Below are 144,179 nucleotides of genomic sequence, written 5' to 3'. Positions count from 1 at the left end.
TCAGTGGGGCGTGAACACATTGCTTGTCACTTTACACATCACCTGGAAGGCCATGAAAAAGGTCGGTTGTCTATGAACTCAGACAGGTTATGATGCTTATATTCACAACTCGATTTTTTCCGCAGTGTGATGTATAAACACGCAAATGCTATATAGTGTCTTGTATGAAGTTTGTGCTTATGTCACACAAACGCACGCGCGTGCACACACATAATAATAATAATAATAATAATAATAATAATAATAATAATAATAAATGACTGCAGGGGGCGTTAATCCTCTGATTCATAAGTGGTTGCATTTATGTATTTGGGATGAGGTTGATGGCCTCTTGTCCTTTGCCCCTGGATATTCAAAAAACTTGTGTGCCGACGGATTTCATGGCGGTCACCGGTCTAATTGCTGACCAGACCCAACGTCATCTAACTTTGCTGATTAGACGACCAGCGGTACAACAAATGGGACGAGTTTTGAGTTATATGTGTGTGTGTTTATGTATGTGTAGGATTTTGTGTAGCCCGATGACACAGACATTGGCGACAAAAAAAACAAAGACTCGAAACAAAAGGATACATGAAATGGAGCAGAAATTGTCCTTGTGGATTATTACATCCTTTGTGACACATCGGAAACAGGCGATATCCTAGCGCCTTCCTACTATCTGCCTCCCTTCCGTTCTCTGCCTCGCTTTCTTTGTCAAGGTCAGGAGAGGATACAGGAAATAACTAAATGCTGTCGAGGAGGAGACAACGACCTACGCATCTCGTCGACTGGCGTCCCCGAGTCGCTCTGGTGGCATTTGAGTTTTCTTTCGGCGATGGATCACCCTCACCAGGACCTGACCCTCACCAAGGTCACATTTTGCGATGACGCGAGTGAAAGCCACGGGGGGAAAGAGAAAGAGAAAAAGTAGTTTATCCTCAGGTCCTTTAGATGTGTGCATTAGAGAGAGAAAGAGAGAGAGAGAGAAAGTTCATCGTTACTTGGTTGAACCCTTTCTTCCACAGCACTCTCATGGCTTGATATTATTATCATTAAATGATTCGTCGTGACTGACTGCATTGAGCATTGCGCTCATTATTTTTGTAGTACATTATAGCCGCACACGTGAAGTGATTTAATCATTAAGGTTTCACAGAAAAGTAACGTTCAACATCATTGCTAACTAGAGAAAAAACTTACAAAAGGAGAAACTTTGATCGAAAACACTGGCAAGCTTTTCTTGGTTATACCGGTGACTTGCCATTGAGAGACACCTATCTTACTGCATTTTTAGAAGACATACCCCAGTGAGTTGATAAAATGTCTTGAAATGAGAGAAAAATATTCCATTCTGTTCAGACATTCTACAGAAGAAAACAACAGACATAGAAATAGATCACGGAAGAATGTAACTGTGCGATGGTCACCTTTAGGATAACAACAGATGTTAACCGAATAAAATAATTATGCAATAAATGAATATGATTTTCTACTATACTATTTGCCTTTGTCTTATACGAACTGTCTTCAGTTGAAGAATCTTTTTGTTTAGCTAATGAACACTGTTTCACGATCAAATTTTGACATTTTCATAAGCCTAGCATAGTCTTGTCATACAATTACTTTTGCCGTTAAGTAACAGAATGTCTGAAGCAAGAGAAAAAAAGCACCATTGTAAAATTCATTGTTGTCCTGGACAAATGGGTCAGAATATATGCATAATCAAAACGACATGATTGTTTTATATGAAGAATGTCTGAACAGAATGGAATATTTTTCTCTCATTTTATTCATATCTCACATATTCCCTATTTGTACATCACTTCTGTAACACCTTTTTGCCTGTCTGTCAATTTTAAAAGATGGACAAATGTGTTCACAAGGCGCCCTACATTCCCTGGGATGTCAATTCCGTCAACTCCTTTGACTAGCTCCCAAATTTCATTCAGTATGCCGACTTCTTCGCACCTCTGAATCTTAGTTCAGTTTCCGCTTCGATGGATGCAAAAGAGGCCTAGCTCATTATCTCAAAGCATCTTGCTCTCGTGGAGGTGACGGACATCCTAAGACTGTTATTCATCTTTGAGGGGACGCCATCACCTCCCATGCTCTGTCCAGTGAGTGTGGAAGCAATTGCTGGAAGTGTGAGCTGCGTCAGAGGAACCATAAAAATTCAGCGTTGTCATCCAGATTTGGAGCCCACTGTTGTCCAGCCTTAACCCACGGACCACCCTAGTACCCCCTTCCTCCTCCCCAGGTGAGATGAGTCAGAAATATGACCAGCAAGTATTATTTAAGCGATTATTAAATTTCGTTATGCCCGTTGTGGAGCTGCAGCATCAGCAATAGTAACACCTTCATCTGCAGCAGTCATAAACCTGCTGAATCTCTCACTGAGGTGAATAAGGAAAAATTTCATCTCTGGTAACAGAAGCCACATCCCCTAGAATTCTCCCAGTGTCTTAAATATTCATGCTGAAGTACCTGAAGTTGTCTGTCCCCACATTGTCTCCCTTTTGGTTTTTTCACACACACACACACACACACACACACATATATATATATATATATATATATATATATATATATATATATATATATATATATATATATATATATATATATATTTTTGTCTTTAACAAATTATTCATCTTTTTTATTTCCGTAACAACTTAGACATTTTTAAATTCGGGATTCATTGAGAAGTGCATTTCGTCACCGTGATCATACAAGAGCAAAAACTTACTGAAAGAAAGATGAAAAATTCATAATCAAAAAAATATTTTAAAACTACAAGACTTTACAGATAAGAATTTGATGAAGGAAAATCCAGAGGCTGTTTCACATTTGTTCGTTCTTTAGGTACTTTTAAATCTGTCTGTTTGATGAATACAGCATCTTGGCTTAATTTTTTTTAAGGGGAGAGGACGAAGAAACTTTCAGTAAATCCCTATTTATTGGTTTGAATCGGAATTTCTCTGGGTACATTATCCCCGACTGTGTGGCGGTGGTATTTCCACCTCACTGGTAACTTATTCGAGACTGAGTACCTTTGTCCATAAGAATTTCAAGAATTTTCCTAAAGTAAAAAAGATTTTGTCGTCAAATGTTTAATCAAAGGGTGCGCGAAAGTTTAATATTTCAGATTTTATTGTTGAATAATGCATACATCCATACACACACACACACGTATATGTACACATGTATGTCTATGTGTTCATATAGTATATATGTTACTATCTATAAATATAGAATAAGATAACGTATGAATCTCCGTAATCTGGCAGATGTGTTAGATTGGTTTACGCTATAGTAAACAGTCGCCTTTTAGCCTGTCTGTCCGTGTCAAATGGAACATCATACGTGAGACATCGTCAGTGAATGAAATTAGTCATTCATTGTTGAAAATTGATGGTGTCGTGAGGCAGGTATGAACATCTCCATACTTTTAAAATAGCTGGTAAAGTTGAGAGTGTCTTTCGTCTTGCCTCTTTTAAAACCATAGTATGCTGCTATTTTTCTCTCTGATATATTTCTTACTGGTCGTGTTGGACGTGCAAATGCCATTTCCATCTTATAGGTTAAAAGCCTGTTATTAAGCCAAAAGTAAAGTCTGCTATTTTAATCTAACGGCGTTTAGATGAGTACATAGTTTATGAGCATATGCCAAAGTCTCCCCCTGACGGTTTGATAAATATTAAATTTATTCGTTTAAGATAAGTTTCATTAGCAAGTGACAAATTGCCACAGCTGAAAATGCAATGTAATTGTTAAAGATGAAGTTTACAAATTAAAGTAACAGTTTATTACTGATAAAAATCATGCACTTAACGACAGCAAATGGTCGACGCACAGAACATATCCGTTTATCATGAAATCACGACCGGTCTTACCCGCTGTGAGATGTGTCATTGCAGATGACTCGCGTCCGCCCATTTCAAGGTCAGGGTCATCATCGAGGTCAAGCAAGTTAGCTTTCATTGAGGGCAATCGTTGACGTAATTGGGGTGTTGTAGATAATACTCTGGGTTTCATCACGCGCTCCATATCACATCTTCCATTGAGAAGCCGTTTCTTTAGAGGAAATCCTACTTCCGGTCCACATTTGGGCAAAATAGGGCACCGAATGAAGTCCTGTGCGACTCTGACTTTGTGACAGACAACCTTTAAAAATTAGATGAAGCTGCTTTTGTGCGAGAAGTACTAAGACTTGCATGATTTTATAGGTGAGGCGAATATATTATATTGAAAGGAAAGCATGTCAGGAATGGTTTATTTAATCTGATTCCAGTAATATTCTCCTGAATTCAAGGCAAGATTTACTGATTATAATGGAGAAGGGATTCTCATTTTCCATACCATTTTTTTGCCACGCTTCCGTCAGACTTGAGTTACATAACAGTATTAGGTTGCTCGTTCCGTCGGCCATGACCGAAAAGGGCAATAGAATTATTAGGGTTTAATCTACATTGGATGATTGAGTAACTGATTTATTCTCAAAGAAAGGGTGTAAAAAATAACGGCTACCCACGGCAGAAATATATTCGAGTTACGTAAATTAATAAAATCACCAGAATAAAAAAAGATAAATCAAGTTATAAATTCAAGGTAATTCATGACGCAAGTCGGTGGAATTTATATTATGTAGATTGGAATTTCATTAAATAGAAAATGATGAGATAAATATTAGACAAATCACGTGAACCTCGTCAATCACATTTTATTGCCGCATATTAACCCTTGAAAATTTAATAAGTTAGACAACTCTGCTGTGACTCATTTTTATGCATCGCTGTGATTTGGAATGTTAGAATATCCATGTAAAAAATATGTAGAATAACTATTCAGACACGGGGAAACAATTAGAAAATATTAAGGATCTTTGATGCACTAAAAATCGTTGTTTGCAAAACAGCGAGTTGATAAACTTTGCTATGTGGCCCCTTCGTGCTCCAGCTCAGAATATTTGTGTCCTGGCCAGAATTCTTTTGACTGAATTTCAACTGAAACATTCCTTGGAATTTTCGGACCTATAACAGATTTCTTTAACTGAATTAGATTTTTTCAAAAGAATGTCTTTGACTTCATTACTTGGTAAGTTATTAACGACGGAAAGGGAATTCGATATTTCTGGGTTACTTGTGACTTAATACTGAATATATATATATATATATATATATATATATATATATATATATATATATATATATATATATATATATATATATATATATATATATATATATATATATATAGTATTTTGAAGCTCAGTGTTTTTTCTCCCTCTCTTCTTAGACAAGACTTCCTTATGAACATGAAGTAGGAGTTTGGTGTAACAATTTATTCAGGTATTAAATATACGCACACCGTTACATTATGTATGTTGAGTTAAGTATACCTTAGTTTTCCCAGACCACTGAGCTGATTAACAGCTCTCCTAGGGCTGGCCCGAAGGATTAGACTTATTTAACGTGGCTAAGAACCAATTGGTTACTTAGCAACGGGACCTACAGCTTACTGTGGAATCCGAACCACATTATAGCGAGAAATGAATTTCTATCACCAGAAATAAATTCCTCTAACTCTTCATTAGCTGGGCGGAGAGGCGAACTCGGGCTCCAGGCCACAACTCTACCGACTCGCCCAACGAAGAGCTACATTATGTATGTATATTTATATACACACACACACACATATATATGTGTGTGTGTGTAATCTAAATACATATTTACATTACTGTACATTAGTGTGTATTGAATGCATTTGTTAGCATTTACGATATCTTATTGTTATATATTATATGATTACATGCAATAACAAATATTCAACACGGTACTCTTATTTTGTTTGTAGCCTACAATTACTAGCATTGGCTGTATCCTGTTGTTACAGCGATCTTGATATTCCTGTGGAGAACCGGGAAAATTCTGGAATGTAGCAATCAGGAAGAACTTCGAATAAAAACCTCACGACTACGAAGGGCCTTGACAAGGGTGACAGGCGCGTGGGTGACGGGCTTGACGTCGGAGAATTTGAGGCTTGGAAAAGAAATGATAATTGTTTGCTAGTGAATCCTCCAGTTGGAAAAATAAAAGAAAGACGAAATATAATGGTCTGCATACTAAAATGAATAAAAATGGGAAGGGATAACGGTTCTGGTCATCTGAAGAATAAGAATATAAAAAAAGAGTGGTTCTCTCTCTGACGAGATAACGTAAATCAGAAAAGGCAGTGGCTTCACTCTCTTGGTTCAAAGGATTTGACAAGGAGATATACGAAGAATGACATAAATAAGATGAATAATGGTGGTGAATGGGTGGAAACGGGATTTATGGAAACATAAATCATGTTTCTTCTGGGCGTTTCGACAAATGAAGGTCAAATCCAAAAGGAATAAAGGATAAAAAGGTAAAGGAGAAGACCCCCGATGCCCCTGTCAAAGATGTTTGCTAAAGAACCGTGTCCTCCAGCAAAGTACGTGATGATAAAAAAAAAAAAAAAAAAAGGAAAGGCGTGGCAGGAGGAGGGTGGTTCCCCGGTCTGAGAGCTTTAGACACTTTTTGCGCATTAGAAGAACAAAAAAACTAAGTAGGATCTTACGTCTCTTGTGAAATGTTAAATGTTATCCCCAGGAGAGGGACGAAATCCTTGTCTTTTAAATGACGGTAAATCGTATTATCATTGGAGTTCCATCCATCTTTTAAGAATGAAATGAACATTCTTTGTCATCTCTGCCGAATTTCAGGAGTAAAAGTAAAATTGACTATGCGCCTTTTAGCATTTCTTCAGAAATGGAACTGTTGTCCAAAATGCTTAGAGGCAGACTTTCCTTCTCAAAGCAATTTAAAAAAAAAAAAAAAGGCATCTGAGATGATTTTCGATCTCCCTTCTTCTGTATTGGATTCTGTATTGGATATTGTACTGCCCTGATTGAGTCTTCTAATGCTTTGATCGTGGGTTAATTGATACATTTCACTTCAAACGGACAATCTTAAACCTTCATAAGGCGCTGAGCTTTTTTAAATATTAGGTTATGTATGTCTGTTTGTCTGTTTGTTAACGGGCTGCTACTAAAGTCAGAGACAGATTTGACTGAAGTTTGGTGGAATTATCGCTCATAGACAGATGGCCGATCCGAGAAGGTTTCCAGCCCGTGGAAGTATACGCTACCGGTGAAAAGTCCTCTGGCCTGCCATAATAACCTTTCATTTTCAATCGACATTGTCATGTCTTGTAACTACAGTAATTTTAGGGCTCTGTCTTTTTCAGACTGTTACATTTACCATGATAGTATAATCTAGCGCTTTTTATTTTTGGATAACGGTGGCCATTTGGCAACACGGGCCGTTGCCCAGAAATGTCCTGAGCGTTGCAATTTTCATTATGCTGAAATTTTGGATTCCTCATTTCAAATGTTATTTCTACCGAGCCAAAGGAAATGCGCTTCTTTCGTCTTTGACGGACATTGCAAGTTCTCTTCCCGTTTTTCTCGATACTTTCATCCTCCATTTTTGAAGAGGCGAGTCCATGATTTTTTCGGGATCGAGCTGAGCGGCTTACTCTTAACATAAACACGTCACCCCTAAGCTCAGTGAGGTAAGTATTTATCTTTCTTGTCTCCATGACTCCTCGAAAATTGGGGTGTCCGTCTCAACGGCCCTGACGTACCCATGCTCAAATCCCATCATCGTCTGTCGGTGATTTGAAACCTAAATTATAATCACTTCACCCAGATCTGGTTTCATGCTGTGGATCATACTTCGTAATCATATATCTTTTTTTAATACAGAGGCTTAAAAATAGTGGGGTATTGCCCTTAGGGAAGTGCTAAAATCGTCTTATGAAGGATACAAGATTGTAAGTCATAGAGTACGGATGCAGGGAGACAGGTCTAAATCTTGGTCATTGAAGAAAAGCTACAATAACTGAATTATTCGGTTCAGTTTAAGGTACAGCAGGGAAAAGACCCTGGGACAGGGGTATTGGTCGAGGCTTGACATCTGTCACTTTAATGCCGACTCAAGGTTTTTCCTTTAGCTTTTTCGTATTGACTCTATGAACCATGTTCTCCTTGAGGTGTCATTGAGTACACTCAAAATGAATTTAGTCCTTACTTTAGGTACAAGAATTTTTTACCCTTCGTAAAAAAATGAAAATAAAAAAACAGTAGAGCTGTCCTTTATATTTGCATTCCTTTGCTCTCTCTCTCTCTCTCTCTCTCTCTCTCTCTCTCTCTCTCTCTCTCTCTCTCTCTGAACTACTGCCTTATAAACTTCAAGTAATTTATACATGTATAGCTTTTGGTTTAGATACGCAAGGACCTAGTTATATACGAGCGTGAACGCATCTTTTTCATTAAGCCAAGTAACATCTGCTTCAATGTAAATGAGCAAATTCATGAATAAATAGATAGAGGGTATAAGGTAGCCTTGAATAACTGTAAAGTCTGAATATTCCCGCTCCTTTTTTTTCTGTCTGAACTTCGCCAAAGGAATTAGACAGACACGTGTCCTGCCAGCCTTGCATCAAGGTCTTCGAACTAGAACCACAGCTAAGGAGATGATTACGAAGGAAAATGATTTCAGTCATACCTCTTATTACGTCCGCCTCAAAGGCTGTAGGTAACCGAAATGATAGACGTACCTTTTATTTTTCTGTGGGATGACGAGCTCTTTGACTTGGATGCATTTTTCCGTTCACGAGATAATCTCAGTGCTTCGGAACGTGGTGTGCGAAGACTTCATTTATTATTGACTACTTCTGGCACGTGACTGATGTTTTTGCTTGACAGTTGATGTCCGTGTCAGCTGGGGTGACTGGGAGCAAGAGCGAAAGGCCCAAAACTAACCAGAGAGCGGCCTTTCTGAAATTGATAATGAGGAGATTTTGGTGATTTTTGCTACGCTGCTCATCTGTAACCACTGCGATGCTGTCGGCTCCTGCTGGCCGAGCCGAGAAAGTGCTTAATCATGATGCTTTCGGCAAGGTGTTGGGTCCTATTAGAGATGTTTGGCCAGTCTGAGATACTGTATTGGCCTTTAAGGCCAATTCGACCAAATTATTTACTCAGAGTGTTACTTCTAATCTTGCTTTTTGTTAATAACACTCATCTAAAAACATACGGGCCGGCAACGTTTAAACTATTTTCAAACCAGAAGGTAAATATGTGAGTAATTCGTTATCATTCGAGAAAATTATGGTTCTTGAATTAAATAGATGATTGCTTAATAAGCTTCGGGGTATTTGTATCTGAAAGAAAAATATATACTAACCGCTTGTCATCTGGCGAAAGAATAACTTCATCAGATTACTGAGCCTGTTGTCTCGATCAAATTATCAAAGTACTTTGATTTATATTAACGTAGATTTTAGCGGAAGTTTGGAATCACTACTATTGAAAAAACGAAATGAGGAAGTACTTGGAACAAATTAGGTAAATAAGATATGAGTAGAATTAAAGATAACTATTTAAAAGCATTTTGGATTGGTGAATTACGAAATTATTTTAGAATAATAGTACAGACTTTAATATTCTCCAGGTCATATCAAAATTAAACTGTCAAGTCTGAGTTAAATGATGCAACTTTCAATTAAAGGTGACCTCTCCAAATAAGGTTTTCCTGTCCAGCAAGGCCGCATACTTGGCCTCTAATTTCAGAAGCACGGGAGGATTTAGAAGATATATCTGCTGTGCATGCAAATCGTGGTATCATGTACGGAATTATTCTGACCTCCGCTTAGGAAAGGCAGGTACAGTCTGGTACAAAAATAGTTATCTTACATGCAGTTTAGTTAATCAAATGCTTATATGCATCTATAAACTGATCGATCAGCAGATAAATATATACTGTGGATAAACACGTAATGTAAAGTTAATCCTTATCTGTATTCAGTGTCCCAGAGGGTTAAAACTGGATTTTTTTTTTTTTTTTTTGCTTTAGTTTTTAAAGATGCTCGTCCCTTACGTCCATTTCGAGAGCTCCGGACGCTAGTCGAAAATTCGACTAGGTAATTCTTCAAGGGTGAATTTGATTTGCTTGGACGTGGATTATCTTTTAGCATTTAGTCTTGTATTCCTTTAAAAATCGGCGATCTAAATTACTTGTAGTCATTGTTAGGCAGTTGAAGTGAGGTCAGCTGAGTAGGAACTGGCTCGGAGTAAAATAGACTTATCCCACAAATGAGGGCAGCTGCTTTGTTAGCGTAGACTTCTGGTTTTCAGCTTCCAAACTATCCAAGACCTTCTTATGGGACATAACTGACTGACGACTGGTGAGATGGAATGGTGACTTCATCTCGTCAGTTTCCCTGACACTTTACAATATAAGATAATCCTAGTATGCCATTACTAAAACCTCCCTCCTACTTATATATTTTACCTTTAGACTTTGATTGTCACTTGAAAGGCAGACTTGATTTATAATCATCTGAAGAAGTCCCTTCATTACAGGTCTCATGTCAAGCAGCTATTTTTCTTTTAAAAGTCCTCGTCTCAGGTATGTATATATATATGTATGTATATATATATATATATATATATATATATATATATATATATATATATATATATATATATATATCGCTTAAATTTCTTTTGTTTGGTACAATAATCTCTTACTGTGATCTCTTTCGTAGATTTTTCTTCTCGCAGCTTGAAACACTGTAATCTCTTGCTTAGAATTCTTCTCACCCAGTTCAGTAATCTTTTTGTAATATTCTTTACTTCTCACCCAGTAATATCTCTCTTCGATCTCTTCTTTAACATCATAATAATTTCTGCCTTAGAATTCTCATCTCATGAAGTGACTTTTTTTTGAATGACTTGCATTTCAGAACTGGCTTTTCGGTTTGCTTTCGTGATTAAGATCTGCTGGAAGATGATGATGAGTCTTGAAGTCTGATACGTTCACAGCTCTAGGATATTTCTCTTATTTCTGGTGTTCTACTTCAAGCGAAGACGATAGCAGCACGATCCACTTGAATATTAAAGGAATTAGTTTTTCCTGAGGAGACAATTCGTTTTTTGATCCATAATACCTGAGAAGACATTGTCTGTCTTCTAACTTTTAGTTAGGGAAAGAATTTGGAGGTATTTTCCTTCCTTCCTGGAAGAGTTCATGGTTGAATAAGTACTTTTTCGACCGTGAAAAGTCAGTGTTTTTATATTCATTCCAGGCTCGTTGCGAAGTCGTGGGTATGATCAGGAAACTCCTGAGCTTCCGATGAGATTTCTGGCGTTACTTCCAGGACATAAATAAATAAAACGAAATGCATGAAATTAACTTCCTTGAAATGTCTGCTTAGGAAATGCATATGAAATTTAGTTCCTCCTTCTTAATGAAAATAATGCATTTCTGAAGGCGAAACAAAGTGACCCAAAATGCCTAAAATATGAAGTTTTAATATCTCATTTGCTGAAGAATGTTTGCTTTTTGTAGAGTTAATCAAACTGTCTCATTTGAATTTGTATTTGAACTTACCTTTCTGTTGTATTGATTCAAATGAATTCAAGCTGTAGTTGTTACTTTAATCAACATTTTCTTTAAATTTACCGATTTTGTGACCTTTGATTTTTTATAGAAGAAAATAAACGAAAATTGAGTCTATTTTATGTAGGTTTTAATAAGCAAAGGTGTGTACCGAGACAGCTAAAGCCTGAGGTACTCATAGGTGCGAGTAACTTAGAGGAAAAAGAAAAACTTGAATGAAAGAATAACGTCGCAGAGTGATGTAAATGATTAAAAAAAAAAAAAAAAAACTCTTCACCGAAGAGCGTAAAGATTCAGGCAAAGAAGCGATGATTGATCAGCATCTACAGTTAAACCATTTTCATGCAATGCGTGATCATTCTCAACGATGTCTTACTTAATGCGAAGGGCACAAGTAGGTTGAATATCACTGCGATAGGTTTTTATAATCACTTTCAGAGCCTCGCAAGATAATACGAATTGCCAGTTTACAATTTCCGCAGTTATTCTGTCCAAATATATTCACGAAGTTCTGTCACTTACACATGCGTACGGCTTTTGTACTCACAAATATTAATCCACATAGGTCACGTAATATCGAAGTGACTAAACCTTGGGAATACTTTACAACTAAATGGAATTATAATTGATAAGTGCTTCTGCTCCGGTCAGGATTCGAAACTGGGCCTTTGGCTTAGAAACTGATAAACGGTCGACTAGACCAGTGGTTCCCAACCTATGGTCCGCGGACCGGTGCTGGTCTATGATGCATGATTTGCTGGTCCGCCAAATTGCTTTACTTGTTACTTATCATTTTATTCATAATCTAAGAAAAATAATAATCTGTCAAACTAACTTTATATATTTTTATTTCAAGTAGCTATTATAAAAAAAATGAAATGTACTGGGCCAGGCTAACGCGCGGCTATGGACAGACATACGTTATAGAGTTGTGCAATCAACGCCCGTTAATAGTGGCGCCACGACCACTCCCCCTCCCCCTCCTCCCCACCCGACTGGTGAGCAGTTTTCCGCCTCAATACGTCTGATCTTGAGGTATCGGGAAGCAAGACTTGTCGCAGCGTTTGTTTTGGCGCAGTCTTGTCTAAACAAACTTCCTTAATTAGTTATTTCAAAAACCAAAGGCAATTCCAGCAATTGATAATGGCCACAGGATTAATAGTATTAGTGATGATGAAGACAGCGCAACGGAATGTAACGCAACTGCTAACATTACAGGTCACTCCGCCAGTGATGAGATGCTCACGTGAACAACCGCGCGTGATGAAGGAACAAGTGAGCCTCCAACTAAAAGAGTAAAAAAACGAGCTAACTGTAGTTTTGTTCGGAAATATGATTCTTCATATATAAAATCTGGGTTTACTAAAATAAATGAAGGTGAATGTGACAAACCCAAGTGCATAGTATGTGGCATTATTCTCTCTAATGATGCAATGAAACCGTCCAAGCTAAAAAGACATTTAAATACAAACCACAGTGAACTAGCAGTGAAACCTCAGGAATATTTTGAAAGAAAGCTTAAGGAACTTAAGTGTGAAAGAAAAAGCCTCCAGAAATTTGTCTCTACAAATCAGGCTGCATTGGGAGCTTCTTACAAAGTGTCACTTCGCACTGCAAAAGCTAAAAAGCCTTACTGTATTGGAGAAGACTTAATAAGGCCATGTGTGAAAGATATATGTGCTGAAATGTTTGGTGAGTCACCTCTCACTAAGATTTGTAACATATCCCTATGAAATAATACGGTAACGAGGAGGATTGGTGAATTAGCAGAAGATGTGGAGGATCAGCTGTTGCAGCAACTACAGGCATCACAATACTTCGCTCTACAAATTGACGAATCTACTGATTTTGCAAATAACGCAATTTTAATTGTTTATGTAAGATATGAATACAGTGATGACTTTAAGGAAGAATTGCTATTCACTCATGAACTGTCATCACATACTACAGGTGCTGCAATTTTTGAAGCTTTGAATAACTATGTAGTAAAAAATGGGTTAAAATGGGAGTGTTGTGTTGGTGTCTGCACTGACGGAGGAGTGGCAGCGATAACAGGACGTTTCTCAGGTGTCACAGCAAATGTTAAGGAGGTTGCCCCCAACTGTAAAGCTACACGCTGTATGATTCATTGAGAAATGCTAGCAAATAAAAAAATGGATGTGGAACTCAATAATGTTTTATCGGAAACTGTTAAAGCTCTGAATTTTGTAAAGGCTAATGCACTCAATTTACGTTTGTTCACACTACTATGTGAAGATATGGAGTGTGAACACCAGCGGTTGCTATTCCATACAGAAGTGCTATGGCTGTCGCGAGGTAAGGTTTTAACACTTGTCTTTGAACTACGCAATGAGTTAGTGAGGTTTTTGAAAGACAGAAACCCTGATTAGGCAAATATGTTTCAAGATACTAACTGGGTTGCTAAGTTAGCCTATTTGAGTGACATATTTTTGCTTATGAATCAGCTTAATTTGTCCCTACAAGCAGGAATTCTTCAACTTTTCGAATGGCAGATAAGATTGACGGGTTCAAAAAGAAATTGCTGGTCTGGCATAATAGGATCGAAAGAGAGTGTTTTGATATGTTTCCCAGTGTTGCCTCAGTTGTTGATGATCAGAGAGAGGAGTTAAACATTGACAGTTTGAAATGTATCATTGCAAAACATTTAAATTCTCTTTCTGAGCATTTTTCTTCTTACTTTCCTGAAGAAGAGGATCCATGAACAGGAAATGAATGGGTTCGTAGTCCTTTCTCAGACTCAAATGAGAAAAATTTGAATTCACTGCAAGAGGATCAGCTAATTGAGTTGTCAAATGATAAGGGATTAGAATCTCTGTATAAAATTAGTATAACATTACCTGCATTTTGGATTCATGCCCGTGGAGAATTTCCTGAACTAAGTGCCATTGCCCTGAAACTGTTAATGTCATTCTCTTCAGCTTACCTGTGTGAAGCAGGGTTCTCGGCACTGGTTTCAATAAAGACTAAATACAGAAACAGACTGAATATAAAATCGCCACTTCGTCTTGCACTTAGTGACATTGAGAAACTTGTTTCAGCAAAGCAAGCACAGAAATCTCACTCATTTAGCTGCCCTGGTTAAGCTAACAAATAAGTGTTTTTGATTGCCTTTATATTTAGACCCTCTTGGATTTCTGAGTCTTAAATACGCTCAAGAATCGGTTAAATTATGAATTATAATAGTTTGCACAAACAAGAAATTATATAAAAGTTGAATGGTAAAATATGAAGCATGATTTGGATAAGTGTATTTTTTATTGCTTATATATGTAGGCCTATTTCTCATTTCATTTGTTAAATATGAAATATTACATTTTGGTGTATTGATAGTTCCTTGCAATACAACTGAATACATGAATCTGCCACCATGACTGCCATTTCTACTGTAGTATTTTTTTTTTACCACCATGGCATGCATTTGATTTGGAATTTTTTTTAATCAATTTACTTTTTATATTGTGAAACATATAATATACATTATGATTACATGGTGTTCTCGCATAGAAATTTGAATTGCTAAAAAAATAAATAAAATATATTGAGGGTATGTGCATTTGTTATGCCTTTGGTTGTTTTTGATGATTATTTGGACTAATTAAATGCCAGTGTATGCCTGGATGTATGTACTGGTCGGCAGAAGTTTTTATACTCTCTTGACTGGTCCGTGAAATTGAAAAGGTTGGGAACCACTGGACTAGACCATTCAGCTGTCAAGAGAGGCTTAATCTAATATCTACTTTGCTCTACATGCAGTAATGAGGGGAGTTAGGTAAAAAACAAAATTCAGACGCGCAAAGTTGTAGGATAAAAGGTGAGCGCGGAGAGTCTGATGTTTGTCAATGATACAATGTTAATTGGTGGTAGTGAAGGGAAGTTACAAAGTCTGGTGAGAGTAGGTGAAAGTGTTTGTAAGAAGAAACAAGTGAAAGTGAATTAGGTTTAAAATGACGTTATTTATCGGCCAGGAACATGTGAAAAAAAATGTTAGTACTGTTAGTTTGCATTTTCTTGAACTTATTATTTCCAATTTTTAAAAGGATTTCCTTGCTCACTGGGTAATGTAGATGAGAAATCGTTTATTGTAGGTTTCTAAAAAGAATCAACGATCGCTGGATAACCTAACCTTCATCCTCAGCTGCGTTTTGTAAAGCACTAAACTAAACAAGGAACATTAATTGTCTTTGAGGCTGCTTCTCGCGTCAACTTAATTTGACATTTCCATTTCATAGTTTGATCTTCGATGAAGCGGCAAGGACATCGAATCAATGGAGGGTGATCCTTTTTCTTGATCCGGGTAGATTATCAAACGGCCGCCGGATATTCTGTGATGGATTCCAGAGCAAGGCCCCTGCTGCTATGTGCAGCTTTTTGTAGGGGTGTTCTTTTTCCATTATTAATTCTTGGAGTGACGGTCACACGTGAAATAATTAGATATTGCACTCTGTTAAATGACGGTTTCGCGTTCTTTTCGTGGATGTCCTTGTTAGCCCGACGCAGTTATATAGCACTCATCTGTCTTTTTCGACTTGGTTAATAGACTGCGCCGCTGCCGTCTTTGGTTGCCAGTCGGCATATTTTACTGTTTTTCATTATGAGAGACGCAGCGTTAAAAGTAGTCGATAGCCAGTTATAGAAGATGGTAAAGCAGCAATGAGAAGTAACCCTGACACGTTGTTCTAGCCATAGTACTTATGGACCGCTAAAGAAAAAAAAAATGAACCAGGAAGGAAAAAACGCCAGTCATTAGAAATATTGCAAGTGTGAGCAACATCCAAAGTCGAAACTCACTTACACTCTTGGATTTCATTTGTCGTCATCGGCAGAATTGGAAACAAGTCGATGGCCACTTTTAGAGCTGCTGCTTCTCTCATGTGGCATTATATTGCCAGGCAGGCATACCACATCTCACATTTACTCTGTGCAGTCTTTGATACTCGGCTTTTTCTTGACGTCTGCTTACCTACTTTGGAAAACTCTATTGATTCAAAGTTTTAGTCCTCCATATTTTAAAGCGTCGGTGTGAGTGTATTTGTATGGGTGTGTTTGATTCTTTTCTTTTTTTTTTTACTTATTCCAGCAAAGCCGAGCTAGGTACGGAGACCAGGATGCCTACCTTATCAGTCTCTGCTATAAAAAGCAAGTGAAGTTAGCCGAGCCAGACATCAAGAAAACCTGACGAAATTAACCAGTAACTATATCACATTCTTCCTGCTATGCAGGTAAGGTAACAATAGATCTACTTTTTCTTATATTTTATCTGGGCCTGCATGTTTTCTTTTTATTTTGCTTTTTTTATGAAAGGATCTGAGGCACCTACAGACTACAGCATGACAAGTAAAAAAAGTATACAAGAAACAAGAGGTTTGGTGAAGGATTAAACGGGACATTTAAAAAATGCCGAAAGGAAGGGAAACCGGATTTCTTTATTAACCCAAAGTCCAAAAAATAAAATAGGAGAAACAGGAGTCACAAAGGAATGGGGTATCATTTGTTGTTCTGTTATTTTCCCTCTTAACTGTCTCATGTCTTGAATTTAACCTCATTTTATTATGTTAATATTATTCTCAATCAAAATTTCATTAAAACAGTCGGTAAACAACAATTTCAATATTGCATGGTAAATCAATTCTCATATCATTTTCATCACTCCACTGACAACCAGTTCTCACTGAAGCATTGTACAGGCAGTGAATTTCTAAAGTGATCTATTAATTTTTTTTTTATTTGTTAGGGCTTGTCTCGTATTACGTTGAATATAGTGCTGCTGTATTTTGAAAAATTTATTGAAAAGATTCTCTGAATTTCTTTCAATCAAATATTTGAGACTTTCTCCATATATCAGAAAACTCAAGGTGAGCACATTTGAATCTGTTTACCATACATCAAGTAAAAATAAATGATTATCCCAGTGTATAAGCAACAGTTTAGTTTTAAAGAAATCTTCTTTCTTATAACAACATACATCTGACTTCTGGTTTTATATCCGTTAGTCAGTCAACGAAGCTTTGCGTCACCCTAAAAAAATCTGTGAATAAATTAGACGTGTCCTATTTCCTCCTTTACAAGTTTTATATCTTAGGCAGATTCTAGTTAGGCAATGACCTTGCTAACAAGCCCCATATCTTCCGCGTCCGTTTAACCCTAAAGGACGGTAGTTCTATGGTCTTGTAGAATGTCGCAAGAAAGCATCGTCTCTTTAAGTGTTGCATTACATCATTTTCGTTTTGTCTCGCTTCCTGACCATTAGACCCTCTTTATCACTCATCCTGCTCCTGTTGTCCTGTACTCGAACGTTAAGGCCGATGGCTTTTGGTCAATAGACCTATATTATCCTACAACATGTGCTTGTCAATCAAAGTCAGCGATATTATGGCCTGTTTATAAACAACGTATTGGCCTTTTAAAAGACAGCGGTTGGTTTAATTGGTTACCTTTTGGCTGCCCCCATAAGGTAAGGCTTTTTCGCAGATACAGAAAGCATAAATGAAGATCACTTCATTCTTCATAGATTCATAGATTCAGTAGACTACCGCACTATATAATGTTTCGAGTTACAATAGGCTAACTTGCTTTTTTTATTCGCTAAATTTTGCATAATCATATTGGCTATCAGTTAACGGTAAATATTCTGTCACAACACTGAAAGAAAGCTTGATGTAAAGGTCTTCGTATTTTTGAAGAAATTGATGATTCTGTCGCAACAGAAATACCCAAATGACAAGGAACTGAAGAGAGCGCGACGTTCCGTGTTTATGAGAGAGAGAGAAAGAGAGAGAGTGATAACAGGTCTGGGCTCTGATTGCTGGCTGTCCGAGAGACGAAGAGGTGGATGAGTTCAGGTGTGACGCATTGAAAGCAAATGGTGCTGGCCAGGCGCCATAACTTAGCAGAAGCCAGCCTGGGTGAAGTGATGCTGCGGTGGATGTAGCGGGTGCTGGCCTTCTGAAATTCTTTCCTGTCACTAAGTGTATCTATTAATTATGTGTTCTCGAAACCCTAAATGCTTCATCGATAAGAATCCCAAATCCGCAGTGTCATTCACTCTTGAAGATATTCACGGGTGAATAGTCTCTGATCCGTGCAATGATCAAGATATGGAGAATGACATTATACATTATAACGAAACGGAATCATAACAAAGGGGTAATGAAATGCCATATATATATATATATATATATATATATATATATATATATATATATATATATATATATATATATATATATATATATATATATATATATATATATATATATATATATATATATATAGCAACTGCGTATGCGTATTTTCTATATCGTAAGCCTGCATGTTTCAAAAGACATTTTATTACCCCTTTGTTATGATACCGTTTTCGTTATGTATAATGTCATTCTCCATATCTTGATCATTGCATAGATCGGAGACTATTCACCGGTGAACATCCTCACGGGTGAACGACACTGCGGATCTGGGATTTTCCATCGATGAAGCATTTAGGTTTTGGAGAACACATATAAGCAATCGATATACTTAGTGATAGGAAAGAATTTCAGAAGGCCAGCACCCGCTACATCCACACATACATACACAAACACATATACATATCTACATATATATATAAATATATTATATACATATGATATGTATATTTGTGTTTATAGTGTGTAAGATGCATAGTTCTACGTTTGCCCTAGATGCCTGTTCAACGTCTGTAATGTTTTGTACGTCTTACGCTATGTGAGCAGGTTGCAAAATATATCATTTATCTTCGTAGACATCGTGCTGTAGTAATTACCCTATCTGTCCACCAAGCTCTGAGTAAGCAAGGATACAGACCACCTTCGTCTTTCCTAATCAGTCACGCAAAGGGCAAAGGTTACTCCCACCCCGCACCCTTCCCAGGGTTAGCCAGACTTATAGGAGCAAATGTATATACTACCCGGAAGATATACCTAGATAAGGTTTTGGTCGCTCTGGTTTCAGGGGATCGACAAAAAAATATATATATATATATAATATATATAAAACGTATAGGTTTTTTCGGTTTCTTTGAGGAATTGGCTAACTATTACTGCAACAGTTACTAAAAGCAATAGTCATCAAGTTATTGGCTGCTAGAATTGACATCCAGTTTCAGTTTTTATTTTATTTATATTTAAGGTGTTCTGGATGAACGGAGTGTTGATGGCTGTTTTATTCCTTTAAAAACTTTCTGTTAAGAGAAATTTCTTATTGGTGATTATGAACACATATATATACTGTATATATATATATATATATATATATATATATATATATATATATATATATATATATATATATATATATGTACATGTATATATATATACATATATATATATACATGTTATATATAGTATATATGTTTTCGTGTGTAAGAGTATGAATGTATATGTATATATATTGTATATATATATATGTTCAGATATATATATGTAAGTGTGTATACATACATACATACATATATATAGTGGGTGTGTGCGCACTTGAGCAAATATGTTTGTAATGACCAATCAACAAGTTTGTGTAAGAAAGGACGACAAAGGAATATAGCAGCAGTCACTACCAATTTCATCCTGTAAGTGATAATTGGGAGATGAATATCTCACACTACAAAATTCCATTTCATCAGCCTTTCCAACTAATTGTAGCTTATATTACTCATGATTTACATTACGTTTGAAAAACAAACGCGCTCTAATTTTACAGTTTAATTAATTGGCATATACCAAATAATTTTTTTCTGAAACCTTACTGAGTGTTGAGAGAGAGAGAGAGAGAGAGAGAGAGAGAGAGAGAGAGAGAGAGAGAGATCCTATTACCAAGAAGACTAAATACGTGAGAGGCTAACAGGAATTGATTTAAATCATTTATACAATATTTTTGAAAGTTCAGTTGTCTTCTGTTGATTCTTGTCTTTATACGAGATGTCTTCCGGCTTTAATTTATAATTTTGCCTGAAAGACTTCTGAAACTAGACATTCAGCTTTTGAATCTATTTAATCTCTTCCTTTGGTCAGTTTTTACGGGCTACTCCAGGAGTGAGAGCGCATGTTGGCATGAAGACAGCCAGTTATCAACAATATCTTCCAGTTTAAAAGATTACGAGTGAGCTAAAGAAAGCGTTTGTTTTATATAAACCAGCTCGTTTTATGACTTTCTTGGTATGCCACTTAGATTTGATATTAAGTCCTTACGCCGGCAAATAATCTTTTATCCATCTCATTAAGTCATTAACGTAACTTCCCCCGTCCCCCCCCAACCCACCCCCGCACACACACAATCAGCGTTTCACCGCTCGAAGAGCAGATGATTCCTTACCTTCGTTGATGGTGCGAGAGAGAGAGAGAGAGAGAGAGAGAGAGAGAGAGGACCTTCCTCTTCACTGCTTGCATAACTGTACGTCCAGATTACCGCCAAGATGTTACAAGCCTGCCGTGAGAAGCCTTCCAGGAGGGGCGCTGCCAACGTCTGTCCCGATCCTTGGCAAGTTCACGCCGCTGGCATAAGTAACCCGTAGGTGGATTTCCTTCAGGGGATTCCCTGATCGGCTGCTTGGCTTCGTGTCCCTTGAACCTTGAGCTCGTGCTTCTGCAAGGCACGGCGACGCCTTTGTCTGTTATGCCCAGGGACGGAGGAAGGGTGGAGGCTGTTATTGTTTTTATTGCGTTGTTGAATTTTGTCTTTGCTTTTGTTTTCGTTTGAAATGAAGAGGTGCTTTGGAACTGCAATCTTTTTCTCTCTCCCTATCCAGTGCTCAGTTCCTTTTAGTTGTCAGTGTACTTCTATTTTATTTATTTTTCTATTTCTCCATTACTTTTATATGTATTTTCGAGCAAACTTATCGTAAAAACGTAAAAAATCATCTTTAACTAAATGGAAATGAACTTGAGCTGAGACTTACATTCTTTTCCTTATGAAGTAATATAAGAATAATGGAAATGGTAATTTTTAGACGCAAAATCTTATACTTAAAAGTGCTGATAAAGTATTGCAAAATGATGTGTTGCCTGAATGCGGAAGTGAAATGAGCATCTGACTGCCCCCAAACCAGACACACCCTCAAGTTGTTAACTCAGCTGCCCAAGAGGTTTTGAGAAGCTATGACCATCGTACAGTAAAACCTTGTAAGGAAGGTTGCCTTGTTGTAAAGGTCATTGAAACTGTAGCACACTTAGACCCCTAGGCTATTATATAGGACCTTAGGACTTGAAACCAAAAGAAAATCATCTGGTGCAGCTTAGAACTGGACCACTTGCTCGGCTGACCAAGGCGAAAAGGAAAAAATCGTTCCAAGAAGGAAAGAGCAGCTCAGGTATTTTGCTATTTCCTATGACTCTCTCTCTCTCTCTCTCTCTCTCTCTCTCTCTCTCTCTCTCTCTCTCTCTCTCTCTCTCTCGTGAGTAGTTGGTCTTTGCTCTCGGTTTGATTTTAAATGAATAAGACAGAATTACTAATTGTTAATGTTAATGACGTTATTGTTGTTCCTTTTGAAGTTTTACTGAATAACTGGGGAAAGGGTAATCCTTGGACATATTCATTTGCTATCGTCTTCAAAATCATTGCCTTATTGTTGTTCATGTTATAATTTCCGTGTGTGTGTGTGTGTGTGTGTGTGTGTGTGTGTGTAAGCAGAACTTCTCAAAAAAGGTGAACAGACCTTGATCATACCTGGCAGAAATATTTATTAATATTCATTAGATATTCTTGTCAAGACGATTAACTTGCAGAGTGAATGCTTTGTTGCCATGGGCATCCTCTCACCCAACAGAAATGACAAGGAATACTTGGCAGTTTAAATGCTTCATGGAAGGCTACATATTTCAAAATATATTCGTAATGATGCGTTATATCGGTAAATCCCTGATGATTAAACTGACCAAGTTTGATCATTGAACATCCAAGGTCAAGGTCTCAAGGTTTAAATCGGTTGCCCATAGATAACTGGCACCTAAGTGGCGCTGCGTGGCTTGGCGGAGGTATGCTCTATTTTTCTGCTGCTTAGGGCGCTTGATATTCTTACTTTCACAGAAGAAAAGAATGCTGTCAGGGAGAAAGGTCATAGGAGGAAGGATCATGTGCGGAAGAGAGAGAGAGAAATATAATCTGGTATTTCGTTACTAACCGACGAATTCCTTAATTTATTAAGGGAAACACCAAATACAAAAGATAAGGAAGACGCCTAGACTACAGGTAAAAGAGCAAATATCATTTCATAAAATAATTTAAGAGAATGCTATTAGAATTACAATCACGATGTACTCGGAACAGGAAACAACCCTCAAACGTCGTCGGTGCGACAATTAATGTTGATGGGAATGTCAGTTAACAAGTGGGAGGTCTGCTCGCTCATGCGTCATGCTCGTTGAATGCATCCAGGCCCTAATGGAGGCCTTTCTCTATAGCAGGTTAATAATAGTTATTATAATAACAACAGTGATAATGGAAATACGCTAATAATCATAATTCAGTGACAGGTTTTCTATGACACCGACGAGATACTAGGTATTTATTATTATTATTATTATTATTATTATTATTATTATTACAGTCTGTCTGTTATATATGTTAATATATTACATGTATACAAGTATATGGTTATATCTTGTACAGTGGTCCAACTCGACCGTTGCACGAGTAGCACACAAACTGTTTCCCTTCCTCTCTCTCCCTCTCCTCTCCTCTCTCTCTCTCGATTATATATATATATATATATATATATATATATATATATATATATATATATATATATATATATATATATATAAACAAAGAAAAATGGAGGGCTACATTTATTCCCTTTTATGTGCTCATATATATGTATATATATATATATATTATATATATATATATATATATATATATATATATATATATATATATATATATATTATATACATACATACACACATACATACATACATATAATGGCTAACCAACAAGGCTCTGCCCAGGAAAACTCTGAAGGACTCAGGAAAAATTTTCTTTCACCTCTTTGTGGTGACTCCCTTTTATCCAGGAATTACTGTACTGACCATCCCCTTTATCCAAATATTACTGTGGTGACTGTACCATTTATCCAGGTATTACTGTGGTGACTGTCCCATTTATCCAGGTATTACTGTGGTGACTGTCCCATTTATCCAGGTATTACTGTGGTGACTGTCCTTTTTATCCAGGAATTACTGTACTAACTGTCTCTTTTATCCAAATATTACTGTGCTGACTGTTCCATCCATCCAGATATTACTGTCCCCTTTATCCAAATATTACTGTGGTGACTGTCCCATTTATCCAGGTATTACTGTGGTGACTGTCCTTTTTATCCAGGAATTACTGTACTAACTGTCTCTTTTATCCAAATATTACTGTGCTGACTGTTCCATCCATCCAGATATTACTGTCCCCTTTATCCAAATATTACTGTGGTGACTGTCCCATTTATCCAGGTATTACTGTGGTGACTGTCCTTTTATCCAGGAATTACTTACTAACTGTCTCTTTTATCCAAATATTATGCTGACTGTTCCATCCATCCAGATATTACTGTTCCCATTTATCCAAATATTACTGTGGTGACTGTCCCATTTATCCAGGTATTACTGTGGTGACTGTCCTTTTTATCCAGGAATTACTGTACTAACTGTCTCTTTTATCCAAATATTACTGTGCTGACTGTTCCATCCATCCAGATATTACCGTCCCCTTTATCCAAATATTACTGTGGTGACTGTCCCATTTATCCAGGTATTACTGTGGTGACTGTCCCATTTATCCAGGTATTACTGTGGTGACTGTCCCATTTATCCAGGTATTACTGTGGTGACTGTCCCATTTATCCAGATATTACTGTGGTGACTGTCCTTTTTATCCAGGAATTACTGTACTAACTGTCTCTTTTATCCAAATATTACTGTGCTGACTGTTCCATCCATCCAGATATTCTCCCCTTTATCCAAATATTACTGTGGTGACTGTCCCGTTTATCCAGGTATTACTGTGGTGACTCTCCCATTTATCCAGGTATTACTGTGGTGACTATCCCATTTATCCAGATATTACTGTGGTGACTGTCCTTTTTATCCAGGAATTACTGTACTAACCGTCTCTTTTATCCAAATATTACTGTGCTGACCGTTCCATCCATCCAGATATCACTGTGGTAACTGCTCCATTTATCCAGGTATCACTGTGGGGAATCCTAGGGATTGTCGTTTTGGAGCTTTTTCTTTGTCCTGGGATTCTGGGATAAAATTAGTCCTAATCCCGGGATCCCGGGAATTCCCAGGATTTTCAGTTGTCTAAAATTACACATTATACCTTGTTTCCCTTTCAGGTTTTTGATATGCTTAGCATTAGTAGATATGCAGAAATATTACTGCAGATTGACTGCCTTATTAATTCCACCTAATGTTTAATTACAGCATACACTTTGTTTGTCAACAAAGTGAGAGGAATAAGAACAAGAGCTAAAATATGCTTCGTTTACTGCTTTACTTTTGTTCTGCTTCCAAATCCCAGTGCGAATGAAAATGTAAATTATAGTTCATTATCACCGATAAAAAAACCATTTGTTTTCGTTTATACTCAGTGAAATGAAGAGTACTTAATGGCAGAAAATGTAGTAAAAATAAATGAAGAAAAATTAAACGTATGCATTCTTTATTCATAACATGAACTAAATGAATAAGAAGTTTTTCATAGAATAAGATCTTATACAACACGGCACACTGGACGGTACCCCACACAGGCTGCAGTCACTCATCACAAACACTTCTTGTTCAAAACCTGCTGCAAACTTGTTCAAAGCATACACTCTGTTGGGACTGCTTCGCGTAATTACCGTCCCAAATATACAGAATAAAGCATTAGGTAAACAGTAATACTACGTTTCCACATGATAAAGAAGGAATATGTTCCTCTTGAAAAATCTGCAAACTTATACATGATTATTTTGTCACGGTTTTATACTTCTATAGATTCAGTTACTGCAATAAACTGGAAACACTGAAACAGACGCTTTATCTTCCCTCCGTGGATTTATTTGACAGAAATTGTCTGTATTTACAGTGTACTGTATAAAAATATAAACAGAACAACACGTCCACAACCATCCTGCAGTCAAATTTGTCCCTATTTTTGTACTCAATTTTTATCCCGGGATTTCCCGGGATTTGCAAAAATATCCCGGGATTATTAAACCTTGAAAATTGTCCGGGATCCCAGGAAATAAACCCTAGGGGACTGTCCCTTTTAACCTGGTATTACTGTACTGACTGTCCCATTTATCCAAATATAATGTACTGACTGTCTCTTTTATCCGGGTATTACTGTAGTTACTGTCCCTTTTATCCAGGTATTACTGTGCTGACTGTCCCTTTTATCCACATATTACTGTGGTGACTATCCCTTCTATCCAGGTATTACTATGCTGTCTGTCCCTTTTATCCAGGGATTACTTATGCTGACTGTCCATTTTATCCAGGTATCACTATGGTAACTGTCCAATGTATCCAGAAATTACTGTGGTGACTGTCCCCCAGGTAACACTGTGCTGACTGTCCCTTTTATCCAAGTATTGTTGTGCTGACTGTCCCTTTTATCCAGGTATTACGGTGTTATGTCCATTTTATCCAGATATTACTGTTGTGACTGACTGTCCCCAATGTATTATTGTGGTTACTGCCCATTTTACCCAGACATCACCGTCGTGTCCCCCAGGTATTACTGTGCTGACTGTCCCTTTATCCAAGTATTACGGTGCTGACTGTCCTTTTTTATCCATTACTGTGGTGAGACCTTCCCCACACCTAACTGAAACACCACCACTAAACCTAAGCACACCCACACTAAACCTAAACGCACCCCCTACTAAACCTAAACACACCCCCTGCTAAACCTAAATACATCCCCACTAAACCTAAACACATACCTTGATACAGAATTATTAATCAGAGGAAAGAAAAGAAATGAAGTATGATAAACTCGTAGTTTATTCACCACATTAGTTACTAAGTCTACGGACAGCACCAGCCCGTTTCAGGGAAAGGGCGGGGGATGGGAAATGGGAAGGGGGTACGGGTTTGAAACCTACCCTGTTATCTAAGTTGGGTCAAATGACGGTCACGTGCCAGATTTTGTCTAGATCGGTCAGGCGGTTCGGATTTCTTTATAGCACAAAGTTACAAACATAGAAACATTCACTTTTATATATAAGATATATTAAAAAACAAAAATGTAAGGCTTCCTTTATTTCTGTTTAATACTCTCTCTCTCTCTCTCTCTCTCTCTCTCTCTCTCTCTCTCTCTCTCTCTCTCTCTCTCTCTCTTTAAAACTATGAAGCGCGTTTGTTGAAAAGTATTACATGAGTTTTTGAAGGACATAAGCATCGTGACTAAAATAAAAAAAAAAAAAAGAATAAAAAATTCTAGACTTTATGAACAGAAAATCGTGTATACGACTTATGGCCTTTGATAGGGAAACTTGTGCAAAAATACTTCAAATAATACAGGAAAAAAATTATATTGCAATGTCAGCGCCACACTTACGTGAAAGTTCCATCACGAAAACAACAAACGGGATATTCCCCTTCTCCACTCTTCTCTCTTATTTCAATGTCTCTCACTCAGCCGACAACTGTTTCTGTTCTATCCTGGTTCCGTACAAAACAATTTGCATAATTGCAGTTCATTATAAAGGTCATAGTGAATAACAGTGACTCAAGGTGAGTGACTGTACTGAAAACCTTGTAGGGCATTGAGTTCATGCTTGGTCAAAAAACTGCTTCAGTTTGGACAAAGGAACTTACGGATGGAATTGTATACTAAATTTTATGTTTTGGGCCATTATTATTTTGCTAAGAATGCTTTGTTGATTATTAGGGGAGAAATTACTAGTCTGAAAAGATGTGGGATGCTGGAAATCCCATGTTTGTATTTTTTTTATTTAAGCTGATTAAAGAATCTCCCTTGAATAACTGGTAACTTCCTTGAATGATGGGTAATGTTTTGATGAAATTGCTCAAGTCTCGTATCTTTATAAATTATATAATAACAACACTACACACACACAATCTATATATATATATATATATATATATATATATATATATATATATATATATATATATATATATATATATATATATATATATATATATAATATATATATATATATATATACTGTATATGTGTGTTTATATATATATATGTACACACACATATATATATATATATATATATATATATATATATATATATATATATATATATATATATATTATAAACTGGGTCCTTGGTTGGGGAGAGAATTGGAACAATTTATTTTATTTGACTGCCGATGGACCAAGGGGGTCCCGAGTTTATAAACAAAAAGAAAGCTACTGGAAACTCACCTTAGAATCTTCCTGGATTTACAAAAATAATTAAGGTCGCCATTTGGAATTAGAATTCTTTGACAGTTAAAAAGGGGTTTATTTACAGAGAATGGGGCAAATATGCAAGACCAAAAGAATGTAAAATGCAAACCGATTACAACCACATAAATTACATACTGTACAGCAATAATGCAGTACTTGGCAAATGAGCAATGTAAATATGAGGGGCCACAGGTACAATAATCCGCATTATAACAAATAACTTTGTTATGTTAAAATTACATCAAGTCATCACAGACAGTAGTAATACATTGGAAGGGGTGAACTCCAGGGTAATGGAAATCAGTTAAGTAAGATGACGGCTGGTTGGGCAACAGGTGCTTATGATCAGGCTGCGACCAGGAATGGTTGCGAAGTTTGAATGGCAGTCGTCACTAGTGGGACAGATTTGCGAACTGGGCAAGATATGATGACTCCTGGAAGAGACGTCCGGAGTTAGTACCACACGGAAATAATGAATCTCCCCTACTGTCCATTAAACAATAAATCTTCGCACGGGGGAGGAATCAAACACTTATATCACTTAGACTAATTTACCCTTAATTTGCACTGGGGAAGGGATATTGGAATACTTATCACTGAATCATTTTAAGTTGATTTCAAAGCAATTCATGGGTGATTTATGGGCTGCTCGAAGTAGGGTGGCTTAACCAAGGGGATGCGGTTGTGGAGGAAGAAAATGAAGTTTTGAAGGAATGGAAAATCAAGGAATTTCAGGGGGGAGGGAAAGGGCTGGCTTACTGACTACTTGTGATCAACAAACCTGATCTACAGTTGTGGGCGCCGAACACGATTGACTTGGCTGGTTATCGAAGTTAGCGTTCACCAGCGGAGAAGGAAGGAAGCATCAGACATGCGTCCGTGTCTGGAGTCTGGAGGTCTCTGCTTGCTATCAGGGAAAAGTGCTCATTTCCCGTGGTTGTTTGTGTCGAAATGTAGGCCTACCGTCGACATGCAAAAGTCATACAGCCAGCAAAGGGAGCGGAGGAAAATGGCCTTAAGATTAAGTACTTAGAGGTTAAGGTCTTAGCTATCTCCCAGCCCGAATATGTCCCCCATGCCCGCAATGCCTAGCTACTCCCACATCATGTGATGGGATTGAAAGGGGGGTCCCTATTGTTTATCTCAGGTCAGCTAAGGTGGGAACCTAGCCCTATAGGAGTGGAACACTGGCTTAACTGCTTTTCTCTGGTTCAAAAAACGTTAGTTCTATCACAACTGCCATGTTTTCTTGCCCCCATAGTCAAATGAAAGGAGAAACTGCATTACAGGAATAATGATGCACTGGTGGCTAAATGAAGGAGGGGGATAAATTCTTGAATATATATATATATATATATATATATATATATATATATATATATATATATATATACATATATATATATATATATATATATATATATATATATATATATATATATATATACAATAAAAGGCATCCAGAAGGAGACGTCTTGCAGCATTTCATCATTTATTTGATAACGTTTCAAGACCAAGCCTCATCATCAGGCTGAAACAAACATTAAATAGTATAAAATATCGACTCAACTAATTAATTATAGAAGTTAATTTATTTAAAAATAAACTAAAATATAAAGAGGGAAATGCTAAGTACCTCTCAAGGAATAGGAGGGAAGACGAGTGACAGTCACAAGCTACGTATGTTAAAAGTGAACCTACAATCGGGTCTATCTTCAAATATAAAGATAAACTTGATCCCCTGTTAGCATCAAATGCGGTCTATTGATTTACTTGTCCCCGGTGTAATCAGGGAAATATGTTGGATCCTTTTGCAGGTTCCTCAAAGTTCGCATTGATTGGCATAGGGGTGTGAGTTATCGCACCGGAGTTCGATTGGCGTCTCCAGAATACTCTAATATTTGGAACCATGCCTATAAATGTAAATCTAACATCCAATATGAGCAATTCAAAATTCTTTCTCGGGCCTCTTCTCCTTAACAACTTGCGATCTACGAATCACTTGTTATTAAACAAGAAGTTCCAGAGTTAAACAGTCAAACGACCTCCACCCCTCTCTCCTTGGCACGAGTTTACTTTTAACCTACGTAGCTTTTGACTGTCACTCGTCTTCCCTCCTATTCCTCTTTGATGGGTACTTACCACTTCCCTTTTGGTTTTTTAGTTTCTTTTTAAATGGATTAACTTTTATAATTAATTAGTCGAGTCGATCATTATATTATTTAATGTTTGTTTCAGGCTGATGATGAGGCTTGGCCTCGAAACGTTGTCAAATAAATGATGAAATGCTGCAAGACGTCTCCTTCTGGTGCCCTTTGCTATATATATATATATATATATATATATATATATATATATATATATATATATATATATATGTGTGTGTGTGTGTGTGTGTGTATGTATATATATATATATATATATATAGATATGTATATATATATATAAATTATGTGTGCGTGTACAGTGTTGTTATTATACCTTATAAAGATACGATACCTGAACTACTTCATCAAAACATTACCCATCATTGAAGAAAGTTACCAGTTATTGAAGGGAGATTCCTGGACCAACTTAAATTGAGAAAAAATACAAACATGGGATTTCCAGCATCCCACATATTCGCTGACTAGTGATTTCTTCCCTAATAACCAACAAAGCATTCTTAGCAAAATATTAATGGTCCAAAAACATAGAATTTCGTTTATAATTCCATCAGTAAGTTTCTTTGTCCAAACTGAAGCATATATATATACATATATATATATATATATATATATATATATATATATATATATATATATATGTGTGTGTGTGTGTGTTATTTATATGTATATATACATACAGTATATATATATATAATATATATATATATATACAGTAAATGTATATATATATATATATATATATATATATATATATATATATATATATATATATATATATATATAGTATATATATATATGCAGTGAAAGTGTTTTCATAAGTAAAAAAACTGGGCTTCCTTACTTACATTCATATAGGAGTTGAAGGTACATATGGAAAACAATAGCCAGTAGTTAAGCGCAGAGCTTAGGTGGTGAAACAAAGAATTTGCTGAGTAATGGTTTCTGTCCGATCGCAAATGTCTTATTTTTTTTTATTCTTTACCACGATGGCTCTGGGGTATGTGGCCTTGCTAAGTCTTTTCATTATTATATTTTTTATGCTCTTTGGTGTGTGCACGAGAGAGAGAGAGAGAGTTTCCATACGATTTTTTAATTCATACCATATACTTATTCTTACAATACGTTTCCCTCCAGGGTAAAAACATGAATGAAAATAACGCTACCAGCGAGCATACTAATCACCAGGAATACCAGCGGGAATTTGTTACTTACAATGTTCAGGATGACCAACATTAGAGCTATTAATCAGCTCAGTGGTCTGGTAAAACTAAGATATACTTAACTTCAACTCCCACGCGCAGGGCCGAAAAGAAAAAATACTCTCGCTCGCGCTTAGGAGCGAAATGATTTTTACATATTAACAATTTGCTTTGCTTGCATGAGTCAAGCAAGTCATCTGATTGCAGGTTTGAAGCAAGAGTGGTCTGAAACATCAGGCAGTTTTTTCATGCAGGCATGATGGAACTTCATGTACTGACATAACATTATCATATTTCAGTTGCTGAATAACTTTCCTCTGCTTATTTCTTATTTTATTCTCTATTCTACTTTGATGTTTCACATTATGAACCTTTTATTTTGTGGAATCTGTCTTTACAATTTAATGGTATTTTGTTTTATGTGAATATGATTAATAATAGTTATGAAATATTCATATTAGCATGAGTCTTGCAGTGAGGAGACAAATCCAGTTATATATGGGTACAAATACTTTTAAAAATAAATCTATTTAGAGAGTTCTGAGGAATCTATTCGATTCCACCTTTCAGATCTGAAAACGGGAATCGAACAGATTCCCAAAAAGCTCTCTATATAGAATTATTTTTAAATATACTGCACTCGTACCCATTCATAGTTGTGGATTTGTTTTTCTAATAATAATAGTAATAATAATAGTTGACTCAGCGTGATGATATTGTCCTAGCCATTTTCAACTTGACTGTTGTTGCGACAAAAGAAGACAAAATTACATTTTGGTTTTCTGCTGGTTTTTATTTGCATTTCTGCGGTTTTGACGAGAGTGCCTGAAATCCTAAGGCTATGGGGTTGAAAGCTACCCTTGGTCTAAACTTTGAGTTGTGGTTTCTTTTCAGGGAATCATCTCTTTCTCGCTCTCTCTCTCCCTCTCTCTCTCTCTCTCTCTCTCTCTCTCTCTCTCTCTCTCTCTCTCTCTCTCTCTCTCTCTCTCTGTACATATATATATATATATATATATATATATATATATATATATATATATATATATATATATATATATATGTCGTCTCTCTTTGAAGTTCACTGCTCTCTCTCTCTCTCTCTCTCTCTCTCTCTCATAATAACGCTGTGATGAGGAAGATGATGGAAGCTGCCAGAAGCCATGGGAAATTCCAACTGCAATTTCACTGGAGATATTTTTGCAGTTTCGCTCTCTTGGCGATGATGATCATCAATCGTTCTGCGGTTAGTATGAAATTTACGTTCTGTGATGTCTTCATTTTATCTTTTTACCATTTAAAACATCAGAGTGAATAAAGAATTCTTTTGACATTATTATTATTATTATTATTATTATTATTATTATTATTATTATTAAGGAGGAAACATGAAAATTAGATTATAAAAGTAAATATATCTCGGTTGATTAACGCAAACACATCTACAGTATATCATTATGAACGGAAATATGACTGTTTAGCAATGGTTAAACTTTTATAAACCTCTCTCTCTCTCTCTCTCTCTCTCTCTCTCTCTATCTCTATATATGTATATATATATATATATATATATATATATATATATATATATATATATATATATATATATATATATATATATGAAATTTTTATCACACTATGATTTATATACAATCTTCTTTCGACCTTTTAGTCCCACTGTGATTTATATAGGGTCTTCTTCTTTCGAGCCAACCTTCTCCATCTATTTCTATTCCTAGCATCTTCTTCCGTCCAGTCCCACCTAGCACACATATCCCTCCTCACCACATCTATCCATCTTATCCGTTGACGCCCCACACTCCTAATCCCCATCACTGGCATGTTCTTAGCTCTCTTGATTGATTCCACCTCCTCTCTTCTTATTACATGGCCATAGTATCTCAAACGAGCTTCCCTCTATAGCCTTCTCCTTTACATTACATATACCACACATTCTTCTTATGTCTTGACTCTCCCTCCTTTCCTGTAGTGATATTCCAGCAATCCAGCTCACCATCCTCATCTCGGTTCTTTCCAACAGTCCCTCCTCTTTCCTCTTAAGTGCCCAGGTTTCTGCCCCCATATAATAGTATGGGGCTGATAACTGTCTTATAAATCTTCATTTTGAACTTTAATGGCATTTTGTTGTCTAAAACAACCCCAGTTACTTCTCTCCATTTTTGCCATGCTTCTTTCACTCTCTGTCTCACTGCTTTCTCAGTACCTCCCTCTTCTGTTATTATTGATCCCAAATAGTTAAACTCATTGTTCTGCTTTAGCACTGTACCATCTTCCACTCGAATGTTTGGTTCTTCATGTCCTTCTCTACTACTAGTCATTAGCTCTGTCTTTCCAATGTTTGCTTTAAATCCTTTCCTTTCTTGCAGTTCTTCTTCTGTGTCTGCTATAATGACTAAATCGTCAGCAAACAACAGATCCCACCGTTCATCGTTGTTCCTTAATTCTGATATCAGTGTGTCTGTAACGATGAGGAACAAGAATAGACTCAGAGCTGATCCCTGATGGAGGCCCACCTCCACAGGGAATGTCTGTCTCCCCACATTTTGTCTGTACAGTAGTTCTTGCATACATCATCTTCACTAACCTTACCAACTTCTCTGGTACTCCTCTCTTTCTCAAACAGCAATAGACTACTCTTCTTGGTACTCTGTCATATGCCTTTTCAAGATCCATAAAACACAAGTAAACTTTCCTGTTTCCTTCTAGATACTTCTCTTGGACTTGTCTTACTCTAAAAACAGCATCCACTGTGCTCTTTCCTTTCATGAACCCAAACTGCTGCTCATGTATATCTATCAGCTCTCTCAACCTTCCTTCTACTGTACAGTACTTTCTAGTATCTTGAATACATGCTCCAAAAGCTTTGTTCCTCTGTAGTTCCCACAGATTAACACGTCTCCTTTTTCTTTATACATTTTAATCATCCAACTATTGCTCCAGTCCCTTGGCATTTCCTGTACATCCCAGATCTTTTCCAATAGTGTGTGCACCCACTCTTTGCCTAGATTTCCCAATGCTTTAATCATTCTATTGTTACCTCTGACTTTCCTGCAGCTTTATTTACTTTTCCTTTCCTTATAGCATTCTCGACTTCACTCACTCTGATGTTTGCTATTGGTCCTTCTACTGGAGGAACATTTTCCAGTTCTTCACACTCATTCTCATTGTTTGATAGTTGTGAAAAATAGTCTTTCCATCTTCTCCTGACATCCTCTTCCTCAATTAAGATATTTCCATTTTCATCTTTAATAATTCCTACCTCTCCTACATCTGCCTGTCTTTTCTTCTCACTTCTGCAATTCTGTAGATTATCTTTTCTCCCTCTGGTGTTCCCATCTCCTTATACCATTCTCTTGTGGCTTCTCCCTTTGCAATCATTACCACTCTCTTTGTTTCCTTCTTTGTTTGTATACTCTTCTCTTGTTTGGCAGTTGTTAACTTCGTCCCACCCACTTCTGGCTATACTCTTTTCCTTCACAGCTGTTTGAACCTCGTGATTCCACCACCATGCTTCTTTTTCCTGTTGCTGCTTACCACTTGTCCTCCCACACATCTCTACACCTCTGCTGCTGCTGGCACCACAATCTCTTTCATGCCATCTCAAACCTCCTGAGGCGATTCTGACATTCCACTCACATATCTCTCTTCTCTGGCTCTTTCCACTTTACTTCTGAATTCTCTTGCCTTCTCCCCCTTCAGCTTCCAAGTTTTAATCCTCCTATTCCTGACTGGGGCTTTTCTTTTCCTTATTGCTTTCAGCCTAAAATCTGTCACTACCAGTTTGTGCTGTGCTACAACAGATTCATTTGGAATAACCTTGCAATCTATAATGATTTTCTTGTCTTCCTTCCTAACCAAAACATAATAAATTTGTGTCTCATTTTGTCTACTTTTGTATGTTACCAGGTGACTTCTCCTTTTCTCAAACTGAGTATTCAAGACTACCAGATTCATAGTTTCTGCTAATTCTAACAATCTTTCACCTTCCTGGTTTCTTCTTCCAAAACCTCTCCTCCATGCATTCCTTCAAAGCCATCAGAACTCTCACCTACATGGGCATTAATGTCCCCAGATAACATTAATAGTTCATTTCTTGAACTCTTTCGATATATTCTAATTTTCCTCTGAATACCTCCTTCTCCTCTTCACTACACCCTTGCCGAGATGATATGCCATACTCTCTTATCTTTCACAAACTGTAAGCCCATGAGACTGTCACAGACACACTGGACCTCTGTGACATTCTCCTGCAAATCTGGATGGAGACTAATTCCTACCCCATTTCTCCTTGTATCTTCCCCCGCTTAGCAAACTTTTTATCCTTCTCCAAGCTTTCTTGCACTTTTCCCTTTCCATTTAGTCTCTTGTATACACTGAATCATAATTTTTCTTCTCTGCATGACATCCACCAACTCTCTTCCCTTCCCTGTGAGGCTACCAACATTCCAATTTCCAATTCTCAGCTTTCCTTTCTTTTTCCAATCCTTTCTCCTCACTAACTAATTTAGCTGCAGTCATGACTTCTGCATTACCCTTTGCATATTTCTCGCTGCTGTCAGGGGATACTGCAGCACGTCGCTTACGGGGTACGCCCTAGCCCTATTGCATTCCATCATCGACTCAAGATTCATTATTTAGTTTTTGCCACTGTGTTCATACTCAGTTGACTAAACCAGGCAGCAACTCTTGTTCCCCCCATGGCTGGGTTAGTGATTTATATACAATCATGAAGCTACAAATGTCGTTTAATGTTCAATTCACGCTACTTCAGAATATCCCGATAATTATCACCGGGGAGAATTTTATAAGTGATAAATGGATCGGTACTGCTGGGCCTTGATCCTCGACACAGTTGCCTTCCAACGACTCCAGTCAACGGTCAAACCACTTGAGCCAGTGACCGTCAACTGGAGTTGTTGGAAGGTAACTGTGTCGAGGGATCGAGACCCAGCAGTACCGATCCATTTATCACCTCAAATTCCTTACATTGATAATTTCACCATCGAGATATTAAGTAACATGATAGATAAACGACATTTATATGATTTGAAGAACAGACACTGGACACTTCGTCACAATATATATATATATATATATATATATATATATATATATATATATATATGTGTGTGTGTGTGTGTGTGTGTGTGTGTGTATGTATATATACAGGTGCATATATATAATGTATATATATATAGATATACAGTATATACATATGCATATATATATATATATGTATATATACACATACAAATACATATGCGTGTTTGTGTGTGGGTTTGTTACTGCGTTTGTCTGTACAAATATATGGCAAATGCTTATTTCCAATAGTATGGCACCTCAGCTATAAGAACATACTAATAACTTGTTGGATTGCTTTACAGCAAGAAGAAAAAGCTGTGACTTATCCTGAAAAAGGAAAATGCCCCGGAGACCTTGTCTTTATTTTCCTACTAGTATTTTTTATATCTCTGTGGTCATGAGAGGCGCGCCTCTCTTCAGGCAATTGGAATCTGGGTTTCTTCATCGTAAGGGCTACCACCACGGTCTCGCTGTCATTCGGACTTTTAAGGTCCGAAGTGAGTGGTCGCTGCCCTTGGCTGCAACTAGACCCAGCCAGTCAGTAGCCATCTGGTTTATCGCGTGGTCCAGATAACCGGGGCTGAGTATAAGACCTTAGTATGGACTTTGGAAGTAAAACTCCTAGCGGTGTATATTTACCATTGGAGCGCTTCTGCTATGTTGTTCATTTGCCTTTGGCTTGCAAAATGAATTAATGCAAAAAGGTGGAATATGTAATTGGAATAATGCACTGACGTGTACACGTAAGACGGTAAAGTAACGTTTTTTATGGTATGAATGTACTCAAATAGGAACATTGACTGAGCCATAATCGTCCAACAAGCTTTGATTCGTAGAATATATGATAGAAAGGGAGAAGCCCAATCAGGGTTGAATTGTCCAGCGGAGCGCCTGCGACTACATCCTTACGGCCAAAGTCTGTAAAATACCTTTGCTCTGGACCTTGCTGACCACAAAGGCTAACTTACCGTGGGAAAATTCAAGTACCTTGGATTATTCGCCGCCGATAGTTTACCCACGTTTAGGCGCTTAGCCTCGAGAAAACGTGAGACTTTAACAAGAAGATACAGAACATTATTTTCTTTCCAGGAGCACAACGTTACGAGATCAAATCAAGCAAAGATGAAAATCAAATGAATAGATAAAATCAGTACCCAGTAGCCTTCCTGATGAAGGACTAACGAAGACATGAACAACCAACCGACCGAAAAATTAATAAAAAGAAGCTCCCCCCTAACCCCCATCCACCCATTCCCCCAGCAATGTGCTTTGCTATAATTAGCAGTCTGGTTTTAATTATAGGTCTCAGAAACAGTAGCACAGCACGGGTGGCATTTGACTTCTTACGGAGAGTCACATCAGCGACTGCAGGATGATTGAATTAATTCTTAAAGTTTATTGTCTGTTCCAAGGTATGTATTAATTCTTTCAAGCGTCAAACCTGCAAAGGAAAAGAACGAATACGTACATTTCCCTCACAACGCAAATAAGGATCAGGAAAACGGGGAATACAGTAAACAGGAAATAGCAAGCGATTGTGAAAATACCTTGATTTGCATAGTGCTGTTATAAAAATTATAACTTGTTTCAATGCTTTTAATTACTAATTTCCTTTAATTACAGACAAAACTTATGATTATCAAGCCTCATACAATTCGAAGAGGAAATGTTTTCCTCGACATAAACAATGTATCTCTCACTCTCTATTACTTTTTATGTCTTTTGAAGTGCAATATTTTATGCAGTATTATATATATGTTTATTTACACTGAATTTATGAAATGTTCATATGAATATGGTTTTCTATATAATATATATATATATTTTTTTTTTTTTGGGGGAGTACTCAAAGACAGTTTATAGTCGAAAACCACAAAGTGTTGGTGATTTAAAAAATTACATCAGAGATGCATTTCAAGAAATTAATACACAAAGAGACTTGTGCAAAAATGTTTGTCGAAGCGTGAAAGGTGGACTTCAAAGGTGTGTAAATTGTGATGGACAGCACTTTGAGCAGCTGCATTAATAAGATATTCATTGCCTTTGTATTGTATTATTGTATACGATGAAATTTAATTGTACATGTAATAATTGTTCATAAAAATTCAATTGTATTAGTTAATATAACTGTATATGTAATCTCAAAATAAATATCATCTGCCCTCCACCTACATTTGTTCAATTATATATATATATATATATATATATATATATATATATATATATATATATATATATATATATATATATATATATATATATATTATATATATATATGTCCATCACAATTTACACACCTTTGAAGTCCACCTTTCACGCATCGACAAACATTTTTACACAAGTCTCTTTGTGTATTAATTTCTTGAAATGCATCTCCGATGTCATTTTTCAAATCACCAACACTTTGTGGTTTTCGACTATAAACTTTGTCTTTGAGTACTCCCCCAAAGAAAAAAATCAATCGGGGTAAAGTCAGGTGAACGTGCTGGCCAATCAACTGGTCCTCTTCAGCCAATCCATTTCTCGGGAAATGTTTCATCGAGATACTGCTCTTCAATAATGTGGAGGGGCCCATCTTGTTGGAAAAAAAGGTCGTGTGCCTTACCCTGTTGTTGTAACTGTGGAACAACTTGGTTCATTGGAACAAACCCCTGTTCCACCTCCTTTTTGTTCACTATATATATATATATATATATATATATATATATATATATATATATATATATATATATATATATATATATATATATATGTACTGTATATATCTTTTAGCCTCTTGTCTATATGCTAATTCATTGACACCTGCTCAGTCCCGCTAATTTGCGTTGCAGGTTTCATTAACGCTTGGCTGATTATCAGAGAAGGCCGTTAACCTTGCGCTATCAAACTATAATCTTGTCCATTTTTGAAAGAAAGGAAGACTGATGTAACGTCAAATTAATAATACTTGCTCAGCATTTACTTTGAGCCTCGAAGGTCAGCTGGTCAAGCGGTCTAACAAGTATAATACAGTAGTAGTCCCTGGTATGATCTACACTGCCAAGGTTCAGGAGAAAGTTTTCCAGTGTAATGTCAATGGAAGATAATTTTTCCATTGGTTTATATATTTCGAGTTATTTATTTACACACATATGAATATATATCTTATTTTTTCATTTGTTTTATCAGTTATTTAATGGGATGTAATTCAGTGCAGTATTATTATTATATAAATTATTATTATTATTATTATTATTATTATTATTATTATTATTATTTTATTATTATTATTATTATTATTATTATTATTATTATTATTATTATTATTATTATTATTATGAAAAATCCACCTTTGATAGATTCTGGTATATAAAATTCTTGCCTAAGATCTTGCAGCTCACGCCAGTATTTTAACGTGACATCTTTATCCATACGCTAATAAACAGATTTTATTTACTGTCGGTTTCACTATTAATTACTAATAAGAAAATTTTGTCTTTCTGAAATTCACTTCAGTTTCCTGAGTCTTATTTTTAATTTGATTTTTTTTATTATACACTGCCCGTCAGGTGCCTAAAATTTTCCATATAAAGAATATCCAATACTGATTGTTTCGCTCCTTTATCTTCTTTCTTTCCTGGTGGAAATAGGGAGGAAGTGTGATTATTTTTTTTTTTTCTTCTGTTAATTATTTAAATACTTTTCCTCTCGTTTTCCGTCTTTTATCTTCCAACGACCTTCATCAGTAATATGTGTCATTATAACTGCAACTGGTAATACCGGCTGTTCAAGAATCCCGTAGCCATTATTATTATTATTATTATTATTATTATTATTATTATTATTAGTAATAATAATAGTAGCGGTAGTAGAAGTGGTTAATTTTTATTATGTAGAAGTAGGGGCATTAATTATTATTATCATTATTATTATTATTATTATTATTATTATTATTATTATTATTATTATCTTGTGAGAGCATCGAATTAAAATGAAATTCAGCGGCAAAAATTAATAAAGATTATTAGGGCAAATATGTTAAACCATTTACATTACATTATATCCAGTAATCATCTTCTACGACTGCAATGTCAACAATTGCTTAGACATAAGAATGGCGTTGTAGAAAGTAATTTTTCTCTGTACCCCGATGATAGGATTCACGGTTCTAATATCGATGAAGGTACTCGAATATCCAGGTTTCCGGAAAGCCAAATTTGACAGTAAACCTGTCTAGTGTTCAAAGTTGCTTTCTTCGTTTAAGAGGCAACTGATATGTCCCTCTCTGCTTGTGTTGCAAGACGCCGTTTGATGTCAGGCTCACCTTGCATGCTACCTTCTCCCCACCTTTTGTTTCCGAAGTGTTGTCACTGCCGCAGTTTTTGTTTCTTTTTTTAATCGGCAGCATTTTCTTGATAGCCATCGTTGTCGTTATCAGACCATCATTTATATTTCCATGAGTGGGCTGTTTGCTCCTTGCTTGCTGATAGCGCTATCCTGCCATAGTTGATATCACTATCTTTGTCATTTAAATGGGGATGGTGAAATATTTTATTGTTTCTCGGTTGTTTTGATCTGCAATCTAATTTGTGAACAAAACACACCATCTCATCACACTCATGTGGATAAATAATGTTGCTGTTAACGATATACAGTGTCAATCAGTTACAGAAATGGCGTTCCAGACAGACGCGCAAGGACAGGTGACACAGTAGCAGGCTTGGGAATTCATCAGAATGGCGGCACTTTGCAACACCACTAATCCAGGTTGCGTCCTCTGCAACTTGGGGATGTGATGATATGTCGTCTTAAGGACTTCCGTGTTTTGTCCCTACAACCCTTTTATATTTTTTCCTCTGAGCACGGCACTCTTTAGGTTATCGAAGTTCGTCCGTGTCTCAGCTGTCACTTAGTAATTGCTTTCGTGTTCTCTTGTTCTTTGAATGTTATTTTGAGGAACTTTTTTTTATTATTAATTCTGCTATAGTGTTGTATATCCTTGCTTTCATTTTCATCTGTATATTTATGATTCTATTATCATGTTCTTTGAGTGTTTATGTGGCAGATTTTTTTTTTTTTTTTTTAAGTTTTGGCAGAAATACTGTCGGTTTTTATTTTCACTTTCATTCGGAATAAGTTATACTTTTGTATGTAAATGCGATGAGATTCAGGGTTAATTCTTTGTCAGTGATGTGAATTTGGATGACCGCCCTCGGTGGGTCTTGCGTAACACTTTCTCTTTGGGGCATCCAAGTACATGCTTTAATGCTCTGTTCCTCTCTTTTTGCTCATATTATCATTATTATTGTTGCCGCTGCTATTTTCTTGTTTTTTTGTGTGTGTAATGAGTATCATGGTAATATCGAATTATTATCGTATTAATTTCTACATGAACAGAGGTACCGTATTATAATAAGTTGATGATGACTGGACGATTATGATGATAATGATCAGCATTATTCATTATAAAGTGATGACAACGCCAACGAAGTTAAGATGAAGATTCAACAGGGGAAATGCCTCACTGACGTAAGGCCTTAAAGCACCTCTCTCTCTCTCTCTCTCTCTCTCTCTCTCTCTCTCTCTCTCTCTCTCTCTCTCTCTCTCTCCTCCCAGATTCGTTTCTTTGATGGCATAATAATTACGTATTCCCTGCTTTGTCATTTAGGCATCGATTCGCTTCCTATTTTATTTACGTGTTTTTTTTTCCTGTAATCACGGTTGAGTCAGTGAAGGATCTCCTTCCGTATCCTTCTTTCATTGTGATGATGCCTTCATTATTAACGGGGATTTTCCCCTTCCTGCTTCCAGTTATGAAACAGTTCAATTTTTGCTTGAACAGGAACTGTTTTTGCTGGTATTCTTATTTTTATGATTACTATTGTTTTGTTGTTGTTTTTTGTTACAACTGTCATAATAATGATATAGGTATTAATATTGATGATGGTGATGGTTCATTTTGTTTTAAAAATGCAATGGGAACTGGGTCCAAAAGCTTTCGTATGTGGTAACAAAAAGGTTTCCTTTCACGAAAGTCTACGGGAAGAGATCACTATGTTCAGATGGGAAAACTACAGGGCCAGGCGAATTCTTGAATGCATTCCAAGACTGTGGATTATATATATATATATATATATATATATATATATATATATATATATATATATATATATATATATATATATGTGTGTGTGTGTGTGTGTGTTTGTGTGTGTGTGTGTGTGTGTGTGTATACACTGCTCTTAACCAAGCGTGAGGCTTGTATATAACCCTAACTAGTCATTAATATCATTAACCCCATTAAGGAAAGTTGATATGCCATCTCTTAATGAAAACGCACACACTCACACATATATGTATATATATACATATACATATATATTATGCATGCACATATAAATTTGTATTTATATACATATATATGTATATATATACAGTATATATATATATGTGTGTGTTTGCGTTTTCATCAGGTGATAACATATCAATTTCCCTTAATTGAGTCAATGATATTAATGACTAGTCAGTGTTACATGCAAGACTCGCGCTTCGTGAAGAGCAGCTTAACTATAACCAATACTCGGAAGCCAAGACATGCAACGGATGTGACCTTTAGCGTAAATTGTGAGCAGTTCGGTAATGAGTGGATTTCTTTTTCTGATAAGCAATTAGCGATGCTATTCGCTCCGTCAATCTGTGGCTTCTTCCTCTTTCAATTATCACTGTTACTGTCATTAATTCTGAGGCAGGGAATGTGTTTTTTTTCAACCATTAAAATTAATGGAGGCTGTAAACTACAAGATTTTCAGTTCATGCTTAAGTTAGAGAAGGTTCAGAAAATTCCTTAAATAAGACGATTCTGCAGAACAATTGAAAACTTAGCTTTCAGCGAATATTACTATTAAGCGATATACTGATTACCTTGAAAACAAGGCTGTTCTTTGAGTCACATACCATTGCATTTATACATTTATACATTGCAGATGTATAAATGATTCGTATGTATTTTTTTCCCTTTAGAATTATTGGCAAAAGCAGACTACAAGATAAAGTATATTACGATTTCTAAAATTTATGGAAATTACAGTAATTTTTTTTTTTTTTTTTTTGCGATTTCTGAAACTGAGCTGAGATTCCGTATCAGATGGTAGATTAGAAATCCAAAGTTACCTGTAGGTTACTGTGAAGCATTTTGGAGCCAGACTTCTGGTATCAAACGCAACTGCCGCTGTTTTTACCCATATTTTTATTTGAGTTTTCCTGTAATTTTAAAATTGATTTAATCTTCTGCAAGAAACAACTAAGTTGTTAAGGAATAAAACAAATTCACTACTTAAGTTTTTGAAAAGGGTCAGATTGTTCTTGTGTGTGCAATGTACTCAAACGTCATTATATAATAATGATAACGTAATTTATAATTTCTCTACCCTGACATTGTTTTCAGTGTAGTCTGCAGGAAAGAATAAAACAATAGCAAAGAACTGAAAAGAGCCAAGATTTTGCAGCTTCATCATGACTGGAATGATAATAAATTTTCACTTTCAGTATCAGAAGGTCATGAGAGAGAGAGAGAGAAGGAGAGAGAGAGAGAGAGAGAGAGAAAACATATTTGAAACTGAATTTTGACAATATGTTCTCTCTATTTTTCTGTCTGTCTATCTATATTTATTTGTTTATTTACATACAGACACAGCACGCACACATATATAAATTTATTATATACATGTATATATATATATTATATATATATATATATATATATATATATATATATATATATATATATATATATATATATATATATGAGCTGAATACTAAAGATCAATAAACGGGTTCATGAAGTACATGAGGCGAAACACGACCATCTTGCGCTTTGAATTTTATCTGCCTTGTCAGCAATGCATAAGACAAGAAATATCTTCAAATTATAGATCAAATCAGCGGCCGCGTTGGTGAGACTCGATTTATCCCGGAATTGTAATTTCGTGTCATCATGGACCGTGAACATTGCATAAAAGAACGTGGCTGACTCATGATTTCTTTTCTTTTATACTCAAAACTTGCTTTGGGATATTTTTCTCTTCGTTCTGAAACTTTGTTGCATCAGCCCAAGGGTCGACTTGTCGATCTGAGAGCATAATTATCTTCACTTACGTATTACTGGGTGGCTTCCCCGTCACTGTCTCCTCTCTAGATTGCTTGACTCCATTCGGGAGGTCATGGCTAAGATTTAAAAAAGCAGGAGGGTTATAGATATCTCCTCACATATCTACCTGTTTATTGTTTTCTCGCTGATTTGTAGCTGTGATGATCTAGGCATCAAATTATCGCGAGTTTCTCCTATGAATAATCCGTCTTGATGATACTGTCAGTTTATGAAGAAATGATTATATAATGAACGAATGTACTCTACGTTTTTGATACCTACAGATATCATCTTTTAAAATAGCACTAAAAACGATAGGTTACTATAGTATTCCCATTCTTATCTGTATGACATCCATCTACTAAATTCTTAATCCTCGAGCAATTAGGTAACCTAATTTTATGTTGCAATACATTCAATCTTTTTTCCAGTTTGAGGCCATAAAATCTTCTATGACGAACGGTTCTTCCATTTAAAGGTTGGAAAATAAGATACCAATCTCTCTCTCTCTCTCTCTCTCTCTCTCTCTCTCTCTCTCTCTCTCTCTCTCTCTCTCTCTGTGATATCTTTTGCCACGTCATAATTACGTGATGTCACAAAAGTCCTCAGCCTAATGCACTAAACGAATCAAACTATTATCTTTTAATTGTGGGTTCATACAACCCTATGTAAAGTCAGTTCCCCTTAAATTTCGGAGCTATTAAACAGATTGCTTTTGACCCATTTTTCGCTGTCCTTGATCCATGTTGTGACGTCATAACCTTGAGTTTCCTATCCTGGTGCAGTACACCGAACTCGGGCTACTTTGATGTCATTAGTTGGAAATTTTCTTGAATGGTAGGGAGTGCGTGGGATGCCTTCGTCGTTCATTCGGACCTTTTGACAGCTACCAAGATTTGTTAGACATTGTTCACCGTCTCGAGTTTCTCTTTGATAGTTTATTGTTACTCGAATGAGTTTTTGAGTACTGATGTGCTACCGAACTGGATCATTGAATAAATGAATAAGCAAATGTGTATGTTTGTTGTGTGATATTGCAGGGAATGATCTAATTCTCATACGACCATGCATATTACTCCCATCTGGTGGCGGCCTGGCATTGAATGCTGGAAGAACTTTCATGGATATAAAAACCATTAGTGCTCATGATATGCAAATGAGCACGAACACTGGTGGGGTTGTATCCTTAAAATTCCCTCTAATTTCATTTTCCATGAATGTTCAGTGATTTTCGTCATTCCTGGCAAAAATCTACAGTCAAGGTTATGAATGCATATAAATATAGAAGCCTCCTGGATTTTCAGGGCCTGTTTGGTTTACAGTGGCAGTAAGGAGCATCGCAACAGAATTTCTTGTCAAAACATTTCCACACTGAAAGCAAAAATCTTTTTCCAGTCATACTTGCAAACTTCACAGTTCTCTCTCTCTCTCTCTCTCTCTCTCTCTCTCTCTCTCTCTCTCTCTCTCTCTCTCTCTGCGTGTGTGTTTGTGTGTAAAAACATACGTCTGCATAACTGCATACACTGTTTTTTTGATAATATATTTGGAAAGAATGTTTTTGCTCAGATAAAAGTTATGAACAAAAAATATTGCCTCATTATAATACTCTGAAATGCTTTTCGAGAAAAGGGGCCAATGAAATATAAAGCTTTTGTAAAATTCGTTTTATAGGGCGACAGATTGATCTCTCTTCACAGTGTTAATCGTTTTAAGTTTCATTACACCATTTTATTTGTTGTCATTTATATAGAGGTGGATTCACACCAGTGCTTAAGAAAACCATGCCTTATTAACCCTTAAATTTCTGCTTTAACTTCTGCCACGGCTCTGTTTTTACTACATATCATCTTTGATGCTTTACAGTCTACGCGATATCCACGTGTAGTAAGACTTCGAGCTACAACACAAAAGCAGGCACAGCGACCTTCCCAAAGTGTGAACACAGCCAGTCATTGTTTTTAAGTCCCTTAGCCATGTACTCTGCAATAAAGCATGTCTGGCATTTAGGATAAGTGATCTTACCAATGAAAAAAAAAAAAACCTTGAAGGCGTTACCTGTTGCTCTTCTTTCGTCTTTAACTTGTTTCTGTTAGCAGTCGACATCCAAGGATAGCGCTTGTGCCTTTTCCCTTTTGTCTCTTTTGGTTTTCTGTAAAAGAAAACTGTTGAGATGACTATTTGTCTGTCCGTCCGCACTTTTTCTGTCCGCCCTCAGATCTTAAAAACTACTGAGGCTAGAGGGCTCCAAATTGGCGTATTGATCATCAACCCTCCAGTCATCAAAGATACCAGATTGCAGCTCTCTAGCTTTAGTAGTTTTTATTTTACTTAAGATTAAAGTTAGCCATGATCTTGCGTCTGGTACCTATAAGTGCCAACAACACAGGCCACCAACAGGCCGTGGCTGAAAGATTCATGGGCCGCTGCTAAAAGCTTCACGGGCCGTGGTGGCTGAAAAGTTTCATACAGCATTATACGCTGTACAGAAAACTCGATTGCGCCGAAGAAACTTTGGCGTATTTTTTTACTTGTTCTTGTTCGTAATAGCAGTCAGCATTTTCTCTGATTTTTATGTTTCTAGTAGCTATCGAGATCTCACGATCTCGTTTCATTCTGTCGAGTTTTTTCAGAATTGTTTCTTCACAATTACCAGGGATTCCTATTTCAGGCTTAACACTAGTGGGACTCAGTGACTTAATAAGTAGAAAATCTGCTCTATTTTTTCACTTATATCTTAGCAGTATAATATGGGGCCCCTTTTAAAAAGCTCATGTTTGTCTCAAGTCCTGCTTCCTGTCACAGGTACATTCATACATATATACATACATGCATACGTGATTCTGATTTATGAGTCATACGTATTCACATGTTATACTCTCCATGTTTTCTCGGTTTACCCTCCAATAAAGTCATTTATTTGGATTCAGCTGGTCTCCCGCGAGGACTGAGGATGGAAATGTATTTGTGCATTTGGGGATTTTACCGAAGAGTTCATTACCTCCGCCAGCGAAGTTGAAAGTAGATTATCCAGTTCTCAGCCATGTGTCTGTGCGTGTGTGTGTGTGTGTGTGTATGTGTCTGAGCAGGATATCTAAAGAACAGGTGAACGGATCTTGATGTACATGGATGAAAACATTCCATTTGGTGGCCATTTCCAGATGATTGTTTGTGATATGGATGCCGACATGTTTTGTAATGTGGACGCACCCATAGAATGTGCTACGAACTGAATGTTGTCCTCCTCGAGATCAGGTCTTCAGGAAAGACTTAGAAAAGAGAGGGGAAAAAAGCAGGATCCTTAGATATATAATAAGAGAATGAAATCTCTTCTTAATTTGATGGAAAACTAGATATTATGGAGAAACGGAAGCTAATAGAGAATTCATAAGTATGACGGCAAACGCTAAAAATCGTTACATATTTCACTGACTGTTGTTCATCTGAGTTACCTAGATGTATTTGTTTATCTTCGAAAACGAATACTGTTGAGTTACCCTGGACCTCGTGCCATCACGTTCTTTGAAGTGTCCTTATGTAAAAGGCATTGGAGTTTATAAAAAAAAATCTTTTGACCAAAAACATCACAGATACGCATCTTGGGATGTATGTCGTTAAGTCATGATGTCTACTTGCACAAGAGATTTACTGTCTTCCATTCACTAATTTCTTCTTCTTCCTCATCTTTTACGATTGTCTTAGGATCGCGTATATGATAATATCCAGTTTATGTTACATTGTAACCTATTTTCTTATTGCAGAGTCTGTTTCCACATAAGTGTTTATACAGCAAGTAAGACGATTTCTTCATGAATGCAGATATGGCATAAAAGTGCCTCTTTTTATTTTAGTAATTATTTTAAGTATAGCTCCTCTTCTTGGTTTCATGAATATCAACATCTTTTGCGGCATTAGGAAATAATATGCAATTTTGTAACGAAGGTTCCAAATAGGAATCAAAAGGCTGACATACAAAGCAGCTTGGAAAATTTATGACTACTGTTAAAGCGTATCTTTTCTTCATTGGGTAAAGAGGAAAGGTTAGACTATATCCGTGTTTAGCAGAATGGGTCGTTTAGGTCAACTGTTCAAAAACTGAGAGAGAGAGAAATAACTTAATTTTAAACATTTCAAATGCCTGGAATCCAGTCCCGACCTCTCTAAAATAACTTAATTTTAAACATTTCAAATGCCTGGAATCCAGTCCCGGCCTCTCTCTCTCTCTCTCTCTCTCTCTCTCTCTCTCTCTCTCTCTCTCTCTCTCTCTCTCTTTTGATAATCTGAAACAAGATAGTGAAAAATGAAATTTATGAGTCTGATCATTCTGAATGACCATCTCGCAAATCTTTCCTTATAAGTAAGAACTTTAATCACGAACAGTGCTGTAATTCAAATCAGTCAATGAGTTTTTTATATTTTATTAAGGCTTCTGCTTCAGGATGTCTTCCTCAGTCTGTTCTTTGATTAAATGAAAATATTCAATCAGTAATTTAACTAATTTCACTCCTGCTTTTCATTTCACCTCATTCATATATCATACAATCTCACTTATTTCTCAGCTGCTCTTTAGTTTACTTTATTCTTATTTCATACAATTTCATTTATTTTTCAAGTGCTTTTTAATTTACTCCACTCATATCTCATAGTCTCACCTATTTTTCAAATACCTCTTGTGACTTCATGAATAAACAAATGACTGCATATCATTCTCATATCTTCAGTCTAGGTATCTGGATTCAGTTTCCTTCAGAGTTAAACTCAGAAATACGAGTACGTCATTATGGAACGCTAACCCGAGATGTCTCTGGACACTGCTGGGTAATTTTCAGCCATGTACATCTTGTCTCTGGCCTCCTGAATATCGGAGTTAGTGAAGGGAATAATTGAACGAAGACTGAAGTTGGGGAGACATTGTCAAAACTGACGAGGTGGGCTAGACGTTGCCTTTTCTTTCTTTTCGTTTTCTTCTCTCAGTTTTGCTCGGACTAGGTAAAATGAATTAAAAGTTGCCTACTCCGTCGGCGTTTGCATTAAAAAAATGAAACGTAGACGAACGAATTCCCTCAGTTCCTCTCGGCAGTGGCATTATTGATGAGCGACAAATATCATCTATTTCTGAGAATTATTATTATTATAATTATTATTATTATTATTAAAAGTCTAAAGGCCAATAGTTTGTTGGGCATGTTTCCACAGGATAGATACCCTTATTTAAAAAGAGAGAGAGAGAGATAATGGAATTAACTTGAAAACAACAACTATCGAAGTAAACACATATTCAGAGAAATAAAAACGCAAATAAAAAGAGGCTGAGGATTAATTCTGACAAATCAAGGACACACTACAATAACAATTTAAAATAGCATTTTATATTATCATACCAAACTGCGAGCCTTCCTGTTCATTGTGGATGACAGCGTTATAGAATATCTTGTATTATATTATTAAAATTCCTGCTTTTTTGTATAATAATGATATTGTTATAATCTCCCTGAATGACAGAACAACTGGCAGTAGCAGCAAGCAGTAATGGCAACGAAAGAATAGAAAGTGTTAATATGAATCGTTACTTTATATTATTATCAATATTATTAATGAAATTTTTCTAAAATGCCTGTCTCTTCAGCCTTTGCAAATTATCCTTGGCGTTAAGACAAAAAATAAACAAATACAAAAAACAAAGAAAATAAAAAAACCACGGAGAATCGTATTCAAACCCACCAGGTTATTACAAAGCCTTCCCAAGACAGCAACAGTAGTATGGGAGAAGAATTCTGACCTAAGTATTATCCGTGGATAAGATATCCATTCACTTACATTCAGAGATTCGCATCTCCATTCGGTGCAGAGGAGGTATCCAAACGCCTTACCGTGTTATTTTTATTAATTTTTTTTTTTTTTACTCTTTCGTGGAAGCACAGCCCACATGTAATGATACTCTCTGGCATCATCATCTCAGTCAGAATGAGTTTCGTAGTGACGTCGCAGTCTGGTCTTCTCTTCCGCAATTGTCTTTGTATTTAGCTTATATACTTACGGTATATTTGGATTGGCGCGTCGTTGCTTCATGTGATGCCTCTCGCAGGGAGTAGATCTGTGATGCTGCTGTGTTCGTTTGCTTATTTTCTGTATGTGAATGTATTTGTTGTACTTGTTATCTCGCTCGCAAGCGGCGTTTGGTGTCGTCCTGAAATCAGTAATGCAACTGAACTGAATTCACGTTACTAGGTTTGAATTCCTGAAAGTAATTTATATCATGAATCAGGAGGCACACTACCCAAGACTACTTTTTATTCATTTATTTTATTTTATTTTATTTTAACCTTCGAGGTGCTGTGTCGGGTTAGATTTAGGATCTTTGATACGGTAGTTTATTTCGGCGTCAGCTGATGAAATTTCTTTGTTTATCTTATGAGGTCGTTCATCTTTGGTTGGGCAGTTAAAGTACGAAAATGACAAAGACTACCTTCTTATTTTGCTCTCGAGTCTCTCGTTGATTATGTGAAGACGAAACTTAGAACGGTGCAACATGCAGGAATCTCTTCGGAAATAATAAAATGATAAATTTGCAACCTGCATCTCCAAGGACATGGACGAGGTATAGGTCAGAGTTACCTGCGAAGCGATTTATTTATTTTCTTGTACGAAGGACGGCAAGAGGGTCCGCTTAACTGCCATGCCCAGCGCAGGCGACGTGAAAAGGAGAAAAAGAAACGGCGAAGAAAAGGTGTAAATGAAAGCTGAAGGGAATCAAATGTTATTGGTACTAAGGAAAGAATGTCGGCGCTTATGTTAATTAAAGGGAAAGATTTGTGTGACCTGTGGCCTTGAGGGTCTCATGTGGACGGCACAGAAATGAAGGAAGTTGGATTCGGCGAACTCGAAGCGCAAGCTTAAACTGGATTTAGGAACATGGTGCTCGAAATTTCCTCTCTCTCTCTCTCTCTCTCTCAAATGATATGGCGTGATAAAATTAATTGGACTAAGTCCAATTAGTACACGTGCATAAATGCATTTCTAAGCAATCGGCCGATGCTTTTATCGATAAAAGAATATGAGTTCTGGAACGGATGGACAAATACGCAACGAAAGTCTCTTCTTTGCACTTCATTATGACCGAAAAGATCCTCAAGACAGAAAGCGGCTATCTCAGTGAGACCAAACCTATTTAAAGTTAAGACCTTCAAGACAGCTGAAGATCTACAAAATTATAATAATGCTTTTTCTTTGTCATCGCCATGGGTGACCGTAGTGAGGTATAGTTAACAGGTCGCCAAGCGCAATTCGTGGACTTCAAACCAATAGTATCTTACTGTCTTTGCAGAAAAGCCTTCTGGTAAAACAGGTGAACCCTTGCAGTCATCTCTCTCTCTCTCTCTCTCTCTCTCTCTCAACGATAACTGTGTATCCGTGGTAGATGATATGTCAAGAATTGGAAATACAGACGAATAAAACTCCATCGACATCTGCTTTGTATTCGTCTCTTTGCTCCAGTTATGTTTTGTCTATTGGATATTGACAACGGTTATTAACTCTAAATCTGCGCTGACGTTTTTTGAGAAACTTCAGTAGACTGCAAACGAATTAGCAGGGTTTGGGGATAACCCTTTATCTTTGCAGCTTACCTATTGCTGCTTTGGCGAGTAAATAATTTATGCAGTAGTTTAAGCGAGGATGAGATGTACAGTATAAAAGAATAGAAAACTTGAGCTATGAAAAACTATTATATTATATATACATGTATATATATATGTATATATATATATATATATATATATATATATATATATATATATATATATATATATATATATATTATATATATATATGTGTGTGTGTGCATTTATATAACACGAGTGTGTGTGCTTGCGTTGCCGTTATTATTAGTTTTGATGATGGTGGTGGTGACGATGGTATTTGTTTTATCTTAATACATGTTTGACTTAACTGCAGGCTGCTGAATGATAAATCAACTCCTCTTCCTTCATTAAATTAGTTGGGAGGATACATCTGCTGAATTGCTGCTTTAGTATCGACATTTGTGAACTGCCCTTTATCAGGCTTGTAATTTCAAAGGCGAGGGAGGCTGTTGTATCGAAGAAAAATTATTTCTATCGTGGTTCTTCTGTATTTTAAGGAATCTGTCCAATGTCAAAGGACCACGGGGACATTTTTTGCTGGCATCGTTACCAGATACAGTTATGTAAACGATGTGCTGAACTCATCCCACGGACAGCTGCATAGCCACGAACTGCGCTACCCACTTTAGGATGTCGGTCCCTCAAAAGGGCTGCGGAGGAACTCTGAAGGCTACGGCCTCCTAAAAGGGTGTTTGACGTAGGCTGAAGCAGCTAAAGTGAAGAGAAAAATAGAGTTCTGAAATCTTCCACAATTCCTTATTCACACACACTCTTAGGTACGATACTTTATGGACGTTCTCTATTTGAAAACCATGCCAAAAGTCAATAGGACCATTATCAAAGTGCTCAGTGGCCAGCGTAGGTCTGAAGTAAGTCTTCCAAAAATTTGCAAGTAAGAGAATAATGTAGTATTCAGATCATGAGAGCAGCTGCTTCAAATGGCATGAGGCTTTTGACTGCAGCGATTGAGTGAGGCGACTTTTGCGTGTAGAATTATAAATTTCCATTGACAGAACTCGTATGTTCCTCTTTAGCTTGATAAGTAGATATGACGTAGTCCCGTTTAATTATATCTCTTTCGAAAAGTATGAAGAAAAATGACAAACTCGGGACTTCATTTAAAGAGAGCAAATGCCATTTCTGATATGTGATTTGATGTATGTACACACTCACGTACACACACACACGCACAGTGTATATATAAATATATATATATATATATATATATATATATATATATATATGTGTGTGTGTGTGTGTGTGTGTGTGTGTGTCGCTGTGGGTATTGCAAATACATTTATATCTGATAATATTTACCAGTATTTCAGCCTAAAATATCAATCTGTAATGCGACTGATGGGTTATACAAACACACACACACACACACACACACATATATATATATATATATATATATATATATATATATATATATATATATATATATATATATATATATATATATCTATATGTATGCATATCATATGGAATTTTATCACTTATGCACGCGTGACTTTTATATTTACAAATATTAAACTGCAAATACCGTTTGATATCGAACTTTCTATACCTTGGGAATACCATACACCTGAAAGGAATTATAACTGACGATACTTCTGCACCAGTTAGGATTCCATCCGTGCCCTGATTTAAAAGTTAGAAGCTTTGTTGCATTACATCCATATTTATGTATATATATATATATATATATATATATATATATATATATATATATGTATATACACACACATACATATATATATATATATGTATATATATATATATATATATATATATATATATATATATATATATATATATATATATATAAGGATAGTTACATATATAAATATATATGCACGTGTGCGTGAAAACGTACCTGGAGAAAAGCTGCGAAGAAGAAATGAGCTTGATCAAATCCGAGGGACGCTACAAATTCGTCCAGCCAAAGAGGGAAGGTTATGAGGGGGTTGGGGCGGCCCTCTGGTAAAGCAAGAGGCGACAGTTATCCAAGCTTTACCACTACTCACCCGAGTTCTTGGATTGCGTATGAAGATTTCACAAGGCAGTCAGTCATAACATCGGGTTAAACGAATGGAAACTGCTTATTATGACAAGTAACCTTTCAACGCACACTTCAGCATGGGTGCAATGCGCTAAATTTGAGTTGATTTCCGAGCTGATAGACAGATAGAGAGGTATGTAGATAGATAGGTAGATAAAGTAAGGAGGAAAAATGTTCCTTAGATGTAGTACAACTTGCATCTGTTTATTAATGTATACCGGATTCAAATATCAGGGTTCCGGCAAGTTGGCCCGGCTAAATGATTTTGAAACCGCCTTGAATATGATTTTTGAAAGGCTAAGCTAAATTGCGAGTGCAGTACTTATTTTAGGTGCAATGAAGGCGGAGACTAATCACTGATGCTTCTCTCATGTGAGTCCTTTTTATTTCTCATTTTTTAAACGCCCGGTTCTTCTTCTTCTTCTTCTTCTTCTACTTCTTCTTCTTCTTCTTCTTCTTATTATTATTATTATTATTATTATTATTATTATTATTATTATTATTATTATTATTATTATTATCCTAATTTTGGGGGTCTTACTTGGTTTGGTAATTTTATCACATATTTGTCGTTATTGAAATGCTAATAATTCTGATATTGCAAATCTTCCCCGTATCTGTCTCATAAATCCACTAGCAGTCTCTCTCTCTCTCTCTCTCTCTCTCTCTCTCTCTCTCTCTCTCTCTCTCTCTCTCTCTCTCTCTCTCTCGCTGCATGGGTGACGGTGGACGTCTACGCTTCCCTTACAGGTATGCCCCATTTTTGCCTTTTCTTTCTATCCTTGTCCAGATATTTTATCTCTATATGCCTGAGATAGATAAGGGCATTAGTAAAGAGATTTCCTGCTGGCATTAGGATATTCCATATTGAAGACTTTAAGATCTGCACAAACTACGTTTTGGAAATGTATGTTAGGGCTGTGTAGTTCTTGGAAAGAATGTATGTGATATGATGCGCCAAACAATTTCAGATAAGTTGTTTAGATGCACAATCATACATAAATAGATAGATGCAGATTTTTTTTTTATTTCGACATTAAGCCTATCCCCAACGTTCAGATGAAACTTGGAAATATTGATATTTGAGGAGTTAGACTTTTACATGTTGCTTTGCATTTGCACAGTATTACTATAGAAGTATGTACTGTATATATATATATATATATATATATATATATATATATATATATATATATATATATATATATATATATATATATATATATATATATATATATTATATAGTACATATATTCATAGTACTATGCATATGCATATATATATATATATATATATATATATATATATATATATATATATATATATATATATTTATGCGTGTGTGTATATGAATTTACATGTATACATTATCGTTTTTGTATTCATGTTTTTACGTTTTTCGTGTCTATCTGCGATATTATTAAATTATATTAATGGCTTTTAAACTTTTCAGAACACTTGATCTCAACTACCGAGCAACGGAACCAAGCAGTGCTTACACAAAGTCTACAAAAATTTTCGTGAACAGTGATGAAGTTAAAGAACAGAAACGTTGATCAAGGTTACTGGTTGCCTACCTAACCTTCGAGCAAAAGTAAAAGAAAAAAGATTATTAATAGAAAGTGGCGGCTTCTTCCGGTGGAAAATTGAACACCATCATTGGTAGACTGAAGCGAAGGTAAGTTAAGTATGAGGTTGACTACAATCATTTCAGTGAGTGTTGATTAGTTTCAGTGGCCTTCGTTCATCTTGGTACTTCCCGACGCAGGCACCCGAAGAAACTGTGCCATTGATGGGATTTTCAGAATGCTTTCACGCATACAAACTGTCACTTAACTGAGAAACAGGACTGAAGTGGCCTTGCAAGGCGCATTTTATTCATCTGCAATCACATATTTTTTTTGCAAGAGATAAGTGTTTTAGAAAATGATGGTTTTCCAGTCAGGCTTCAAAAGTTATTTTGTTAGTCCCTGTATGAAGCCACACAAGCAAATCTATAAAATATATACAGTATATATATATATATATATATATATATATATATATATATATATATATATATATATGTGTGTGTGTGTGTGTGTGTGTGTGTGTGTGTGTGTACATATTGTCACGAAGTGATCAAGTACCTGGTTATTACACAACTATTAAATCCAAAAATTTACCTCACTTCAGCCAGATACCTGAACCTTCATAACAATAAAATTACGACTGAACACTCTAAAGGTAACAGTGATCCCTTAAAACTTGCTTATCACTTGAAAAAATCAATCTAAGTTTATCAAGTTATGAGTGAGGTAGTAACTGTTAAGCAAGAAATATACTAGAAGGAAAGGGCATCATTCCATCAGACAACTATAATTGTTTCCTTGGTCTTAATTCACTTCAAAAAAACACTGAAGGAGAACAGAACATGTTTATCTCTTACCTTGTGCATACACAAATAACCTTATTCACTGGTGGTCAAAATTAAACACTGTTCTTTTACAGCTTTAAATACAAAAATTTATTTCGAACTTCAAAAGTTATAATTAGAATTCACAATCTGAAAAAATTTACGATTACTTGAAAACAACATACGATTTAATTAATTCTTAAACAAGATTAACTCACAAAACTTTAATTTATCAAGAAATTATGTTAAATAAGCAAAATTCAACTATCAAGATTTACTCCAAATTTGAAAAAGAAATCTTAACAAATGAAAATCAAAACAAGTATGCAATGTTAAAGTATCAACACATATAAAGTGCAAATTAAATAAATGTTAAATCACCAACACAAAAATTTGGGTAAAACTATGAAATTGTAAACACAAGAACACAAAAAATGTAAAAACAAGAACATACAAAAAATGCACAAGGAGTTTATCAACAGTAATTTCACTAAGGCAAAATCTGTTTAAAGATTATATCTACCTTTTTACCATGGTAAAAAATAAGTAAAAACCCACTTTACCATATACAAATTTCTGCACACTTTTACACAACTTTTTTTCTTGCTGCAGCAATATACACTTTTACCTAAGGCCTGTTACTGTTAACACTCTTTTCTTATATCAGATCTTACCAAGGGAGCATGAAATATTATTGACAGTTTCCAAAAACTTATATGTTTGGGAGAGTGACCACGAATCTTACGCTCTTCTTAATGAAGAGGGGATGAGAGAGAGAGAGAGAGAGACCAACCTATCTTTACCAGGTCTCTGTCTGAACTGACTGGTTTTCCCAAAAATCTTCTATGAGGTTAAACCTGGGTTGCCAGTTAGACATTGAAAGTAGTCACCCTGGAAGAAACAGGAATAAACAGAGTTTCTTCTTCTCCAACAGGAGTAAACAGATAATTTATTCTCTGGCTCAGAGAGCTATGATTGACAAGGGGTTTCCGGTTTGAATACTTGTACAAACACAGAGGCACACTAGCGATACCTAACCTGTCATCCCTTTCTCCCCTTGGTTATTTGATAATGTTATGGATGAAGTAGGGAGAAAAGTCAGTTTAACGTCAGATGCAGTTGAAAAATGTAGGATAATGAAAGGGAACATCAATGGAATCTGATGTAGGTTACTGCAGTTGGTACAACATGTTTGGTGATTGTGAAAAGAAGCCTCGGAGTCTGGTAAAAATGCTTTCGTAGTTTCTAAGAAATGAACCTGAGCTTGAAAGGTAAAACAAAGAGGATAAATGGAACTTAGGAAGATGTAGAAATGAATAGCATTGTGGATGGTGGTAGAATGAAAGTGGCTGCTTCCTGCAGGCATTTGGGAATTAATCTAACGGATGATAGAAGATAAGAGAAAACGTAAATCACAAGCAAAATGAAGCAACGATGTTTTCTGGGTCGCTGTAAAAGTTTTTTGAAGAGAAGATAAGTTATTATTGAAGGAAAAAGTTGGACTATACAAAACAATAGCAAAGCCAACTCTCATTTATGCAAGTGAAGCGTGGATGCTGAATATGAATGTGAGAAAAAATAGAAAGTTTTTCAGAGAAATTGTTTGTGCAATGTGTATGAAGTGAGAAAGGTTGAAAGAGTGAGAAAGTAGAGATGTGACATGATAAAAATTTTATAAATGAAGATCATGCTATTTCAAAGTTGTTTGGTCAAGTAGGAAGAATGGAGGCACTAATTGGTGAGAAGTATGAAATATTCTCAGAGGGTTTGAGGTGAATAAGATAAGGGAGAGAGAGAAAGCGGGGTCTAGATGAATAGAAGTGCTCGAAAAAAGGGGGTGGGGTTTAATACCAAGAAAGCATGAACACGTGTACAAGATGGAGGCGGGTGGTGCTGTCAGGAAGTTGGGGTGTTCCTTGTCATTCAAGGCCACAGCTGTCTGTCTAGCAAAGTAATATTCCATAAAGATTCATTTCACAATGTGAGTATTCACCATCCCTATCATAAGTGAGTTTGCATACTGAAGGCATAAGAAAGGTTACCTAACTGAAGCTGTCGATGGATGCTGACAAGCATCTGTTACAGACGAGAAGAGCGATGCTCGGATCTATCTTGTTTCAATCTGTGTTAAAATGTACAAGACACGGAGGTTGTCCGTTACCGGTTCTACAAATTGAGGCAAATAGTGAACTAGGTAAAGACCTTCCTATATGTTACCTTCAGTGATTTTACCATCTGTCCCATATTGTGGAGATGGGCTGACTTCTATAGAACCTGAAACCAAACTTGTCCCTCATGATGGCAGACTAAATAAGTCTACTGTCGTTTTGCCTTATATTATGTATACACACATATATATGTATGTATATATGTATATATATATATATATATATATATATATATATATGTGTGTGTGTGTATATATATATATATATATATATATATATATATATATATATATATATATATATATATTGTCTGAAGTGTACAAAGTACCTGGTCATTATACAACTAATCACAGATTTCGAAAATTTACCTCACTTCTGCCAGATACCTGAACTCTCATAACAAGAAGAATTACGACTGAGTACTCTAAAGGTAACAGTGATCCCTTAAAAAGCTCATTAATCACATGAAAAATCAAACTAAGTTTACCAAGACTAGTGTGAGGTATCAACAAGTAAACAAGAAATATATTAGAGTAAAAGGGCATCACTCCATCAAACAATTTTAACTGTTTCCCTGGTCTTATTCAATTCAGCAAAACTAAAGGAACAAAACATGTTTATTACTTTGCCTTATGCACACACAATTAATCCTATTCACTAGTGGTCAATAAATGAAACACTTTTTAAAAATTTTAAATACAAAAATTTATCTTTAAATTCAAAATTTATAATTAGAATTCACAATCTGAAAAGTTTACTGTTACTTGAAAACAACACAAATATTTAATTAATTCTTGGGTTAATTTATTAAACAAAACTAAATCACAAAAGCTTTAATTTACCAAGAAATTAAATTAATCAAGCAAAATTTAAACTATCAAGAATTACTCAAGATTTGAAAAGTAAATCTTAATAAATGAAAATTAAATCAAGTATGCAATGTTAAACTATCAAGAAATATTTAAAATGCTAAGTAAATAAATGTTAAATCACCAATGTACAAAATGTGAAAAAATCAAGAGATGACAAACATAAGAACACACAAAATACACAAAAGATTTATCAATAATAGTTTCATTTAGGCAAAAATTCCCTAATATACCATGTTATACCATGGTAATAATGAGTAAAATTCACTTTGCCTTACACAAACTTGTGAAAACCTTTATAAAATCACTTGCAGCTGCTTTAGATTCACAAAACACATTTTTTATTTGGGTGCTGTTACTAATAAATAATTATACTAAATTCAGATCTCAAAAGCTAATACTAATACTAGTGACCACACTAACACTTTACATTAATAATTACTCTCTTTTGAAGAAAGACAGAGAGAGAGAGGGAACCAATATGAACAGACTCTGGAATCAGAATGAATCAATCTGAAGATTCAGTATGAAATGAAACAGTCATATGACGTCATTAAGGCATTTTGGGAACGAGATACGAAAGCAGAACGTTTTGAACTCAATCAGGACAATACATGATCAGAGCAATGCAGTCTTAAACATGACGCAACTGCCATGTGCTCCAGTACAATACTTGTTCGTCTTTACAAGAAATTCGTGTGGAACACATGCAACATTACGAAATAATTTGTCTTCTTCTCGTATGGGACAAAGCTTTTACAGAAACCCTAACACGATCAAACAGATTTCAACTGGCTAATTATGATTGGCATGTTTTAAAAACAAAACGAAAAACCTGAGTTGGTTTCCAGAATGGATCAGCAATTGTTATTCCTGACCTGTCATCACTTTATCTTAACTAGTGACAGATGGCACATCTGGTCTAAACTCGAATCTCTCTCTCTCTCTCTCCCCCTACTACGCTTTTATTAAGAAAAATATTATTAATTCTAAATCACACTGTTATCTAAATCACTTACCCTTTTGAGATCTGACATTACACTGCATACAATATTTCAATAATTATTATCATTACACATAATACGTGATAAATAGATAAGTAAATATATCAAAATTATAGGAGGATATACATAATACAAGGCAACATCATGAAATTATATATATATATATATATATATATATATATATATATATATATATATATATATATATATATATATATATATATATATATATATATATATATATATATATATATATATATATATATATATATATTATTATCAAGTATCCTCTCATATGCCATCTTCCAGTCAATAAGTCAAATGAGATAAGGACTAAGCAATCAATTCATTTATTTTAGTATGATTCACCGTAGGCAAATTCACCTCTATAACCTCTCTCTCACCACTGCCTTTTGGGGGAAACCACTTTAATCTCTTTCTTGTCCAAGTGCTGCCAGAATTCCTTAAATTCCAGGCGTGGACTCAATCAGAGCTAATCGTTGCCCGAGGCAGGTCATCTGGTGGGCTGAACATGTGCATTCCGCCCTCTTGAAACTGCAGCCATGCTGCCCAGATCGCAACGCCACCTAGGAAGAGGAAAAACATAATTCCTGAAAGCTATAAAGGGTCTTGGAGAGAGATGCTCGACTTCAGAATTGCTCAAGCGCCACCATAGAACAGATGTTCTGTCCCTTGCCCCATTAAGCTGCCTATTTCTAACACATGGCTGGCAGTAACAAAATAACCTTTCATGTGGAGAACTTCAGCTCCTAAATAAGGTAAAGTACCAGGATTTAAGGGTTTTTCTTCAGTCACATTCCCTATTCGTCTTTAATTATTTTCTGTTTCTTTTCATAGTGAAATATACCTACAGTGAGACCTGTATTGCTTTCTATATTTTGTGTTGCTTAATTTGCAAGCAGTGACGAGAAGTGTAACGTAATCATATGATATACGAGTCATTGGAATTGAGTTCGGTCTAGGCATCTTCTATGCAATTCCTCGATTCCTTCATTACAGTGCAAGTTTCGGTTGAGTAACCACAAGTGTTTCGTTTGCAGATTAAAAGTTATTCAGCTGTGGATCTGCATATCATCTTGTGTGTGTAGTGATCCCCACTACCTCGTTTTCAACGCCCTTTGAAGCGGGCATCCCTTTGCATTTCCTCCAGCAAATTCCCCGTCATTTGCTCTTCATCTTATTATACCAGAATTATGCTACCATTCTCCTTATGTGTTTTCTTTTGTAAATATAATTAATTAAGTTAAACCCCAGAGTTTATCTAATCACTCCCCTCTTGAAATAGGCATTCAGCTTTATTGTGTTGAATATAATTTTAGCTGACCTCGAGGTAATTAAGGTTAGTTGAGTAACATCCTAGTATACCCCATTGATTTAGCAAGACCCCAGCTTTAAAATTATAAAATATATATATATATATATATATATATATATATATATATATATATATATATATATATATATATATATATATATATATATATATAAATATATATATACATACATAGTTGTATGTGCGTGTATGTGCATGTGCATGTGCGTGCGTGTATGCAGCCACAAGAAAATGCGAGAGCTTCCAACGCTTCCGACAAGGCAGGTCCGACGTCATCGCCGTTGTAGGAAAGTTTGTGCAGAATCGTTTCACACCAAGGTCACACACACACTGCCGGCGAGCTGATGTTGCTGTGAAACTTGTGGGTACGAAGCAACCTGGTAGTCTTAGTACTTAGTTAATTTTTTGTTACTAAACAACAATATTTTTTCTTTAGCAAAAAACTACAAGACTTTGCAAATGAATGCCATTCTTTCCTGTTGGCCTGTAGGAAGAATAAAAGCTGCGAGGAAGAAAGTGGGATGTCAATCCTGAGACAATGAAGTATCCGCATTTTTAAAAGTGACGAAATGATACATTGATTGGGTTTAAGAAATGGAAGCCGGAAGAGTGTTGTAAGCTACGCTGTAGCGGGAAAAGATATACTGTAGAATCATTTTGAGAAACAGCGAAGCGGCAAGCTTGAGCAGTTACGGTAAATGCAGGGATAGTAACTAGGGTCTTGTTGCAAGAGACTGAATGTTCTTACGTACTGTGAAATCACTGGAATCCTGATTTCCTTGCGTCGTTGCCAAGGTTAATGAATTTCGTGTCAAATGGACGTCGATGGGTTTGAAATTACTAAGAACCCTTGCCTCTAGGTTTTTTTCATATGTAAAAAATCGCACCTATTTACCATAATCTTCAGTGGACTTGCAGATTTTTATAACTTTTTGTGTTTCCGACACAAAAATGTGCTTTCCTTGGCATTTTCTTTCAAAATGGGGCAGTTCGCAAAATGAGGAATCAATGAAATGGGCTACATAAATTAATAAGACCCAGAGAGAGAGAGAGAGAGAGAAAGGATCTGTAGTTTTTTCTGATCTGTAATATTAAGAAAAAAAGATTTCCCCCTAACCAACGTTGTAAAATCGACTAAAGATATGCCTGTGTATGTTCGTTTGTGCTTTTAATGGGCATTCCTTTCGCTTTTCTGTTACGGTGGTTAACATCAGTTACTCTTCCGCCAGAATGAGCGAAGCCTCCATAAATTTTATGATTCTGGGAAAAATTAGTTATTCTTATAGCAGTCAGTTTCATTAACCAACTTGCATCTTCTTACATTTACAAATAACATGTAAACATCTCCGTCTTATATTTATTCTGACAAACACCATCTATTGTTAATGGCAGATTATAGGAATAAGCTGTGACATACTTAACCTCACGAAAGAATGCTTTAGGAAATCTTCATTTATTCCTCAACATTCAACACGACGGGTTGTTGCAGAGATGAAAGAAAAAGCAAAATGATATTTGTGCAGGCCTCATAATTTTGCTTACTAGCCCGATGTTCCCAAAGAGATCTCACTAACACCTTTACATCTCACCTCATGAAACAAGAAGGACTCCCTCTTCTTCGAGCGCACCTCAACTTCAAGGTCTCAGGCAATCAAGCACACATCCCCCTCTCATCTGATTATGAATACTTCACAGTTGAATTTATTAACATTTATTCTGAAATTCATTGCCTATTGTGAGTTCATGAGTAACCGATTTCTTAGCTGTGCTCTTAAAAATATTCTTGATACATTCTTTTCAATTGTAAATTCTTGATCTTATCCGAGTTTTGGAATTAATAAATCAACGTTACGTTAAAATGTCGCAGTTTTTCCTAATGAAATTTATTTTGGGGTTTCCTTAATTTTTTTTTTCATTTTATTGTTTATTTTCTTTAAGCTGAAACAAAAGCTGTGGTTTAAAATGAGCAGTTTATTTTTACTGAAATGTTAAATGTTATATGAAAACTGAGGAATGGAAAATAAAGATTACGATGCATACGCCTGTAAGTATGAATATCACAGAAAAGCAAGTGTTTTCTTATAGTTATGAAAACTTCAGCTACATTATATATATATATTTATATATATATATATATATTATATATATATATACAGTGCGTGAAGGGAGTTTGATGTACTGCTGATGAGCCTTGTGGGTGCATTAAGTAGTTAATGTTATTGGAGTTTTCTGATGAAGGGGTTCATTCACGGTTCATTACAGTACGGAGGTGGCTGTAACTGTTGTCTTGTTCTCTTATCTGGGAAAACAACTTAATGTTCAGTATTATACATATATAATATATATATATATATATATATATATATATATATATATATATAGTATATATGCATATATAATGGGAGTGTTTGTGTGTTAGAGATGGGGAGGGAGGGAGAGTCAGAATCTGCTTGTCTCTTTGTTTAGGTAGACTGTGTCCAGGTATGCATTCCTGTTCCATAAATCACCAGTAAGTCCCCTTTCCCACCCCCAAGTTAAAGCAGGAAGTAGATAAGCGTCATAAGGTCTAATACTCTAATGTATCTTTCCCAAGGGCTGTGATTATGTGTTAGTGTTATACGTGAATGGCGCAGCAGCCTACCCACCCGTCCTGTTTATTCCATTATTTGTAAGGGCTGAAGGATTCGAAGTTGGGGCGTCTAGTAAATTTCCTCGTCAAAAGAATTAAGTGAAATATAATTACTTATTATATAAGATGTAAGTGATGGATTATGCAATGTCTCTAATGTAACGACCGTTATATTTGACAGCCTGTCGCCCTCGTGTAGGCCAAGTCTGATGAAATAAAAAAAAAAAATGAGTAAGGCTGAATGCAATATGGTGGGGATTAAGCCCGAAAGGCTTGAACGACGGAAGTTTGTAAGAATAAGGAAAAACGGAAGTAGAAGTAGAATTCTAAAGCTTCACATATTTGACCAGAATTCGTGATGAGTCCATTGTTCAGTTTCTCCTTCTCAAGTTTTTGAAGGACTCAAAGAAAACCAACTTAATGATTTTTTTTCAAGAGTTGAGATTAATTATACGTTTTGTTTTGAAAACTGCTTCTCCCCACTTTTTATAATGCGAAAGTTGTAGATTAAATTCAAATGAGGTAATGAACGGCTGGATTTTACTCATGACTTGCAAATGGTCTTTAGAACATATCTAAAACCATCAAAATTACCGAGAAACTTGCCCCAAATCAGATACTCATACCAGAAAAAAAACCTGAGTAAAAAGTTGCTTTAAAGTTAAACGCATGAAATTAATAACAATTACTATAACTTATTAACTAGAAATAATTGCCCTCCGAAAGTGGAATAGATCATGGTATACGGACATAAAAAATGGAACAAAAACAGTGCAGTAAAGACATTGATGCTTGAAGGTTAAAAGCAGCAAATGCCTGCTAGCTCTGATTATACTCGTAGTAATGCGTTTTATTTGATAGAACAGGTTTGTCAAAAGTTACCCGTGATATTTACCGCTGCTCCTTTCAAAGAAAATGGAGATCAGCTTAGCAAGGTGGGCTTGGGGAGTAAGATTGTGGGACATTTTTCTTTCTTGGCAAATACAACTAATTAAATGCATTTTTGAATTGTTTTAGGCTAGTTTATGTGTTTTTTTTTTTTGTTGTTTGTTTGATTAACTGGAGTAAGTCCTTCGCGATAAGGATAACAATTTTACCGTATTCACCAACTTCTAAAAGTTTTGTGGTCGAGTTGTTTTTAGACTTATCACTCACTTAGAAACATTATGGCGTAATATACTTTTCTATTATATCATCAGTGCTTGTATATTTTGAACATGATTGTTATACAGTCGATGAATACTGCAAAAAAAAAAGCCAAACAGAAAGAAATCTGCGCTTTTGTTGTGAATATCGCAACAAAGAAAAAAGGAAATCTGTGATTTTGTTTCTTTAATATTTCCGCCTAAGTATCCGATGCCCTTCCTGTTTAATACCCCCCGTTTTTATTTAGTTTTTCTAGGTATCTTTGTATGTGGGCCCACTATAGCTTAATCTATCAACCGTATAATGTTTCAACAATGAGGGTGATCACGTTTTCTTGAATGTTGTCTCGGTGTTTAACTAAAAACAAAATAAAAACACGCATAGCTGGTAGCCTAAACGACGACAAAATTTTTCGCTAAAGGTTGGCTGCAGTCTAAAAAAAAATCGTTCTGTAGTTATACTATTTAAGTTAAATTTATGTGTGTATAACTAAAATCGAATTTAGTCGAAAGATTCATCATCAACAGAATTTATATTCATTTTCAAGCTCTCGTCAAGATTAAATAATTACGATATTTGTGATATAGAAATGGGTCTAGACATTATAAATTGTCAGTTATAATTAGACACGAAGGTTGTTCCCTCACACAAGGTCAATATTTATTTTGTTGCTTTACCTAAACGTGATAGCTACCAAGAATTATCAAATTTAGAGAGAAAGGGAAACAGCAAAAATATGTGTGAGAGAGAGAAAGAGAGAGAGAGAGAGAGAGTCACATCGTCCAGCGGGATTGACAGTGCCAATGATAATTCATGTCCCTCTCAAATTCACTGGGTAAAGGATCTGGACGATCTTTAACGATTCATGAGCTGTCGAGAGCTGGATGACGTCATCCACTCTCTCAGACCTTTAGATCACACTTCTATTGCTCGGCTTTCAATTTGGCTTTGATCGGGATAGAAAGAACCAGTTGCACAGCTTAGTGACGATGGTTCCCTGGGTTCAAATGAAGGGAAGAAAATTAGCGAACAGCAAGCGGGAGAGGGGAATAATATGACAACTTCATTTCAGGTGCTAATTTTATTCAGTGCTAAAGAAAAAAAAAATCGCAATTTATTTTTAATTTGTTTCTCAAGTAGTTATGTCCACGCATTTATTTTTCTTGACACATTTCAATTTTATTGTTTTGTAATAATTTTTCATTGTTGGCTTTAATCGTAGAATTTTGATTTCTGGTGAGTGATTTCGTACAATAAAAACCCTTAAGTTTTTCTTGAGTTCACTTTACTTGTGGTAAAACGAACAATAAAGTTATATTAATTCTGTCAATATGACAACGACTGGAACTTCTTGCTTATGCAATCTAATTAGCTTCTGTCTGCGTGTGACGTGTTTATTTTATTTGTTTGTTTCAAAGACAAACAAATCCGTACGGTCAGCATTTAATTGGTTGAAATATCTTCTGTTCAGTAGTTTCCTGTAAGATACTCTACAGTAATAATGTAAATGACAGTTGGGATGTCCCATATGAAATTGGCATTATGTTACAGTCATTGTTACTGGTGGCAGCTTGTATGTATAGATCAATTTGCATTGTTTGCATTCTATATGATTGACTTGAGAAACTAGATTCCACTGGTTGTGGAAATAGACTCCGCTGGTTGTGGAACACTGTTGTAACTACTCGGTCTATTTCTATATTGATTATTATCCGTATTCTTCGAATTTTGACCGTTAATCGCTTCGACAATTTCGACATTAGCTACTTGATCCTGAAGTGGACGTTCTAAAGCAGCACCTGTAACCTATAAAACTGCACATCGTATTCAACAGGAAGGAAAAAAAAGCCTCGAGGGTTTCTGTTTTCATTTTTTATATAACCCCAGTTGAGGTCTAAAGCACCTGGATCAGTTTTCCATGTCCAAGAGTTTGCTTATTAATATTTTTGAGGTGAAAATTGTCAGTGTTCTGAAAACCCTATTTACTCTTCCATTGAAAATGCCCAATATTTCCTCAAAAATGTTCTTCGCTTATCATTATTATGGTTATAACTTCGAGTCTTATAACTGTATTTGAGTTTCCAAAGATATACGATACAGTTCATTTCCTCTTCAGGATGAATGTTATTAAAAGGGCTTTTGCTGCTAATACCACTGTTTTTGCTGGCATTGTTTCCTTCCAATTGTATTGTTGTTGCTTTTCCATTGTAGCCCTTATGCATCATTCCTGCTTTTGTTGGTAGCCTGGAAATTACATATTGTTTTACCTCGATTAGGTTACATTGCATTTTTTATACCATGAAATCCTCGCAATCCTTGTTATCAAGTATCATAATAAAACAAATAAAAAGATATTTATGTAGCGAATGCATACTCCATGCCTTACCTTTAGTCATTCAGTGAAGGGGAGAGATAACAAGCCACTGTAGTCCTTGAGCAAAAATCGATTAGGCCTATGAAATCACGCCTATGAACAATGCCCTTTGTTATCGTGATGGAAACGTGATTTGAAAGGCTCTGTCTGTCTCACGGTTTTGAGAGAGGAATATTATAGGAAATGCGAATGAGAAAATAATATCGTAAGTGATACGGAAGCCGTTTCGATTTGATAGAGAATAAATTCATCGTTTCGCGGTAAACTCGGTTACCCTCACTTTCCGTATTGCTTTGTTTATATAGATTCTCTGTAAGGAAAACACTCGCGCTTTTCTGTTTGCATGTTTATCTGTTTCGTTGTCCAAAGCGACTGTTCTTTTTACGAAATAAAAAGTTCTACGCTAGAGTTAATTTTTCCTCTCTGTAAGAGAAGTTCACGCAATGCGAACTCGTATCTGTTTCTTTGTTGTACGAAGGTGAGGGAAAAATCACTCAAACAGAATTCATTTCACTTAGTATTTACTGATACCACCTTCAAAGTGACGTGGATGGGAAGTTGCGATACGTGGCTGAGATAAGCAGATGCATCACGATACGCGATCCTCATGAGTACAGTAAATCATGTGGTCCGTTAACGGTATCGGATGCAAGGACAAAATGTATAAAAAAGAGAACATACACATACGTAAAGACACACACATATGCATTATGTATATGTGTGTGTGCTAAAAATACCACAAAAGATGCATGTGATTTTGGCATATGCGAATACCACAGGGGAATATAAGCAAAAGTTCAGTACCAAAGCTTTCAGGTTTATTCGCGCATTGTTGGGTCACAAATGAGACAGTTTAGAAAAGAAATAATCAAAAGTAAAGGCAAGAAAAAGAATGCTGGGTGATCAATAATTGTCAAAGGGTAGTAATGAAAAGGATAATCCAGGATAATCCATTAATCCAGTCACAAGCTGAAACGCGGTTCTTATCGCCGACAACTATGGAACGGGTAACCCAGGACCTCATATACTCTATCCCTCCTGCCCTTTGACAATTAATCATCTGGTGGTTCTGGTCCTTTCATTTGATTTTTTATTATTCATCTAAACTTTGTTTTACCTATACCCCATCGATGCGTGAATACTCATGAAAGTACTTTGCACCGAACTTCTGCTTGATACTTTCCTGTGGTAGTGATGGTAGATGAATATCAAAATAATTAAATTTCATAATGTATTTTTAAATACTGAAATACTGATAAGCGTTTTCATTCTCTTCTGGAATAGCCCTAGGAGAGCTGTCTGGTTGAACTAAGGTATACTTAATTTTTTTTAGGAATACCCCAGGACAGAATAGTAGCCTACTGGGTACTACATTCCTCCGAATATTTGACGCGTTTAAAGCTTTTATTCATTTCTTTTCTTTTATGGGTGCATAAATTCCTCTGCTATTGAACTTGTTACGATCATTATTTAAACATGTATTTTAACATGCCAGGCAGTATAGCTCTATCTCAATGAACGTCTGCAACAACAATGGATTTAAGAAATGGCCTGGGCCATCTTTCTTAGATCCAATACTCTCCATCCCACTCTAACACAAACGTACCCACGCTACATTGTCTATGGGAGTGTGAAACCGAACGACCCGCCCTAATCTTACCAAAATATTGTCTTTCAAGATAGTGACTGGGTTCAAACCGCATTATGAATACAAATTCACTTCACAGAGTGCGCTCGGCCACTGACCCGGATTCAAGTAAAAATAGAGGAAACGTCAGTGCCCTTTTGACCATAGAATAGCATTCTGTGTTGCGCAATGGCACTAAAATGAAACCCCAGGATTAGACGAGGAAAAATATGCGTCAAACAGAGAAAGGCGAGCCCTGGAATGGCTCTTGGTATCCAGTCTCCGATATAAGTTGCCCAAAAGGTTACCCTTTTAGCCGTATATTCATGTTGCTGGGATGTTTTACGTTCATTGCAGCGGGAGATCTGGAATTCTTGACTTGTTCCTAGAGACTAATAATGAACCATAGACTGCTTTGTCGTCAAGGGAACAAACTCGTCGTCTTTTTTTTTTTTTTTTTATGGTTGGCTGGTTAACCAGCTCACCCCCCGCCCCACCCTCCTGAGTCACGTGATCTCTCCGGAGTCCTTTAGACAGGCCCCCTTGTTCAAAGGACATATTTTTTCTCTCTGGCACCGAACAAAATTAGGTATGCATTTATTGCAATCACAGATAAACTGGAGCGCCTATACGGATACTCATTAACTTTTGTGCTCTTAAGCAACCATGGGTCATCAGTTTTTCTTTACGACTCGCCTGTTTGACATTTAACTGACCGTTTTGCAATTTTTCGTTTTCTGTTTCTTCAGCCTCACGAATACAAATATCAGTTGTCATTCAACATGCAATTTTCATTATTACTCAGTAGACAAATAAATAGGAAAGCCTATGAGACCATCAGTATGCAACACAAGTTTTCACAGAATAAAATATCCATCCTTAAAGACTAAACAGGAAGGAGACACTAGGACAAACACAAATAGATGTAAGTAAATCAACAAAGGCGATAACTATATACTTCCATAAATAACAATATATGTCAGAAAATTGAAGGCAAAGATGCATAGTACTTTAAACTAGTTTTACGGCCTCTCTTATGAGTACTTTTTCCTCAATAGTTTTACAAGCACCAAAACTGATCTGTTAATCTCCTCCTCGGAATACCTGGGCGACTGGTAAAATTCTTCACAGAATGCGGAGTTCAAATTAGTTATGTTTTCATAAAACATTGGTATTGGATTTGGCATTAGCAAAACTTTTATGTTTTTTACAACATCTTTCCAGTTAGGAATAAAGGTTCCGAATAACTGAGGAGCATGTCATGCCAAGTTCCCAGTCCTTCTTTCTCTTCCTCTTTATTATTATTATTATTATTATTATTATTATTATTATTATTAAAAAGGATGGCTATATTATGCGAATTTATCTTATATAGTGTCTTTTCTATCTTCCTTATGATTCGCTTTTCGGGCTCAGCGATGTTAGTCAGCAACTGGCCGATATTCATGTAGGAAAAGGATAGTGTGCGGAATGCGGGAAGTCTTTTATTAAATATCCAATCAGAAATCCCTCGTCGTCTGGATTCAGGTTCTATTTCAGGTACCGTCGACATGTTTCCACAGGGCATTCCGCACACTATCCTTTTCCAACATGAATATCGGCCAGTTGCTGACTAACATCGCTGAGCCCGAAAAGCGAATCATAAGGAAGATAGAAAAGACACTATCTAAGATAAATTCGCATAATACAGCCATCCTTTTTGATAAGACCTGTTTAAAAGAGGGTCTACTCCCTTCTTCTTCTTCTTCTTCTTCTTCTTCTTCTTATTATTATTATTATTATTATTATTATTGTTCCGCCGTGTTTCCAATAATATTCCTGTTTGGTGTTAAGCAGCTGACTTACAACTGAAATTGTTGGACGAAAACTTGAGTTCTGTTAAATTTCGTATTCCACACCCTAGTATTAATTCAGACTGTGACACCGTTATTCAATTAGCGCATTGCGCACGCTTTATAAATCTTCATAATTCTGATCATCCTTCGCATTCACAGCTTCTCAGGCTACACCATCCACCCTCTAGCGCTAGGTATGCTGTTAATTCTAACAATCTTACCTTTTCTTTTTTTTACTAGAATTTTTTTTTTTTTTAGTCTGTAGTTGTATCGTTTAGACTTCAAAAGTTCAAATTTGGTCCAAATACTTTAGTTTTTGTCGAGCTGGCTCATAAAAGTGTCATTTCCTAGTTTGTTATACAATTTGATGTTTTCCTTTGTTATTTCTCTTGTATAGCCTTTACCTCTGATTTCTTTTTTCTTTCTTGACTGATTTCCTTACTTTGGCCTTTGGGCTTTTAAAAGCATTATGGTCTTCCAAATATGTTTGTATATTGAACAGTAATGATGATAATTCCATTGCCTTTATAAAAAAAAAATCCTACACCGAATGAAATCCTGCTCTGTGAAAGAAACAAAAAATTAGGAGACAAGACAAATAACATTAGATACAGCTAAATTTGAAACACATGTAAATAGGTAAATAAACACTAAACAGAATAAACAAGCAATATTAACTAAGCTATGACACTTGCCATGGATCATACACCTTGCATCACCTCGTAAACATACGAACATCAACAGGTAGGGAGATATCCTAACCAGCTATTATCCTCGTATATTATTATTATTATTATTATTATTATTATTATTATTATTATTATTATTATTATTATTATTTCATCGAACATGCAGACTGCCCAAATAGAAAAAAAGTACTGAAAAGATGTAAAAAAGACGAAAAATTAGATATGTATGGTTAGTGGAGAATAAAAATCAGCACAAATAATTGTTCAAAATAGGTAAATAAATGCCTGTAATTAATAAAAAAAAAAAGTTGGTGGGTGAGTAAGTGTAGGGTACCTTCAGGTAAAAAACTGAGTAGAAGTCTTTGAAAAGCCTATCGCAAAGAGTCTTTGCCATAGCCCAAGGTTTGAGAACATTTATCACATCATCACCATTCAAAGCAACTTGACTAAATGGGGCACTTGGGAAGCATCTCAGACGCAGCTACCTAGCTGAGAGTAATTCCATTTTGACAGTGTAACCTAATTAATTAATTGATTTTTGGGATTTATCTGGCGGAACAGAAAGAGAGAGAGAACAGAACGCGCTTTAGCCCGCTGCTGGCGAATTTACCGAACGTCTTGGATATACTGAAATCTTCAAGTATTAACCCATTCTTCACATTCTTGTAATGTATTTTCTGAAAAATTATTTAGCATTGGTGCAACATCGTAACAAATGTAGTCGGTATTCGATACGTTAATCAGAAGGAATAGGGTAAAAGATAACATGTAGGCTACTCCGAGGATACAGAAATCAACAAGTATTTCATGAATTTTTGGCCCTAATTTTACATTGTAAAATTAGGGCGTGTGTGTATTGTAAACTACTTCTGCGTTAGAACTCAACCCCAGCATGTTGTTGTAACTTAAAAAGTATGTCACGTTGAATAGCCAAACCTTGTTTGATAACCAGTATATTATGAGTACGCATAAGTATTATTAGTTCTTAGGTTTTTGATATGTTCATTAACCTTAGTACACATATAACAAAAACTGTGGTTAAGTCAGCCTTGAGTTGGCACGGGCTCTTACTCGTCGAGCAGCCCGTAATAAAAAAAAAAAATAAGCGCTAGTCTATGCTATGGGTTTTAAATAAAAAAGATAGTTGAATATAAGATTATTAGTTATTTGCGTGCAGCATATACACAAACTGCGTACACGGAGTATACTAAATAATTAGAACTAAGAAATGTCTCGTACTCTATGTACTGTATAACTCTGTTTTTTTGCAAAATACTGTAAATTAGCGGTCATTTTATGTGAAGTTAGAAATTGTCACTCTTCCCAAGCTACGTCGCGCATAAAAATGACGAAATACGCAGAATAGCAGACATTCTTAGAAGATGATTTAGCCATTTGCGGTGAATGGAATAATCACATCGCTGTCAGAAACGAGGACAAGGCGAAATAGGGGAAGGACTTCGCTATAAAGATCCTATTATATACTTTTTTGTTGGAAACATTACTAAGATATATATGAGGCATTTTTTAGTTGATAAAGGCTGTTGTTCTGTGAGTAGCTAGATTTACAGATAATTTCTATATATATTTTAATGAGTCATAAACATAACTCTTCCTATTAACGAAGTTTACTAAAAGTTTATCCCCCAATGTTTTGTTTCTTTCTTTGGCGTATGACTCATGTGGATCTGTGGCATCCAAGAAACAAAATGTTAGATAATATATTAGGTTTAAAGAGCGAGATGTTTCATACAGCACTGAGACGATGCTCTTTTGTTTGTGTTCACGGAGGGGTTCGACCAGGTCCTTTCATCTATGGCCACGGTGAAGAAACGTCAGAGAAATTGGCCGTGAATTTACTTTTATGATTTAAAAGGTCCAATTTTGTGTTACTGTGAGCCCTCGTCTAAGTTTCCCTGTGAACCGGTCGTTTTATACTTATTTAAAGGAATGTAAGTCATAAGTTTTTTATGTTGTTCAAGTTACTTTAATCGCCTTTTATGGGTATTTCTCAAACTTGAGAATTAGTTCCAAGGTTTCGCCCACTGACTTTGACGAGACCTAGAGTTAACTTTCAAAGCGTAATAAAATTATGATGTGATGTTGGTAATTTTGTTCATTTGGAAGATTATTGCAGTGCATGTTTAAATTGTACACTAATCTCCTGTGGTGGGTTAAAAGCGCAATGATTAGGCTCGAAAAGATAAAGTTGGTGAGCCAGGTGTTGGCTTATCTGTGACTCACGACAGGAGCGAGAAAAGTCTGGGTTTGGCGAAGTTACAGTTTCCAGAGGAGCTTTGTAGCCTAGTCATCGTGTCAACCATTTTGCTTGTCAAATTTAAGCCATTGCTGTATTTTTCATTTCTTATCTTAGGGTACATGGCAAGTCTTGTAAATAATTTAGTTCAGCTTAAACTCCCTTCGCTCAAGCCTATTTAAGGCTTGGACGAATCATAGATAAGCAAAGTATAAAAGGGTAATGTAAAAGTATCCCATTATCGTAGTAAGCAAGTAAAAATGTTTTGCACATAAATAAGACCTAAATTGTGTAGTGTATGCATAACATAAATTTACAACCTAGTAAGCAAACAAGGAAAAGGGTCGTGGTTTTTTAATAGATAGGGTTTTGGCCTAACCCAAAGAATTTGTTGTCACCCAAATAAAATGTCCCTATGCTGTGTTTAGTACTGGCCAAGGCGGGGTGGGGGGGTTAGATCTAAGTAATAGATACACTGCAGGTATTTAGTGAGAAATGGCAGTTTCTTATAGTATTTTGGTTGCTTATTTACAATTTAACGTTATTTTTTGGGGTCGGCTGTAATTAACCCCTGGAGTCCATCCAACAAGGGTTTTTCACACGTGATCTTCACAAGACAGAGCACGGCTACGTCTGTTTGGAACGGTTCATATCCCGTCCGGCAAGTGCAATAACTTGTTAATGTATGGGTACCTCCCCCCCGGCCAGTACTTAACACGGCAAAGGGTCATTCCATTTGGCCAATAACAAACAAAAGCACTGCCAGTGTCAGAAGCCCTAAAAGTGTAGAAAAAACCAGTTTCCAAGGCATTGCACTTGCCTGACGGAATATGAACCGTTCGAAACAGACGTAGCTGTGCTCTGTTTGGTGGAGATTGCGTATGGAAACCCCTTGTTGGTTGGACTTCAGAGGTTAATTACAGCCAACCCCCCCAAAAATAATGTTAAATTGTAAATAAGCAACCAAAATACTATAAGAAACTGCCATTTCTCGCTAAATACCTGCGATGTATCAGTTACTTAGAAATACCGGGAGGGGTTGCCCATACATTATCAAGTTATTGCACTTGCTGGACGGGATATGAACCATTGCAAACAGACGTACCCTTGCTGTCTTGTGAAGATCGCGTATGGAAACCCCTTGTTGGATGGACTTCTGGGGTTAATTACAGGTTAATTACATTTGTGCAACAATAATTGAAGGTAAATCCATAATTAGCAACCAAAAAACTGTAGAAAAAGTCAAGTTAGAAGGAAATCGCTGCCGCGGAGCTACTACTTAGATCTACCTTTTTTTCTTTTGTGAAAGTCCATACTTTTTCTTACAATTTGCTAACCTAAAATGAGGTAGAAGTATCAGCTATAAGCTTTTTGTTTGAGAGCCCGCAAATTCCTTGAGCTTCAGTAAGATTAATACTGTAGCCTATGTAACAGACATTGGAAGAGCTGTTAAAACCAGCTTTCCTTCATGGAAGTAAGGTAAATGGAAAGGAAATGGCTGCACAAAGATATAATTAATATAATTTTCTGGCAAAACAGTATAGAAAAGGGTGTATATAATGCAATACAGGTGAGATAATCTGAGAAATCTACTGAGTTAATGAGAAATTTTTTTTTTTTTTTTTTTTTTTTTTTTTTTCCTCCTCCTCCCCGAGCTGATGGTACTAAGTTAAGTATATCTTAGTTTAACCAGACCACTGAGCTGGTTAACAGCTCTCCTAGGGCTGGCCCGAAGGATTAGACTTATTTTTATGTGGCTAAGAACTAACTGGTTACCTAGCAAGGCAGCTTAGTGTGGAATCGAACCACATTATAGCGAAGAATGAATTTCTATCACCAGAAATAAATTCCTCTAATTCTTCATTGGCGGCTCGGAGAGTCGAACGCTGGGCCAACAGATTGCCGGTCGAAAGCTCTACCACCCCTCCAAAGAAGAACCAGGGTGATGGTACTAAACGTTGTGAAAGGTATGCAGGACACATATGCATAATACTGTTCCCTTGGGGATGAAAATAAAAAGAAGGTGAAATTCTCATCATATATAGGGTTAAATTTCTCAACTTATTTCACCTGCACTGAATTATATACACATTTTTTTTTATTTTAAAGTAAAAAAAATTGTATCGATAAACAAGATCTACATGCAGCTGACCCCTTTACATTTACCAAATTGAATTGTGGGTGATGAAAATGAATTAAAGAAAATCAGTTGTATGGTATAGGCCTATGTGCAAAGACAAAAATTTGGAAAGGTGTTGACTTACATAGGACAGTAAAAAAAAGTTAGGAAAGGTGGCAGCAGCAGTGTCAGATTCATTTCCCTTTATACATTTGTATATAGAAGTTTAAGTATAGCCTAGTGTACAGGAGTTACGAATGTGACTGCCATGAAATTTTGTTGAAGTTTCAACAGCTCTCAGATTTTTTAAAACAAAATTAATCATTTAGCTTAAATCCAGTGTTTATAAATAACTTACTTTTGTGGTCTTCACAAATCCAAGGCACTCCATTTCCAATTCAGAATTACAGTATCAGCTGGCTAGCAACACAGTTTATGTATCTTACAGTTCCAATATTTTAGGCAACTAGTTTTTCGGAAACGCATTACCAGTGCTTATAAATAGCCTGAAATGCAATTTGGGTGGGAAGGTTGAGCTGTTGAAAACCCAGGAATTGGCTGATTGGGGCTGAGGATCCATCTGAAAACTCTTGGGATTGACTTTAGCAATGGAACCCAATGCTTTAAGGAAGCAGAAGATTGTATCTTTAAGGAGGAAACCTTGAGAATCACATCGAACTAAGGAATTGTAACTGCAGGTCTGAAGTGTACTCTAGGAAGGAGACAGGACAGGGAGATGAAGACAGTGAACTCATCAGCCTCTTGGTCATAAAGTATGGCTCGCTAATGCATGGTGCCTCTACACACATTAGCCAGAAAGAGAGTTGACAAGATAGCCTAATCTTGCTTAAAAAAAAAATGTAGATAAAATATAATAAGTTTTGTACAAGTTACTAAAATTTTTCAGTACTGCCATCTGTTACTTTTCCACAGCATATGGGAGAGGATCCCATGATTAGCCTGGACTAAGATTCAGATGTAGGTTAGCTGTGATATATTAGCCTAATCCTCCCATGCCACCAGTTCCTTGAAGAATACCATGATATTTTAAGCTCCCCTGAGGAAATCTTTAGCTCATGCAGCCCAGCCCAAAGACTTGAAGAGGAGCAGTCCTAAGTCCTGTAACAAAGACAATGGGTCCATTGATGTTTTTGGTGAAAGGGGAAATCAAATACAGTATTGTGATAACTGGTAATGACCTGAAGCCTATCCCGTAGGTTGTATCAACTGGGACACCATATACTTGAAATAGAAAAAATGTCAAAATTCAGCAATGTCCCATTAACGTCACTGTTTCTGTTGACAGGCTTTTCCTTAATGATGAAATGCAAGCAGTGTAGACAATTGGGAGACTTTTTGTGGCAGTGCCAGGGAGTCATTGGGAATATTGTGTGAGCTTTTGTGTTTTATCCAGTGCTGCTGTGGCTTCTGATGCATGGTAGTCTGTTGCATTTTTAATGTTGAATCCCTCTAGAATTAGCAAGATTCTGTGGTAATCAGTGCCTAGAATGTGCGTGAATGGACGTTGGTCACTGATAATGTGGCTTATATGCTACCTTTGTCAAGGTCATTACTGGTGCAGAGTAGTTCATCTTTTTTCAGGAATAAGTAAAGAAAGAGGAGACAGGCAGCAGGTCCTTCCCAAACAAGAAGGGAAACACAAGTACCACCATCCCCCTAGAAAGATGGGATTGTGTCATACAAAGAAGACACTGAGTTACTTCAGAAATAATGTTAGTAGTTACCACAGATCTGAGTCAAACATACCTGTACTAATTGTAACAGCAGGTGTTACTTTAGCTAGATACAGTATTAGCTAAAAAAAACTTTTTATATAAGTAACTTACCAAGTAATTTTATAGCTATTAGTTCACTTTACACAGCAGCTAGGAATTCAAAATTTCGCGGGGTAACACTTCGCATGTCTGTGTAGGTGACCAGTTCTGCCCACTAGTGGGAATATTAGGAACGTCTTTAGCAGATCACCTCAATCTGTTCCTGCCGTGCTCGGGTGAACACTGAGTATGGCGGCAGCTGTATTCATTATTTTCCAGATATAATATCTGGATTTCAGTGGATGTACTGGAATACATATTAGAACTGTAACCTACATGAACTCTCAGGATGAGTTTTTTCCTTGTTTTTGTTATTATTAAGTTGATTCATCATCAGGATTTTTGTCTAAAAGTCTTTTGTTTATATCTAGGCTTGCGAGTCACTGATAATAACTCTGCCCTTAAGTAATCCTCATATGTGTTACGCCATTCCTTTAGGCTGAATCTTTTGCATTATGAATTGTTTATTGGGTCTCGATTACTTGCAAGCCTGTGATATCATTTTACCTTAAAGTTAATTTTTGAATGGTGTTTTCCGGGCATAGACACTTGCAAGCCGGCGTTATAATTGCTTTAAAAGTAATTCTCCAGTGTTTCGTCATTCTTTTAGGCTAATCCAGGCAAAACTTTTTTTTGCCTTGGCTACTTGTGTGCCGCCGATGTAATTTTTCCCTCAAATGCAATTCTTGCATCTTACGCAGATTAGTTGCAAGTCTTCGGTTTAATTTTGCCTTAATATTAATTTTCAAATGGTGTTTTCTGGGCATAGGCACTCGCTAGCTGTCGATTATTTGCCTTAACATCATTCTTGAATTTTTTTGTCATTCTTTTAGGCTAATCCAGGCGAACTTTTTTTTTTTTTTTTTTTTTTTTTTTTTTTTTTTTCCCCTAGGCTACTTGAGCGTAGCCATTGTAGTTTTGCCCTAAAAGTAATTCTTGCATCTTACGCCATTCCTTTACTCCAAATTGTTTACATCAGTGGGGTTTACAGAGCTTAAACTGTTCGCAAGCCATCATTATATAATTGCCTTAAAAGTAATTCTTGGATGTTTTGTCATTCCTTTAGGCTAAAGATTTGCATTTTATGTTTGGTCACCGAACCTAGTATACTTGCTAGCCGTTGGTAAATAATATTACGGTAACCCTCACATTTTTCCTTGCAGAGAATTGAAAGTGTACGGGCAGAAAATAGTAAGAAGAGAAGGGTGCATGTTACGCAGCTCCTAGATTATATAGCAAGCTTCCTCTTGAGCTGATGCAGTTTGGGTTTTGAAGTCTTTCAGATGAACTTTAAACTTTTTTTGTTATTAATGCTGTGATATGGAATACCAAACAGTGAGTGTGGAATATGTATTATGATGATGCATACTCAGGGCAATACATTTGATGAGTAAACTTTTAATTTGATAATGGAAACCCTGCAAGCACTTTGGAAGTGGTACGAGGCGTAGATACGTGTCAACAACTAACAAGTTAAAACAACACTTTATCGTTGGCCAAGAATTGGTCCCAGTATTTGCTTTGTCAGTATATTGTGTAGAGTACTTGCTTCGTCAGTACACTTAATAAATTGTACCTTTTTCTGAGAAGTTTCTCATGTCTCCTATGCAAGGATAACATGCATCTAGGTTGATGCACAGATCGTGAACATTCCACACTTCCAGTAACCAGAAGCAGCCACTGGCGCCCATTTCAGCCTGGTGCCAACTCGTGCTCTGAGCAGCTAAAGGCTCCCAAAAGCACCCAAGTGCCCATGGGTGACTCCTACCATCTGGTGCCAACTCGTGCTCTGTGCAGCCATGTCGCCCCAAAGTGCCCATAAACGCCCAGGTGCGCCCACAGATGGCAACTGTAGCAGTCAGCTAGACATGTACAAAGCTGACATACCCCTTTTCTCTCCTTCTACTAGCCGTATGTGTTTATCCACTTACTTCTGTGCCTGGCTCCATAGCTTCCTTCCCATACCATCACCAGTCTTGTGTCTGGGTTAACAGAAAATTAACCTTGCAAAGTGAGTGGTGTGCAGTGGAGGAGGTGATTATGTGGCCCGCCGGTTCTCCTAGACCTAAGTCACTGTCATACTCCTCTAGACCTGGGAGGAGTCATACTGAAAGTCCGTTGGAGGCTGGTGGGAAGTCCCCCATGTAGTTGGCCCCTCTGCCAAACCTGTTGCACAGTCCCAGGTATTGACAGACAGCCACTGAAAGGCATCTTGGTGGATATGTGGTGGAGGAGGTGGTTGCATGTCCTGCTGAATCTCCTAGATGAAGGTCGCTGTCAGACTCCCCTAAACCTGGGAGGAGGCATACTGAAAGTCCAAGGGAGGTCTGTGGGGTTTGCCCATGGGTAGTTGCCCCCTCAGCAGAACCTGTAGTACATTCCCAGAAATTGGCAAACAGCCACTGGAAAGGCATCTTGATGGATGTTTAGTGTTAGACAGCCACTGGAAAGGCATCTTGATAGATGTGTAGTGTTATCATCATCTTCACGAGCATCTGGCGCCAGTTCCTGTTCTCTCAGTGCCTACTCCCAGATGCCCGACACCAGTTCCTGGGTGCTCAGCACTCTCTTTAGTACCTGGCGCCAACCTTCAGAGCTCCCATCGTCCGTTCTCATGCACCTGGCCCCACCCTCTTAATGTCTTGTGCCTATTCCTCTTTAGTACTTGGTGGCCGTTTTTGCTGAGAACACTGTTGTTCTTTCTTGAGTGCCAGTCTCCGATTGAATGCCTGGCTCCAGCTTTTCAAGTGGCCTGCACCAGTCTCCGATCACCAGGCACCAACTCTTCAGTATCAGACTCCTGCCTCTGAGCACCATACAGACTGCTCACAAGCATTTTGGCTCTTCAATCTGTTCCACCTTTGCCTAGGGTTCAAGATGAGCCGACGTTGCTCCCTTTTTAGTGACAATTATTGTTTCAAGCCCTGTCCTTTGCAGACAGGGTCTTTTGTGTCCTGAATTTATGAGCTTGTTGAAGGAATCTCCCTCCTCTGGCTTTTTTTCTTCGTCCTCTAAGAAGTTTCTCAGAGAGTTGGGAGTTTGACTTCTGTTGGAAAGGGAGCAAGACAAGTGTCTTTTGACTTAGTTCCCTCTGGTGCTTCAATGGAACAAGACCTCCTTGCCGGAGATCTTGTCAAGATTTTTAAAGTACAGTAAAAGGTTTTTTCTTGACTAGCAGCAGGAGCACAGGTTAAGAAGATAGAGGACTCCCAGGTGTTTACCGAGAGACAATGCCTCAGATTGTCTCTTAGTCCTGTCCTGTATGGACAAGGAAAGTTGAGATGGGTTTTAGAGCTTTCTTCTCTTTTCTCTGGAATTTCAAGAAGAGAGAGCTCTGGTGCTCTTTTTCTACTGTGAGAGCGGCACAGTCGCAATCAGCCCTGTTTTTTTTTTTTTTTTTTTTGCCCTCAGACGTATATCACCTCTTCCTCAGAACACAGTCTTTGTTGCAAGAGTCAGCTTTTTGGATGTCAGTCTCAACACTCGGAATTTTTGGGCTTTCCGTCTGCCTAGAGAATCACAGCTTGTTTCAGATGGTCCGCGAATATTGCCCCATTTTTCTTCTTTCTTGGAACATTAGTGGATGAGTCCACTGTACTGGGAACTCATCGTCCACCGAGACGTTAGTCAAGTTAGACAAACTTCATATGAGTCGGACCTGCAATGGTGGCTTTACATACAAGATGAAGTAGGGAACTCCCTTCTTCCTCTCAGCCCGGACCTAGCCTTCTGCTTTCACCTTGGATCTTGGTTGAGGGACCCACGGGTTAACTGGAAACTTTCCAGGCCGTGCTCCCCGGATGATGGATCCTTCTCACATATGTTAGAGAGCTGTAAGCATTTCTGTCAGGAGTTTCAGTGCTTCTTGACCTTAGTTTACACCTGGACTGTGGTAGTTCTCTCTAGACTAGATTTCATTCATAGCGTATACGTAGAGGAGAAAGGCTCGCTTTCTCTCTCATTTTCTCTCCAAGCAGAGAACCTCTGCTGTTAACAGATCAGATTCGATTTCATTCAGATCATCTAAAGTTCTTGCGGACAAACTGAGAGCAGGTACTGTACTTCCTTACATTCCCTGGTCTGGCGGGAACTGTGGAGTCCATGGGGCAGACCGTGTATGTTTGTATTTGCCACCTCAAGGAACCTTCGAAGTTTCAGAAAGCATCAGTACAAGGTTTTTCTGCTAGTCTTATTGCTTAAACTAATGTGGTTGCAGATGTCATTCTTCTAGCCCCATCTGCCAGTCTAAGTGGATCTTTTTTGAAGCTGCGGTTGCAGTCTCTACCCTTCTCCTTGGAGACATCTATGGCCCATTTTCAGATACCCCTTCTGTACCTGAGGATATCTACATCTTTTGTGCTCCATCAGTAAAGGGTATTGATCTATGCTTAACTAAGTGCTTAAATACAGGGGCCTAGCTTTTGACAACCTTATCTCGTCTTTGATGCGTCCAAGCGAGGAAGGAATCCGGTCTTCTGGAGCCTGGATGTATTTGAATGACTGACGAGTCCGTTGCTTGATCCCCTGCGCTCCTCTTCTCAGCAGTTTCTCGTTGGGCGAATGGGTTCCGTTCTCAGCTACCACTCTGTTGGCCGCAAGTTCGAATCTCCGACCGACCAATGAAGAATCAGAGGAATTTATTTCTGGTGATAGAAATTCATTTCTCGCTATAATGTGGTTCGGATTCCACAATAAGCTGTAGGTCCCGTTGCTAGGTAACCAATAGGTTCTTAGCCACGTAAAATAAGTCTAATCCTTCGGGCCAGCCCTAGGAGAACTGTTAATCAGCTCAGTGGTCTGGTTAAACTAATATATACTTTTCCTCTTCTCAGCAACCTTACACGGAAGACACCCTTCCGAGTGACCTCTGGCTTAGACTAGGGCGCCTAGTGAGATCCAAGTCATCATTTAGAGAAGGTATTTTCACAGGGAGATGCTTTTTTCCTCGTTTACCCTGGGATTTTTAGCCATAACGAGGATCTATTCAAGCTCCAGATCTGTCCCTTCTTCTTTAGGAAGTTAAACAGACATCATTGATTGAAGAAGAGGGAACCTTCTGTCCAGCTACAGCTTTTGGGTTTTTTACATGAGCAGAATTGGACTAAGATCACATCCTGGAAGGGCTTATTTTTTAATGCTTAAGGAAAGATTTTGCCTTTTAGTGACAGTCAAGAACATCAGAGCATCCTCTACCTCCATAGCTTTCAGGCTCAATTGTCCTTTACTTCTATTCTGCTTAGTCCTACTGGAATTATATTCGTCCTCCGTGTCTCTGCTTCCATTCCACATAGCCCTACTGGAAGTGTAGTCATCCTCTGCATCTCCCTTTTTTTCAAGTAATCCCGATCATCTAGCTCACCTGTTGCCTAGTTCGCTGGGTGACAGCTACAGTTTGGCATCAGCTCCTGTCTGGTGCCAACTATGGAGCTTCCAGAGCCACAAGCTACTGGCTTGTCTGGCTCCCAGCTCGCCTGGCGCCCAGCTGGTGCTAGCTCTTGCTCCGAGCACCTGCTAGCTCCCATGAGCGCCCGCTAACTCCCACAAGCACCCTCTAGCTCCCACGGGGGCCTGCTAGCTCCCACGGGTGCCTGCTAGCTCCCACAGGTGCCCACTAGCTCCCACAAGCACCTGCTAGCTACCACAGGTGCCCGCTAGCTCACGCCAGTCACGAGCTCTTAGCTCGACTGGCGCTCAGCGCTTCTGGCACCAGCTACAGCCTGACACCAGATCATTCTCCAAGCGTTCAAACCCTCTCCAGCTCTGTGGGAGAATAGGGAGGTCTCTGCCCTTTTTGGAGTTTTTCAGAGGACCATCCTCTTCATATGGTGATATGGCAAGATCTGTTTCATTCACTAACTAGAACGTATTGCCCTCAAGTACTTCTAACTTGTGACACACTCAGAATTAAGAGAGCAGTTTGCCTTCTTTTAAGTAAAGCTAAGGACGTCATGGTAGCCTCTACCTCTTTAGCTTGCATAAATTTTATGCCTTGTACGTCCATTCTGCCTTCTAACTACTTGGAATGTAATCGTTCTTTGTTTCTCACTATTTTTAATGGAAGTTAAACAGTGTTGAATCTTTCAGTGCCTTGAGACCAATTCTAGTGACTGGCATGGTATCATGGAAGGAAGCATAGGATTGTTTTTTCCTACTGTCTCTTCACCTTGTAATAAGGTATTGAGCTTTTTGCAAAGCCAGGGGGTACATTGTACCTGAACCACCCACCACCCTCAGTTGATGGGTTGTGGTTTTATCTCGTGTAGGTGACAATATCGTTTGGTTGTTTTTATTTTGGTGCTACGCCCAGGGCAAGGGCGAGCACCTATCATGCTTTGCTAGCCATCGGAGTACTTCCTTTGCTGCAAAGTTCCCACTAAGTAGGAGGTGACCCACAGCTATACTGCCACGCCACTACGAGTTAAGATGAGCACGTACCAGAGGCAGAATCCCAGTAGCTCTCTTAGCTGATAGGTAACGACAAGCATTGGTTTTCAGTGCTAGCAGTTTTTTCTATTTTCAAATTCATAACATACTTAATGTTTTTGAAGCAGAATATGTCCATGTATCCCACCTCCTATCAGCGTGGGAATCAGCTATGTAATTACTTGGTAAGTTACTTATATAAAAATGACATTTTTATAATAAAATAAATTTTATATATACTTAATAAGTAATTACGTGATCGGAGCCCACCCTCCTCCCTGCTGGTGGACATAAGGCATGAACAGTTTGAAAGTTGTTCCCCATATTCCCACTAGTGGGCGGAACTGGTCACCTACACAGATGTGCAAAGTATTACCCTCGAAATTTTGAATTCAAGCTGCCGTGTAAAGTGAACTACCGTAATAGCTATGCAATTACTTGGTAAGCATAGACACTATAAAGCTTTATTTTATTATAAAAATGTCATATTCTTAGTTCATAAGTAACATTAGTAAGTTTGTACAATGTATAACATTGAACAAGTTTTTTTAATTTATACTGTACCTGTTTCCTTATATTTACTTTGTACTTCTGCTTGCCCTCATCAAGTGGTTCAACTTTTAAGGGGAACAATAGAGTGATGAACTGTATTATGCAAGACCTTAGGGGCAAGCTGCTACTATCTAGAGGAGTTTTATCTGCCCTTATAACTGCCATTTCCCATAGTTTTTATTTTGGCCAGGAACTCAGTTCCTATACCTAGACCAGCATTTAAGTTTTTGCGAAAAGTTAGAATAATTTAGGACTTTTTTATTTTATAATTGTTGATTTTAAGACTACATGCTACATTAAAAGTTTGTCTTTGTTAGTCTTGTACCAGTATGATTTTAGTCCCTTTGCAAAATAGGGTGTGTTTGCATTGCCTGTTGAATTTCAATACCAATTTTACAGCTGTCATATTTTCATTTGTAGAATTCGTTGCCTTTTTCAGTAATTATTCTAAAACACCTTTTTTAAACATACACAACAGCTTTGCTAGCCTTACCTGCCTTAATATTGGGTCAAAGGAACTACAGTAGTTTTTTTTTTTAAACTGATATCTGTGCTAACAAAGTAATCCTCATTCTAGTAAAGTACTCTTGGAGTGATGGCAACGAACGAAGCAAAGAAGGACCAACCAATTGATGACCTCGAAGATGCAATGAGTGAATTAATGAACACCGAAAGCTATATTATGGTAGACATTGGAGCCAACCTCACCAATAAAAAGTTCACAAGGGACTTAGACTCCGTGGTATCTAGAGCTCGCGATGCAGGTAAGATCAGTGGAGGACATTTTTTTTGTTTTGTTCTTTAATGCCCAAAAGTTATGTCTCTGTTAACCTACATTGCTCATTAAGAATAGATTTTAAGAACTCTTTCGGGTTAGTAAAAGTTAATTTATTGAATAAAAATAACCTTTCTTTGTGGCAAAATGAACCTTGATCTTCACAACTCTATAAATAGCACCACTCTTGTTAATGTATTTTTTTATTATGTTTTTAAGATAAGTAAAAGTTAAAAACATAGAAATATAAAATGTAGAAGAGAAGCCAGGAGAAAAGATAAAAAAATTTGAGAAAAGAGGTTATTTAATTGTGTATATGTTGCAATGTGCATAGAAAATGGTACCGTTTTGAATTGTGAGAGGATTGTAAGGTAATTTTATGCCATTGTTTTTCCTTTAATTATTGTTCACAATATATAGAGTAGAAATATTACTTTCCAGGAGTTCAGAAGATAATGGTAACGGGCATCACAGTACACAGCAGCAAAGAAGCACTCCGCCTGACTCGCCTCTTCCCAGAGACCTTGTACTCAACAGCTGGTATGGAACTTGTGTTATTATGTTTATTGTGATCATATTTTTTAGAGGGAAAGGGAGAGGCTGATTGGGGCATTCAACTGAGAATTGAGTGAAAACATTCTCTCTCTCTCTCTCATTTTAATTGTGTTGCAAGGATATTAGGTATGTTGGCATTTTTAAAAAAATTTTATATTACCACTTAAGTCTTTTAAGTACTTTTAAGATTGCTAGGGTGGTGCGAGTAAGGAAGTCGTGCAGTGTCAAACGTCTCATTGAAATAATTAAAAGTTTTGCCATGTTAGAGCCTGATCAAGTGAAATTTAAATAAAAATTTTATTCATTTATAGGTAATATCGAAAACATATTTGACTTCACATATTTTCCATACAAACCTAATTTACTTTCATAAAAAGAAAGAGATATGGTAAAATTTTTGGCCACCACTGCCAAATCTCAGTTTTGTTGGTGTGTGGTCAGTGAGGGCATTTAAAAGGCCAGCTCAATCAAAAACAACAACAGTGGTTACCTCAAGCAGCTAGTGTCACTGGACAGTATGGATAGCCCAAGGGATAACCAAATCGGAACAAAGAAACAAGGGGGCCCTGTAGTTAATGGTAAATATTTTTCTCTCCTAAATGATGAAAAGATTAACCTGCAGAGGCACTGAAAAAATCTAATCAGGCAACCAGTAAATAACTGCTAAAATGAAATATGGATAATAATCAGATGGCTTGAAAAGTTATTCCTGCCAAAGCACCCACACAAGTTTTAAGTGTTAATGCATTAAACACATTGTGGTATTATTATAACTATGATTGTTGTTTCATAAAGCACACAAAGAAAAAAAAATCATTAAGAACAACCAGAATGTACTCTATGCTGTTTGTTTAGAAAACGAAGTACAGTAAGACAGTTTTAGGTAAGTAACTTACCCAGTAATTACATAGCTGTTAGTTTCTTTTAACCGGCAGCTTAAAATTTTGAAATTGCGGGTCACGCTAGTTTGTTTTGGTTATGGTGATGTGCCCCGCCCACTTTCGGGTGTAAGAGAAGGTACAACATAGCAAAAAGCTTCAATTTGTTTCTGCTGGCTGTGGTGAAAGGACTGTGGTTGGCAGCAGCTTGAATTTTGAAATTTATATTTTGCTGGTTGTTTGCTCTATCTTCAATTGGTGAAGTATATAATTTCGTAGCCTTTCAGCATAATTAAGATAGTGTTAGGCGAGTTTTGATCATTGGTTTACGACTTTTTGCCCGTTTTTTTTACTTATCTTAGAATTTTCCAGGATGTCTGACACTAATAGCTCTAGTATTAGGTATTGTAGCAAAGGCTGCAATACTAGACTGACTAAAGAATCTTACGACTCTCACACTGTTTGTGTTCAGTGTAGGGGACAAACATGTTCAGTGGATTTACATTATGAGGAGTGTAGTGACTGGGATTTAAAGAAGTGGAAGACTTTAGATTCACTGATTCACATCTTAAGAAACTAGCTAGAGACAGGAAGGGGAAAGCTATTGCTAGGGAATCTAGTAAAGCTTTAACTAGTCAGGATTCATCCGCTAAGTCTAATGCAATTGCACCCGTAATTTCTTCCAATCCCGTTCCATCTCCACCACCTGACTGTTACGTTTCCGATCCCAACACCATCGTCAGCGTGGAGTCGAAAATCGACACTCGCTTCAAGCTGATTGTGCAATCGATCGCTAAATTAGCGTCATCGGTGAAAGTATTAATGGAGAAGAGTGAGTCAGAGTGCCCCGTGCCGCCCCCAGTGCAAGTGCAGTGGTAGTGGAGGAGGTGGCTGTTTGGCCCGCCAATTTTCCTAGGCCAAGGTCTCTGACATACCCCCAGCACCTGGGAGGAGTCAAACTGTAGCCTAAGGGAGGTCGGTGGGGTCTGCTCCCGAGCAGTCGCCCCCTCTGTTCAGTCTGTTGATGAATCCCAGACAGCAATTATATATAAATAACTTACAAAGTAATTACATAGCTATAGATTCTAACGAGTTCAGCAGCTAAAATGTGAAAATTTGCTATAGTGATTTTTTGTTTTGGTGTAAGTAGATAGTCCTGCCCACTTTTGGGAAAGAGAGGAGGAACTCAGCAAAGCACTTCAATTTGTTTCTGCCGGCTGACAACGAGGTTGTTAGCGCTCAGCTAAATTTAGATTTCATTACCAGTGTTGATTAAGATCAATTTGGAGAAGCATATTTATTTGGTAGCCTTTCAGCAATTATTTAGAGTTAGGGTTTTTTCTTAAGACCTTAGATCTTTCAAGATTTGACAATTTTTTCCATACTTTGACTTTGGTTGCCGACTTGTGACGATGTCTGCTGCAAGTACATCTTCCGCTCATTATTGCAGCAAAGGCTGCAGTATAAGGTTAACTGCAGCGAAATGTGACTCGCATACCATTTGTGCTGATTGTAGAGGTCAGGTTTGTTCTTTTACTTTTAACGTGTGAGGAATGCAGAGATTGGGACCCTAAACAGTGAAAAACTTTAATTTCTCATACAGTATATCTAAGTTAGAGAGGGATAGGAAGAGAAAGGCATCTCTAAGGAATGACAGTTAGACCACAGTTAGCCAGGAATCTAATAAGTCTTCTGTCATTGTTGATGTACCTGTTATTTCTGCTTCTTTATTATTCTCGAATCCCAGTTCTCCTACTGTACCACCTGATCCTTACCCAGCTCCCACCTTTCTAACCCCAATGCCATTGCCAACCTAGAGTCAAGATTTGATTGTAAGTAGAGTTAATTGTGAATTCTATGGCCCAATTGGGGTCTTTGGTTCGTCCCCTAATGGATCAAGTAATAGTGTTATCAGTGCAAGTGATATGTTGGTGGAGGAGCTGGCTGCCCCATCCCGCCAACTCTCCTAGGCAAAGGTCCCTGGCACACTCCCCTGAACGTGGGAGAAGCTATACCAGAGGCCCAAGGGAGGTCGGCGAGGTCTGCCACTGGTAGTCTGCCCCTCAGTTGCCCCTTTTGCAAAGTCCTAGGCCACAACAGACAGCCATTGGAAAGGCATCTTGTCGGAGGTGCATCATCTTTCTTCGAGTTCGGAGGCATCTAGCCCCGATGTCAGGCACTAATGGCACAAAAGTGATAAATCTAGGCCATTGGAAAGGCCAGCAATGGATGCATCCTGCACCCTCAGGTGCTCAGTAAGAAGTCTCGCGCTATGATGCTCGAGGAGCCTTCATGCAGCTTTTGGGGCAGTCCCCTACTTTTGTCTCCAGTTTGCTCAGATTTGAGGTGACATAGTTTTGGCACCTAAGTGTTCATCTTCGGCGCATAGACACAGACGTTCTGTAGCACCTGTGGATGCTACAGTGTCTGAGTGCCCTTTAGTGCCCGTGTTGGTATTTTCGGAGTGCCCGGTGACTTCCCAGCACCAGGTAGCTTCTGAGCTCCCGTTAGTGCCCGTTCGCTTGGAGATTTCAGAGTGACCATTAGCGTCCGACAGTGCAGTCCTCTCATCTAAGGACTTGGCGCCAGCCCGTCTTGTCGGCGCCAAACCCCGGACTTCAGACTTTTTCTTCAGTTGTGGACCTAACTTTGGCTCCCCTCAAGCAGAGATTAGATGACCTTTTAGGTTTTTTGAAAAAGCCTCCTCCTGCTGGTAAACCAACTGCAGACGTATCTCTTTCTCCAGTGTCGTCCGGCGAAGAGGAGTCAAATAAGGATGTGGAAAAGGATTCGACTCCTGCTTAAGCAGCGCTCCTTTGTTTTATACTACGGAGTTTCCCTGCCTTTTTCTCGCCAGCGGCCCCATCTTCTACAGCATCCACCTTCTTGATGAGTAATCAACCTATTGAACACTCCAGGTTGCCCAAGATGGTGCTCTCTACTTCCACTAGGAAGGCACTCGGCAAAGTAGATGTTTGGCTCTCGGTCAAGGGAGAGCAAGGGAAGGCTTCTTTTAGCTTTCCTCATGCCTGCCTTTCGCATAGAAGGTGTTCTTCTTATGCCACTGGAGAAGCTCCTTCCCTGGGAGCTGCTGCCTCCTCCCAGGGGGGCTTCTCAGGCTTGATTGATTCTTCTAGGAGATCAGCTTTTTCATCGGCTAAAGTGATGTTTTCTTCAGCAGAGATTGATCATCTACATTGAAACCTCTTCATAGTGTTCGATGTAATTAGTTTCTTGGATTGGTCGGTGGGCACCTTTCTGAGGGACCTCATTTGTGAAGCACAATCTGAGATTGAGTAAGAACTTCATCCTATTCTTAAAGTTAGAGCTCATGATATAGGAGCCGTAGCTACGTTGTTAGCTTTTAAGCACAATCTCTCCCTCTCTTCTATTCTTCAAATGACTTATTGGAAATGCAAGTCAGTGTTTGCTTCCCATTACTTAAAAGAAGTGGAAACCATTTTTAATAATTGCAGTACCGTAGGTCCGTTATCGACGGCTGGTATAGTATTGGGGGAGGAAGAGTAGGAAGTGTCCCTTCCAACCTAATTCTCTTCATCTTGACATGGGTCGTTGAGTTTTTTGGGGAGTCTGGGGGTACTATGTGCTTGGATACCCACCGGTTTTGTGTTTTTTAATGGATGGGTGATGGTGTTTTAATCTTTGGTGTAGGTAATAAGTGTGGTTTATCTGGTTGTCTTTTTTACGGTACTGCGTCCGGGGCAGGGGCAAATTTTTTATGCTTTACTAGCGATTGGAATAATCCTTTGCTTAGAGTTCCCGCTTATGTAGCAGGCAACTCTCGGCTTTACTGCCGCACTGCTGCGGTTAAGTTGAGCGCCAGTCAGAGGTTGTACCTTCCTGCAACAGCTCTCTTAACAGGTAAGGGTACAACAAGTATTGTCTCAATACTAGCAAATTTTTCTATTCTCAAATTCATTACATTTACTAATGTTTTGGGGTAGATGATGTCCATGTATCCCACCTCCTGTCAGTGTGGGAATCAGCTGTGTAATTACATGGTAAGTTGCTTAAATAAGTGACATTTTTATAGTAAAATAAAGTTTTATATATACTTTCAACTACTTGCCAAGTAATTACAGAATGGAAGCCCACCCTCCTCCCCTTGCATGGTCATTTAGGCATAAACAAATTGAAGTGCTTTGCTGAGTTGTTCCTCTCTTTCCCAAAAGTGGGTGGGACTATCTACCTACACCAAAACAAAAGAATCGCTACTGCGAATTTTCAAATTTTAGCTGCTGACCTAGTTAGAAACTATAGCTATGTAATTCCTTGGTAAGTATTAATAAAACTATCTTATAAAAATGTCATACGGTATCTCAGGTAAAGTCATAAAACGGACTAACCTCGAGGGTGAGATTCGAAAGGAAAAATAGATCTGGCAGCACTGTATTCTTTTCCTGGCCCCACCCTAGTGATCTTAGAATGTTTGAAAGACTAAAGACATACAGTGAGTAGTTCTGTAATAATATTCCTATCATTTGTTCGAAACAATTTGGTGAGATTTGTTGTACATTTTTGATCAAGCTAAACATGTCACTAAGGCCATACCAAATAATTTGCTCCCACTTAGGGAACCAAGTATTTATTCATATTAAAATGTAGCGACTTGAAAAACTGGAAGAACTGGTATCAGTACTGCAGATAGCAGTAATATCTGGACTTTATGTTTAATCCAAGTGAAAAAAGATCACAATATAACATTGAGAGTAATGCAAAAAGAATTCATATTGGAGATATATCAGGATCATAGAAGATGGCATAGTGAAAAACCTAGACCAGATGGGAAGTAAGGCCGAAAGTTCACAACATGGAAAAGAGTGAAGTGAACTTATTTTGTATATTTATTTTGAAGGTAAAATCTGACAAAAAATGATGATGATTTGTTCAATGAAAATTATTAAGATACAGTATGCAGCACTGTACTCCATTGAGGTTAGATTAAAAATTAATAGGATGAAGATGAAGTGTATACTATTACCCTATCAGTAATCTGCTCTGGGCCATACATTTCCAACACTCTTAGTCCCAAAGCATTAGGATAGTAGGAACATGAATGTACAGTAGACAGAAATTGGAAACAACTATAACTCTAAGGAAAATCAAATATACAGTAAAATGATAATTCTGTTGATACCCATACATAGATTTCTTGAGAAATATTGAATTGAAAGAGAAATAAATGTGTTTCTGAGTTTTGTATTGAGAGGCAAATAATTTAGGGTTCTTGCTCACCACCTTTAGGCATTGAGTATGTAATGGTAAAGTAGGAACAAGTGTGAAGTATTATAAAACTAGATCTCAGATCTGTGTAAGTTTCAACTATCTGAGAATGGTTGAAAAACATATCTGTGATTACCGTAATTTCCCAAAGGAAAGTTCTGCATTGAGTGGCCCCAGTTGTATTTCTTTGCCTCTCACTTGTTCAGCTGTAGCCTTTTTCCATCTAGTCATCCTCTTTTTTATAAGTAACTTACCAAATGATTACATAGCCATTAGTTTCTACTTTATGCGGCAGCTCAAAATTTAAAAACTGTGGTAGCGCTCTTTTGTTTTGGGTGTAGGTAGCTTGTCTCGCCACTTTTGGAGAAGAATAGGTACAACACAGCTAAAGAGCTCAATTCGTTTCTGCCGGCCAGTGACTAAAGATTGGTTGTTGAGCAGCTCTTTGGATTACTGTTTCACCAGATGGTTGTGATTTTCTCTTCATTTGGTGAAGTATTCTGATTCTGTGTTTTTGGTAGTGCGCTAATCTTAATTATCTTAACTAATATTTAAGGGACTTTTCCAATTGTGACTTTGTTTTCAACTCTGTATGTCAGACTCTAGCTTGTCTAGTGTTAGGTACTGCAGCAAAGGCTGCAAAACCAGGCTCATGTCGGCTAAATATGACAGCTACACCATTTGTTGTTCTTGTAGAGAGCAAATTTGCTCACTAGACCTTAATTGTGACAAATGTAAAGAAGGATAAGGGGAGATGGAAATCTTTAAATGCTTGTTTGGATAAACTTCAATGTGACAGGCAGAGGAAGGCAACTGCTGGGGCCGAAGCTAGAGCTTCTACTAGTCAGGGTAATTCTAAAATAGATGTTGTTGATTAACCTGTCCCTTCAACGCCTGTGACCACCTTTTCCCCTATCTCCAGTCTCCGACTTTTCCAGCTACTCCGATCCCTGGCTCCCATTCCTCTGAACCCAGTGCCATTGCCAGCTTAGAAGCTCATGTAGATCAGAAATTCAATCTTCTTGTTAATACCGTTTCCTAGATTGGGGATTCGGTTAGAGTCCTGATGGACAAGTTTAATAGTGTTGGTGCAAGTGCATTGTCGAGTACATTGTCAGTAGAGGGGGGATGGCTACTCGTCCCACCGACACTTCTAGACCAAGGTCCCTGCTAAACTCCCCTTGCTCACCTAGGAGGAAGCAAACTGGTAGTCCAAGGGAGGTCGGTGGGGTTTGCCCACAGGTAGTCGCTTCCCCAGCTGAGCCTGTTATGTGGAAATCCCAGGACTCGGTGGACGGCCTCTGGAAAGCGGTCCGGTTGGATGTACATACCTTGTCGTCTAGTGACTCGGACTCTCATGGGCTCAAAAAGCACAGTTGGCGCTTTTCCAGTGTATCAAGGCTGTTGAAAAGGCATGGCTCCTCGGTGGAAGGTGACTCGCCCCTTGTTCATAAGTGACCCATGGAGAGGGCTCACAGTCCCCTCCCCTCCCACAGTTTTTTGGGAGCTCCCCAATAAGTTCTGCATGTACCTTCAGTATCTACCAAGCGCTTAAAGTCCGAGTGCCCAGGGTTTAAGCGCCCAGTGTACAACAGTCCAGTGTGCGAACTCCCAGTGTCCACATGCCCAGTGTCCGAGTGCCCAGTGTACAGGCGTCCAGTGTAAGAGCACCCAGTGTCCGAGCTTCCAGTGTCTGAGAGCCTAGTGTCCACGAAACGCTCAGTGACCGTGAAGTGTCCAGTGTCTGAATGTCTAGTGTGCGAGTGGTGAGGCGCACCTGCCAGTCGTCAAGCGTTCGGTAGCCCAAGTAGGCCATCCAGTATCTGGTATGACAGGTGCGATCTCTCCTGTCGATGAGGACCCATCTTTGGCTCCAATTTTGATCCTCCTTCAGAAGCCTACTTTGTGTCACAGGAGCCTCTGGACCTTCCAATGTCTTCTATTTCTTTGGAAGAGGAACCCGTAGAGGAGGAGCAACTGACCACTAATTATTCAGTGCTTTTTGAGGTTTTTCTTAGTCAGCTATCCGACTTTCTTCTCTCCGGCAACCCCGACTTCTCCGGGCTCCACTTTCTTGATGCGACAGTCTGCAGAGACTTCCAGGCTGCCTCAGATGGTGCTTTCCTCTTCCTCCAGGAAAGCTTTGGCCCACATCGACAGTTGGTTGGCAGAGAAGTGAGATCTCGGCAAAGCAGTTTTTTGTACTCCTATTTTAATACGACAGAAGTATTTGTCGTATTCCACTGGAGAAGCTCCTTCCTTGGGGGTTTCTGCCTCTTCTCAAGGGGACTTCTCCAGTCTCATTGATGCAACACGTTCGGCATTCTCCTTGGCTAGGATTTTATTTATTGCCTTGGAAATTAGACCACCTCATCAAGGACGTCTTCAAGGTCTTCAAGGTCCTGAGTTTCCTCAATTGGACCGTATGGGCTTTGGCCAAAAAGATAGATTCACCACTCTTCAGAAAAACTTTGCTGTAGACCAGTCAGTGATTCTTGCATGCGCTGACAGAGAGGTTAGAGATGGTGCCCACAGTTAGCAACCATTTTTGCGACGGGTTCTTAAGAAGAGGGACTTAGGTGCTCATTCACCACAAAAGGGGTCACTCCCTCTCAGAGATCGTCACTCCTGTTCGCTCCTTTGGATAAGACTAGTCTGTTCCCTCAAGTGACCTTGAAACGAGTGACAGCCGAACTTCAAAAGAAGTCAACACAAGACTTGCTTGTGCAGTCAACCAAGAGGGCTAGAGAACCAGCACGAGCACCCTCGGCTTCTATTACTGTTAGGACAGCCTCCCCTCTGTCACAGCAGCTCCTTCGAGGGAGCAGAGGCGGGTTTCAATCTTGACCATGGACCACACTCCAGTCGTATGACCCAGCAAAAAAACGACCAACAAACCCACCACTCGCAAGTGAGGACCCTGTCTTCCATTCCCTGTGGGAGTCAAGGCTTCTCCATTTTTGGAGCAGATCAAAGGCCAGTAAGGTGGAACCTTTTGTTCTTAAAGTTTTGAAAGAGGGCTATGCGATCCCTTTTAGGGAGAAACCTCCCTTAACAACCTCACCCATCAGCTTAGCAGCCCACTTGATAGGCTCGAAGAGGTTTTCAGCCCTGTCTCGAGAGGTCTCAGCCCTACTTGAAAAACAAGCTGTGGAGGTGGTTGAAGATCTAAGCACAGGGGGTTCTACAACCACCAGTTTGTCGTTTCCAAGCCATCGGGAGGATGGAGACCTGTCCTGGATGTCAGTGCTCTGAACTTCTTCGTTCAGACAACAAAGTTCAGAATGGAAACGAACCATTCAGTCCTGTCAGCTGTCTATCAGGGAGACTGGATGGTGACTACCAATATGCAGGACGTATACCTCCATGTTCCAGTACCTGTGTTCTCGCCCCTCTGGCGAAGTGGCTCCATCTAATGGGAATCAATGTATGTCTATATTTAGACGACTGGTTCCGATGCTCCCCCTTGAGATCCCAATGCATGGAGGACCTTCAGAAGACGCTCCAACTCGCCCAGAATTGGGGCTTTTAATCAATTTCAAGAAATCTCAACTATTTCCCACGCAATTGGTTCTTTATTTGGTGATGAAGATCGATTCTCTGAGTTTTCAGGCTTTTCTGTCCCATCAAAGGATCCAGAACTGCCTCTGGAAAATCCGAAACTTCCTCTCTTGTCCGTCCTGCTCGGCCAATGAGTGTATGAGCCTCCTGGGAACCCTGTCATCCATCGAAAAGTTTGTGCCTTTGGGGAGATTACACACCAGAGTGTTGCAGTTCTTCCTAAGGGCCAGCTGGCTCCGGAAGATCCTTCCGGACTCATTTGTGTTCCCCATCACTCTCAAAATCAAGGAGGACCTTCGATGGTGGCTGGTAGAAGACAGAGTGTCAGTAGGAAAGTTGCTGCACCCTCTGAGCCCCAACCTAACGTTGTATTCAGATGTGTCAGATCTGGGTTGGGCGACTCTACTCAATGACTTGGAACTTTCTGGGACGTAGCCTCCAATCAAAAAGAACCTACACATAAATATGAAGGAGCTGAAGGTGATACATCTGGCTCTTCAGTTCTTCTCAGCAGTAATCTTTAACAGGACAGTCGGGTCCATGTGGGCAGCATGGCCTACATCAGGAATCAAGGGGGAACGCATTCTCTCTCGCTTTACGAAGCAGCCAAGGATCTCCTCTAATGGGTACAAGACAACCAGACCAGCATTGTGACCTGCTTCATTCAGGGCAAGCTAAGTGTCCTTGCGGACGAATTAAGTCGCGGCAAACAGGCTCTACCGATGGAATGGGCAGTGAATCCGCAGGAGTGCACCAACCTGTGGAAACGATGGGGAAAGCCATCGATAGACCTGTTTGCAACATCAAGAAACCATTGTCTCCCTCTGTTTTGTTTGCCAGCTCCAAATCCTCAGGTATGGGCGATGGTTGCAATGCTGCAGGATTGGCTGGACCTAGACGTTTATGTCTTCCCACCATTCAGCATGGTGAGGGAAGTGTTGAAGAAGTTCATCACTCACAACAACACATCGATGACTCTAGTGGTTCCCCTTTTTGGCCACAGACAGAATGGTTCCCTGATCTTCTTGGCCTTTTTGTAGATTTTTCAAGACTGTTACCGCAGAAGAGAAGACTTCTCAAACAGCCTCATTTCCATAGATTTCATCAAGGCTCATCCACTCTCTCTTTGACAGGGTTCACACTCTCAGGGAGCTTGTCAGAGCTAAGGGTTTTTCAAGAAAAGCTGCAGAAGCAGTTGCGAAATGTAGGCGCTGATCTTCTGCTGTAGTCTACCAGGCAAAGTGGGCAGTCTTTTGAGGCTGGTGCCGAGAGCATAGCATCTCTTCTTCTAGAACCACTTTAGCCCAAATTGCAGACTTTGCTTTTTTTGAGGTCTTGGAAAGGATTGGCTACATTCACCATGAAAGGATACAGGGTTATGTTAACTTCCGTTTTTAAACACGGGAGTAGACCTGTCTGCAAATCACGATATTAGTGATTTGATTTGGTCATTAGATGCGTTAAAACGAGAAATATACAACGGTCGCTTGGAACTTGTACGTAGTTCTTAAATGGCTTTCGGGCCCTCCTTCGAGCCTTGAACTCCTCCTTGCTAAAGGATTTGACAAGGAAAACTTTATTTGTAATTGCTTTAGCTACAGCTAAAAGAGTTAGCAAATTACAAGCCCTTGATAAGAAGGTGGGTTTTTCTCAAGGGAATGCAGTATGCTCACAGACCCTAGGGTTCTTGGCAAAAAACGAAGACCCTTCTAAGATCTGGCCACGTTTGTTTACTGTCAAGAGCTTGGCTGATATCCTGGGCCCAGCAGATCAGGAGAGTGCTTTACCCAGTAAGAGCGCTGAAGATTTATTTGGAGAGGACTAAAAGGATTAGAAGTTCCTCACAAAATCTCTGGTGTTCGGTTAAGGATCCTGCATGGCCGTTATCTCCTCTCCTTGATTAACGATTACAGTGAACCCTCGCTACTTTGCGGTTCGACTATCGCGGATTCACGACTTCGCGGATTTTTTCCATTACGTATGTATATTATAAGAAAATATATAGCGGATTTTCCGGAAATTTCAAAAATAGTGGCGATATATGAAGACCCAAATATTTCATTAATTCCATTAATAATTATTAATATCTGCTAGTACTGTTGGTTCGTTGCATTATGACATATAATTCAGTACAAAATGAAATTAAACAAAATGAGAATGTGATCATACGATAATTCATTATAGTACTAGTAAAATTAAACTGAACATGAAACGCTAATCAGATGCAGTCTGACATTGTCATATTTGAATGGTGTAAGGCTGCTGTACATGCATTAAGTGTTTTGTACATTAAAGGTTGGTTTGTTAACAGTACATACGAGGAGGGCTTTATTGTAACTTCCAACTCTATCGTGGTGAGTAAAATACTGTACAATTGTACAGTACGCACCATAACAATCTTTCTATTTTTTTATGTTCACTTACTGTTTTATTGCTTATCATTTGTGCCTGTGTACTGTATGTACGTATTGTAGATATCTGTACATTACTGTAAAGGGTGGTTTGTTAACAGTACTATGTAAAGGGAGGGTTTTAAAAGTCTGAATACATGTTAAATAAATACTGTAAATATGGTGTCCCTACTTCACGGATTTTCAGCTATCGCAGCCAGTTCTGGAACCTATCTACCGCGATAAACGAGGGTTCACTGTATCAAGTTTTTCTTGGGAAGCCTGGGGGCACTGTGTGCCATGAGTGCCCACCAGTCATTGTCTTTTATGGTTGGGTTGGATAATTATATTTTAATGTGGCGTAGGTAAAATTACCTGGTCATATTTTGTTGTACTGTGCCCAGGGCAAGGGCACAGATATCTGTATATATATGTTTCCTGGATTGTAAGCTTTGGCAACCTGGGATTTACTCATATGTTGCAAAACCCCCACTAAAGTAGAGGCCACCTTTGGCTCTACCACCACGCCACTACAGGTCGAGAGGAGCTCCGACCAGGGCCAGTATCTATCTACTTTAGTGCCCTCACCAGGTAAGGTTACAACAAGTATTTCACGATACTAGCTAACTCTCTCTTTCAAGTTCATCTCCATCTCTGAGTGTTTTTGAGTAGTATGCGTCCATGTATCCCACCTCCTATCAGTGTGGGATTCAGCTATGTAATTATTTGGTAAGTTACTTATATAAAAATGACATTTTTATAATAAAATTAAGTTTTATATATACTTACCAAATAATTACGTGATCGGAGCCCTCCCTCCTCCCCTCTCATGGACATGGGGCATAAACGAATTGAGCTCTTTAGCTGTGTTGTACTGTTCTTCCCCGAAAGTGGGCCGGGCAAGCTACCTACACCCAAAACAAAGGAGCACTACCGTGATTTTTAAATTTTTTAGCTGCTGTGTAAAGTAGAAACTAATAACTATGTAGTTATTTGGTAAGAATACATAAAACTTAATTTTATTATAAAAATGTCATTTTTTGGCATGCTCTAGTTTTCACATTTTATTTAAATTTTTTTAGCCTAGTCCTATACAGTTCTTGTTAAACTATGCTCTAGTAATAATACTTGTGTGTAAATTTCAGTAGTATTATAATTATTGTTATTAATTAGTTTAACCAAAGTACTGTTCTAAAATTTAAGAATAGTAGGAAAAGATGTAAGTTATTTAAACAGCTTTCAGATTCCATGAAGTATCTGAAGTTATGCTATATATTTTTCAGTATTACTCAGTATTTTAATATTTTATTATCCTTATTTCTCTTCATTATCAACTCAAAAAATATTATAATTGGTTTAATGGAATACAATGAATAAATTTAAAATTTTACAATTGAAAAATGTCTCCTATAATTCCATTCTGTATTTGGAACGTTTAAATATAACATCCCTAGAAGCATTATTGTGGATCACCTGGAACTCAGTTTCTTGGTTGAAAATGGTTCCAGTATTTTAAGGTGGTAAATAAAAAAAATGGACAAGGAACTTTTGATTCTATCTGTATTCTGCATTGTAAAATTAACAGTTGGTTTTTAGTGTGTGTGTGTGTGTGTTTGTGATGCCTACCATGTTTTTTGCAAGACTTTTCTTGCTGATTTAATATTTATGTAGATTGTATATTTGTTTATTTAAGAGATTTATAATATATAAAATATATACTCATTGAATTTTAACACTTGGAGACCTTTTGCAGAAGAAACCACAGTACTGTAGTTAAGTGGAGGGGCCCATAGTTTTGCAGATCTGTTTTAGTACATTTAGAAATTTTTTATTTTTTAGTATGATAGAAGAAGTAATGCTGATAGTGGTGACAGTGCTAATTCTGGTATTTGTGATTCATGATTTTTGTTTGACATGATTGAAAATTCTTTTTCTCTTACATTTTTAGGGGTACACCCTCATGAGGCAAAGTCCTGGGATGAGGAGACAGAAGGGGAATTGAGAGAGTTGGCTGCCAATCATGAGGTGGTGGCCATAGGCGAGTGTGGACTGGACTTCAATAGAAATTTTTCTCCTCAGGATGTTCAGCTTGAGGTCTTTGAAAAGCAGGTAAGATGATAAAATGCTTTACCCCAAGGGGGGAGCACCATCAGTGTACCTCATGTGGTGCACTGTAGGCATTACTAATGGTGTTTAAAGTGACTCATCAACATTTTGTTGCACCAACTTTTTAGCCATTTACTTACCTCCGTTTCATTTCTTTTCTTCTATCTTTTTGTCTGACCTCTAGTCATTACTTCTTAGTGCACTTGTGGGGCTTTCTCCCAGTTCCACCTTTAGATGCTGGTACTTCATCTTTATTTTCTGGATCTGTTTATCTTGCTACACTCAGAATGGCCAAGAGTGCCAGTGTGATAGCCTGTGAGATTGAAAAGGTTTCAGAACCAAGGGAAATAGTATTCAGTTAGGTTCTCAAGAGCATTTGGAGAGCAATTCATAGAAGAGTTCACGAGAATATAGTGAAACACCATGGAGTAGATGGAACCAAGTGATTAGGGAAAAGATTATACTTTTTGTATACAAAGAAAAAGGTGGTTTAATACATTGTGTAAACTATAGAGGAGTAAGATTGCTGGAGTTAGTATGAAAGTAAAGGAGGAAGGTTTAGAGAAATTGTTAAAATTGGCAATTGTCTGTTTAGTTTAGTATCAAGAAATGTTTGCCCAGAAGGTGATCTTTATATTGTAATGAGTAATTACCATATAGTAATAAGAACTCCAGTGCAAAAGGAAGAAATTGTACAACATTATATATTTTTAGATCTGTGGAAGGACCTTGACAAGAGTACCAAGACAAACAAACAAACCAGTGATGAAGAAGAAAAGGAAAAAAAAAATTGTGTAATCAAAACTTAAGATTATGAAGGCAAAAAGCAAAGCAAAAAAATGTGCAGTTTGGAGTGTTCATGTGGCTGCTGTGAGTGATGTGTGAAAAGAGTGCAATACCCTGTTTTATGTACAAGATGTAATATTCTGTGCCAGAGGGATATGATAAGTACTACAATTCATAGATTTGGTGAAGGATTGTCTTTGCCTGGAATGCATAAGAACATAATAGCGAAGAGATTTAGGAGGAGAATTATGATATGGTGGAGGCACAGATCTCAGTGGACGTGAGCTTTTTTTTATTTTATTATTTATTTATTTATTTATTTATTTATTTTCCCCTTGGTGGTGTGGTGGATGAGGTTGGAATGGAGAAGCCCCAATTGAAGTAGTTTGTAGACTTTTATGGAGTGATGCCAGTATGTATGTGGAAAAAGAAGAAATAAAATTAAAGTGTAACATTCAAAATAACACACACTTGAAGCTGAAGCACTGTTGCTAAATGTACATCATACTGTAATTGTGCAAAGTAGTCATACAGGAGCTTTTTTATGATGGAGAATATGTGAAAGGTCTTTAAATAGGTCACTTAGTGAAGAATGGATGTTCAGTGATTATGGATGACAACTAGCCAGTAACAGACTACACATGAGACACGGCCCTCTCAGCTTTGTTAGCCTCCAAGAGGAACATGAGGTTGCAAGCTTCATAAGTGCAGGCACTCCCACTCATGATATCAGTAAATCTTTGGCAGTTTTTACCTCAGAGATTTTATGCTTAAGGCGTAGGATTTTACATAACAGGACTAATAATTTTGGCAGGTCAAGTTGTAAAGTAGGTGAAAGAGGTAATGTACTCTTCTTTTCTGTTTAATGAATACCCTTTTTACTTTGACATTCATCCAAAAGAACTGTAGCCTTCCATTGTTGCAGGCTCTACATGTCACTTGAATGGTGAGTTGGTCCCTGCACCTTTTTGTAATATATCACTAATTCCTCTTCTGAGGGTGTTCTGTTACTTGCAGAACCCAGGTGAAAATGCCTTGGACACATGATTCCTGACCTATTTTGTCTCCAAGTACTCCTCAGGATACTGAAGTTTTTCAAAGGGTGGGACTCGCAACTGTTTGACCTCCCATGTAAAATGTGATTGAGAATCTGTGATTGTTTGGTTTATGATAAAATAAACTTCAGTTTTTTTTGTAACAACATATACTTTTTACAGACCCATCAGTCATGTATGAAGTACCCACCTTCCATCCCCTTGTTCCTACTGTTCACATACGTACTACTGTGTGAAACAATGAGGAGGTTACTTACTACATAATTGATTGTAGACATTTGTGTGAATAGTAACTTTAGTTACTCTCCTTTTTCATTTTTTAAAACACAAGAATACAAGGGGGAGGGGAAATTGTGGACTGCAGTGAATGTTCTGTATGATTGATAGTTTTGAATGAAAAGTAAATATGTTATACTGTATCTTAAATGTTTTTTTAAAACAAAATTATTTTTTTAAAATGACCTGAATGGGTTGACTTTATAGTTCTTCAGTCTACAAATCCTAAATATAAGGTGGTCCGATTTTCACATTTCATTATAATTTGTTATAGTAATGAGAACTATTCTTAAGATCTAACATAAAAAAGCCATTAATTTTAATTAATATCTGATAAAACTGGCATGATTTCCTCTAAGAAGCACTGTCAGAATAATAAGTTATTAATCTTCAGGGAGTACTCTCAGTCTGGAGAGAGTAACTTTTATATAATTGTAAAGTTGTGTTTGTTGCATCATCTTAATTGTAGAAATGTACAGATGTTCATGATGCCCTAGTACAATGGAGATTATAGTACATTGTCTATTTTAGGTCTCACTTGCGTGTGAATTAAGGAAACCACTTTTTGTACATGAACGAGATGCCCACAAGGAGGTGCTTGAGGTGCTTAAAAAATATAAGGCACGTCTTCCTGCTGTTGTCATCCATTGTTTCACTGGTGATGCAGCACAGGCAGCAGCCTACTTAAAAGAAGGATGCTATATAGGTTTAACAGGTAAGCCTCATTGATAAAGTTAGATCAAGACCTATATTTGTAAGCTGACTGGCAATTAAAGTTTATGTTGTCTAGTTGTGGTAGGAAAGGAAAACAAAGGAAGATATAATCGGTTTTATTTCTTACCAGGTTATGTTTGGAAGGATAAATCTGAAGATGGTGTTAGAAGGATATTAGAGGATGGTGTTGTGCCTCTTGATCGTTTGCTGGTAGAAACAGATGCTCCTTTCATGTACCCAAATACTCGTGCCTCTAAGCTTCCTCCATACGTCAAGGATTCCCTCACGGAAAGGTTAGCAAAAGTAGTTACTTTTATCGTGTTGTGAACGAGACATAATATCATTAGTAACATTAACATGTCATTATTTTAAGTTTTACAAAAATCCCATATCTGGCCTACATTTGAGGTGCCCAGCGAAGCAGGGCTGCAAGCGCCATTTTTTTACAAAGTGAGAAAAACACATTTAAAGTTTTCAAATATCAATATCTTTGAAACCAACCATACGATTTTTATCTAGTTTTCACCATTTTAAAGGATATTTATCTGTGTACCATATATCCAAAAATTAAGGCATTATTACAGTAAACCCCCCGTGTTCACGGTCTCACGATTCGCGGACTCATGCATTCACGGATTTCTCTGGAACGTATCTAACCATTATTCACGGAAAATTAGCCCATTCGCGTTATTTTTCACTGAGAAATATTCACTAAATACTGTATTTTCATCTCATTTTCATGACTAAATACACTTTGTGTGATAAAACTATTAAAATACTCGGGTAATGCTCGAGTTATGATAATTCACCTTACGATAATTCGATTTTGCAGTGGGGTAAGCAATTAATACCAATACGACAATATTATTTATAAAAAAATATTTTTTAAATTTCACACAGGCGCAGGCAGCAGTGTAATCAGGCAGTGAGAGAGACCAAATTACAATGGACAACTTTTCCTCCATCTCTTTATCCCATCTTCTAGTTAAAAAAGTAAAAGAGAATGATAAAAGTATTGTTAGTAACGTTATACTCTTGCGTAAATGCGTACGCCCGTAAACAACCGACCAAGAAACTGTTGTTTTGCTTATAACTGAATTGGATAACAACAGCTGTTTACCTGGTATTTCAACCATCATATGGTAATAAACAATTACTGTAGGTTATGGTACAAATGACGTTAAGTAGAATAGGACTGATATATTTTTACATTATACCCTTATTTGGTATGGATAAAAGATTGTCAAGGAAATATACTGCTAAATATAAGCTGCAAGTTGTAGCTGAAGCTGAGAAAACAATGTTCAAGCTGCTAACGACTATACTACATACTGTAAATTATCGTGCATCGGCCACATGGACAAAACTCGATCGTAATTAAAATAGGGGAGAAAGTATTTTAAAGAAAACTACCGGGCATGAAAGAACACATTACTACTATTTTTATGCCAATAAACGATAAATACGTAAAGCTGGTGTTATGATGAAATCAAGTGAAAATAGTGAACTGAATCTTGGATTTTTTTTGCACTAAACAAACGCCCTCAAATGGCCATCATCATCTATTATTAACGAAAATAGCAGATAAATTAATTTCACAGCGAGACATATTTTAGTTATATTTCGACTTGAAAACACTTCTTATAATGAAAAATAACCTTGCCCCTTATAAATAAAGTATCCAGACTCTAGAGTTCATTTACGCTAACTAGAAGCAAGGAAAGCTCTCAGAACTGAGTTAAATGCGGTGAAATAAACACCGCGTAAACATTTCCAAACCAAAACATTGATCGCTATGATCGCAATAATACAAAAGCGACATAATATATACAATATTATTGGATACAGTGAATTAAGGCATAACATTTTAAAAGACCCATGGAAAAGATGCATATTCTTTATGTTGACGTTTGTATAATACGATATGTGAATATAGAGTAGAATATAATGTAGGCTACGCTACCGTGTGTGTATACAGTATACCATAGTGTAGGCTAAGCTAATTCTTGTTTGTTATTCAATTTCTCTTTGTACTGAATTATCATAAGTCACTTCGCATGAACCTCCAGAATTAGCTGACATTAATAATTACTATACCATGTAAGGAAAGAGTATATATTATATTGTAGGCTAGGCTACCCTATATGTATACATGGTACCGAATACCCTAGTGTAGGCTAGGCTGTGTTCGAGATATGTTTTGGTATTTCTTACTTTTTTCCAACAAACAAGTTTTTTTTTTTTTATTGGAATCTAACCCCATCATAAGTAGGATAATACCTGTACAGTATAAGCATTTTTAGTTTGTTTTGTATGTGTTTGAACTATCAAAATAGGCAGTTCTAAGTGTTTTTAGAAGGGTTCTAAGTATTCGCTGGTTTTAGCTATTTGCTTTGGGGTGTGGTATGCATCCCCCGCGAATACGGGGGTTTACTGTATATGTTATACTTCAGCCGTAGCATAAAATGTAAGGTAAAGTGTGCCTGGTTTCTATTTTGCTTGACTTTTGCGATTGAATACAGGCAGTCCTCGGTTATTAGCAGCCTCGGTTACTGGCGATCTGGTTTTACGGCGCTTCTCTAGCGACGATGAAAACCAGATTTTCGTCTCTGATAACCGGTTATCGGCGCTGATCACCTCTTATCGGCGGCGCCACTAACCGGGGATCAGTGCTATTATCGCCGATTTTCAGTTAGTGGCGATTTTCAGTTGTTGTCACACCGTCGGGAACGGAACCCCGCCGATAACCGAGGACTGCCTGTATAGGTTTTTTGGCCATCTCTTAATTATTGACATTACAGCACATAAGAATAAATGTTATAAATAGCAAAAAAAATCATGTTAAAAACCATACAACGTAAAGCTCAATATAAAAAAAGGTAAAACTCATTTAAAGTTTTCAAACATCAATATCTTTGAAACCAACTTTATGATTTCAATCTTGCTTTCTTCATTTTAAAGGAAATTTATCCCTGTACCATATTTACAAAAATTGTGACATTATTATATGTTATACTTGAGCTATAGCACAAAACATAAGGTAAAGTAGAGTGTGCCGCCTTCTTATTTTGCTTGATTATAACAATTTTTGCAGTTGAATTTGTTTCTTTGGCCATCTGTTAATTATAGACGTTACAACACATAAAATAAGTCATTTTAAACAAAAAAAATAAGCAAGCCCAATATAAAAAAAAGCAAAATAGCAATAAAAACGTTGATTGTAATTTCCTATTGTTCCGACGCGATATACAAACCGTCGGTCCTTCACATTAGGAATTAGTTTCAGCGAAGCTGGAAATGGCTGTTGAACTTTTGAACAGGGTGGTTCAGCCCGGGAGGTGGGGTTACCACCTACCTGGATGTAAACATTCCAGTTGGCTTTCGGCTGTCGTGCGCTGCAGACGTGTTTATTGCTCTCTGCCGTGAGTGCTGTTGAGCTGTTTCTAAGTGGGATCTTTTTTGTTCTTTTTTGCCATGAATGCTGATAATCCTTGTAAGCCCTCCTTCCCCCAGTGTGTGTATGTCCTGGGGTATTGGGGAAGACATGTAATAGCTTCCACTCACATGTTGATATGGACCCCATGCCCTTTGCTCCACTTGTTCAGAGTGTTGTTCCTGGTCTGCCAAGCAGTGGGTAAAGTTTAAGGGGAGGAGACAGTACTGAAGGAAGCCCGCCAGGGCGTCATCTGAGGGTTATACACCCCCGATGACTCCCTTAGAGGCTAACCCCTGGGGATCGTTTCTCCTTCCCAGCAAACTTCCCCTTCTTGCTGCCTCTCTTTTGGGTGAGGACTCCCACTCATCTTCTTCGCTCACTTTGTTAGGGGTGAAAGGCCGCGGGGGAGCGGATGATCAGGACATCCTCTCAGGGGCCTCTCCTCGCTTTTTGGGGGGAGGGATTTTTTCCCCCAGAGCGAGCAGGGGCTTCCTCCTTTAACCCGACTTTGCCTTCAGATTTGGCAATGGAGGCTTCACTTGTTGGGCAGGTTGCAAACCTCACTTCTACCTGGCTTCACCTCGGTGTACCTGGCATTCCGTCATTGGAGGGCCTGATTTCCCATCTGTCCGGCACTCCTGTGACCACCCATGCCGTGGCCACTTCCACCACGTCAACTGTCACCATGATGTCCTTCACCAAGCTGTTTGTGACTGTCGCCTTGCACCTGGCCACCCAGGTATCAGCCGTGCCTTCCTTGCTCCATGCCGTACCGCTGCCACTTGGCTTCCTGGCCCCATTATCCCTGCCCGGCCCCTCCAGTATGGCCACATCACAGGTGCCACACATTACGGTGCCTGCTCCTTCTGTCCTTGCTGTTGTTGTCCTATGCTCGTTCCCGACTCCGGTCCCGGCTCCTGGATTTCCTGACTCTTGGCCTGGCCTGGCTCTTGCTCCTGCTTCACCCATGTCCTGGCTCCTGGCTTACCTGGCACCCAGGCTGCTCCACCTCTATTTGCTGGCCCAGGTTGCTGCCCAGGTTGCTCCTGCTTCCCTGGCCCCCTGGCTGCTCTTGAGTCTTCTGCTGCTCCCTCCTGGATGGGGAACCTGACCACCATCCTGAAGAGGATGACGAAGAAGAAGAGGTCTAGGAAGGGGTCGTTGTCTTCATCTTCATCGTCCGCTACCATCTTCTTCTTCGGAGGAGGATTGCCGGCCAAAGAAGTCTGTCTCACCCCCAAAGAAGTCTCGTCCTGAGATTTCTAAGGGAATGCCTCCTTCCACAGGGAAGGCAGTGGGATCTCTTGTCGGCTCCTCCCGGTCAGCAGGCCAGGGAACCGATTTGTTGACCCCCAGCTCAGTCGCCTCGGGAGCCGAGGGCGTGCAGACCTCGGTTTGCACTCCGGCTGCTGTGCTGGAGGAGTCTGCTTCTAACGCCAGCACTGTGTTGGACACGTGTTTGCGAGCTGTGCCAAGTACCCTGGTCTCTCTGGAGACCCAGGAACCCAGTCTGGTACTGGAGAGACCTCTCTCCTTACCGACTCGGGCACAGAACGGGAGAAAGAGTCTGGACAAGCAGGTGTCCTGACCCTTCCTGCTGGCACTTTCACGAGTGCCAAACAAGGTTCCCGAGAAGGTGCTTCGGCCTCTTGAGTCCGGACACCTGGTGAGACAGAGAGGAGGTCCCCTGCTCAATTTTCTTGCGAGACTTCAGTCTCAAGAAGTCTGGGGCCCATCTAGAGGACAGCGCAAGTTCTCACCAACCAGCTATGTGTTCGACTCCACTCTGCTCTCCTCGACCCGAGTTGCCGTCATCACCGGGGTTGGTGGCCGCTCTCAGCCCGCTGTTCCTGCTGGTTCCGCCAGCAAGACCAATGGGGGTGCCTGATCCTCCTCACCTGTTCCCTGAACCTCCTGGGCTCTCCTAGGAGGTGCGAGTGGGACAGGAGGAACTCCGGTGAGTCGTCCCCCCAGAGTTCGACCGCGGGGGCTTACGTTCCTGGCTCAGTTCTCAGATCGACCAGATTGTATGCCCACGTGATGCAGGAAGGATCCCAGGGGTCTGCCGAGGTTTTCCCTACTGCGGGGAGAGTAGATTGGGAGGACCACACCCTGGAAGGACTCGAGGGTCCTCTTCCCCAGGATGTGGACACCCCTGAGATACAGAGGACCTTTGCAAAGGTAATTGCGCTGATTCGTCAGCACAATGACCTCGGAGAAGGGACCGCGGCCTTGTCTGTGGATTGTCCTTCGCTCCTCAAATCCTTCTGGGGTCCGAAAAAGGAACCTAAGGTTTCAGTGGGGCTGCCGTGGTCGACGCTTGCTGAGGGGGTTCTCGACTAGGTGAATGGTCTTGTGTCTGGGCAAGACAGTTAGCTTCGATCAAACTGCTTGGACAAGCTGCCACCCCCTCCTCTGCCTCGACAGAAGCGATTCTACATACCCTTGGAAGGGGCATTTCTGCCTAAGCAGCATGACCCAGACCTGGTTCGTCTAGGCCCGGGTCTCTTGTTGCAGCAACTTACTGCCGAGAGTATTTCTCTTTCTCAGCAAGAGGCAGCAACCCTGGAAGCCACCACCATGGCAGCTTTCTAGGAAACCTCCTGGTTGGACCTGTGGTTGTTCACAGTACAGGCAGTCCCCGGTTATCGGCGGGGTTCTGTTTCTGAGGGTGGGATGATAACCAAAAATCGCCGCTAACCAAAAATCTGCAATTTCGGCGATTTTCGGGGGTTATTGGCGCCGAAAAGCGGTGATTTTTGGTTACTGGCACCTCTGTTAGGTATATATCGGCGCCAATACCCAATTATTGGTGCCAATGAGTGGAAATCGGCAATTTTCGGCGCTGAAAGTTGCCAATTTTCATCACTAGACAAGCCCCATAAAACCGAATCGCTGTTAACCGAGCCCGCCGTTAACCGGGGACTGCCTGTATCCAAAGTGGCTGCCTCCTCGGGTGCTATCGTACCTGGGGAGGACTCTGTTTCCAGGAAACTGTGCCAGTCTGGAGGTAGAGCCATCTCCAACCTCACCCACCAGATGGCAAATCTGTAGGCCAACCTGGTTCTTAAGCGGAGAGGCGCTGCTCTTTCTCACTTCGCCAGGTCTGTGGGGCCTGAGTCAGCAATGACCCTGCTGAACGGACCATTGCGGGGTTCTGGCTCTCTCCTCCCTAGAGAGTTGGTGGATGCTGCAGTGGACAAGGGTCAGGTTGATGACAGCGACCGCCTTGTTCATCAGGCAGTGGCTAAGACCTCCGGGTCTTCGCGTTCCACTGTGGCCTGGCCTTTGGGCCAGGCTAGCACTTCCTCGGCCCCTAAGAAGTCCCAGTCTTCGAACGGGTCCCGCAGGAACACCCAGCCACCTTCTTCCTCTGGAAAGGGTGGGCTTTCGCACCCCTTTCAGCCCGCTTTCCAGTCTGGTAAAGTGGGCAAGGGGAAGAAGAAGAAGGGGAAATGCTAGGGGCAGCGTTTCCCTTGACTGCTGCCGAAGGTGGGGGCTGTCTGTCAAGCCATTGGGCAACATGGCAGTGATACGGAGCTGAGACCTGGATAGTGGATGTACTTCGGGAGGGATATCTTCTACCCTTCAAGTCTCGGCCACCCCTGACCATCACACTGGTCTTTCTCTGCACCTATGTTCCTGGATCTCCGAAGGACATCACACTAATGCAAGAAGTACAAACCATGCTGAGCAAAGGTGCTCTAGAAATCATGTCGGATCGGTCCCCAGGCTTTTACAGCCGAACCTTTCTCGTAGAGAAAGCCATGGGGTGCTAGAGACCAGTCATAGACCTCTCTCCTTGGTAGAAAAGTTAAGTATATCTTAGTTTAACCAGACCACTGTGCTGATTAACAGCTCTCCTAGGGCCAGCCCGAAGGATTAGATTTATTTTTACGTGGCTAAGAACCAATTGGTTACCTAGCAACGGGACCTACAGCTTATTGTGGAATCCGAACCACATTATAGCGAGAAATGAATTTCTATCACCAGAAACAAATTCCTCTGTTCTTCACTGGCCGGTTGGAGATTCGAACTCGCGACCAACAGAGTGGTAGCTGAGAAAGGAACCCGCTCACCCAGCGAAGACCTTCTCCTTGGTAGAGCTGTCAGCCAGGTACGTTCCAGGCAATAAGATTGTCGTGGCAGACAAGTTCAGCCTCCAGAATCAGGTGATCGGAACAGAATGGTCCCTTCACCCGGAAGTCATGGAAAGGTTGTTCAACCTGTGGGGACATCCAGTCATTGATCTGTTTGCCACCTGGCACAATAGAAAAGTTCAGGGCACAACAGAAAAGTTCAGGTCTTCTGCTCCTTCATGCCGGAAACATGGGCCGCTGTGGAGGACACATTCCAGCATCCGTGGGACAGTCTCGACGTCTACGCCTCTCCTCTGTTCTGTCTGATTCGCAGAGTGATCTCAACCAAGTGATGATCACTCCAAATCTCAGAATGATTCTGATGGCACCCAAAATGGCCTCAGGCTGTGTGGTATCCCAACCTGCCAGCTCTTATTTCTGAGGTGCCAAGAGAGATTCCTCCCCTGGCCCAACCTGCTGTGTCAACCCCATGTTGAGCGGTATCACTTGGCAGTGCAGTCCCTGTGTCTTCACAGCTGGAAGTTATCTGCCATCTCCTGTTAGCAAGAGGCTTTTCGCATTGTGCAGCAACAGAGATGGCTGGATACCTCAGATGATCCTCCTCGGCAGTATACCAGGGAAAGTGGTCCGTCTTCTGTGGTCAGTGTTGTGGACAGGGTATCTCTCCGGTCGCAGCTACTGTTCAGCAGGTTGCGAACTTCCTCGTCTTCCTTCGCCGGGAGAAGTTTCTCTCCATTTCAGCTGTAAAAGGCTATCGGGCCACACTCGGCCTAGTCTTGCGGCTGAAAGGTGTATATAGATATCTCTTCGTCCTCTGAGAGATCTCTACTGATGAGAAGCTTTGAGAGGTCTTGTCCACCCAGGGACCTCAGCCCCCTTGCGCCGGATACAACTCTCATTCTGATGAGCCTGACTCGTGCGCCGTACGAGCCTTTACAAGAATCGTCAGACAGGGATCTGACCCTCAAGACCGTCTTCTTGCTTGCCCTGGCATCGGCAAAGGGAGTTGGTGAACTTTACGGACTTTCTTTCGATGTTAAACACTTGAGGGGATAGGGATCAGTTATGCTCAATTTCGTCCCAGACTTCGTAGCGAAGACTCAGAATCCATCGGTCCCTGATGCTCGGTTCGAGTCCTTCACGATCCCCTCCCTAGAGGACTTTGTTGGTAATGACCCAGACGAGATGCTATTGTGTCCTGTTAGAGTGCTGCAGCGCTACCTGAAGAGGACTCGCCATCTCTGGCCTGAGTGTTGACGACTCTTCATTAGCGTTGGCTCAACCAAGAAAGAAGTGTCCAAGAACATGATCTCTTTCTGGCTTTGTGAGACGATAAGGAGAGCTTATTCTGCTGCTGGAGAAGATGACACCGGTACACTTCGTCCGAGAGCTCACGAAGTCCGCAGCATTGGTCTTTCCCTCACATTCTGGAAGAACCTGTCAGTCCCACAGGTTTTGAAGGCGAGGGTGTGGTCCCAACAGACCACCTTCACTTCCTTCTACCTTCGGGATGTTGCCCACAAGTCCTTGGACACTTTTTCCTTGGGTCCTTTGGTGGCTGCTCAACAAGTGTAGCCTACCCAGCTCCTCTAACAGGACAGGTTGCATCTTGCCTGCAATGTACGGTTTTGATTAGTAGAGTGAATGTGGAGTGACTGGCCTCTCTTCCTTCTCATCTCAACTCTCTTCCTACGGGCAGGGAGCAGACGTGCTGTTACATGCTGGATGTGGCAATCGATGCAGATAAGCACTCAACTGGAGCTTCTGTTCTATTTCCTTTCAGGATCATAGAAGCAACCCCACTCCTTCCTCTAGCAAGGGGAGGAAGGAGACCATGACAATAAGACAAACCCAATGCTTGCATTTGCCTTAATGTCACCGACTTTCAAAGTTCTTCCTAGCCTACTTTGCCTGAACTAACGTTTCCTCATTCATGCAAAGGGACCCAGAAGTCTGACAAATGATCTCGCATTTCTTACAACCTGATAATTTTGTTCAGAGGCAGTTTTCCCTTCCTCGCTCTATCGACCAGGAAGGGAACGCAAGGTTTGGAACTCCAGTCAGTTCATAGAGACTCACTCAGATTCCTCCCTCCAACCAGTGAGTCTTCCTAATGTAAAGGATCAACGGTTTGTATATCTTGTCAGAACAAATCACAATTTTTTAAAGTAAATTATATTTACTTTAAACTGTACAAACCTGAGGTCCTTTACATTTCTTGCCCACCTCATGCCACCCCTCAATCTGACACCTGGGCCAAAGGTCAAATTGGAATGTTGATATCCGGGTAGGCGGTACTCCCGCCTCCCGGACGGCAGTTAACTGCCTAACCACCTTGTTCGAAAGTTCAATGGCCGTTTCTAGCTTCGCAGAAAGTAATTCCTAATGTAAAGGACCTCAGGCTTGCATAGTTACGAAAAATACAATTTACTGTAAAAAATTTTTATTTTTTAATCAATAATTTGGATGTTATAAATTTTTTTAGATTAATGGTAAATATAAAATAAAATTCTTAGTTAACTATATTAATTGAAAATAATAACGTGAACATTAGCATACCAAAATAATGGGCTGAAAATACTGCAATATCAACTTTTATCACTATTAACAGCTTCACCTTCACTAATAACACTCTTGGTTATCACTGGTATCAACACTATCAGCCATAGTTAATACACTATTGAATTACTACAAAAATTCTCGTAAAAAGTAAAAAAAAATAACAGTGTGTCCACGAGTGAGACAACAGTGTGTCAGCAGGTGAAGGGAGAAAGGACGGGACGGCATCTCTGGGTCCTGTCATACAAGATGAGAGCTGCGTCAAGCCAATAGAAACGTGAGCCCAGTGTGTGCATGTTTGGTCACTGAGACTGAGCGGGAGATGAGTGGAGAGAGATGGCAATGCTCACTCCCACATACCCCCTGTGCACACCACCCAGGGTTTAAAAGGACAATGGAGAGGTGCCCTTGTGCAAGGGAGTCTGTTGGCCCACGTTTCTACATCCCATAAGGGTGAGAAAGTACTTGTGTTCGGTGGCATATTAGACCATAATGTTTCAAACCTAAGGTCACATATGAAGTACTGATGCATAGAGGGAAGCATGGTTAAAAATGTAATGCTGCTAACTCTATTTTGATTGTGGTGGCTCTTATGCCCTTGCTTCGCTGTGCGCCTCATTTGTAGTTTTCAAATGATAAGATGAATCAGTCCCTTTAAAATGAAAATGGTCAATATCATGTGGTACTGTGCTTGTGTAGGTGGTGATACATGGGACCCAGGTAAGAAACAGACTTTTTTTGTCTCCCTCACCTTTCATGTTTCTTGAATTTCAGGATTTTCATGTCACTGACTGGTGAGTTTAGAGATTCACATTATGTATATCAGAAAAAGAATATTTGGCTTTTAGTTGCAGTGGATCACCAGTGGAGACTGTTGTAATAGTTACAGGCTTCATGTGGATTCTACCTATATTTTATTCTAAAAGATGAGCAAGTCATCATGTAATACTTCAGGCATTACCTAACTTTTGGCATCTATTTTATACTTTGTCATTAGAACTGGCTAGTTATCTGCAATGGACTAGGTAGTTCATTCTCAGGTAACTGTGTGAGACTCGCTGCTAACTTTATTTTGCCTTTGGTTTGGAAGTTATCAGGAAACAGAGTTGGTGATCAGAGAGAGAGAGAGGTCAACTCACTGGTAAGCCTGTGGCTTGAGAGTTATGCTGAACCTGATGCTGCAGTTACTGTAATAGGTAATGGTACTCTTGATGTAGCAGCTCTCACAGTCACAGTTATAGTTGCTATAAATGTCCTCGGAGGATTAAAAGAAATTTAAAAAAAAGATCCTCTAATGGCTGACTTGTCTGAGGTGTCGCATTTACAGTACTTCTCAGCTGTAGGGCTGTGTTAGTCAGGGTTAGTGTGCCCTTACTTGAGGGGCGCATTCGGGAGAAATTTTTTTTTTTTTTTTTACATTTTATAATTTATTTATTTATGAATTTTTCCTTTTAATTAACTAGAAATATTAAGTTTTGCATATTATTTGATATGATCGTATATATGTATTCATTACCAATTGTGGTGAATTGTATAGGGATTTCTGTTGCTTTGTCTCATTAATTTTGTTATTTTTGCATGTTCAGTCTTCTGTGGAGGCTTTGGCCTGATCCATAAAAATGTATGCTCTTTATGATTTGAAAAATTGGCTGTAACATGTAGTAGTTTATTTGGAAATTTATGAGTTATCTTAATTGAGTGGAAAAAGCAGAATTTTAATCGCTTTTTCGAATACAGTATTTTAAGTGAAAAGGATTAAGATCAGCAGCCATGTATTTGATGAAATTTTTGTTTTAGCAAACAAAGAAAATTATAGGGAACACTTTTATTCACTGAAGTGTTGAGTAACACAAATATTGCAACATGTTTTGTATTAGTACTGTATTTTTCTTGAACAATTATTTTTAAGTACTGTACTTTTTCTCTTTTAATAATATAACTGGTAATGGCAAGGTATGATATGCATAGAATATAAGTAGTAAGAGAAAATATTTTCTAATTTTTTGTCAATGCAACATAGCTAATGTTGTAACATTTTTTTCTAATGTGTATCTGAGTTATTTAATTATTTTTGTTAAACAACTGCAGTACTTGTAATTCTTTGCTTGCATTCTTAAAAGAATTATTGGAAATTTTTGTATTCAGTTGTTAAAGTAATTCTTGGAGCATTTATGTGTGTAATTTCTGTACTTTATATATAGATTATCCTTGATTATACGTTGGTTGGTAAACAGAAGTAGGTGCAAGCCAGTATTTTGAAACACTGACATTAATCTGTCTTGACTTTGTCCTTTTCTCATAATGTTATTGAAAAATATAAGTGCAATTGTAATTTCAGAGTATCTTATGAACTGGCATGATATTTTCTGTTTTCAGATCTTTGACGTTTCTTCACCGATACTGCACTTTTCAACGTAACGAACCCTGCTCTCTCCCGGTAACGATCGAAATGATAGCAGCTTATATGAAGAAAAAATCAGAACAAGTTGCTCTTCAGACCACTTTCAATGCCTTTAAAGTGTTTGGTTTAAGTACTTGAGGATAATCATTGAAATAATACTCAATTTGATTTTGTGATTCACCAGTTACTGACACATCAGCTTTTTTCTCAAGGAAGATATCATTTTCAATATTGTTTTGGCAGGATAAAATGAGAATTGTTAGACACTATTAAGTCTAGTATAGAAAGTTTAAAGATATAGAAAATATGGTTTAATTGGTACTGGCATTAATTTTTTTTTTTTTTTGTAACTAATCATCATAAATGCATATGGAGTGGCCACTTAATTATTTAACTAGCTCCAGTGTGCCATTGAACTAGTTTTACCACACTAGTTGCCCCTTTATTGCTTAATGAAAATAACACTTTAACTTACAGTTGAATTGACTGACAAAAGAATTATTTGATGGTCGTAAGTGACTTGAGAAAAATTTACACTTTTATATACATGTATATGAATTCCAGGTCATTAGAGACATCTGGAAATGGGGCCTAGTTGAGTAATAATAGAAATTGCAGTGCATAGTTCCTGCTCAGAACAGAAATGACTGAAAAATGACTGCCTGATGTTGCTTTGTCAGACCAACTAAATTGACGTTGAGTTGAATGGTGATTTCCAACAAAACACCAGAACTCCCTGTTTAGTCTGTCTTGATCTTTTATGGGCATCACTAGATAAAACTTTTGTCCTCTCTGGAAATTAAACTTTTTCTGTCTCTGTGTTCTTGCCAAGCTTTCTGTGTTTATTTACTGTAGTTTCAGCCCTGCTACAGTTGCATGAAGGTGCCTTTTTATTTCAAGATCAGCTGATGCACCTAGATGCACGCAAAGGATTTATTTCTGGTTTGGCTGAAGTATTAAACATATCTCTTATTTGGTTAAGACAGACCTTTATTCACTACGACCTTGTTATGATTCTCATCTGCTAATCAGTTGAGATATGTATGGACACAGTATATACATGCAAACATATGTACACACATTGTGTACAGTTTATTTTTGTGTGTATGTGCACAATTTTGTGTCTGTAATCCAATATAGAATTTTTCTTTACAAAAATTACGATTGGTTTAATATCGATGTTTTTTCAAGTTCCTTATTTAGGCTAAAATTGGTGCTCATTAGTGTTGAAAAACTAATTTCTGGTGTTAAAAAGTGCCTAAACAATGGGAATGCAATTCTCTTTTTACATTAGAAATTGCCATTAATGTGACCAGTGATTTTAAAGCTTGGTCTCTTTAATGATACTATATTCTTCAATATACCGAACTCTAGTCGTGTTTTATATGTTGAGTGTATAGTAGATTACTCATGACAATTCATCTCATAACTGTGGTGATTCTCATGTTTGTGGATGTGGTTTTCATCATCATTTTTCATATTCTGACTTCATCATTAGACATCCATTTTGGTTCTTCATCTTGAAAAGCTGTACTGTTATTTTTTCTTTAATTTGTATATTTCAAACATTGAAGTGTGTGATTGTGTTTATCTCTACATTATTTTGAAGTTTTCTTTGAGATGAAGTAGGTGGTGTATGGAGTTTATTTCTGTAAAATATTGCTATTGTATGTTTCTAGATTATTTTCTGTGTGATTGTGGTGTAAACAAGAGGTAGTATTATTTTTATGCCTTATTTTGTTCTCCTGTAATGGATATTGTTCTTTCGGATTGTGAATCTGGAATGTCTAAGGCCTTGTGAATGTCAAGAGAATAACTGATTGGTGTGAATTTTGATACCTTTTCATTCAAGGTTGGAAGTACCATTAGTGATCTTATTCTTTGGGACTTTTGTAAATGTTTTCTGAGTAAGATCTCCATAAATTCTTCCTGTAACCTCTTTTCTTCCAGGATCTTAACTGTCAAGACTTGTGAGAATGAATTAGAATTACCTCATGTTGAAATTGATTTGAAATGAAATGGTTCCTGAATCTTGTGTTGATTTGAAATGAAATGGTTCCTGAATCTTGTGTTGACTTCAAACTATCCTGTGGAAGTATGCTGAGGGAATTTTCTTTTATGGTTAGTATCTTGTATTTTTCTTTATTAATCATTGTAAGCTTTTGGATTTTATTCTAAAACACCCATTCAGATCACCCTCAGGCACATAGACTTACTATATGTATGTGTTGTTAGAAGCCTTACAATGAGTATTTCTTTGAGGCATTAATTAATTGCACTAACTTGAGCCACATAACTAAATGAAAGCCAAGGTCATGAACTTTCATCTCCAGATACTAAAATAAGTATTGAAAGGTTTTACCTAAGTGGTAGAACTAAACTACTTAATAATTGTAATAATGAAAACAGGATTGTTGATATGAATGGGATCAACTGTATTTTATTGGTACACAAAATTTTTCATTTAGGTTTTTTTAATTGTGAAGCCATTTCTTGGACAAATGCTAGTTTTACACTTAGTATTTAATTATTCTCATCATTGAGGTTTTGTTATGTAGAAAATTTTGGTGAATTTAAGTAAAAAATCTGAAGAACTTGAATGCTTCATTGATAAAGCCAGTATATCCTCAAATTTATAATTTGCAATGCCTCGGGGTAACCTTGTTTTTTCCATGCCGTGAGAATCATTCTTGTTATGATCACATTATGTGAAGCATTTGCCATTAACTGGATAAGACATGCTTTAACTCTAGTGATAGATCATAAACTGACTTTTGGTATGAAATGGTTTAGTTCATATCATGTGGAGACATTCACTAATGTTTGAAACTTATTAGCACGTAATACTCAACCAAAAGATTTTTGGAGAGTTATTTTGCCATTTATTATTATTGATATTAAGTATATTATAAAGTAATGTATAATATGTGCTAGGTGATTTATGTATATTTCAGCATTTGTTTTTTTTTTTTTTTTTGGTGCTATGTATTTTCTTTTTCTTGAATATAATCATAAAGTTATCTTTTTGTGGCTTAGGCTTTTAGATTTAATATGATAATGAATTATCCCATCATTAGGGATTGAGATAAGGATCACTTATATTATTTTTTAATTAATCAGAAGTTTCACTGTGTTATTTTATTGTGAAACTAAATATATAGCATATGTTTTAAATAAAGGTATTCATTCATGAGCTTCTAAACCAGAGTGGCAGGACACCATGTTGTGAGGGAAAGTGAGAGGTATGATTGGTTTAAAAAACATGTTATACGGTGAGTTGATTGATATTTCCTTATGTTAATGCTGTTGGAAGTTTGATGCATTCATTCATTATTATTTTTCTATTATGGTAATTTTTTAATTGAGAGAGGATAATGTAAATAAACTAGTCGATAATGGAAAGAAACACATGGTGCATTGTATAACCCTCCTGCTTGGAGTTGATGGAAACTGTATGGTCAATCCAGTAATAACTTGGCATTATCAGCCATGTTACTGTGCCTTGAAATTTTTTGTAGCTTTAAAATGTACAGTAGAGTAGTGCTAGTGGATTTTTGAATGAATTGTAGAAAAATTACTTCATGAATTATGTTTTCCATTATTAATGCAGAAGAATTTTCTCATTTTGTTTTGGAGTAAGTATGTCAAGGTATTTTTGATACATTATCTGGTTGTTTCAGAATATCCTGTTGACATTGTTATTCTTTCACTATATATATAAAACATTTTATCTCTCTATAAAACATTTTATTTATTAAGTTCATTTAGTTATATTATTTTGTTCAACAAAAGATGTTTGAGAATTAACCTCATTTTTCTGTCTTACTGTGCAACTTGTGAATATATGGCATGTAACCTTTACCATAGGTAGAGCAGTACAGTTTCATTTCTCATACTCTCAGCTTTGCAGCTGTGCTAAATATATGAGCCTCCATTTTAGGTGGTTTGTAAGTATGTATATACAGTAAATAAAATACTGTGATGCATTGTGTGTTTTATGCAGCTTTTTATTTTACTATGAAAATTATGTGGAGAGTAATAAGAACAGAATTTTGTAGCAGAATTTTGTTCCAGGCATTAGTGTGTCATTGCTAGCCATCAAAAAAAAGAGAAGGGATGTAAAAGTGGTGATAACCCATTTCAGATTTTCACATGCCCAATAAATACAGTTACATAATGGTCACTGCTGTGCAGTGTATATTATGGTAATGGCTAGATTTAAATTGACATTAGATGACTTGTATTAGACACAGCCTTTGAGGAAATTTTGTCAGTGCTTTAACATTTTCAGTGTATCCAGTTATAAAGTTTTAATGAAATCTTATAATTAGATGACCTCTTAATTGATCAGTTTTTATAGAAGACAAACCTTTCTGGTAACCTTGTAAGACCTAAGCTAATTTTTATAACCAACTTCCCCCTGGCTGTTAGTCTCTTGTCATTGGGTATGTGATCATTAGAGAGCTTCTACATGGGTCAAAATCATAATATGGTCCAAAGTAGTTGCTCTAAACTAAATTATTGTTTCCCAGCTCTATTTTGTCGTCTTCCCTTGTCAGGATAGACCCTTTGTTAATATTAACATGTAATTAAACATGGATTATGTCATCCTTGGAATGCAGAAGGGGCAAGGATTGATGTCATCCTTCCTCACTCATAGTACTGGGTTCAGTAATGACTTAACTGGTGACCCTCAAAGCACTAGGAGCATGGCATGTAACTAGGTACAAGGCCTAGGGTGTCCCATAAGAAAGGGGTTAGTCTGTCTTACAGGTGTTATAATAACCCTTGTCTCGAATAAATTAAACAACCCAAACGTTGATGACCAATGTGTGGAGTAGGCACTTCTGTAGCCCCTTTAGAAGAATCAAATCAAAATGGACTTGACTCTTACTCCACATTGAAGCCATATGAATCTGTGAAGCATAAAAGAGAAGCAGAAGTTTAGACAAGATCGAGCCTCTATTCATTTTGATTTTCCTTTTGGAAATTGAAAGTGGTCAAGATATTTGGTACAAAAATGGATGGGATGATGACATCACTGAGACTTGAAAACTGTTTATTAACCAAATATTCAACGAAAATAGTGTAGACAAAAGTATGATCGAAAACATGACCAAAATCAACTGAAGAGCTGAAATGACAATATAGAACACTGAAATCTACAACATCCCAGGCAAGAAAAACAAAGAATTATTGTTAAAAGCTTCAAAGATTAAAATAATTTGATAACATCCTCTGTGACCTGAAATCCTAGGTGAACTCAGAGCTGTGACCATAGGCACCAAAACTCCTTCAGTGCTCCAGTTGTAAACATGTACACAGTAACAGCATATTTGCATACTGCAGTTCTAGTGATCATGCAACATTGGAATCATGGATCACCATTTTGTGTAAACTGCGCCAGACGAAAAAAATGCCCATCCTATACATAAATACAACACCCAATTAAGAGTATTACAAGATAGAGCAGGACTGTCAATAAGAAAAGCAAAATTAGAACAGAAAGTAAGGATTTCTGATAACCCATCAAGAAAATTATGTGCAGAATGATGGCTAGCTAAAATATTGGACCAAGTAGTATGGGAAATGCATGTAAAGGGAAAATCATGTATAAACTAAATATACAGAAGAAAAACCTCTACTGAACATATAGACGAAGTTCTCAATTCTCTACTATATGAAGATTCTACAAGCTATTAAAAAACTGAAGAGGTTTGCATAATAAAAGGTCCTGACACCAATGAGTTGGTTGTGTAGGAAGGTTTTCACCTCCCATCTTCATGGTTTCCACTTGTAATTTGAACAGATTACAAGAATTAAAATGTGAAACATGTTCAAAAACATTTTCAGTAAAAAAAAACCTGTTTTCACTTTCATTTGATTCAGTGTTCTCATTTAATAAACATGACCTAACCATATGTCAGATAGGCAGTTACATTCTCGAGAATACTATTCATATTAATTTCACCTCTGAAGTTTAGTGCATTGGATACTAGGGTGCTCCAAATGTAATGAAAACCATATCACATCTAAAATGAAAGATATCTTTTCTCAAGGAATCAAGAAGTGTTTTATTACGCTAAGTATATCTTCAGCAAGAACAGTCCTGGCCATTTATAGCTTGCTACTCAGTCATCTGGAGCAACGCCAGGTACTCTGCCAGTTCTGTATAAAGAAAAGGGGTATATTTGTTATAAAAAAAAGCTTATTTATTTTTAATGCAAATTATTCCTCATGCATTACAAATAATGGATGTCACAGTGTTTTTAAATGTGGCAAAAAGGTGGCTATGAGTTAATGATTATCTTAACTTTTCAAATCATACAATATATTTCATAAGTTTAACATTTCAAAAGTTGTGGCTTGACTTTAAGGAAATGTTCATAAGAGGGTTTTTAAGGAATGAGATCTTTATACCAGTTCAGTAATTTCTCGTTTCTCTTCTTGTATAACACTTATTGAGACAAGCATCGGAGTCTTACGTTAAGTAAATAGTTATTTGTTCCTACACGGTATACAAACTATTTGTCCTTCACATTAGGAATTACTTCCAGCGCACCGGGAAACGGCTGTTGAACTTTCAAATGAGGTGGTTAGGCAGTTAACTATTGTCTGTTAGGCGGGAGTCCTGCCCGCCTGAACATAAACATTCCAATTTGCTTTCGGCCGTCATGCAGTGCAGACGTGTGTTCCTTCGCTCTCTGCCCTAACTTCCATTGAGCTATTTTTTCTTAGTGGGATCTTTCCTTCTTTTTTGTGTTTGATTATATGCGTGTTTGTGTTTTATAAGATATATGGAAACCCACGAATCAGACAAGCCTGTGTGCAAGGCCGCCTACCCCTGTCATGTGTGTCCTGGGGTTGGCGGTAAGAGATGCGGGAGCTTCCGCTCCTGTGTTGATGTAGATCAACACGCCCTCTGTTCCTCATGCAGGGTGCTTGTGTGTTCTAGAGACTCTACTTGTACTGAGTGTTGTTTCTGGTCGGCTGAGCAGTGGGTGAAGTTTGAAGGTAGAAAATGGTATCGGAGGAAGGCTGCCAAAGATTTGTCTGAGGGTTATACGCCCCCGACTATCCCTTTGGTGGCTAACCCTTCTTCCTCGTTTCTCTCTCCTGGCAAGCTTCCCCTTCTGGCTGTCTCTCCTTCATCTTCCTCGCTTGCTTTTTCGAGCGTGGAACGATGGGGGAGGGAGCGGATGATCAGAACAACCTCCTCTCAGGTGCCTCTCCTCACTCGGTGGAGGGGGGGGGAATATTTCCCTTGGAGCCAGAAGAGTCTCCCTCCACTAACCTGACTGTTCTTTCTTCCAGCTTGGCAGTTGAAGCTCTCCTCGGTCATCAGGTGAGTGATCTGCAACCAGCTTGGTGCTACCTTGGTCTCTCGGCCTCTCCATCCCTGCAGGGCCTCATGTCCCACCTGGCAAACATCCCGGTGGTGACCCACGCTGCTGCTACGGCATCGGCGGTGACCACGACAGAATTCGCCAAGATGCCAGCCACCATCTCAACCCACATCGGACCCCAAGTGACAGCTGTCCTGGCATCCCAGCATGCGGTGCCCCTGCCTCAAGGTTTTGCTGTGGCTCCGCCATGCCAGGCCATACCATCTATGATGGTAACCTCCACCGTGCCCCATATGATGGTTCCTGCTCCTGTGGTCTGTGACGTCTGGGCTGCTGTTGCTGTTCCACCTGCCCTGGCTGTCCCGACTTGCTGTCACTGCTTCCATCACTGATGTTCCTACTGCCCGGGCCACTCCTGTTGCTCTGGTTGCCCTGGCTGCTCCTGTGATGTCTGCTGCTCCCTCTTGGATGGGGTATTTGACCGCCATCCTGTAGAAGATGACAAAGAAGGTGAAGAAGAGGTCTCCTAAGGTGTCATCGTCATCGTCGTCTTCATTGTCTTCATCTTCGTCATTGTTGTCTGCTACCTCCTCCCCTTCACCTTCTGAGGCTCATCAGCCAAAGAAGAATGAGATATGATCTTAGTATATTTAATAAAGATTTTAGTCATATTTATTTTACATACTAAGTATATATTTTTAATATAAAAGTTTAATATATATTTATTTTTTGCTGGTTCCATCCAATATCATTCTTCATTTTTTACGTTCATTTTCTAGCACTGAATTTTACTAGTATGTCATCATTCACCTATTCATTATTAGTCATATCATTATACAGTATATTTCACCTTCATTATGGCATTGAATGATCCTGATGGGTTCCGGCGCTTGGTCTTCAAGACCTAAATTTCATAATCAATCAATAAACCAGGTCTTGGTCCCGAGTTGGCAACTACCCTAAGAAATGGACCGTTGCTGGGTTCTGCCTCTCTCTTCCCTAGGGAGTTGGTAGATGCTGCAATGGACAAGCGTCGGGCCGAAGACAGCGACAGCCTTGTTCATCAGGCAGTGGCCAAGACCTCCGGGTCTTCGCACACCACTGCAGCCCGACCTTCAGGTCAGGCTTGCACTTCCTCGGCCCGTAAGATGACTCAGGCTTCAAAGGGCACCCCTGGGAACACCCAGCCTTCTTATTCTGAAAGAAAGGGTGCGCAATCGCACCCCTTTCAGCCCGCATTCCAGTCCAGAAAAGGGGGCAAGGGGAAGAAGGAGGGGAAATGCTAGGGACGGCTTCCCCTCTAGCTGCTGCCATTGGTGGGGGCGGTGGAGGGGGGGTTGCCTGTCGAGCCACTGGGCAACATGGCAGCAACACAGAGCCGAGACCTGGGTAGTGGATGTCCTTCAGGAGGGATATTTACATCCCTTCGAGTCTCGACCACCCTTTACCAACTCTCTGGTCCGTCTCCTTACCTACCTTCCCGGCTTGCTGATGGACCTCACACTCAGCAAGAAGTGCAGGCCATGCTGAGCAAGGGAGCTGTGGAAGTCGTGTTGGATCAATCCCCAGGCTTTTACAGCCGTGTCTTCCTCGTAGAGAAAGCCTTGGGGCGTTGGAGACCGGTCATAGGCCTCTCTCCCTTGAACCGATTCGTTCACCAGACTGTTCATGGTGGAGACTCCCGCTCGCAGTTGCTTCAGGACAGAGATCAACTCCTCGAGTTTTGCCGCGATCTAGGGGTTGTGGTAAATCTTGAGAAGTCCGATCTCACCCCCAAGCAGAGGATAAAGTACCTGGGCATGCTGATAGATACGGTAGCAGCAAGAGTCTTTCCCTCGGACTCACATATCAGCAGGTTCAGGAAGGCAGCACAGCTGTTCCTGTCTCAATGGGAACTACCAGCTCTACAATGGCAAGTCATTATCGGTCACCTGTTGTCCTTGGAGAAGCTGGTCCCTCATGGGTGTCTTCACCTTTGTTCCTACCAGTGGAGACTGAAGGAGTACTGGTCCCAGTCTCGAGACCCTCAATCCTTTCTCATTCCTCTTTCGGAGGAAGTGAAGAGAGGATCTAGACTGGTGGCTAGACGACAGAAACCTCTTAATAGGAGTATGCCCACATACTTCCCCTCCGGACATGCTCCTGTTCTCGGATGCATCAACCGCAGGATGGTGCGCACACCTGGAGGAGTTGCTGACTTCGGGAGTGTGGAACTGAGATGACATGCACCTTCACATCAACATCCTGGCCCTCCAAGAGTTTCAGGATCAATTGATGGGACACTCTGTGGTTTTGATGAGCAACAACACCACGGTAGTGGCATATGTCAGCAAGCCGGGGGGGCGTCTCATATCCCTTCTGCCTCACCAGTTGGTGATGCAGGTGCACGAGCAGGCTGTGGCTCACTCGGTAGAGCTGTCAACCTGATACATTCCGAGCAAGAGGAATGTAGTGGCAGACAAGCTCAGCCACCAGAATCAAGTGGTATGGATCAAGCGGTCCCTTCACTCGGACATCACGGAGAGCTTGTTCGATCTGTGGGGGTGTCCAGTCATAGATCTTTTCACCACCCAGCACAACAGAAAACTTCAGGTCTTCTGTTCAGTCGTGCTGGACCCATGGGCCACCGCAGAGGATGCCTTTCAGCACCCGTGGGATGACCTCGACGCGTGTGCCTTCCCTCTGTTTGTTCTGATTCGCAGGGTGATCAGCCAGGTGTTGATCACCCCGAATCTGCAGGCTGTTTGGTATCCTGATCCGCTAGCTCTGCTCTCCGAGGCACTAAGAGAGATTCCTCCCTGGCCCAACCTGCTGTGTCACCCCCATGTAGAACAGTACCACCAGGCAGTTATCCAGCATCAAGTGAAAGGTTTTTGCATCATGCAGCAACAGAGATGGCTGGATACCTCAGACATTCCTCTGCAGCGCTATACTAGGGAAAGTGGGCCATCTTCTGTGGTTGGTGTCAGAGCTTCTGTTAAGCAGGTCGCGGACTTCCTCATCTTCCTTCGCCGAGAGAAGCTTCTCTCTGTTTCATCTGTAAAAGGCTATAGGGCCGCACTCGGTCTAGTCTTGCGGCTGAAAGGAGTAGACATCTCATCCTCCTTCGAGATTTCGCTACTGATGAGAAGTTTCAAAAGGTCTTGCCCACCCAGGGACCTCAGGCCCCTGAGTGGGATGTTACTCTTGCATTGAGGAGCCTGGTTTGTTCACCATTCGAGCCGTGACCCTTAGTGGACGGATTGAGCTTCAGTGTGAAGTAAAACAGTTTTGGGGAGGTGGACGGATTGCGCTTCAGTGTGAAGCAGAATTACGCACCACTGTTATGGTAATAATGATTCGAAACAAAGGTGCCAATAATTCTATATGCTATAAATTCACTAGTGGCAACTTTTATACAGACGTGAGAGTTAGGCCAGTATCAGTAATGCTTGTGACTTCAAGGCAGAAGGTACTGCATCTCTCTCTCTCACATGAATCTTTTTGTAAATTTGCTTGTAAATATACAAAGGGGTTGCTGTTGTTTTTTGTTTTTGTCTTTTAGGATAGTATGTCAGTTGTAAATGTAATTTTACAAAGAAAATTGCAAGGAAATATTAAAAAAAGCATGTAAAAGTAAAAAAAGTTACTGAATCTTCCTTCTCGTAAATTTACGTGAATATTTTACAACAAAATGCAAAAAATTTGTTACTGCTTTTATTTCATATCTGTTTTGATATTGTGTGAGCAGTAATAACAATTGTACAAAATCCAAAAAACTTATTTATTAGAAAAAACATAAATTTATACGTTGGTAAAATTTACAATTGTCTTGTAAATGAGGACCCACAAGGGGTTGTAAATAGTCATTTTCAACTTCTCGTGGAAGGTAGGGAGAATTTTTTAGATTTTTTTTTATTTATACAGGGTGAATGTACGTGTCGTTCTCTTTCTATTGATGTGATTTTTTTTTTATTTTGCCGACCTCAAAGTTTCCCCGGTCTGGGGTGCTGCACATTGATAAATTATGCCGTCCCTTAAGGGTTAATGAGAGTCATCAGACCATCTACCTGCCTGCCCTGACATTGGCGAAGAGAATAAGGGAACTGCATGGACTTTCCTTCAGTGTTAAACTCTTGAGGTGAAGGGGACCGGTTACACTCGATTTCGTCCTGGATTTTGTAGCGAAGACTCAGAACCTGTCAGTCCCTGACACTAGGTTTGAGTCCTTCACAATCCCCTCCCTAGCGGACTTGCTAGATAATGACCCAAATGAGATGCTACTTTGTCCTGTTAGAGTGCTGCGACGCTATCTGAAGGACTCGTCATCTCCGGCCTTAGTGTCGACAACTCTTTGTTAGCAATGGCTCGTCCAAGAAAGAAGTGTCCGAGAACATGATTTCTCTCTGGCTTTGTGAGACAATCAGGAGAGCGTACTCTGCGGCTGGCGAAGATTACACCGATACCTTCCGCCTGAAAGCTCACAAAGTCAGGGGCATTGGTCTTAACCCTTGCATTCTGGAAGAACCTGTCGGTTTCTCAGGCATTGAAAGCGGGGGTGTGGTCTCGACAGACCGCTTCCACCTCTTTCTACCTTCAGGACATTGCCCTGTGGTCTCGACAGACCACTTTCACCTCGTTCTACCTTCGGGAAATTTCCTTGGGACCTGTGGTGGCTGCTCAACAAGTTGTGTAGCTAACCCAGCTCCTCTAACAGGACAGGGTTGCATCTCGCCTAAGTTATTCGGTTGAGGATGCGGGAATGAATGTGAGAGTGACTGGCCTCTTGGGAGTGGATGGGCCGTTACATGCTGGACCTGGCAGTCGATGCAGATAAGCCTATAATTTGAGCTTCAGTTCTATTTTTCCCTTCCAGGAGTATAGAAGCAAACCCCCTCCTTCCTCTAGCAAGGGGAGGAAGGTAATCCTGCCAAGAAGACAAACCCAATGCTTGTATTTGCCTTACTGTCTCCAACCTTTTAGGTTCATCCTAGCCCTTTTTTGTATGAGGCTGCGTTTAGCTCCCTAATACAAAAAGGCCCAGAAGTCTGACAGTTGGTCATGAGTTACCACACCCAGATCAATTTGTCAAAGGCAGGTTTCTCTTCCTCGCTCTATCGACCAGGAATAGAATCCCAGGTGTGGCAAACTCCAGTCAGTTCATGAGACTCACTCAGATTCCTCCCTCCAACCAGCTAGTCTTCCTAATGTAAAGGACCATGGGTTGCATATCGTCTAGGAACAAATCACAGTTTTTTCAAGTAAATTGTATTTTTCCCAACTATACAAACCTGAGGTCCTTTACATTACATTTTTATGCCCACCTCATGCCACCCCTCAATCTGACACCTGGGCCGAAAGGCAAATTGGAATGTTTACGTCCGGGCGGGCGGGATTCCCACCTAATGGACGGTAGTTAACTGCCTGACACCTTGTTTGAAAGTTAAACGGCCGTTTCCAGCTGCTCTGTAAGTAATTCCTAATGTAAAAGACCTCAGGTTTGCATATTTAGGAAAAATACAATTTACTTGAAAAAACTGTGATATTCATTAATAATTCTGGTGTCAATCTGAGAATGTTACTTTAGTTGCATGACCTTACTTTTACGAAATTTTATTTTTAAAATAAATTGAGGGCACAATTAGTCATTAGAGTATGATTTTTCCAAGTAGCAAATCGATAAAACTGGTAGGATGCACAGAGCTCTTCTTTCCGTCTCAGATGATCACATCAAATATTATAGCCATTGCATGTAGGTAAGATAGGAAATGTAGCAAAATTAGTCTTAAAGAAAAAATGAGCAAACGCTAAAAAATTATATGAGAGGAACGGTGTAGAGAGAGAAGTTTACCCTGTATTGAGAAGCAGAGGAGAGACACTGGCATGAAGTAGATCAAGATTAATTAAGAAAGAAAATGTTTTAATGTCCCTGCGTCAGATTGTAACAAATCTCTGTGCAGCTGTTTCCGAACAACTTTCTGTCGCCCATTCCCTTTCGCTAAGCTTACACCATTAACTAAATTAAAAGCATCATCAAGATACAAGTAAGAAGGCTCTCCTTGCCTTCAGTTTCCTGCGAAGAGTTCGAAATGAGTCCATGGAGGATTAAAAAAAAAGGCATATATGAGTGGGAGGGATGGTTATAGATTTTATAATGCTCGCGAAGTGGGAAGTTGTTAAATTGAGTGACACTTAGATTCAGGTCACTGGAGGAGTGTATGGTAGTAATTTAAATGGGAAAAATATAACAGGTAACAAGTATTGATAAGGCACAAGCTGAGTTGGCGTAAACAAGGAAGGGGAAACGTAGATGAAGTACGAGTTTCTTATGAATCAGTCTTGTGAAAAATTTTAGGGTAAAGTGAAAAATTGTGTGTGCCAACATGACGTAGAAAATTTTTTTACAAAAACTAAAGAGAAATGAAGTGAAGTGAGTTGACAGTGTGTGGTATGGAAGATAGCCTAATTGGCTAAGGTTAATAAAGCTTCAGGATGAAAGCCGGTTGTTAGAACATGTAGATGGAGAAGTGACTGGTGCGAAAATGAGTTGGGATGATGGTGTTTTTTTTTTTTTATTGTTGCTTCTTGGTGCTTGTTTGTTAATCTGAAATGTTTTTCGGTTTAAAGTTGGGTAATTTATGTGTACCTATCAATGCACTCTTTCATTTACGAAAATTTATTAGTGGGAAACTTGATTAAGCCCTGTATAGAATAAAAAAGGATTCAAAAATATAAAAGGCATTTATTTGCTTACAGATGTAATTGTTTCTTTCAGGATACATTCATGATGGAAATAATTTTTTTTATGGTAAACATAGATAAGTTTCATTTCCTTTACAGCTAACAGGTACGAAATGGCGTTTTTAAGTTTTACTTAAATTTCACTTATAAAGTTCAGTTCATAGCAAAATGAAATTGCAGTCATTTGAATACAAAGGCATTCCTGATTTCAGTTTTGAGTTGTTTGTATTTTTCAATTTTGCTGTAAACAGCATGGTCTGAAATCTGTTTTTAACTGTGGAAAGGCAATACCGATTATTTTTTACTCACATTACCAAATTGTTTATACAGGGTTAGACCGACAACCTGAAAATTGCTGCATTTGTTGTAGACTGTGCCTTGTAATGAACGACAATCCCATAAAACTAAAGGTAAGCGTTATTTCCGTTAACTAAATTCAAAAACTTTATTCTGTTCCAAATTGATATTTTACCTCAGTAGGTGATTTTCATCCTCTGTGTCTGAACCAAATTAACTTGCTATTTATTTTTTGTTTTTCCTTTGTGGCCTGGGACTGAATATTTCGAGAAATCGGAGCGTTTTACACGCCAAGTAAACAAAGAGAGCCACAATGATTAGTGCTTCTGACGTCCAGTCAAATTCAGTTGCGCCGTGACCCCTCTTCTTTTTCTTGCACGGTGGTTTTTTCTTCTTCATTTGGCCACCCTGCCGTACGAAACGCCTGGCAGTAGTAGGATCCCTGTCAACTGTATCTCCAGCGTCTGCGCACGATGCCACATTCGTACCGGCGTTGTCCATGCTTGTGGCCCCTGTAACCTCCCCCGCATCTTCACCTTCTCCTTCAGCCTCCTCCTCCTCCTCCTCCTCTTCTTCTTCTTCTTCTTCTTCTGGGTACTCGGTATCATCTTCTTGTTGGTGATGATCGGGCTTTTCTTCTGTGAAGGAGTTGCTCTCACTCTTGGGTCTTCCTTCCAAGGAGTGTTCAACAGAGAAGCAGAGAGGCAGCTTTTCCTCAGTTTCCAAAGACGAGGCTGTCTCAAAGCTGTTAAATGGTACCCTTGGGAGGCTTTCAACAGAGTTCTCCTTGAACAGTAGATCTGGGAAGAGCGAGAACGGATCTCTCTCTTTGGCGTCTTTAGCTGTTTGCCCTTCATGTTCGACCTTACTTTGCTCAGTGGCTTCATCATTTTCATTCCCCTCCGTCAGCGTCCTTAGCTCAAAGGAAGAGATATCTGTCTGCCTCGACAGTCTCCTTTTGGCTTTGATCTTGTCAATGGCGGGTTCACGTGATTCTCTGGCATAAATCACATCGATGCTGCTCCTTCGGTTTCCTTTTGTCTGTGATGGTCGGCCACATGTAGAGAGCAGAGTTGAGTAGTTTGAAGGGACAATTTTTTTCTTAGGAAGAACGCCTCTAGATCCGTCTGAATGAGCTGATTTGGTTGAAATTCCTTTAGGTTTGGGTTTATAGTCACCCATTAAAGATCCATCACAAAACACAGAACTCCTCTTTAGATTCTCACCACTTCCACTGCAGGAAACTTGGTCCATTTTATTTGATTTGGGGACAATCTTCCCACAGAGACGGCATTTTATTTCTGTACCCTGACAGCTTCCAGAGTCACAGTCAAAGTTTGTATCAGTAGAGCTTGACCAGCTGCTTGAACTAAGAGTACTAACGGAAATGTTTTGTAAGGCTGTTTTTCGGTCAATGGGGTGTCCATCCGTTGACCCTAGAACTTTCTGGGTAGATTCGGGTATTTCTTTCTTTCTATTCACTATCTCATCATTTCCCTTTGAATCCGGGGTAGAATTTGCCATAACGGACACAATAGACTCATGGTGTGCAGTCGTTAATGTGCAGGTGACGTTCACCCGGGTTTTATCTGTGACGGAGGCTTTTGCGTCACTGCTTGCACAATTTGTCATAAACGCCGGCGACGACAAATGCGCTGATTCGGTGTCCGTGTCCGTGCTTGTCTTAATTGTGTGTACAGGACTACCGCGTAGTTTGTCCATCTCGCCTAAGGAAGCGGTCAAGTCTGTGTGTCCATCTGTTCCCGAAATTAAAGAAATGATTTCCAGTGCCTCTGGTGCAGGTTTCTTAACTATAGATGATGATAGTTTTCTTGGGCTTGATTCATTTCCCACTGAGAGTTCCTGGTTTTTCCCCTCTTCAATAGAACTTGGACGTGATGTGGAAATAGATGAATCTGATGGTTGAGCCATTATTCTTTTTCACAGAACGTATTCAAAATCTCAGCCAAGGTATCCGTTTGATTTAAAAAGTGGCAATACTGCTGATTCTGTTCTCTATATTTTCATCACGGATCTGAGAGGGCTAATTAGTGATTCTACAGCTCGTGTAGTTGTATAGTTTAGCTTTCGTTCAGAATCAAGGGTAACCCCAAGTTCTACTTCCAGTCCGAGTTCAAATTCAACTCCCTGTTTTCTAAAAAAAAAAAAAAAATCTGATACGAACCGTGAATTTGTATTTTCATTTCATTTTACTTTTACACAAAAATCTGGAGAGCCGTTAAACAGTACGTATTCTCTCTTCCTGTCAATAAATCTGTCAAATTCGTGGTATCTTACACCCAACTGGTCAGTATTTCCACTTAGAATGTGTTTCAATAAATCTGACAAATCTTACTTTCTATGCGTTTCACTGTAGCAGATACATTTCGGATTTGGTAGTTTAAATTTAACGCCATTGTTTTTAATTCCTGTCGAAAATTTCTCTTTCAAAGAGTGGTAATTATGACTCTCATTAATTTATCTTTTGATGAATAAACTGTAGAAAATAAAGTAAACCACAGCTGTCTTCGTTTCTGTCAGTGACGCCTCCTAAGAAAGAGGCGGGTGAGGTCTGTCTTTCCCGCGTACTGTCGACCGCTAGACTGAGTCGGGAGAAAAGTGACTTGAAGCATCTGGTCTTGACGTTTCCTGGCTCATCCTCCTTCCCCATAACTTGGGCAACGCGTCGATTGTGTCAATAAGGTGGCGTTTTTTTAGTATAACAAGCTTGAGTTACCGGAAATTGTCCTCGCGCTGTATTTTGGGAACTTGATAAATCCAGTATATTATTTTCGGGGATGTAACTATGTGCTGATTTCACGATTTCCATATTCTAAGTTACTTGGATTTTGCCTTGCACATATGAAGAGTGTGTGTGTGTGTGTGTGTGTGTGTGTGTGTGTGTGTGTGAGAGAGAGAGAGAGAGAGAGAGCGCGTTTTAGTACTTTAAGGTGCCCACGCTTCCATGACCAAATTCACAGTCTTAGCCTCCCCCCCCTGAAAAACATAAATAAAACAATTGTAACAAAAAAAAAAACTGTCTTTACTATAAAAAGAGATACTACTCTTGTCTAGGATGGCCTTCCGAAAAAAAAATAAATATATAAAAGGCTAGGAACGTTACAATTCAGCGCGAGGTTTGAAGTACACAAAATTTTTAAGTGGAGGAGAAAAAAACAAAAAAAAACAAAAAAATACTGTTTATTCTCTTTAAGGCTCTACACTATTCGAGTCCGAGTCTGTAACCTTCCAAAGCCTAACGTGGCAGGGAAAATTGCCAAAGATTGAAAGACATTAGTAATGTATAATCTCGACACCAAAGCTCGCATTACGGTACGGTAGGGTACGGTTGATATTTGTAACGTGTTACTTCAAGAATTACTCGCAGACATAAACATGTTAATTAAGGAATTACAAACACACATGCATGGTATGTTACAAACTGAAATGTTAAGTACCTTAGTAATCTCCTTGTGCAGTCACTGAATTGGCCAAATATGCATTAGTAATTACTCAGTGATATGCCCAAGCCTAAGGTACGGTACGGTACGGAATTTTGCCCATTTTTTCCGTACCTGAATCGTACCGTATCGTACTTTGGTAAAATTATCGTACCGTAATTCCGTACCGTACTACCAGCCTTGCTTGACACATCATCTTTTCGAGTGTGAACTCTGACGTCACGCGTCTCGTTGTTAACGTAAACATTATAATTACTGTATTCACAAACTTTTTCTGTGAGCCTTCTCTTCCTTTAAACATTTAAATTTCCACTGTTTACATATTTGCGACATTTGGATTTTAACATCACTTTGAGTAATCAGGTGAGGATAAATAATAATAATAATAATAATAATAATAATAATAATAATAATAATAATAATAATAATAATCCAGTATGTCAACATTATTCATAACTCCCTTCCATAGTAACACATTGGTGTTGATTTGCTTGTTGAAGGCAATTTATATGCATCTAGAGGGGATCTTTTTAATACTTGGTACATGGTGTTGAAAAGGTGTAGGATTTAGCGTAAAAAATCTTCCTTTTTTTAAAGGAAAGAATCCTTGTTAGTCTGAGCTGATTGAGATTATTGACGATGGACGGGTACCGATAATTCTCTCTCTCTCTCTCTCTCTCTCTCTCTCTCTCTCTCTCTCTCTCTCTCTCTCTCTCTCTCTCTCTCACGTACGTCGACCAGTAGATCAACTTGACAAAATGATGCTGTGGAACTTGCCTTAGAGAATTAGTATCCGGGAAACTAATCAATAAAACTGGATAATTTGAGAGATTTTGCAAGAAGCAAACGTCTTTTATTAAGACTAACAAAAATCAACTGAGGATCTGACATTTTACGAAGAGGGTTTAGAAGATTTGTCCTCGCAAGGATTAGCGTTGGGGATTATCTAAGCACCATTTGATCGACTCTGCCAGCGAAGGGCGGTGTAAATTTATGAGTACATTAGCACGCATACATACAAAGAGAGAATTGGAATTTTCTTTATTCGTACATATGTACAATGAAAGAGAGAAAAAACAGATAGACGAAAGTGAGAGAGAAGGAGGGTGTTCTATTCCTGCATGCGTACGTACATACATGCTTAAAAGAGAGAGAGAGAGAAGAGCCCGCGTTAAACGCTGTCGATATGAGAGCGCCTTACAGGCATGAGTTGTCAGTGCCGGGAAACAAGAAGTAGAGCGATTCCAATTTCTTCGGTGTTGCCGAAATATTTTCAAACCATGTTTTTTTATCTATTTTTTTTATTGATTTATTCCATATGATTTCCATTTCAGGTACAGGATGCTTCCACAAATATCACTGTCCATCTATATTGTGTTTATACGTACACGAAAACAATATATCTCTTCCTTCTCTGCATGAATGAGCAGCTGATTTTACGAACTGGCTGTACCGTTCAGTGATTCCCTTGCTGATCGGGTGTCTGTGTTGCTGAAAGGTCTTTTTTTTTTAAGTTTATCTTCGTTATTAGACTAATGCTAAGGTTACAGTAGGTGTTAGCATCCGTTTCTCAGAAGGTAATTATAAAGCGGTTACGAGCCTCGTGCTCTTCTCCACTTTGGCTGTGTGACCCATCTCAGTCGAGTAACTAGAGAGTAACTCATTCATAGCTTAGACCAACACAGATATTTTCGATAATATGACTAAATTGCCGAAGACGCAGCTCTGGAATATCTGGAAGAAACGCAAAAATCTTGTCAGGGAAAGTCAAGACTGAAAATGTACAAGCCATAACTCCAAGCTGTGCCCAAGTGCCCAGGTGAAAAGTGAAAATAGCGATTGTAGGTCTGCGTAAATGGGATTGCGACAAGGTAATGGTAATAGAAGCTCAGAAAAAAATGAGGCACGGTTCTTAGGATGAAGAAGTAAAAAGTCAAGAGATACGGAACTCGTGCAGGGTGTCTCATGGTCTTGTTCAAGATTGCTACCATTAGTAAAGTTTGCGAATTTCTCGGACATTACTATCAATCTTGGAAGAGTTCAGCCATGCGTGTGAACACTGAAATTCTTGATGTATGTGGGTGTATCGACTGAAGAAAAAAACTTAGGCAAGAAGTCAGGTATCGGAAAAAGGAGGGATAATTATGAGGGTTAAAATGTTAGTTGCAAAATAGTAAGAAAAAAATGGGGTTGGGGGAAACTTTGGCACAGTGTTAAAATCATATTAAAAATCCACAAGTCTTTAGCAAAATGTGCGCTGTGTTTACGTTTTAAGCAGAGCTAAGTAAGAAGTTTATGGCGGATTAAACAAAATCAACATATGCACCTCCTGATATTTTGAGTCCAGTATTAGTATGATTTACGAAGAAAACGTTTACATTGATTAACATAGTCTAACACAAAGACGCAAACAAGTACCACACTTTGGAGGGGATGGAAACCCCGTCCGTATTCATCAATTCTACCAAAGATTTTCATTTTAAAACAGGGACAGGAACTGAACAGGTAACGGGCAATTAAAGTAATAAGGTGAGCATAGCACAGAATATCAGAGAAGGTTGCTGTAGGGAAGTTTGTAGAAGTACAAAAATATGCCTATTAGGAGGAAGTTTCCCTCATTAGACATGCTAAGGCAGCGCCGCCATGGCCGGCCAAGGCAACCTACCTCTGCAACTTGTCTGTCTATCTGTCTGTCTATTTACTCATAGATACATACATATGTATATGTATATGTATATATATATATATATATATATATATATGTATATATATATATATATATATATATATATATATTATATATATATATATATATATATATATATATATATATATATATATATATATATATTATATAATATATATATATATATATATATATATATATATATATATATATATATATATATATGAATATCTCTTCCTGTAATACTACAGTGTAATATGAATATAAGAAGGCCCATAAAACACTATTTAAACGTTGCAACCATATATTTCAGGCACTTGCTTCATTGCCCCTGTTCACTGGTAGAATATGGACAGATGAAATGTTACAAGGGTATATATACAGAGCATATATAGATGTGGCATTAAGTCTCCGATGGTATGCCGGTGACCATTCCCTAAGAAAGAGGAGAAAACCAATTCCCTAGTGGTTTTTAGCCTCATTAACTCCCGTTTGGCGACGATTCTGGAGGTCACGTTTCCTGGGACATCTTCAGGAGCGGTCTGAGGATTAAAGCGTCGATGTCGTCCGATTTCCAATGTCCTCCTGACAAGTTCATATTGTTGGTTTGATTGATGATAGCAGATTCCAGCATCTTTCTTTTGTATGGACAGCTACTTTTGAAAACCAGCTCCGCCCCACTCCAGTTTATGACATGTCCTATATTTCTGATATGTAGGAAAATCCCCGAACTCTCCGAAGCGTAACGTACTGCTCTTTTGTGCTCTGTTATTCTTTGCGAGAGCGATCTACCTGTCTCCCCAACGTAAATGTCATTACAATTGCTACATGGTATCTTGTAAACTCCGGCTTCTTCCCCTTTGTTATTTAAGTATACGTTAATGAGCGAACTCCCGATGGATTTGGGATAATGGAAAATGAAGGGATTGTTAGACCCGAGTTGTTCAGTGGCTTTTTGAATGTTTTCGTTGTACGGAAGCTTTATTTTGTTGTTGAAATCTATTTGTCTGTTGTGAGTGGGACCTCTATAGTATATTTTATTCGCTTTGTTAATAGCCCTCTCGATAATGTGTGGTGGATAGAGCAGTTGCGTTAGGTGTTGGCGGATCGTGTTGAATTCTTTATCTAGGTACCCATTTGAACATATCCTAAGTCCTCTGAGGAATAAGTTGCACCCTACCATGATCTTTTTGGAGACGTCGTGGTAGCTTAAGAAATGAATGTAGGAAACAGCGAAGGTGGGTTTTCTATATACTGTAAATGCATATCTGTTCTGTTCTCTTATGATCAGTACATCTAGGAACGGCATTTTTCCGTCCTTTTCCCATTCCGTTTTAAATTTTATGGTCGGAACTAGCGAATTTAGCCTATTAAAAAATTCATTAAAGTCTCCTCAGCTATTGTCCCAGAAAGTAAAGATATCATCTACGTATCTAAGCCAGATCATATTACGGGGTTTGATAGACGACAAAAGTTCTGTTTCGAAATATTCCATGTACAAGTTTGCTAGAAGGGGTGATAGGGGACTTCCCATGCTACAGCCAAATTTTTGTTTGTAAAAATTACCATTGAAAGAAAACACGTTGTTAGTTACACAGAGGTTGATAAGTTTTAAAGTTTTATCTATGCCAAGAGGAAAATGGTCTTCATATGGTTGCAACTTCCTCTCTAAGAAAGACAACACGTCGGCAATCGGGACTTTAGTAAATAATGACTCGACGTCTAGGCTGAGCAATTTGATGTTGTTTGAGGGGATGTTTAACTATTAAATTTTTGTATAAAACCCTCTGCATGTTTGACGTGGGAGGATGAGAAGGTTCCTAGAAAGGGTGATAAGAGGTCTGCGAGCATTTTGATAATTTGTACATGAAAGAGCCCCTGCTAGATATTATGGGGCGTAAAGGAATCCCATCTTTATGTGTTTTCGGGAGGCCGTAAAAATAGGGGAGAGAGGGGTTGATTACCTTGAATGTCTCTAGTAGTTCTATGTCCTTCTTATTGCCCCTATGGTTCAGACTGATTTGTTAAATTGAGCAGCAATATTTGTTGTGGGATCTTTCGTTAATTTGTCATAGGTTTCCGCATCGTCAGGTGGAAGTTCTTGAACTTTATTGATGTATGTCTCCTTGTCTAAGAGAACTATTTTCCTGTCTTTGTCAGATTTTGTGATGATGATATCCCCTTTTCCTTAAACTAACTAACGCATTTTGGAATCTTTTCGGGAGCGAATTTTTGTTGTTATTCTGCTCCAAGACATTTAGCAAAAATGCCTTTGAGACATGCCTCTTTCTTGTCATAATTGTTTTTGCAAAATGTTTATCAAAAGCAACTAGAAATTAAGATTACTCTCGGGACCAGGTTTTAGAGCGAATGAAACTCCAAGATTTAAAACGGTCTGTTCTTCTGCAGTGAGGGGATGGTTAGAGATTCAGCACATTATTGGGAAGGCCAAGATTATTCCATACGCTGTTCCTAATCAGTCTTTTTAATTTGTAGCACAAATTTCTGGAGTGGGACTCACTGTTTTCGATAGCACCTGATAGCACAAAATATGAAAGATATCTGTACATACCATCATCCCTGCACATGAGGCAAAGCGACATGGCTAGGTAGCTTATTTTTCTTCTAATCACATAGATGTCTTGGTGTGTGGCTTGTATTCTGTCTTGGAGGAATGTGCGGATGGAGTCCGGAAATAGGTCTGACGCCGATGTCCAACGCGCGAAGCCGTACATTTTGAGAGAAACTTGTTCCTGTAGGCATTCTTGTAGAAAATTTCTCTGATTCTTCCTCTTGTGTAACCCATGTACTAGTCGTTTGTACCGTCTAAAGATGTGCTTGACAGCTGGGTTGAAGCCGAAAATCTGGCGTAAACTGTGATGTTCCATAATGGGCAAAAATGAATGTCTCTTCCTGTAATACTACAGTGTAATATGAATATAAGAAGGCCCATAAAACACTATTTAAACGTTGCAACCATATATTTCGGGCACTTGCTTCTGTGCCCCTGTTCACTGGTAGAATATGGACAGATGAAACATTACAAGGGTATATATACAGAGCATATATAGGTGTGGCATTAAGTCTCCGATGGTATGCCAGTGACCGTTCCCTAAGAAGGAGGAGAATAACCAATTCCCTAGTGGTTTTTGGCCTCATTAACTCCCGTTTGGCGACGATTCTGGAGGTCACGTTTCCTGGGACATCTTCTTCAGGAGCGGCCTGAGGATTAAAGCGTCGATGTCGTCCGATTTCCAATGTCCTCCTGACAAGTTCATATTGTTGGTTTGATTGATGATAGCAGATTCCAGCATCTTTCTTTTGTATGGACAGCTACTTTTGAAAACCAGCTCCGCCCCACTCCAGTTTATGACATGTCCTATATTTCTGATATGTAGGGAAAATCCCCGAACTCTCCGAGCGTAACGTACTGCTCTTTTGTGCTCTGTTATTCTTTGCGAGAGCGATCTACCTGTCTCCCCAACGTAAATGTCATTACAATTTGCTACATGGTATCTTGTAAACTCCGGCTTCTTCCCTTTGTTATTTAAGTATATGTTAATGAGCGAACTCCCGATGGATTTGGAATAATGGAAAATGAAGGGATTGTTAGACCCTGAGTTGTTCAGTGGCTTTTGGATGTTTTCGTCATCATGGAAGCTTTATTTGTTGTTGAAATCTATTTGTCTGTTGTGAGTGGGACCTCTATAGTATATTTTATTCGCTTTGTTAATAGCCCTCTCGATAATGTGTGGTGGATAGAGCAGTTGCGTTAGGTGTTGGCGGATCGTGTTGAATTCTTTATCTAGGTACCCATTTGAACATATCCTAAGTCCTCTGAGGAATAAGTTGCACCCTACCATGATCTTTTTGGAGACGTCGTGGTAGCTTAAGAAATGAATGTAGGAAACAGCAAAGGTGGGTTTTCTATATACTGTAAATGCATATCTGTTATGTTCTCTTATGATCAGTACATCTAGGAACGGCAGTTTTCCGTCCTTTTCCGGAGTTTACAAGATACCGTGTAGCAATTGTAATGACATTTACATAGGGGAGGCAGGTAGATCGCTCTCGCAAAGAATAACAGAGCACAAAAGAGCAGTACGTTACGCTTCGGAGAGTTCGGTGATTTTCCTACATATCAGAAATACAGGACATGTCATAAACTGGAGTGGGGCGGAGCTGGTTTTCAAAAGTAGCTGTCCATACAAAAGAAAGATGCTGGAATCTGCTATCATCAATCAAACCAACAATATGAACTTGTCAGGAGGACATTGGAAATCGGACGACATCGACGCTTTAATCCTCAGACCGCTCCTGAAGAAGATGTCTCAGGAAATGCGACCTCCAGAATCGTCGCCAAACGGGAGTTAATGAGGCCAAAAACCACTAGGGAATTGGTTATTCTCCTCTTTCTTAGGGAACGGTCACCGGCATACCATCGGAGACTTAATGCCACATCTATATATGCTCTGTATATATACCCTTGTAATATTTCATCTGTCCATATTCTACCAGTGAACAGGGCACAGAAGCAAGTGCCCGAAATATATGGTTGCAACATTTAAATAGTGTTTTATGGGCCTTCTTATATTCATATATATATATATATATATATATATATATATATATATATATATATATATATATATATATATATATGTATGTGTGTGTGTGTGTGTGTGTGTGTGTGTGTGTGTGTGTGTGTGGTCCAGTATTATGCATATACACACACACTAAATATATATATATATATGACAAAATTCACGAAGGAAAGAAACACTGGAGTGCTGTGAGGTCTTTCGACTGTCGTCCTCTACTTAGCAGACTGCTAAGTAAAAGACGACAGTCGAAAGGCCTCGCAGCACTCCAGTGTTTCTCTTTCCTGCGAGAATGTTGTCTTTATTTGTATATTCATCACGTTCCATATTTTCGAGATTCAATTATACACATGCACACATAGCCTACACACACGCATATATAATATTTATACAGTGTATATATATACTTCTTCTTCTTCTTTAACGTGCTTTTATTCCCATTTTTGTATGGGGTAAGCACGATGCCTTCTTTGAAGGACTTTTTTTTTATTTGGCTTTAGGGTAGACCTGTGGTCTCGATCGGCTGCCCTGCCTGACATCGCTTAGACCCCGCACGTATGTTTCATGTATCATACCAGACCCAACGCCCTTTCTTCCCAGCAGAGAAGTTATTGCGCGGGTATGGCGAGAGTTCGAGACGTGTGAGATGTTGTTATGTTTTTAGAAGGTGTTGTAGTGGCTTTGTTTTGTGTGTGTTTATAGTCTTAACATCCATTTTGCTTTTAAGCAAACCTATCCGTTGATTACATATATAATCCCGGGATGTCTACACGGATAGCAAAGTGTCTGCCTCTCTGATCAGCCGGCTGCGGGTTTTGAACCCGCGCCACAGACCTCTACGAAGTCCGAAGCTGCTGCTGTAACCGACTGAGCCATCGAGGCTATACAGTGTATATATATACATATATATATAAATTGTAGTTGAGGGCAGGAATACTCTGGAGATTCACACTTCCTCTATTGCTTCCTACGTTTCGTGATTCATAATCACATCGTCAGGGAATTCTATGGAAAATCAAATAAATTAATGAAAGTACTGAACGGCTAAAACTGAATTACGTTAAAACATTAGTCATTAAAAATCTATAAAGGCTGTTCAAAATTACACACACAAGAGCACACTTACATACATACACACAAAGCACAAAATCACGTTACACACGGACACATATGGTTACACAAGAGCACATTAAAAATAGCAAAATTACAAAACCCTCCAAATAAATTACAAAAAATGAACAAAAAGTTGTCTAATTTTAAGAAATTTTTTTCAAAGAATGGAGAAACAAAGACAGTAATATACTTATAAAAAAAAAGCAGAAGATGCTCACCTTACAATGCAAACGACAGAACCACACTAACAGTAAAAGAAAAATATATACAGAAAAACAAAACAAAAAGATCAGAGGTACAAATAGTAATGACCTATGACAACAATGGAATTGAGGCAGTTTGCGTGTTTAATGAGGGAACCCGCAGTTTAATATTTAAAGACTCAAGTATCTGCAGTTTCTGTTGGTTCTGTGCTTGGCCAATAACTATAAAATCATCATAATTTATCTGTGTTCTGTGTTTTGCACTTGGTGGCATGATTTCTTATACAGGATAGCTCTGGATTGGAGAGTCGGCATCCAGTTCTATAACTCACCCCCTTATGAGAGTCGGCTCTGACCCTGAGAAACCGCTTGGTGGATCCAACATATGTTCCCAGACTACATCTGGGACAAGTATACTCATAAACAACACCAGACGACATCAAAGGGCAGAGCCGATCTTTTAAACCCGAAGAGTGAGCCGATTGTCTTTGGATTTTTGGGATGAGTTTGATGTCAATGGCCCTAAAGTACTTCTGAACGATCCTAATTGAAATCCCTTCTAAAGCTATCATCATGTAAAAATGGGAAAACGGCGTATATAGGAGTTTAGGGACATTAAAGTTTACTGTAGGGCTGAATGATTTGTTCAGTAGTCTGGAAAGAATTCTATAGAAAGTTTTTTTGCAATTATTATTAAAGTGAGGAAAAGATTTCTTCATGAAAAAGGGCCCAACTAGGTGTTAAATCACGGTGTCCAAAGAGTGTGGACAGAGTTAAGTTTGAAATTAAAAAAGCATGAGCTATAAAAAGTTTGACCCAAGACCAGTAAACGTTCTTTTCTAAAACCAGTAGTATTGAAACAGTAATTTTCTTTGAAAATCAAAATATCTAAAAGGCCAGTTTAGAATCCTGTTCCTTCTCCAAGGTAAAAGTGATGCTACTATGACAGGCATTGGCAAAATCAAGAAATCGGTCGGAATTGGCTTCATGTTTAAAAAGAGCAAACGTATCATCTACGTATCGAGAGTAAAAAGAGGGTGATAGGCCAAGGGACATTCTTCAAGGATGTGTTCCTCCAGGAGCACATAAAAAAAAGGTTGGTCCTAATGGACTTCATTAAATGTTTAAACACATTAAATACAAAGGCCGTGTCCAGCACTGCTAGTTCTAAGAGCGATTTAAAAAAGGGGCCGATTAAAATTACAGTAAACAGAATCAGGATTAGGAAAGAGCTTTTCAATCACGTCGTGCATTGATTTCTTAATATGTTAAGACTCTCGTGTAAATATTCATGTGTAGAATTTTCTGCCCTTTCCGCCGACATGTGTTTCATCATTGTACATTTATTATGTCTCTCAAAATTGCGATTTGTTTGTCTGTCAAACACAAATTGCTCAGAGTGCGGGTCACGGCGATCGGAGGTCGGCCACCACGTT

The 144,179-nt window shown here is 38.4% G+C and overlaps 1 protein-coding gene and 1 long non-coding RNA gene across 4 annotated transcripts in view; both read left to right on the top strand.

The window, feature by feature from the left end:
* LOC136851890 (uncharacterized) overlaps window positions 1–56,022 on the top strand; it is a 175,527-nt gene extending 119,505 nt beyond the window's left edge. Inside the window, exons 3-4 of the long non-coding RNA XR_010856988.1 lie at window positions 16,570–16,711; window positions 55,658–56,022. This is a non-coding gene — a long non-coding RNA (uncharacterized lncRNA). The remainder of the gene's footprint in view (window positions 1–16,569; window positions 16,712–55,657) is intronic.
* Window positions 56,023–74,069: 18,047 nt separating this feature from the next.
* On the top strand, window positions 74,070–120,302 carry LOC136851888 (3'-5' ssDNA/RNA exonuclease TatD). Of its 3 annotated transcripts, XM_067126224.1 has the most exons (8): window positions 74,530–74,669; window positions 78,273–78,403; window positions 86,058–86,244; window positions 86,697–86,795; window positions 100,832–100,992; window positions 103,638–103,821; window positions 103,951–104,113; window positions 116,292–120,302. In XM_067126224.1, the coding sequence occupies exons 3-8, from the start codon at window positions 86,076–86,078 to the stop codon at window positions 116,452–116,454; spliced, it is 939 nt and encodes a 312-aa protein (XP_066982325.1). In that variant the 5' UTR covers window positions 74,530–74,669; window positions 78,273–78,403; window positions 86,058–86,075; the 3' UTR covers window positions 116,455–120,302. The 3 variants fall into 3 exon arrangements, with proteins under 3 accessions (XP_066982323.1, XP_066982325.1, XP_066982326.1); XM_067126222.1 differs by lacking the exons at window positions 74,530–74,669; window positions 78,273–78,403 and adding an exon at window positions 74,070–74,246; XM_067126225.1 differs by lacking the exon at window positions 78,273–78,403 and having other exon boundaries at window positions 74,547–74,669.
* The last annotated feature ends 23,877 nt before the right edge of the window (window positions 120,303–144,179 follow it).

Source organism: Macrobrachium rosenbergii, chromosome 24, assembly GCF_040412425.1.
Source record: "Macrobrachium rosenbergii isolate ZJJX-2024 chromosome 24, ASM4041242v1, whole genome shotgun sequence".
NCBI classification, from domain to species: Eukaryota; Metazoa; Arthropoda; class Malacostraca; order Decapoda; family Palaemonidae; genus Macrobrachium; species Macrobrachium rosenbergii.
Note: the sequence above shows the minus strand (reverse complement) of the source record. Positions and strands in the feature narration are given on the sequence as shown.

Excerpts from the sequence above, each read along its gene's own strand:
- LOC136851888 (XM_067126222.1), top strand. The coding sequence starts at position 86,076 with ATGGCAACGAACGAAGCAAAGAAGGACCAACCAATTGATGACCTCGAA. Across the intron at positions 86,245-86,696 it reads ATCTAGAGCTCGCGATGCAG|GAGTTCAGAAGATAATGGTA; the intron begins GTAAGATCAGTG and ends ATTACTTTCCAG. Across the intron at positions 100,993-103,637 it reads TTGAGGTCTTTGAAAAGCAG|GTCTCACTTGCGTGTGAATT; the intron begins GTAAGATGATAA and ends TGTCTATTTTAG.